General features: G+C 39.3%; 1 protein-coding gene across 2 annotated transcripts; it reads left to right on the top strand.

The window, feature by feature from the left end:
* The first annotated feature begins 44,067 nt into the window (after nucleotides 1–44,067).
* On the top strand, nucleotides 44,068–143,677 carry Nf-YC (nuclear factor Y-box C). Of its 2 annotated transcripts, none has more exons than XM_068228429.1 (7): nucleotides 44,068–44,288; nucleotides 75,713–75,837; nucleotides 75,924–76,109; nucleotides 98,204–98,509; nucleotides 116,808–117,014; nucleotides 134,476–134,589; nucleotides 134,676–143,677. In XM_068228429.1, exons 1-7 carry the CDS (start codon nucleotides 44,285–44,287, stop codon nucleotides 134,751–134,753), a joined length of 1,020 nt encoding a protein of 339 aa, XP_068084530.1. In that variant the 5' UTR covers nucleotides 44,068–44,284; the 3' UTR covers nucleotides 134,754–143,677. The 2 variants fall into 2 exon arrangements, with proteins under 2 accessions (XP_068084530.1, XP_068084529.1); XM_068228428.1 differs by having other exon boundaries at nucleotides 44,069–44,288; nucleotides 75,708–75,837.
* The last annotated feature ends 502 nt before the right edge of the window (nucleotides 143,678–144,179 follow it).

Below are 144,179 nucleotides of genomic sequence, written 5' to 3'. Positions count from 1 at the left end.
GATCTAGTTGTAACGTTCACCCAGAGGAAAGTAGATGAAAACTTGGATGTTTTGGAACCTGCTATTGATGAGTCTCGCTGTTCGACTATTCCTGTAGAAACTCAGAGAATTTTTGTATATATTGCTAGTTATACGAGCATGACCGTAGCCCGCCTGGTGGCCATGATCGTTAAGGCGCTGAAGTCTAAAAACGGTCTAACACCGAGGTTAGCCGGTTCGAGTCCCGTTGGTCGAAAAAATTTTCACCATCAGAATGTTGGCCGGCAGGGTAGGGGAGGTGGTGGTATACAATTTCTAATCACTAGATTGCGTGCCAAAAGCCTGGATTAAATTCCAAACCTCTCCGCAGTGCTCATATGGAGTGAGGGCATATGACGCTGTTGATGGTGATTCGTCCGTCGGATGGGGACGTTAAGCCTTGAGCAGACCCCTTGGTGCTATTCGACAGGAGTAGGCTATGTGCCGGCACCGGGTTTCACCCTCTCCCTACTATCATATATCACGTCATTCATTTCATCTCTCATTAACTCCTCTGATGAGGTTGACGTCAGGAAGGGCATCCGGTCATAAAAAACCGCCACGACAAATTCATCTCACCTCATACCCGACCCCGTAGGGAAACGGGACAAGGGTTGGACAAACAAACATACGAGCATGACCGTCTTGGAGAACCTAAGGAAAAGAGAGAAGTGTTTGGAATGTAAAGTTATGCTACAGTCTGATGAAGAGCTACTTCTTGATTGTGATAATATGGAACTTTATTCATACTTCACTCAGATAAACAGAGGTGGATTGAAGCACCCTTCAGCTTTCCTTCTCTCCCTTACTTTTGATGTGTATTGCCTTTTCCAAACCCTTATCAGTGTTGAATATGAACCACATTTTTTTAAAATTAGACAATCAGAGAGATGCTGTAGTGAAACTAGGTCTCCAAATGTCTGAAAATACCTTAAGTAATGCTGACTATGTCTGCAAGTGTCGCATGCCATTAATAAACATTTTGAAGAAGTGCATTAAAGTCCTAGCGAACATTTGTGTCAAAAACTACTCAGAACTTCTGCATGACAAAAATGTCTCCAAGGACATTGCTAAAAAAAATCCATATTCAACAGATGATGAGGAGCAATACTGAGGACTTAGGAGCGAAGCAGAAGATCCGCAAGTGTCTTAAGCTAAACAGCATGTAAACTTACCAGGTAAACTGCTATTTACATAACGTTACTTTCTATTTTCTACCTGCTCTCTCTTAATAGTCTTCTTACTATTTATTCAGACAAAGTTATTCATCAGAAAGAAGCCTATTTCCTGTGGTATTTATTTACTTGATTATTTCTGTATGTCAGTGTTGTTTTATTCATAATGTACCTGATGCTAAAGGAATTGATTTGACATATCTACATGGATGTATGCCTAAAAACATATCAATAGGTTGTCATAAAACAATATGACAAATTATTATACAGTACATGTATTTGTGTGTATTTATCTTCACTAAGTTCTTAGGTACTTGTTCTTTAAGGTACAACGTTTCAATTATTTTATTTTCTTCTAAGTACGTGCGTTTTAATATAACTCTTGAAATGAAGGTGTTCCAATACGTCAGTCTCGTATCGGTAGTTTTACGCACGTAAAAGAACACCTGTGGGAAAAAATTCTGGCCTCTTCGAAAACGTGAACAGTAGTTAGTGGGACGTAAAGGAACATTATTATTATTATTATTATTATTATTATTATTATTATTATTATTATTATTATTATTATTATTATTATTATTATTATTATTATTATTATTATTATTATTATGGATATGCGCAAGTTTATCGTTGAAATGAGGTTATTACGTGCTACCTAACCTTCATCAGTCGGCAACTACTGCGCCCACGACGTCCACCATCTTGGTTTTGATATTACGGTGTGATATATTGTAGTCGGTCTTGATCCGACGGTCTATCTTTCTAACAATCAAATTATTGACGACCGATGACTCAATAATACCAATCATCAGCAGCAAATATATTGCAATCCACATCACAAAAATATTCTGTGTGTGACCCTGAATGCCGTGCAATCCAGTACAATAGATTATAGTTCTAAGACATCTCCACAGATAGCGACACTAGTACGCTTGGACTCGAGTCTGGAGTCGAGTATACCGATTCTAAGAGCACATTACTCTTTTCTACTCGATTCCGTCGCTAGCCCATCACTACTTTACCCTAATGTAATGGCATTGTGGCAAGTATTGCTTATAGAAAAGTTTGAATGATTTTGAGGCTAAATTTATAGATTTTCTTTCCGATAGTAGGCTTCAAGTTTAAAGGAAAATCGTCCAGCTCTTAAATGTAAATTCATTGAATCATGTGTGTAAGGAATGTGCCGATATTTTTGTTGATAAGTGTTTTAATATGATGATACAATGCTTTTAAATGAGAAAAAAGAAAAATCTAACCGTGAACGTTCAGGCAGGAATTCTAAAGCTGAATGTGTAATGCATAAATGAAAGATCAAGCCCTTTCACAGCAGTCCATTTCACATCTTGATTATATGTCTAATTTCAGTCTTTAAACAATAACCTGTTAAATAATTCTTCATTCATTTATCCAGAATTGCTTTAGCAACTTTGAAGTTAATATCCTAGTAACTCTTTCTTTCTAGACGTAATTTATTTATCCATTTACGTATATACATTTCCATTGCTTTTTGAATTTAGCGTGAATTTTCATGTCAAGCCACTAGGAGCGCCACTTGCTACTTGTCTCCCATTTTAACAAGGCTAAATGCGGAAGTGTCCTGTATTGTCTCTACTGTATTTGATTCTACCTACTTAAGTGTCGCACTTATTGCTATAAGTGGACCTCCCACACACACTAGGGCCGAATTCATAGTCAGCACTTATATATTAGTTGAACCGTTAAGTAATAAGGGATCACTTATAATAAGTATTACAGTGTTTTGTGGATCGCGGAAAGAGGTGAAAGAAGGTGCTGGGTGGAATGGGTCTATCTACGATATCAAAAAATAAATTAAAATTTTAACATACGTTATATTTCTATTAAAAAACTTAACAACTTTTCACTTGGTGAAATAATAAAGTGACAGGTACAAATAGCAATCTTGAAACAAGAATTGGAAAAGTCAAGAATAGAGAATTTAACAGGTTTGCGATTCAGGGCGGAATTCATAGACAGCACTTATACATGACTGCCCCTTATACGCCAGATTTCATTTCATATTACCTACTTAAGTGTCCCACTTATTGCTATAAGAGGACCTCCCATACACACTTAAGTCAAATACAGTAGTGTGTGACGTTATGTGCAACATAGTTAAGATATCTTGAGAACTTTCTCCAAAACTAGTCTTTTCATCGCAGTTGATAGAAAAAACTACCAAACGGTGTCTGTGCATAGGCAACACTGCACCGAGGAGTCGATCACATCAAACAAGAAAGGAGCAGAGTGAGTGGAAGCAGTACTCGGGGGGGGGGGGGGGATAGTAGGAGAGGTTTACCGTGGTTGGTACCAAAAATCAAAAAAGAACACCACGTTACAAAAAATATTTTAGATGACCAAGTGTATTGGAAACAGCAGCTTTAAAGAGAATACAGTACACACTAACATTTTTGGAGAAAATAGATCCTCAAATATACCCTGGACATTGTAGGAAAGTATCAAAGGGATAATTAAGCTAAACCTACAGAATAAAATTGACCAATATATATATATAAGAGATTAAAAAGGAACTGTCATGCAAGGTCCGTGCTTTAACAGTTTTTCCAAAGTTATACAGATAACCATCTCAGATGATATATTTCTTATGTAGAGTTTCAAAACCTTTGAAAGAACAACTCTTTTTTTTTTTGGTCAATAAAATTGGTGAAAAAAGTTTATCTCAATATACACCTTGTTAACCAAGAAGATATAGTCCGAGCAAAAATCCCAGGCATTGATTACAAAGACAAAATAGCTCGGGTCCCCGTTCTAGAGGAAACGTTTTCGAAAGGGGACTAACCCACAGATAAGTTTGGACAAAATTTTACAAAAATCGTTTCAATAGAAACACTGTGTCAGCGTGAATCTCGACCATATAATGGAACTAGATTACAAAACCAGTTTTCTCAATTATTACTATTATTATTTTGAAAAGAGAGGTGTCACACACACAATCACCTCAAAGGATAATTATTAATATTATTATCTGATCAAATTTGGAGGGAACAAGTACACTTTTACCATGAAGATCAAGAAATATTTGGCCACACTAAAAAAAACCAAATACGCCTCCAGGGCGCCCTAATATAAAAAGCATACACACCTAATAAAAGAGAAAAGGGTAGGATAAAAAGGAGGATCAGTACAATAAGGATAAGTGAGGATGAAAAGAAAGGAAACTCCGACTGCGTAATGCTGGAGAATATTTGATCTGCCAATAGATTTTTTCAGAATCGTCTAAGGTTGTGAAAGTTTCTGTTTGACGATGTTTAGGCTCAGTCCACATCACCAAGTGTTCAGCACTAAAAAAATCAATTAATCTTAATCAGTTTTGAAGGTGGCAAGGAGTTAGACTCGAACCCAAGGCCTTGAAAGTTTTCATAGCATGCCATCACTCAACATGCCGAAACAGGCCGAGTATTAAAGTTTCCAAAACAAGTTTAGTAAATGATATGTTTAGCTCACCAAAGTCCTTTCAGAATAACTCCATCAGCTGGTAGGGAAGAAAATGGCGCAGCACACGGCAAGCCGTGCGAGGTCCGTAGTCCCTCCACACACACACACACACTATTTACAGAAGATGATGCCGGTCTGCCGAAGACGGGCCAAGCAGTCCAATATATACACGCCCGGAAGCGAAGACTAGTTCATTCGAGAAAGATCAAGTGACGTGGCAGATGACGTAGTAGGTGCGAGGCAGACAGAAAGACAGCGGTCAGTGTGTCGAGAAAAGTCGGAGGGTAACGACAGGTGAGCAAAGTAAGGTAATTCCGATGATAGGAAGAAGTATTGATAACCAGAGCAGACAATAATAATAGCATTATAGTCTTGTAGAAACATAAAATTGTAGAGTATGTGGAGATGTACATGCGACGAAGTTTGCAGAAACTCGTAGAACGTCGATGGAGATGTTATGGCAGTAGCACGTTACATATTCCTGCCACCGGGCGGAATCCGAAGGATGGGCGAAAGCAGGTAGGCGTAGCAGCAGCAGCAGCAGGGATGTCCAAGAGCAGCTTCTCCACCGGAATCGATGATCGGCGACCATAAGAAACGCAGTATCAGAAAAAAAGAAAAAAAGGAACAACAGAAGTATGGAAAACAAAGAAGCAAGAAAAACAAGGAAAACAGAGAAAGAGAAAGGAAAGGGAAAGGGAAAAAGAAAGAAGAAGGAAGTAGGAACTATGGAAAGCGGTCCGGATCAATGCATAGTAGACTTTAAGTGGCCAAATATAAAAATTGCAGAAAGTTTCCCATGAAAATAAAAAGCAAGGACAATACAAGAAAGAGGCATGGGAGAGTCTGACATCAAAAGTGTGTGTGGGTGGAGGAAAAAAGGACTGGGTGAGCCAAAAAGAGTAAAATAAATTTTCAGAGATGTGGACCAGAACAAACAAAGCAAACAAAAGGTAAATCCAAATACCAGATAATAAACATATAAGAACTCTCCCTCATTACGCAAGAAGGTTCAGGAGGAAAATTTCTTAAGTTAGGAAAAATGGGCCTGCCGAATATCCTGAGGGTTGGAGAGAGACTGCAATTGAGCAGTAACCAAAGAGGGGAAAGAAAGAATTCGGTATGGGCCAATCCATAAAGGGGAAAGCTTAGCCGAAATATGATGTTGGGTGGAACTAATGGGATGGTTTTTTAACAAAACCTGATCAAAAAGCTTGAACTTAGGCGGACGAAGACGGGAATTACATGTTTTACGGTAAAGGTCCCTGGCATGATTTAAATTACCAAGAGCTTCCCGAAGTTGAGAGTCAGTGAGTAAATGAGGAGGGGTAAGCAATAAAGAGGGCAGGTTCCAGTTTAAAGATAAAGGAGTATGAAGATCTCTTCCCAAGAAGAGTTTAGCGGGAGAACAGGAGGTAGAATCATTAACAGTAGCATTTAAAGCTAGACAAAATTGAGGGAGTTCAGTATCCCATGACTTTTGATCTTGGGAATGAAAAATGGAAAGAAAAGATTTAAGATTCCGGTGGTAACGTTCAACAACATTTGCCTGAGGGTGATAGGGTGAGGTACAGACCTTTTTGATACCATAAGAAAAACAGAAATTATAAAAAACTTTTGAAGTAAAAATTGACGCGTTTTCAGAGACCAGAATTTTAGGAATGCCTATAAGAGGAAAAACGTGATTAGTTAGTAAATTAATGATAATCTGGGAAGAAATGTTACGTAATGGGCGTACAACAAGAAATTTGGAAAAACCATCCAATAAAGTAAAGATGTAGGAGTTTGATTTGGAAGATTTGACCAAAGGACCGACAATGTCGATATAGAATTTCTCGGCCGGGTAAGTAGAGGGAGAGGCTGCATATGTCCCAAAAGGTTGATGATTTTGGGGCTTATGCTTTTGGCACAGGTCGCAAGATCGGACCCAAGAGAAAACATCCGTTCGCATTTGGGGCCAATAAAACTGAGAGGCAATGCGAGAATAAGATTTCGCCATTCCAAAATGTCCACCAGTAGGGGATCCATGAAAATATTGAAATATCATGGGGCGTAATGCGGAGGGGAGAACCAGACGAGGAGTAGCCCGAGGAGTAGGTTTAAAGACAAGGAGTTGATTTACAATGCGAAAAGGCCCAGAATAATCATTAGAAGAAATATCGTTTTTCAATTGTTGGCAGTATGGATCGAGATTTTGATGGTCTTTGCAGGACTGAAAGGACAAAGGAAAATCAGTAAGAGAAGAAATAGAATTTACCATAGCAACCGGAAGGTGGTGTATTTCGGAATCAGCAAGATGATGATCGTCAAATAGGCGAGACAACGCATCAGCGACCGAATTTTGAAAACCAGAAATAAATTTCAAAGAAAATTTGAAACGTGACAAACGAAGCAACCAGCGACCAGTACGTCCAATTTTCGGAGCATTATTAAGTAACCAAGAAAGTGCTTGGTTGTCAGTGCTGACGATAAACTCGCGATGATCGAGATAGTCGGAAAAATGTTCAATTGAAAGGATTAAAGCAAGTGCTTCCCGTTCATAAACGGAATATTTACGTTCCACAGGTGATAGTAAACGGCTATAATAGGCAATAGGGCGGGTTTCGCCCTGTATAGTTTGTTGCAAGACAGCGCCAATGGCGACATCGGAAGCATCAGTAGAAAGCTCAAATGTAATGTTAAAATCAGGAATTTGTAAGAGAGGAGCTTGGGATAGTTTAGTTTTTAAACAGGAAAAGGCATTTTGCTGTAAGTCACTCCAGTGAAACTTTACGCCTTTGCGTTTCAATAAGTTAAGAGGTTCGGAAATATGGGAAAAATTAGGTATATATTTTCCATAAAATCCAACCATACCAAGAAAGGAACGTAACTGCTTTAAGTTCTGTGGAGGTGGGACTTTATGGATGGCAGAAACCCTATCCGGATCGACAGCAACACCGTTAGAGCTGAGAATATGACCTAAAAACTCAATCGAAGTTTGAGCAATTAAGACTTTAGAAGGATTAACCGTTAAACCCACGGAACGAAGACGCGTTAATACTTCACGAACATGCTGTAGGTGAGTGGAATGATCAGGGGAATAGATCAAAATATCGTCAATAAATGGGAACAAATATTGATATTTTATATCAGAAAAAAGTGAATCAACAAAGCGTTGCATAATTTGAGAACCTAAATTAAGTCCGAAAGGAACTTTTTTAAACTGAAAAAGACCATTAGGAGTAATAAAGGCAGTGTAACGGGAGCTAATTTCGTCTAGGGGAATTTGATTGTATGCAGAATTAAGATCGAAAATGGAGTAATATTTGGCGTTGGAAAAATGTTGAAAAGCGGACTGCAATTTGGGCATAGGATAGGAATGGTAGAGTATACGCCCATTTAATTTACGATAATCTACGATAAATCTCGAAGATCCATCGGGTTTATCGACAATAAAGGCAGGGGAAGCATAATTAGAAGAAGAAGGAATTATGGCTATATCCTGAAGCATTTTATCAATTAATTGATTTAAAATTTTCTTGCGAGGAGGGCTGAGAAAATAGGGGTATGGACGAACAGGAGTAGAATCAATTAAGTCAATATGAGCCTTGAAATTTTTGACCGTACCAAGAACAGGAGTAATGACATCAGAAAATTCAGTTAACAAAGAATCAATTTGATCAGAATGAATAGAATTGATACTGTGAGACATGGATGAAGTTGAAGAAGGATAATCAGCAATATTAATTAATGGAGTAACCGTTGAAGAAAAATAAAAAGAAATCGTAGAGTTCATGGAATCAAAAATAAGACCAGTGTGGGAAAAAAATCATAGCCTAAAATAAGAGGAGAAGATAATTCCGAAACAACAAGAAAGGTAAACGGCCAAGAAAAATGTTGAATTTTGACAGTGAGAAAAATATGACCAAGAACATCAATAGGGTGATGAGAAGCCGAAACACAACCGACAGTAGAAGGAAGAAAATGAAGGTGAGAAAATACCTTTTTCAGAGATTCAAAGAAAGATAAACTGATTAAAGAAACAGCAGCCCCTGAATCAAGAAGAGCGACGGAGGGGACATTATTATATTCAAGACAATATCAGAAGTAGGAGGTACAAATGACGAACTTTCCGTCAAAACAAGTTGACAAGAAAATTCAGACGGCAAAGATCGAACATTTGAAACAAAATAGAGGGGGACTGAACAACAGAAGACAGATTTTGCCCATTATTACGCCTACTGTATAATGACGCGGGTAAGCCACGTTTCCCGAATAGGGAGTAGCACAATTCCGAGATATATGACCCTTTCCTTTACAACGGAAGCAAATAATAGGAGAAGGAGTATTAGCAGAAGAAACGGATGTAGAAGGTAAAGGACGAGAATGGAGAGGAGGGGGGATAGATGAGTAATAAGAAATATCTCACAGAGAATGAAAGGCGTGAGATTGAGCTAAATTAATAAGCTGAAGCATGGACGTAGGAGGATTTAAGGCATCGAAAAGCTGCCGAAAGGAAGGAGTAGCATAGAATTGAACGATAGAAATTAAGTCATTGACCGAGTGAGCAATGTTTAAAATATCACTATAGGTCGTAATCGAATCAAGATAGTCATGAGCAGGTTCAGTGGGAAGGTGATGACGACGAATAAATTCAAGGCTCAGCTTGCAACGTATTTCGTAAGGTAAGAAATAGTTGTGTATGGCATTCCGAAGTTGATACCAATTGGAAAAACTTAACATATTATCAACCCAAAATTTAGTAAAAAAACGGTCGTTTTATGGGACAGTAATCCCATTAACTGAGGAAAAGAAGCTAAACCAATATTTAGAAATTTTCGTGCAGAAAAGAGCCACAAGATCAAACTACGAGGATCAGTAGATTGTCATTTAGGGACTTGATCAAGAGATTGTTTTATGATCTGTACATTGAGAGAGGTATCAACAGACGTGTATTGAGGTAGTGAAGGGGGAGGGGGGTAGAGATGTGGATCGGGAGGCATAGAATGAAGTTGAGGTAATGAAGAGGGCTTGCCCTCTGAATCACTGAACAAATCGGGAGAATTAAAACGGGAAGATAATGTTGGGGTATCAGAAAAGGAGATCAAGTTACTAGTGGAAACCTCAGGTAAAGACCGAGTATGATATACTGGGGGTGGAGATAAAACGCTATCGTCGCCCAATCGAAAATTATCCGAAAAGCAAGCCATAGTGTTACGAGAACAACCAAAATAAAATGCGAAAAGATTTAAGGAGAAACCAAAAAAGTGTATCAATTTAAACAAGGGAATATGATGAGAATGGGGAAGAAAGGAATGTCTGCTACCATATGTGACGTTATGTGCAACATAGTTAAGATATCTTGAGAACTTTCTCCAAAACTAGTCTTTTCATCGCAGTTGATAGAAAAAACTACCAAACGATGTCTGTGCATAGGCAACACTGTACCGAGGAGTCAATCACATCAAACAAGAAAGGAGCAGAGTGAGCGGAAGCAGTACTGGGGGGCGTGGATAGTAGGAGAGGTTTACCGTGGTTGGTACCAAAAATCAAAAAAGAACACCACGTTACAAAAAATATTTTAGATGACCAAGTGTATTGGAAACAGCAGCTTTAAAGAGAATACAGTACACACTAACATTTTTGGAGAAAATAGATCCTCAAATATACCCTGGACATTGTAGGAAAGTATCAAAGGGATAATTAAGCTAAACCTACAGAATAAAATTGACCAATATATATATATATATATATATAAGAGATTAAAAAGGAACTGTCATGCAAGGTCCGTGCTTTAACAGTTTTTCCAAAGTTATACAGATAACCATCTCAGATGATATATTTCTTATGTAGAGTTTCAAAACCTTTGAAAGAACAACTCTTTTTTTTTGGTCAATAAAATTGGTGAAAAAAGTTTATCTCAATATACACCTTGTTAACCAAGAAGATATAGTCCGAGCAAAAATCCCAGGCATTGATTACAAAGACAAAATAGCTCGGGTCCCCGTCCTAGAGGAAACGTTTTCGAAAGGGGACTAACCCACAGATAAGTTTGGACAAAATTTTACAAAAATCGTTACAATAGAAACACTGTGTCAGCGTGAATCTCGACCATATAATGGAACTAGATTACAAAACCAGTTTTCTCAATTATTACTATTATTATTTTGAAAAGAGAGGTGTCACACACACAATCACCTCAAAGGATAATTATTAATATTATTATCTGATCAAATTTGGAGGGAACAAGTACACTTTTACCATGAAGATCAAGAAATATTTGGCCACACTAAAAAAAACCAAATACGCCTCCAGGGCGCCCTAATATAAAAAGCATACACACCTAATAAAAGAGAAAAGGGTAGGATAAAAAGGAGGATCAGTACAATAAGGATAAGTGAGGATGAAAAGAAAGGAAACTCCGACTGCGTAATGCTGGAGAATATTTGATCTGCCAATAGATTTTTTCAGAATCGTCTAAGGTTGTGAAAGTTTCTGTTTGACGATGTTTAGGCTCAGTCCACATCACCAAGTGTTCAGCACTAAAAAATCAATTAATCTTAATCAGTTTTGAAGGTGGCAAGGAGTTAGACTCGAACCCAAGGCCTTGAAAGTTTTCATAGTATGCCATCACTCAACATGCCGAAACAGGCCGAGTATTAAAGTTTTCAAAACAAGTTTAGTAAATGATATGTTTAGCTCACCAAAGTCCTTTCAGAATAACTCCATCAGCTGGTAGGGAAGAAAATGGCGCAGCACACGGCAAGCCGTGCGAGGTCCGTAGTCCCTCCACACACACACACACACACACACACTATTTACAGAAGATGATGCCGGTCTGCCGAAGACGGGCCAAGCAGTCCAATATATACACACCCGGAAGCGAAGACTAGTTCATTCGAGAAAGATCAAGTGACGTGGCAGATGACGTAGTAGGTGCGAGGCAGACAGAAAGACAGCGGTCAGTGTGTCGAGAAAAGTCGGAGGGTAACGACAGGTGAGCAAAGTAAGGTAATTCCGATGATAGGAAGAAGTATTGATAACCAGAGCAGACAATAATAATAGCATTATAGTCTTGTAGAAACATAAAATTGTAGAGTATGTGGAGATGTACATGCGACGAAGTTTGCAGAAACTCGTAGAACGTCGATGGAGAGGTTATGGCAGTAGCACGTTACAAGAGACAATACGCGACACTCAGCGAGATATCGAGGGACAGCTATTAGAACTCTCTCTGGCGGGTAGACCTGAGAACAACGGATTCTGTCATAGGAGCACGTGAATTTGTGTGTGAAGTTTTTGGTGTAATTTATGCGTTTTCATTGAGTTGTCATAATTAAATAGTACCGTGTGTCAACCCTTGATATCTCCTCTCAACATGAGGGGAAATGTATGTGCTGTGTTTGGCTGCAGTAACTATGAAGTAGAGAAGAATGCGCGGACTCTCTTCCATTTCTCTCGTGACAAGGAAATGTAAGTAATACTGTGTTTGCATATATATTCTTCCAGTGACAAGGGGATTTTTATAGTACTTCATAATCTTCTGACTTACTCGACCCATATTTTAACTGGCTTAAAATTTAATACGCATATTTTATTGTAACCTTCAATACCGATGTGTTGTTGTAGGTGTGATCTGTGGGTTTTGAAATGTCACAGAAGTGATTTGGATAACGTGTACAAGAAAGAAGGGACGTTAGGCTTATATAAGGAAAGATCTTCATTGGAGTAGTCACATAAATGGGATTGTAAATAAAGGGTACAGAAATTTGCATATGTTTATGAGGGTGTTTAGGGGTTGTAGTAAGGATGTAAAGGAGAGGACATATAAGTCTCTGGTAAGACCTCAACCTGAGTATGGTTCCATTGTATGGGACCTCACCAGAATTACCTGATTCAAGAACTGGAAAAAATCCAAACAAAAGCAGCCTGATTTGTTCTGGGTGATTTCCGGCAAAAGATTAGCGTTATAAAAAGTTGCAAAATTTTGGCTGGGGAGAATTAGGAGAAAGAAGACGAGATGCTCGACTAAGTGGTATGTTATATTAAGAAGGAAATTAGGCTCTGGGCATTTTCGTAGTTTGCATTGTCCACAACAAGTTTTCCTCACGTCATGCATATTCTGATGAGAAACTGCGTCGGTCTACTTGTTCTATATTATGTGCATGTACTGTACTTCGACACAAGTTCTTGCAGTTGCCGTCTCAGCTCGCTGTTTTGTTATCCATTCTGATAATCAAATCCAATATAGAAGATCTTTTAAACTCAAAATTTTCGCGTGCGTATGCGCGATGGCCTTCGATAAGCAAAACACGATAAATCATCCCACTATTCGGTAGCCAGAACTACACGATCCAGGAAGCATGGGCATAATATCCAGCATTGTCACATCCCCAGTGATTCTTACTGTATCAATGAGTGTGCTCTATAAGTGCTGTCTATGAAATGTAAACTCATATAAGTGAATAATTATAAGTGATCCCTTATTACTTAAGGGTTCCACTTATGTATAAGTGCTGACTATGAATTCGGCCCTCAAGCCCCTAATTTCCACTTTACAATATCGCCTACTAGTGTTTACATAGACAAGGAGAAATCTCCCAAAACAAGAGCACTTAGCTCCAACATATTTAAACCTTCCAGAGGCACCCCTGAATATTACAGTTGAATTTAGAAATCACAGAAAAGAGCTTACAAGCTCTCCCATTTTAACTAATTTCTTACAGGCCGCTTAACCCTTTCACGGTAGTGGACGATTTCTCTCCGATGGTTTATGACCTTCTAAAATGGAAAAGTAGAGGTCATAGTGTACACTTAGGTGGACATGGTATTCTATGACATAGATAGTCTGATTCATCTACTGACTAAATATGTAGCTGCTGGTAATATCAACAATATGTTACCTGGGAGTGGTTGCCAGAGCAAATACAGTATGGCCATAGTTACCAATCTAGGGTGTGTTGACACATTCACAGAGTTGTCCAGATAACTGAGAAAGTAGGTTGGTATTTTTTCTGTTTGGGAGTGTTTCGATTAAAGATTTGTTAGTTTATTGATTTTGTGTTTGATGTTTACCTGTAACAGTATATCTAAATTAACCAGCACTGTATTAATTATGTATCTTTTTCTTTGTTATAGAAAATAAAGTACTTATTTAAAAAAGTAAAATATAAAAGAAAACATTACTTGACAAAATGAAATTTCTAAATAATCAGCTTATTATTCTCTTTTCTAGTAGAATATATGTGATTCTAGTTGATTGTGTGTTGTGCGTACTCGTTGACGAGGAATTTTCGTACGTGATGTGATGTTACATTTTTCATTTTAAATTACTGCCATTGTACGTGATATTTCGCCTTAGCATATCTCAACATTCCGGCTACTTCAGCCGCCATGTTTTTAATTATATTTAGGTTTGAGGATTGGAGGCGGGCTTGCATACAAAGCCCCATTAAACTTGGTCGTTACCTACGAGATATACAAGGCCGGGACATAGCAAGACCGACTCCAATCCTCAGACCAAGACCGACTACAATATATCAGACCGTAATATCAAAACCAAGATGGTGGACGTCGTGGGCGCAGTAGCTGCCGACTGATGAGGGTTAGGGTAGCACGCATTAACTTTATTTTGATGATAAACCAACTCACGGTTTTCGGAGATGCCGGAATTTAGTCCCGCAGGAGTTCTTTTTCCTGCCAGTAAATCTACCGACACGAGGCTGACGTATTTGAGCACCTTCAAATACTACCGGACCGAGCCGGGATCAAACCCGCCAACGTGGGGTCAGAAGGCCAGAGTTTCAACTGTCTGAGCCACTCAGCCCGGCGTCACATTAAGTTTCTTGTGTTGATACCACTGAAAGAGCTACACAATATCTGGTTCAATCCGCCAGAAATTACGAAAATATCACGGTACATATTTTGCCAACGGTGGTAATTTAACATGATAAATGTAACATCGTAGGGAAAATCACTGTTGCACTTATGAAAACTTTTCGTCAACAACTACTCACCATATATAATAAAGTAGAATCACACATATTCTGCTAGAATAGATTAACAACCCCACAGCAAAAGAGAACAACACGCTGATTACTTAGAAATCTCACTTATTCAAATAACGTTTTCTCTTAAATTTCACTTCGTTGGATAGATAGAAATACACTATAAAACTGTTACAAAGGTATTTATAACATCATTTTGAATGTTCAAAAATAATTTAAGGAGCGATATTCCTCAATTTCTTCACTCTCATGAGAACTATGAGACATAACGTGTTGCCTTAGTTTCGAAGTGGTGGACAATTTATAATGTTCAGCACTCAATGAAAGGGAAGTACTACCGATATGATTACGCCAGCACAATGAAGGGGCCCTGGTGATGTTAAGCCTTCCTTAATGGAAAATCTTAAAACATATTTTGACATATGGTATAGCACAACTTCCAGCAATGATGGTAAACTTAGTAATGAAACGTTCATACACTAAAGATATAATAGGATTTTCCCCATTGAGGAACATGAATTTAAAAACTATTGACTCTAAACAATGATGTCTAAACTACATGGGCGAGCATCAATTTGGTGTAGACTACTTGATAACGGATATCCACAGCATGAATCGGAAGGAATTGGTACAATAAAACTCCTGCGTTACGAACGAAGCTAATCACTGCAAGTTACTCTTTCTTCTGTGTAAGTGTACTGAAACCGTACAGTGTCCTGTACAGCTCATGGGAATGATATGGGCTTTTATACTCCATTAAAATTACTCCTAAAGGTCGCGTCATTGGTAGCAGTATGGGCGAAGGGGATCGAGCGGCGTCATGCCAGAATGGAACCCGCGAAAGGAGCACTTGCCCAACAAAGGAAAGACAAAGCAACAGCCAAGCCCCCGCGGAAATACGCTCTCAACTTAGAGAGAGAGATAGAAGGGGACGCGATGCTGGAGTAGTCAGATACGCCCCGAGGTGTGGCCTAGCTTCCCAGAGTTCCAAACGAACATAAGGAACTTCCGGTTTTTTATGCACGTGTCACGGGTGCCAACGTCGGACTTTGGCGCGTAAACAATGGAATGATATTTTAATCCAGACATAGGAAAATTATGCGAGACACACCATTGAATAGAGCGGAATTTTCTGCGTTCCCCAGACTAAAAATATGTAATAACTTATGCAGGGGAAGAAATGAGGTCACCAGCTGTCAAGATGTAACATATCGCTAACACATGTGGATACAGCGGCGTCACCCAAGCCAAAAGTCGCGCTCAAAATTGACTCCACCTTCCGAGGGACGCTAATGAATTAATCAAAGGCGGGAAGCAAATTACATAAAAACTGCTGATCGTAGGTCCAGCACGCCTGGCTCAAATGAAAGAGGAGACAGAGGGCTACAAGATGCAATATTTAGATATCGTCAATTCTTGGTACGAAAGGAGCTCTTGTTCTTAATGAACCGTGAACGTTGACGCCCCCAAGCTTCCGGCGGGCAAGAGAATATAGGCCGAGCAGGCCATTGGAGAGACAGTTGTTCTTTTACGGTCGTGAGAAGGACACTATGTCCCGCGGTGCTCCATTTACAGTCAGAAACCCCTGACCGCGTACAAAGAAGTGTTATTGTGTCCAAAAGCCTTTGTGTAGTGAACGGGAGGCCAAACGAGCCTAGGTATTGTTTCTGTGCTGCGTGTCAAACTAGTAAAAACCGCGAGCATAATTTTCGAACAAGTATTAGAATTCGGCTGAGAAACTGCCGGTTTAATGTCAGTGAAATTCATAATTAGGTATCACCCAAAGTGTTACTTTGAATCAGGGGCTCGAGTCTCGTGAGCCACCCGACTCTTACTGTGAACGCGCCGCCGTGGTTTGAAAGACCGTCTTATTCGTGGGTGTAAACTCTGAAATAGAGGACGTGTGACGAGTGTAAAAGTGTTACCCACTTGGATTACTGTAAGATTTCAGCTGTGACGAGCCCCCCAGGATGTCGGACTTGTATGGACCAGGGATGAAGGACTGCACGCCCGCCACCTACCGAGTGGTCATGGAGTACTAAGAACTTCACCATGGGTCTCCCGTGGAAGGATAAACAACGGCCACCAAACAGATGAGTGATGTCCAAATTTAATTTCTAAGCATGACATAACCCGGGGATAGGATTAGCGTTCTTTTGTAAATATCAAAATGTTGTAAGTTAATGCATGTCCTATATGGAAATTTTATTGATTTTTATAATGTTGAAGTAAATTCAAGGGGGCTAAATTCCCGGACGACTCATATTTCTTTCTTAATGATTAGCTTATCGTGAGGGTTATATTTTTAGTAATATGTAGAATGTCCTAGCAAATATGGGAACAAGGTTAGGAGAATATTTGAGTTTCCCGTAGGGGAGGTTGGAAAAATAGTGCTGGCAAGCAGGGAAACATGTCGAAATATTGGTAGTCACTGTCCCACGAGGTTGTCAAATATGCCAGGGAAACTCATGGGTCAGTCAGACAATGCATGCCTAGCTTACAGATATAATCAGTGCATGGACTGCAAGAAAGAAGATCCCGACCGGGAGAGGTACATATTGTGTGATTTGGATAAGTGTGAGGAACCATGTGCAAGTCTCCCGTGATTTTTGATTAATTGGCCATAATGGTTTGGAGTGTTTTCTTTTAATCTATAGCCGGGGTAAGGCCCAGAGGCGGGAGCCCTTAATCTTTGGTCAGAAGGTTTAAATATAAGTGTATTTATATGGTACGAACGAGGAGCCGTGAGAGCCATAGGCCCAAGGGAAGAAGATACGCGATATGAGACGTAGTGAGAAGGCCGAATAGGAATTTACGATGAGATGATTGAGGAGTGATCGTGCCCACAGTCTCAGTGATAATAATGAGAAGGGAGTGAATAAAAAGAGTATTTCATGGGAATTCCATAATGATATGAATAAGCAAATGAAGCGGGCCATGGATATGCGTGTCCCCGAGATGAGAGGGTAGACGTGTGAGCGAGAGAAGAATCAGAACGGCCGTGCGAAGTGAATGACCGCCTTCCCTTCCTTGTTTTTTTTTGTTGTGAATGTCAGGCTCTCGCCCTCGTGACAGAGGGATCCCTTTAAACCATTGTGTTAAGACTAACTTGGAGCCCTGGGTCAACCTCGCGCTCCCCTCGGTTGGTTTAAATGGCCTAGCTAAGAATACTTGTATAATGATAATATCACGGTAACTTCCTTTAAAGGTATTTAATAAATGAGTAGGGATCCCCCCGATATCCGGCGATATGAGAGTAGCTATTCTCGGGATCTACAGAAACCCACAGTACCTCTCGGTCGGGAGTCGGCCAGTTCGACCCCGGATTATGATGGCGCCCTTGAGCGGGTTGCTCCAGGCGTACGCCTTGGGCCGGAGACAGTGATAACCATGTTTTTTTTTCTAGGAATGGCCCTCCTGTGTGCATGAAGTGTATATATCCATATATCTGTGTATGTTTCGTAATTATGTGCACATATTTTTGAGTTCAAACAGAACCTATGTGCACGTTGTGTGGTCTTGGTGACAGATGAGGAGTCCGGGGTTTAGCAAAAATGGTATTTGTGTTTGTTTATGCATTATGCAAATGTGTCTTTTAATATGATATTATGTAGTGTAGGCCCCGGTTATGTCCGTGCTTAGAACAGCTAGTAATATTTGTGTATAGGGACATCAGATCATCTCACGGTGTGACCGACAGAATAATGTACAAAATTTCATGAACGGTATGAATTAATGAGGACAAATGAACGATAGCAAGTCGCAAAACCTCAATCATGCCGTTATGCAGGCGACGCCCATGGGCGATTCGTATTTTTTTTAAAGTGATTATTATTTTCTTTTCCTCCCAGATGTGGAGAGTCATTGTATAGAGAGCTGTATCAACTTCTTTAAATTGTCATGTTTTGAATAAATTCATATTCGTAACCCCTATTTTATGATTCTTGTCATTTGTAGCAGTGTTAAGCAGTATCCACTAGGCATTTGAACCCAGAGATCCTACTTTCATATTATAGACATAAGACTCCACCTTAAGTATTTGTTGTTTTTGTTTTTCTTTGAACGTACCACTTCCCCAAGTGCTCAGGCTGCCGGGCCGGCACAGAAAGTAGGAAGGGGAGCGGTCCGAAGCTCGTTAAGCAATTCGACCCGCTCTTCAATCCAATCTCATCCGTGGGTGTTTACCCCGTTACGTGGAGGCATTCTTATGCGTGGGTCATCCATTCGAAGCCCGGTAGGGTGTATACTTGGCGCCCTTCGTGGCTGGGCATTGTTTATAGTGTACGCTGGAGCATTTTGAGTAAGAGATAGGCCACCCACAGGGAGGATAGTGTGCTATGATGGAGTCAAATTGCCAGGTTCGTGCCACAATCTGATTACATTTGGTATCGAACGGGTTGGCAGTTATTTGAAATGGAGTACCCGCCACGTAACCGAACGGATGGAGACGTTAAGCACATGTCCGAAGTGCTAAGATTCATAATTATAGATTGGATACTGCAAGGGTTGGTCTGATTGTGTGATACTCAGCAGGACTGTCATGGTCATTGTACGGGTGTGCGTAAGTCACAACTCGTGATGATAACTCACACAAGATCAGCCATGAAAGGGAGCGACGTGAATAATAAATAGGATAGGAAAATGACAAGAACAGGAAAATCATGTGTCCACTTGAAGTGGAAATCCGCATGAGTGTCGCTCATAAATTCAAAAGGGATACCCGGGACAGACTATGAAGTCGTCAGTTCGTTGGGAGACAGTGTTATGGTTCTCTCAGTGTGAGGTTAAAACGGCCGGCAAAATTCTTCAAATTTCGCCAGTTACGGGTATCGGCCAAAGATTGTGCTCTGAGGTAACAACATTTGGCAGATATAAATATTTTTTCGAGAGGGCTTTAGACGCCGCGGATAGAGCAGGGTACCTCAACCCAGGCTCTAATTTTTGCGCAGTGACGGATGCGATGTTGCCAGTTTGAGACGGGTAATTGTCTGCTAACGTCATCTTACCAATCTCAAGGTGATAACATCCATTTGTGACTGGGGTGTGCCATGTTTCCGGCATACGTAAAATCGAGCCCACGGTAGGCCGCGCGCGCGTGACCGGAAAACTTATTCCAGGATAAAAGGGCTAACGTAGAATCAGTATTATTATTGTTATTATTATTGTCAAATGATATGACGAAATTTCCTATACAATGAATTATGACATTAATATGGTAGGGGGCGTGACACAAGCCGTTTGTAGGCCCAGTTTGGATTGATTTGTCGGAATTTCGAGTAAAGTTAGGTCACGCTGAAATTTCTATTTAAAAAAAAAAATTTTTTTTTGAATGTATCTACGCTTTCTGTCGATCACCGGTGGTCATTTTCTGCCCACGGGAGATCCGCTTTCTCCAAAATTGAATTTAATATGGACATGGAGGCCATGAGGGAAATGATGTGCCAGTTATTGGCTGAACACAAGGAAGACAGGGAACTTTTAAAGGAACAGTTAAAGATAATGACGGAACGTGTAAATCAGCAGGCGGCAGACGTTAAAGCGGAGTTCGAGAAGCAGGGAGAACTTTTAAAGGGACATTTCAAAGAACAATTAGACACGCAGGCAGAGCTTTGCCAGGCTCAGGCGGCCACGAATAAGGCTTCGTTAGACGAGCTCGCAGAGGATATGAGATTAGGTCGTGAACGTAGCGACGAGAACGCCGCGAGATTGGAGGCAAAGATGACCGAGGCGTTAGAGGGGAAGTTAGAAGACGTCATCCAGCAATTAAAGCAAGTAGAGATTAGGGTGACCAATAGGATCGACGTGACGGACACTAGGGTAAGCGCGTGCGAGGAAGAGATGGAGAAGGTGAGCACCCGCGTAGAGGATGTTGCAAGAGACATGCAGGAGGCCAAGGCGGAAGTCCGAGAACTAAGGACACAGACGACGGAGGCCCTCGACAAGGTGGCAAAAGAGGTCAGTGACCGTCTGACACAAGTGCAGGATATTGCGACCGCCAAGCTCAAGGAAGTCCAGACTCAGGCCCATGGAGAAGTTATGGAGCTTCGGAAGGAGGTGACCGAAGAGATGGAAGCGGAACAAGAAGAAGTCCGAGGGAAAATCCAAGGCCTGAACCGACAGGTGGAAGAGTGGGGCAACAAGACCCACAAGGCTGCCGTCCAAGTAGAAGTCCACACGGAGCTTATTAAGGAGATCCGGGAGGAGGTCGAGTTGTTAAAATTCCAAGAGGCGAGAGGTGAGATCGTGATGCGATCGATCCTCAAGAAGCAGGATAGCGTTGACAGAGTGAGTCCGCCCAGTAGTATTGGTCACGAGGCCAACGTTGACATTTCGCAGGGAAATGAAAATGCACAAGTGCATAATGCACCTCGGGGACAATCGACCCCGCAAGATAGTGGAGCAATTCCGGTATATAATCTCCTCCGGATGACGAATGACGAGCCGAAGAAATTCGGGTCAAACACTCATCTTACCCCGAAAGGTTTCCTTGCTGAGGTAGACCAATACTTCATTGATCATCGAGTTCCAGCGGACCGAAAACTCAGAGTAGTCGAACGGTACCTAACGGATCAGCCTTTGGTCTGGTACCGGGCGTTCAAATATTGTTTCGATGGGTATGAGGAGTTCCGGCGGCGCTTCCTTGAGAAGTATTGGGGAATCGAGACGCAACAGAATTTGAGGCTAGAATTGTATTCGCGAAGGTATTCTGGTGCAGGGCAGACCCGTTTCTGCGAGTACTTCGTGGGCCAGTTGTTGAAGTTTAAAGAACTGGATAGTCCTCCCACAGAGCTAGAGTTGATTTCCGCCATCGGTAAACAGCTTCCACCGGAAGTACAGAAGGTGCTCATAGCGGCGAATGTCCGAAATGCGGTCGATGCTGAACAAATATTGAGGCAGCTCGATCAAACGAGTGGAATGCAGGCGCGACATCGCCATAGCGAGGCGGTCCATGTTGTCGACCTAGCGCAAGATGAAAGCCCACCTAAAAGGAAGAACCAGGGGACTAGTACGAATGAAGTTCGGGAGATGTATCCCTCGAGAATTAGGAGTGATTGGGGTCCCCAGACATGGAATGGACCGAAACGGGAATACCAGGAGGGCTGGAACACCCGCGAACCAGGACCCCGTGAGAGGATGAATCAGGGGCCAAGGCTTCGGTATCGCCAGTATGGACAGCGGAGGAGGCCGTACCAGAATTGGGGACCGAGCGGACAACGGTCGACAGGGCAACGACCAGAAAGAAGGGAAGAGTACATACGAGATCGCAGGAATGAATCGCGACAGTATGTGGAACAACTGCGAAACACGCCGCCCGGTATTGACAAGTGGCAGAGACCCATACAGGGTATGGCCGCCGCGGGAATGTGCGAAGGGGCAGAAAGCCTGCAACTGCAAGCCCACAAGAAGGAAGGACGTGGAAGAGAGTTGAACCCCCATGCTCCGGAGTATGCCAGTAGCTCCGGAGCGCAAAAAAAAAATTTCGCCTAACCAGTGAGGAGATAGCCTGCGGTTCGGGGAGCAGCCATTCTTTCGATTCACAGAGGACGTCAGTTACCATAGCTGCGTGGGTGATCCAACCCGAGGATTTGATCGAGGACGCACACCGACAGAATAAGAGGATTATCAGGGAATTACCAGTGGTGTACATCAGAGCTAATGGATTGCGCGTGCGCTCTCTTGTAGACACGGGAGCCAGCGTAAGCGTCGTATCTAGAACGCTCATACGGGAAATCCAATCGAAGGAGCAGATCCCATTATTACCGGTCTCTAACATGAAGGTACGAGGAATCATCCCAGATCGCACCACAGTGTGCAAGGCTCAGGTTTATTTAGATTTGCAGATCGGAGAGGCCATTACTTCACACCCATTTATCATCCTCGAGAAGATGGAATACAACATTATATTAGGCGCCGACTTCTGGAGGGACTATAAGGCAGTTATCGACATGCACCGAAATGAAATCAGGCTAGAGATCAACATGCATTCCGAAGGGGTGAAACTAAACGAAATTGGAGACTGCGTAGTCGATGAGAGGATTTGGGCTACTCAAGTGACCTACGACGAGGAAGTCCGTCCTGATCGGACTCTGGATGGGAAACATCAGGAAGAAGAGATAATAATCGGACTCGAGAGAATGGTTGCAAACTTGGAACAGGAAGAGGAAGAACCGACATTTGAGGAGGCAGTGCTATCAAAAATTAATAAAGCAATGATAGGTGAAGAGGGAAGAGCTAGACCGAAAGAAATCTTGGAACGCCACCGCGATGCATTTGGGTCAGAACCGGGAAAAATTTCGAATTTCAAATACAATTTCGTTGTCACAAGTTGGGAACCTTTCCGACGGAATCCGTACTCGATCCCCGAGAAACATTATGCCAAGGTCCGACCTATCATCAAGGATATGGAAGAAAACCAGTTAATTTCCAAATCTCCGACGCCATTTTTAAACCCTTTAGTCATCGTGGAGAAGACGAACGGTTCGCTGAGGGTGTGCCTAGACGCACGTGCCATTAACGAGCGCCTGGTACCAGAGTACGATAGGGCACCAAACATTAAGGATATTTTGAAGAAATTTGGTCACAAAAATTATTTTTCTGGGGTCGACTTGAGATCGTCCTACCACCACATTGAGTTGTCAGGGGAATCCAAGGTACTGACGGGATTCATGTTTGACGGACAGACGTACGTCTACAACCGTTTGCCGTTCGGCGTCAAGAACGCAGGATCGGCCTTGATAAGGGCACTTGATGGGAATTTGAGCGAGCAGGTGAAGAACTTTACGGTGCGTTATGTAGATGACATTCTGATTGCGAGCGAGACTCTGGAGGAGCATTTGGAACACTTGAACCTGTTATTAGCAGAATTGAATAAAAACAATTTCAAAATTAATTTGGATAAGTCGAACTTTTGCCAGAAAAGCATTTTGTTCCTGGGACACGTCATAGATTCGGAGGGTGTCACTCCGAACCCCGTTAAGATTCAAGCTATTCAAAATTTCCCCAAACCAACACGAGTCAAACACATCAGGCAGTTTTTGGGAATCTGCAGGTTTTTCGCCGATCATTGCCCCAGTTACACTGAGGCGGTAGCTCCTCTTCAGGACCTCCTGAAGAAGAATAATAGATGGAAATGGGATTCAAACTGTGACGAAGCTTTCCAAAGGACAAAAGAATTACTTGCCAACAGCATCAAGCTTGGGTATCCCGACTTTTCGAGCAAATTCGTAGTCCAAACCGATGCATCCATGATAGGTGTAGGGGCGGTATTGTACCAGGAGACGCCGGATCAGGAAAAACGCAGAAACTACATCGCGTTCATGAGTCGTAGACTTCGGGCTCATGAGTGCCAGTATACCGTCACGGAATTAGAGATGTTGGCAATTGTTACAGCCCTCAGTCACTGGAGGAAGTATATATACGGATTCCCGGTCGTGCTGCGGACAGATCATAAAGCTTTGACCTTCGCTTTGAAGTCGACGATGGCATCTGAGAGAGTAAACCGCTGGACGTTATTCATCCAACAATTCGACTTAGAGATCGAACATTGCGCAGGAAAGGACAACGTGATTGCCGACGCATTAAGCCGAAACCCCGAACCGGAAGCCCAAGTTCTTCATCACATAGAGTTGAGCGGGGGTGACCGTGAGACGTTGGACAGGCTACAACGCATCGGAGAAGAGCAAGAGAATTGGCCCGCGACCAGACGATTGATCGATTTCTTCAGGAAGAGGATACCAGCAGGAACGCCGGAATACCAGGAGAGTGAGAGGCAGGCACCAAAATATAACTATTTCAACGGGATCCTTCACCAGTTCATAGATGAAGATCATACGAAGTACCGTATTGTTGTTCCGCCCGTGCTGCAAGTGGAACTGATTTGGCTCGCACATCATTCCATCGGTCATGCGGGAATCGATAAAGTCACCTCGACGCTACAGGAGACCTTTGTCTGGCCGAGAATGAGGCGGATGATTAGGACCGTGTTGACAACATGTGATACTTGTCAACGAATCAAACCAAATACCTATCTCCTGCGGCAACCACCTAAGCCGCTGTTGCCAGAGAAGCCACGAGAGCTATTTGCGATAGACTTTTACGGGCCCTTACCCAAGGCAATTAGAGGGTTACAATTCATTTTGGTCTGCGTAGATGTTTTCTCGAAGTATGTGATGCTGTGCCCAGTACAGAAGGCAAACTCCAGGTCGGTACTGACACAGATCCGAAATAAGATCATTCCATCTATGGGGAAGCCAGATAAGATATTGAGTGACCATGGGTCTCAGTTCACGTCCGCCATGTTCAAACGCGAGATCGAGCAACTCCAAATCCAGCATATCTTCAGTTCTATTAGGCATCCCGAGTCCAATCCATCAGAAAGGATCATGCGCGAAATAGCAAAATTCTGCAGAGTTTATTGCGCCAGACAGCATTGGCGATGGGTTGATGTTCTTCCAATCATCATGGAGTGCATCAACGGGACGATTCATGAATCTACGGGGCAGATCCCGATAGCGGTACATTTTGATCAGAAACCAGAGAGACCGTGGCACCGCGTGCTACAGTGCCCAGAAGATCCCAGGCCTTCGGCTGAACTTCGTGTGAGGATAGCTTTGGACCATCTCAAAGCCCAGGCAGAGAGGAGGCTCAGACGTCACCGAAACCGGAGATTTCATCGGCCACTTCGTGTGGGAGAACTAGTTTTAGTCAAACGACCAGCCATGTCCGACCCTCCGAGGAAGTACTACCACAAGTTTGCAGAACTTTACATCGGGCCGTATAGGATAATCCAGAACTTAGAGAATAATGCCTACAAAGTACAGTCAATGGATGGGAGAACAGAGGCCACTTACAATGCTGCAAATCTCAAACTGTACCACGCACCAGGACAACACCCTGAAGAAGGTCCGGAGGAAGAAGAACCAGGAGAAGCCGAGGATGACGAGGACAACCCGGATCCAATGGAAGAAATGGAAGCCGATGAAGAAGATGATGCCGTGAATCACATTGTTTTGGAAGAAGGGAGCGAGTCCGAGGCATCAGCCTGTGAAGATTGTCCAGAATGTTCTGAGAGGACCGGTCTTAGGAACGCTTTAATTAATCTATGCTACCAGATACAACTGGAGAACACAGAGTTGACCGAGAAGGTCCACAATTTACGCGACCATCACCAGTGACTATTTTCCGAGACAGTTTAAAGGGAAAGAAAAATCCCGAGTTCGTGATTTTTCTTTGATGAAGCAGGAGGAGAATGAAACCGTACAGTGTCCTGTACAGCTCATGGGAATGATATGGGCTTTTATACTCCATTAAAATTACTCCTAAAGGTCGCGTCATTGGTAGCAGTATGGGCGAAGGGGATCGAGCGGCGTCATGCCAGAATGGAACCCGCGAAAGGAGCACTTGCCCAACAAAGGAAAGACAAAGCAACAGCCAAGCCCCCGCGGAAATACGCTCTCAACTTAGAGAGAGAGATAGAAGGGGACGCGATGCTGGAGTAGTCAGATACGCCCCGAGGTGTGGCCTAGCTTCCCAGAGTTCCAAACGAACATAAGGAACTTCCGGTTTTTTATGCACGTGTCACGGGTGCCAACGTCGGACTTTGGCGCGTAAACAATGGAATGATATTTTAATCCAGACATAGGAAAATTATGCGAGACACACCATTGAATAGAGCGGAATTTTCTGCGTTCCCCAGACTAAAAATATGTAATAACTTATGCAGGGGAAGAAATGAGGTCACCAGCTGTCAAGATGTAACATATCGCTAACACATGTGGATACAGCGGCGTCACCCAAGCCAAAAGTCGCGCTCAAAATTGACTCCACCTTCCGAGGGACGCTAATGAATTAATCAAAGGCGGGAAGCAAATTACATAAAAACTGCTGATCGTAGGTCCAGCACGCCTGGCTCAAATGAAAGAGGAGACAGAGGGCTACAAGATGCAATATTTAGATATCGTCAATTCTTGGTACGAAAGGAGCTCTTGTTCTTAATGAACCGTGAACGTTGACGCCCCCAAGCTTCCGGCGGGCAAGAGAATATAGGCCGAGCAGGCCATTGGAGAGACAGTTGTTCTTTTACGGTCGTGAGAAGGACACTATGTCCCGCGGTGCTCCATTTACAGTCAGAAACCCCTGACCGCGTACAAAGAAGTGTTATTGTGTCCAAAAGCCTTTGTGTAGTGAACGGGAGGCCAAACGAGCCTAGGTATTGTTTCTGTGCTGCGTGTCAAACTAGTAAAAACCGCGAGCATAATTTTCGAACAAGTATTAGAATTCGGCTGAGAAACTGCCGGTTTAATGTCAGTGAAATTCATAATTAGGTATCACCCAAAGTGTTACTTTGAATCAGGGGCTCGAGTCTCGTGAGCCACCCGACTCTTACTGTGAACGCGCCGCCGTGGTTTGAAAGACCGTCTTATTCGTGGGTGTAAACTCTGAAATAGAGGACGTGTGACGAGTGTAAAAGTGTTACCCACTTGGATTACTGTAAGATTTCAGCTGTGACGAGCCCCCCAGGATGTCGGACTTGTATGGACCAGGGATGAAGGACTGCACGCCCGCCACCTACCGAGTGGTCATGGAGTACTAAGAACTTCACCATGGGTCTCCCGTGGAAGGATAAACAACGGCCACCAAACAGATGAGTGATGTCCAAATTTAATTTCTAAGCATGACATAACCCGGGGATAGGATTAGCGTTCTTTTGTAAATATCAAAATGTTGTAAGTTAATGCATGTCCTATATGGAAATTTTATTGATTTTTATAATGTTGAAGTAAATTCAAGGGGGCTAAATTCCCGGACGACTCATATTTCTTTCTTAATGATTAGCTTATCGTGAGGGTTATATTTTTAGTAATATGTAGAATGTCCTAGCAAATATGGGAACAAGGTTAGGAGAATATTTGAGTTTCCCGTAGGGGAGGTTGGAAAAATAGTGCTGGCAAGCAGGGAAACATGTCGAAATATTGGTAGTCACTGTCCCACGAGGTTGTCAAATATGCCAGGGAAACTCATGGGTCAGTCAGACAATGCATGCCTAGCTTACAGATATAATCAGTGCATGGACTGCAAGAAAGAAGATCCCGACCGGGAGAGGTACATATTGTGTGATTTGGATAAGTGTGAGGAACCATGTGCAAGTCTCCCGTGATTTTTGATTAATTGGCCATAATGGTTTGGAGTGTTTTCTTTTAATCTATAGCCGGGGTAAGGCCCAGAGGCGGGAGCCCTTAATCTTTGGTCAGAAGGTTTAAATATAAGTGTATTTATATGGTACGAACGAGGAGCCGTGAGAGCCATAGGCCCAAGGGAAGAAGATACGCGATATGAGACGTAGTGAGAAGGCCGAATAGGAATTTACGATGAGATGATTGAGGAGTGATCGTGCCCACAGTCTCAGTGATAATAATGAGAAGGGAGTGAATAAAAAGAGTATTTCATGGGAATTCCATAATGATATGAATAAGCAAATGAAGCGGGCCATGGATATGCGTGTCCCCGAGATGAGAGGGTAGACGTGTGAGCGAGAGAAGAATCAGAACGGCCGTGCGAAGTGAATGACCGCCTTCCCTTCCTTGTTTTTTTTTTGTTGTGAATGTCAGGCTCTCGCCCTCGTGACAGAGGGATCCCTTTAAACCATTGTGTTAAGACTAACTTGGAGCCCTGGGTCAACCTCGCGCTCCCCTCGGTTGGTTTAAATGGCCTAGCTAAGAATACTTGTATAATGATAATATCACGGTAACTTCCTTTAAAGGTATTTAATAAATGAGTAGGGATCCCCCCGATATCCGGCGATATGAGAGTAGCTATTCTCGGGATCTACAGAAACCCACAGTACCTCTCGGTCGGGAGTCGGCCAGTTCGACCCCGGATTATGATGGCGCCCTTGAGCGGGTTGCTCCAGGCGTACGCCTTGGGCCGGAGACAGTGATAACCATGTTTTTTTTTCTAGGAATGGCCCTCCTGTGTGCATGAAGTGTATATATCCATATATCTGTGTATGTTTCGTAATTATGTGCACATATTTTTGAGTTCAAACAGAACCTATGTGCACGTTGTGTGGTCTTGGTGACAGATGAGGAGTCCGGGGTTTAGTAAAAATGGTATTTGTGTTTGTTTATGCATTATGCAAATGTGTCTTTTAATATGATATTATGTAGTGTAGGCCCCGGTTATGTCCGTGCTTAGAACAGCTAGTAATATTTGTGTATAGGGACATCAGATCATCTCACGGTGTGACCGACAGAATAATGTACAAAATTTCATGAACGGTATGAATTAATGAGGACAAATGAACGATAGCAAGTCGCAAAACCTCAATCATGCCGTTATGCAGGCGACGCCCATGGGCGATTCGTATTTTTTTTAAAGTGATTATTATTTTCTTTTCCTCCCAGATGTGGAGAGTCATTGTATAGAGAGCTGTATCAACTTCTTTAAATTGTCATGTTTTGAATAAATTCATATTCGTAACCCCTATTTTATGATTCTTGTCATTTGTAGCAGTGTTAAGCAGTATCCACTAGGCATTTGAACCCAGAGATCCTACTTTCATATTATAGACATAAGACTCCACCTTAAGTATTTGTTGTTTTTGTTTTTCTTTGAACGTACCACTTCCCCAAGTGCTCAGGCTGCCGGGCCGGCACAGAAAGTAGGAAGGGGAGCGGTCCGAAGCTCGTTAAGCAATTCGACCCGCTCTTCAATCCAATCTCATCCGTGGGTGTTTACCCCGTTACGTGGAGGCATTCTTATGCGTGGGTCATCCATTCGAAGCCCGGTAGGGTGTAGTACAGATTGCTCCATCTGTCACACAATAAGTTTTCTATACTCCAAGATCCAGCCAAATGTTTCTGCAGGCAAGTAAAGATTCTTGCAAAATACGATTGCATCTAAATCACGCAACACTTTGAAGCACGCAAGACACTGATGGAACATCACCGTATCAATTATCATCCAAATGCATTATTTTCGAGGAATACGAATAGGTCCACCACTTAGAATTATAAATAAAGTCTTCCCTAACCTCATACTTACTCTCCGATGAGATATGCACACTTCTGCTTTGTAAAAATATTCACGATGTATGTTCTTAATCCACTTCTCTCTTAATGTTTTTCCTTATAAAACTAAAGAATGGTTGTATCAGAGGCATTGCCATAGTTCGATTTAAATACGGTTCACAACACGATGAACAAAAACACATTCTCACATGACTGCGCATAATTGCAGATGCTAAGCGACCACTGACCCATATGAATACACTCACACACTTATATTCTATAAGGAAACTAATATTTACCGTCAAATTTCATGAAATTACACCGACTGAATAAGAAAACGAAAACGAATAGGCTCACCATTTTCCGTTGGAAAGAGATTTCCCTAACCACAAATTTTGGTTACACACATACGACAGTTTGGTCTTTGACTGTACACTAAAAATACCATCATATACACTCCTAACAATACAACATACTAATAAACCGTTATAGATTACTTTACGCTTCAATAACACTCTTTAACAGAATGTAAACACAGATATGTACCAACCACATGTCTTAAACGCTTGCTCACGAAGGCGCCATATCCCTCCCAATCGATAGTAGCATTAAGGTCTGATATATTGAAGTTGGTCCTTAGCCTACAAGGAATACAAAGCCTGCCCAATAGCCACTCATAGCTGTCCGCCTTGTGGATACTATGCTTGCCGCTAGAGGCGCTGCAATTCAACCTCAAATGAACACCTCGGTTGGCGGTATTTCTACACGTTGTATGCTTACTGGTGACGTTTACTACGAAAGTTGAATGTTAATACTGATAGAAATAATGAAACTCAATAATGATTTTGTTTTGTCCGAATCCTTGCCTGAATGGTCAGCGTTGAGGCCTTCGGTTCAGAAGGTCCCGGATTCGACTGCCGGCCGGATGGGTGATTATAATCACGTCTAATTAATTCTTCTGGCTCGGGGACGGGTGTTTGTGTTTGTTCCAACACTTTTCCTTTCATATTCAGACAACACACTACACTTCCAACCAGCACAGGAACTTGATATAGTAATTACCAGACCTCGGATTTTTAGGTGCTAAAATATTATTTTTAGCTGCCTAAAACAGACTCTCAAATAGGCTCTACAATATTTTTAGACAGCTGCCGTTTTACGTATCTTAATATGCATTATTTAAAACACCATGTTGATTTTGCTAAATTGATTATAATTCGATACGGGGAAATATAAAACAAGTTCCACTCACCTCTTTGCTGCAAACGTCGCAGAATATAATTTTACCATCCGATGTGAAACGGGTAAACTCTTATAAACTGAGGATGAATTGGAACCTGACACCTTTCGGCTTTATTCACACACTCACCAAATGGGAACAGGGTATTGTTAAAATACGTCAATCATATTACAATGGTGTACTGTTTCGTACCGTGTTGTAAACAAGGCTCCAGAAATAAAGTTCCTGGAACTAGTTTCCATGAATTCCCTTGCCAAAAGCCAACTAGGAAATTATGGATTAAAGCAAGAAGCAGACAAGGTATGGTACAGTAAATACGCAGACCATGTGACGCCAAAAATTAGGTTACTTATTATTATTGCTCCTGTTCTGATGATGATAATTTCCTTATTCTGTTGTGTAAGTGGTACCAAGGATAAGTTATGGAACCCTAGTGACCGCCCGTCGAGTGCTGCAATGGCATATATTGGAGGGTATTTGGTAAGAGTTGTCGAAGACAACATGCCATGTCAAGAGTGTGTTGATAAAATGAGTAGTATCCAGAGCCCATCTCCACTAACGTCATTAATAAAAATCAAAGACAGAGGTGTCTCACGTCTCAGATATCCAAAGCTAAGTTTTGTTTCACTGCTGATGAAACTGGGGCAAGTAAGGGACGAAATGTTATCGGTAACGCTGGGCAGTCCAAAAATAGCACAAATATTAACCGAAATACTGTTGCCACGTGTTGCTAAAAATCCTATTCTACAGTGTGGAAAAAGTGATCATCCTGAGGAACTAAGCAGAATAATACTGCAGAAGTTTCTGCACCCCTCTGTCGTAATTACGCTAATGGCATGCCAGATGAGTATCGCCGAAATTACTTCTCGAGAAGAAAAACAATTTATGATATAAAAATATCAAGGAAAATAGTTAAAGTCGTTCCTTTTCATTGAAAATCTATGGTGCGGTAGTAAAAAAATCTAGTGCAGACGTTATATCCTTTTAAATGCCAGACATAGATTTCGACAGTTATATGTGTTATCTGAAATGAAAATCCACAGCTGAATTGAACTCCTAGGGGTAAAAGGTGAACATTTACTATGTTCTACTTCATTCTGATCAGTAACGTATATAATATACATAAAGTATAGTGTAGAGATAAGTTTGTGTTGGTTTCTACTCCCGGTAGCAATGCTAGTAAAGTGCTGATGTGAGGTGGTATACTAGCGCTGCAGCGGTCAAGGCGCGCACTGCCAGGCGGACACTGTTTCTGAAGAGAGCACTGCGAGTGAGCAGGCTTTGTATTCATTGTAGGCTAAGGTTGGTCTTGCTCATACCTTAATGCTACTCTCGATCGTTCAAAGATGGCGAATCGAGTAGCCGGAATTGTTGGAAATGTGGGTTTGTTCTGGTTTGTTGTTATCGTTTGTAGTCGGCGTAATTTTATGAAAGTTGACGACAAATATTAGTTTCTTTGTAGAATATAAATGTGTGAGTGTATTTATATGAGTCAATGGACACAAAGGATCTGTAATTATACGCAGTAATGTGAGAATGTGCTTGTTTTGAACGTGTTTTTACCCATTAAACAACATGAGTGCACTAGGTGGACCGGGTTTTAGTCTAACTATGGCAATGCCTCTCATACAATTATTCTTAAGTTTCCCACGGAATACAACGTTAAGAGAGAATGGATTAGGAATATACATCGTGATTATGTTGAAGTCTATGACAAAACTGTAGCGTGCATGCATCATTTTGTGAATGAGTCTGAGGTTAGGGAGGACATTTCTCTACTTTCAAACTATTTGTGATCCTCGAAAAATATTAATTTAAATAGAATATAATTGATATTGTTATATTTTTCAGTGTATGTGCTTCAAAGTGTCGAGTGATTTAGATGCAAATGTATTTTACGACAATCTTTTTTTTTGCTAGGGGCTTTACGTCGCACCGACACAGATAGGTCTTATGGCAACGATGGGATAGGAAAAGCCTAGGAGTTGGAAGGAAGCGGCCGTGGCCTTAATTAAGGTACAGCCCCAGCATTTGCCTGGTGTGAAAATGGGAAACCACGGAAAACCATTTTCAAGGCTGCCGATAGTGGGATTCGAACCTACTATCTCCCGGATGCAAGCTCACAGCCGCGCGCCTCTACACGCACGGCCAACTCGCCCGGTTTACGACAATCTATGCTTGCCTGCGGAAATGTTTGGCTGGATCTTGAAGTATAACAGAACTTATGTGATAGATGGAGCAATCTGTATACTGTTACACAGAAGAAATAGTGACTTAGAGAGATTAGCTGGGTTTGTAACATGGGGTTTTACACTACCAGCACCTTCCGATTCATCCTGTGGTTATCTGTTATCAAGCAGACTGCGCCGAACTGAAGCTCGTCCATGTGATTGTTTAGTCTATAGTGTTTTCGCACTCATGTTCTTTAATGGGTAAAAACCTATTAAATATTTAGTGTCTGAACGTTTCATTACTAAGGTTAATCATTGTGTGATGTGCTGCTATGCCATATGTCAATATTATGTTAGCATTACCAGGGCCGTTCATTGGGTTAACAATCATTTAGGGTGTACTTGGGCTGAGTGACTCAGACGGTTAAGGCTCTGGCCTTCTGACTCCAAGTCGAAAAATTCGATCCTGGCTCAGTCCTGAGGTATTTGAAGGGTCGCAAATACGTCAGCCTCGTGTCGGTAGATTTACTGGCACGTAAAAGAACTACTGCAGGACTATGTTCCAGCACTTTAACGTCTCCGAAAACCGTAAAATATGTAGTTAGTGGAACGTAAAGCCAACAACGTTATTTCGTTGTACTTCCTTTTCATTGGTTGCTGAATATAAGAACTGTTCCACCACTTCAAAACTAAGGCAACAAGTTATATTTTACAGTTCTGATGAAAGCGTATAAATCGATGAATTTCGCACCTTAATTTATTTTGAAACATTCATGCATTTTCATCGTCCGGCTCCATGGCTAAATGGTTAGCGTGCTGGCGTTTGGTCACATGAGTCCCGGGTTCGATTCCCGGCAGGGCCGGGAATTTTAACCAAACCCCACTACACTACAGCCCTTGAAGGGCTTTGGCCTACCAAGCGGCCGCTGCTCAGTCAGAAGTCCTACAGATTACGAGGTGTCGTGTGGTCAGCACGACGAATCTTCTCGGCCGTTAGTCTTGGCTTTCTAAACCAGGGCCGCTATCTCACAGTCAGATAGCTCCTCAATTCTAATCACGTAGGCTGAGTGGACCTCGAACCAACCCTCAGGTCTAGGTAAAAATCCCTGACCTCGCCGGGAATCGTAACCGGGACCTCCAGGTAAGAAGCAGGCACGCTACCCCTACACCAAGGGGCCGGCGGGAATTTTAACCAACATTGGTTAATTTCGCTGGCCCGCGAGCTGTGTGTATGTGTCGTTTTCATCATCATTTCATCCTCATCACGACGCGCAGGTCGCCTACGGGTGTCAAATCAAAAGACCTGCACCTGGTGAGCCGAACATGTCCTCGGACACTCCCGGCACTAAAAGCCATACGCCATTTCCATTTCATGTATTTTCATCGATCCAGCGAAATGAAATCCTTGAGAAAACGTTATTTGACTAATTGGAATTTCTAAATAATCAGCTTGTTGGTCTCTTTTCTAGTAGAATATATGTGATTCTAGTTTATTATATGTGGTGCGTACTTGTTGGCGAAACGTTTTCATATGTTTAAAGGTTATTTTTTCCATGATGTTACGTTCATCATGTTAAATAACCGTCGTTTATATAATATTTATAGTACGCGAACTTTTTCTTGAGCCCTGAACTCCATAGTGCTGAATGGCCGCTAGATGTCAGGTTTCCGTTCTGTTCTTGGCGGACTTTAACATTGTGATATGCGGAGTAATTGTGTTTCTGTGTTGATTTTGTGCAATTTATCGTGAATATTGTTTCTGTCGGTGAGTGTCTGTGAGATTGAGAAGAAGGTGCACGGTTGTGTACCTCTCTATATTTCGTATGATACTAAAAAGCAGGAAAATTGACGTTACATAGTTTCCCTTCCGAGTGTGGTTTAAGGGAGAAATGGAAGCAAACTATCTCTTTAGATAACTAACAATTCTTCTCATAAAACAAATTTCAGTTTAAGCACATCAATCAAACTTCCTTCTGTTTTCATTGGGTATTCGTTTCACAAAGAGGAAAATGTCAAACGCAGGAAGCGTCCAGTCCCAAAAATGATGTATTGCCATAATTTTTTTCTAGTGGCTTTACGTCGCACCGACACAGATAGGTCTTACGGCGACGATGGAATAGGAAAAGCCTAGGAGTGAGAAGGAAGCGGCCGTGGCCTTAATTAAGGTACAGCCCCAGCATTTGCCTGGTGTGAAAATGGGAAACCACGGAAAACCATCTTCAGGGCTGCCGACAGTGGGATTCGAACCCACTATCTCCCGGATGCAAGCTCGCAGCCACGCGCCCCTAACCGCACGGCAACTCGCCCGGTCCTCCAAAATTTAGTAAAGGTTCCGATTCAGATAACGATGTACATATATCTTCATACGTCAGCCACAAACAAAAAATGAGTACAAGTCTCGTTTCTATATCAAGGAAAGTCTACGAGTATCTCTGTTAAATCTAATATAGATATATTGAACCCATGACCTTTCTGCCCTAAGTATATTATGTATTAAATTGTCAATTGGATAAGAAGTTCGATTCTTGATAACACGAGATTGACACGTGGCGAGGGGGTGGTTGCCTTCTGTCCCACGCTCTGGGATACGTGACGTCATTCTCACGTGTCGACGGCGGAAGAATCTTAAGTCATTTTGTGAACTATTTCAGAAGAGCGCGTGTGTATGACCTGCCCCAAGCCAAGCCGACAAAATATAGTGCCTATCAAATGAGGTAATTTATCCAGCTAATTGAATATGTATAAATTTTAAATGTCCATGAACACTACCGCCGGAAATGTAGCAAGTATGTAGTCACCTTCAAAACTCTTGTAATTACAGTTTAGTTAAGTCAGAAAAGTTACAGAAATTTTCTTGGCGGCAAGGGGAGATGCCCGGTGAGAGGCGGAAGGTTCTATAAATAAGAAGTGACGCCGTGATGAAGCCCCTGCATTTTGTATCACGAGGCTGAAGACAGAGGGTTGAGCTACTCTGTAAAATCGAACGACAAAAGTAGACTAAGTCCAACCTACAGATTTTAGCCGTTGTGGCTGGGGTCTTGAATCCATGTGGAGATAGTTTTCCTTGAGTGGAATTAATTGTACCAAATAGGACGGTCAAAGTACCGAATAAAGTAGTACGTGATAAAGAAAGTATTTCGTGTACGGAAATAATTACAGTCCATCGTGTGCGCTCAACAAGAACAAGTGAAGGGCATTTTTTATGCTTTATTTCCAGGAAACCGTAAGAATAAAATGATCTGTACAGCCCAAAATGTAAAAATGGCTAAATAAAATAGCCAGGGTCACAGGTGAGCACAATGATGAACGATGGCGTAACTTAAGGTATGTGACTTACCATCTTACCAACTATTACATCTTGTTTCATAATGTCTAAAATATATGTAATTGAAGGGAGTGTATTCGACGCAGTTGGTCGTGCCTATGTGGTTTTTGTAAATGTCAGAATACGACGAAAAATGGGTCATTTGTTTTACTTTCCACTTGGATAAATTTTTGAAGTCTTGCGACAGCCGTATGATGTTGTAAAATGTTCTTAAATAGGGTTTCGAAGTGATATCACGTCCAATGTAGATCGTCATTTCCGTGTGTTTAGTGCCTATATTTTGTGGCGTCAAATTAAGATGTTCATTCGACGTATAATTTTTCTGTCGGAATTTTGACGTAAATAATATAAGAAATCCATAGTTACCCATTTTCAATCGAGTTGAAACGCGCTGTCGGGTGAGTGTATAGTGTGATGAATTTTGTCACGGAGTGAAACGTTTTTCTAGGCCCATTTAAACTGTGTCTGACTGACAATAAAAAGATTTAGTAGAATTTTACAGTCATTTGCGTGAAAATCCAGTTATTGAAATACGATATCATTTTATCAAAGTTGTTCATTATTAAAGCACGGTGCGTTATTAGACGTCGTGGATTCTAGTGAGGATTTTATTCCAGTTCTTTTGTCAGTGATAGTCGTGAGTTTGGGAAACAGAGGTTACTTTTGTCGTGTGAGTCGAGATGAGATTGGTGAATCAGGTTGGAGACCTGTCAATGAAGCCGGGACTTGTGGAAGCCCGAGGAAGATGTTGTATAATGTTTGGGGATGGAAAGTAGAAGTAGGGAATCCGTGGCGGTATTAATTTGCGATGTATATAATTATTGTGGGCATTTTGAAGTATAATCTATGTGCATTTTGTTGGTTAGAATAACGTATTTGTGTAATTATGTCGGCAGAGTTTAAAGGTTGCATTCTGAGAGGCCAGTCAGGTAGAACGACCAGATGTCTCATATCACTGCCAAGCGGGGTTGGGGTTCGCCAATCGGATAACGGGACAGGCAGAGTGTGTTACGCATTGAATTGAGATTGCATTTCTCAGCAGGGGATAACGTTAAATGTTGGATTTAGTTGAAATTTTCATCCGGGAATAACGTGTGTGTTATTAGATACTGTATTTTTTAAAAATTGAGAACGTAATGTGCATCTGAGACCACGAGTATAATGAACAAGATTAGCCAAATTCAGGGTTGTCCAAAATATAGAGCGATGGTAGTGATGATTGTTTGTCTGTGAGGGGTGCGCAAACTTTATAAAATGTTATGATGAGATATGACATCGTAATTGGCTTACATTGTACGGTGAATTACTTTGGTTTGTACGTAGATTATTAGGGTTATCCAAGTGTTAATAATGGCTAGGGTTATATTAGATTTAAAGTGTGAGGTCATGAAACAAGATATAAACTGGACATGAATGATGTAATAGTTGTTTTCCAGCTATCGGAATCAACAGATAAATATCACAGGATTAAAAATTTTACGTCACAATTGCGTAGGAATTTGTGAAGAAACCATTAGTCCGCGGAGATGGAATTTGTTGTTCCTTAAGATTTCATTAAATCGTTTAAATTTATTTAATTACTAAATTCAGTGGAAACCATATTTTGAAATAACTTCAAATCAAGCGAATAACTTGGAGATGCATTCTGGAAATCTTAGTTTGTTTTCTGGGGAATGTGTAAATGTTAATGTAACGATTAATGGGACATATCCGAAAAGAATGGATTTTACTGCTACAAAGTATTGTGAGCATTGCTATTGTTGTATTATTTAACTTTGATTGATTGAGCAGTGAATGTGCTGGGGATAGTAAAGTGGAAACTTTGGTCATCAACCGATGTAACTTAAGTGTTTAGCCTTCAGTTTAGAGACTTGGATGGTTAGGGGGTCATCAACCTCAGTGACTTAGATTAGGGTCTTATGCCACTGTAGCATCACTTTCCTTGCGGTCATCATCCACAATGACTTTAAAGTAACTTAGAAATTTAGATGTCGGTCCATGACATAGTCGCAGGTCACATCGATTCAATTAAGGGTCCATGCCGTATAACCACTGTGTGGCACACACCGATAGGACGGGCTTAATTATACCCAGAGTCCAGAGTTCGTGTTACGAGGTCTGGACCATAAAGAATCACTATGATGGTACATGTAGTCTCACATGGAAGCCGAATTTAGGGATTTCCAGACTTTCCTTTCTTTAATTAATAATTGAGACAATGGTTTCTAGTAAGAACGCCCATCGGGCAATTACGTCAAAGGCTCACACCAGTATTCTGACCCTCTATATAAAAAGTAATTGTGGTATCCAGTGGACACGATTAAGTTAAATGATACCGTTGATAAAGCAGAAATGCTTCATGAAATACTTGAATAAATAGGAACTTTTTTAAACAATCCTTTCATTTGAGTAGATAGATTAGAATTACTGAACCCTACCTTTACCTCAGCAAGTGACGAAGAACCCAATACGACCCAAGAGACAAATCTCATGCAATTTGCTGATAGGTAAGACAGGTATGTATCCTTCGGTATGGACCAAAGGGTTCAATATATATATATATACGGATGAGAAAATTAAATACCAGATTGTAGGAAAGCAATCTGTAAACTGAGAAGTAAGATACGGGTAATGAAATCAGAGAAATAAAGTTTTACGATATCTGAACTTGACCAAAAAAAAAAGCAATCCAAATTGAACATCATGCTAAAATGGGTCATTTAGGAGCTTTATTCCTGTTAGAACGGATTTTTCTTCTTCTTTCTTCATCCGTTTACCCACCAGGGTCAGTTTTTCCCTCAGACTCAGCGGAGGATCCCACCTCTACCGCCTCAACGGTAGTGTCCAGGAGCACCAGACTTTGGGTCGGGGGATACAGCTGGGGAGGGTGACCAGTACCTCGCCCAGGCAGCCTCACCTGCTATGCTGAACAGGGGCCTTGTGGAGGGATGTGGAGATTGGAAAGGACAGACAGGGAAGAGGGAAGGAAGCGGGCGTGGCCTTAAGTTAGGTACTATCCCTTCATTTGCCTGGAGGGGAATTGGGGAAACCCCGGAAAAACACTTCCAGGATGGCTGAGCTGGGAATCGAACCCACCTCTACTCAGTTGACCTCCCGAGGCTGATTGGACCCCGTTCCAACCCTCGTACCACTTTTCATATTTCGTGGCAGGGCCGGGTATCGAACCCGGACCTCTGGGGGTGACAGCTAATCACACCAACCACTACACAATAGAGGTGAACACACATTTAATTTTATGGGAAGAAAAAAGAGAAATACGGTGAAACGTCGCTAAATATTTGCGTAACGGGTATAATATCTCTCACCAACAGCGGCTTCAATACGAATGTCAAATATCAGATGTGCGGATGAAAAGATTGGATTGCTGATAATTGGTGAAAGGGCGATTAAACCCAAAGTTATTTATGACCGCAATCTCGATCCGCTTATTGGATACTCTGAGCAAAATTAAAGGAATCGGTAAGAAGTGACAAACTCGCTATCAGATTTCTCTGCTTCTTTCGTGAATTTCTTCGTTTAAGCATATTGTAAGAAATACGTTGGAGAAAATAAGTCAAACAATTGCTCTTGGTCTATCTTTGATCTCATATCTGTTTGCTGCCTTCTGAAGTTACTAGTTTTAATTAATTTTTATAGTTTTTCATATTCGAACGTGTTGCAATGAGCGGGCGAGGCAGATCTGTAAAGAGTACTCTAGCGGCACTTGCCGGAAGTATCTCGAGGACGAGTCTAGTGTGATGTATTTCCCGGCCTTGTGAATCTCGTAAGGCCCCATTCGCATTGCAAACGTAACCGTAAACTTAACGACGTAACGTAACCGTAAAATTAACGTAAAATTTGTGGTATTCACAATGGAGGAACGTAACATTAACGTAAAGAGTACACAGCAGCCAATTGAAACACTGCCATGTTATTTAGTACGGAAGTCAGGTTTTGGGCTATCTCGCAGTTTTATATTTCAATAACTCGATGGAATCAAACAACGTGGTAGCGGAATCCATATTACTTCAAATATCTATTGCTTTGCTCCTAGGAGCTGTGTAGGCCTACGGTTCCTGAAAAAGCGATCTAAACAACAGTGCAGAAAATGGGTTCATCCCTTGAATCAAAGAAGGTTATCTCAGGGCGATTTTGGTAATCTACTGTAAGAAATGACGCCTCATCAGTTCGTTTTGGACATGCGGATGAAACCTGAACTGTTTGCCTTTCTTACGATTTGCTTCCCCTTTTGTAATAAAAAGAAATGTAAAAGGTCTTCTTTACCGACATCTATGACCCTATCTATCACACCTCGATGAGATATTTGGATCTATTTATTTGGATATCGTTTTGTAAACTAGTAGTCCGTCATAACGTTAAGAAATATACAGGGACACTGTTTTATTTATGACGGGGATTGTCTCTCGTCCGTTTGCCAGTGCTGCGAGCTTGTCTCCCGCCATTTATTGTCAGATTTCATTACTACAGGATATTAATTTCCACCTATTATTTTTCGGTACAGCGTATTTGTAATTCTTTTTCCTTCTATCATACATAGTCTATACACAAAGATTATTTTGAAAAAGAATTACAAGTGTTTCGTCGAAAGAAGTCATTATATCGTGCACAACACACAATGTTTACCTCTGCTCTGATTGGCTGGTTCTTAAAGTTAACGTGAAATTAACCACAAGAGCTTGGAGTTTGCAATCCCTTAATTTTACGGACTGCCAGTTAAGTTTACATCGGCGCATTGTGAACGGATCCATTAGATAAGATGGCCGCTAACTTCTAAGTTAACGATAATTTTAAGTTTACGGTACGTTACGTTTGCATTGTGAATGGGGCTTAGGCAACGACTTGGTAAGGGTCATGTAAAAAGTTGTCAGCGCAATCAAAGAACTTGGTCTTGTCTTGTCTTGAGGAGATTGATTTGGGATTCAATATGCTATTTCCCAGTCACAAGTCCAACTTAATATTTCACTTGCATCACGTTAGCTCACGTTCACATCATTAATGACCGTTTTAGACACAAATGTACTTAGATATATATAAGAGGAAAAAGTACTATTCGGTCTTTCGTGTGTAGAGCCATGAAAGTATTACACTTTATGCACTTGTCGAATACACAGATATCCTAATGAACTTTATTAGCACAAAGGTAATACACTTAACAAGAATGGGACGAAATGAAACTCTTGGGGCAGGATACACTCTCCAGGAACGTATAGAAGTGCCACTTCTCAACATGCCGGAAAAAACAACTGAATGTCTATAGCGTAATTACAATTTGATATGAGTGTTATTTAACACTTGCACGGCTTCTTTCCGCAGTGTACGCGAGGATGATAATTTTATATTCACCACTTCATAAAAACCTCTTTTTATCGATTTTACTGTATTATGCCGTAGTGATCAGAGAGGTGATCTCCAGGTCTCTTTGTGGAAGCGCACTGTTGCATATTTCACTGCTGCATAATATCTATAATATGTGTCTTGATCGACCTATGTTATCACAGGGCTTGAGCAAAGGTGTATCCCGTAAGGTCAGTGATCTCTGCACACAATTTTTCCCAGCTCTTTCCACTCTTGCCTTATCTTTGCTGTTCTTGTCCATTGTTTTCCTCCTCATCTTGCAAACCAGTCTGCCCATCTAGTTCTTTGCCTTCCCACGTTCCGTCTTCCTTGTCTGGGATCGCACATTGTCATTTTGTAGGTGCATCGATTTTGCTCCAGTCTCGCTACGTGTCCTCCCCATTTCCACTTTAGCTGATCGGCTGTCGTCAGAGCGTCTTTCATGCCGGTTCTCCTTCGTATATCTTCGTTCCGTATTCTGTCTCTCAATGAGACCTGGAGTATTTTTCTTTCCATTTTGCGCTGGCATATCTGGATCATTTTCCTTTGTTTTAGTGTTCGCGCCCAGGTTTGGCATCCATGTAGTAGGACTGGTATCACACATTTTTCTAGGACTTCAGCTTTAAGGGTGAGTTTCTGAGTCTTGTCTGTCAGTTTGAACTTTAGGGACCAGAACCTCTTCCATGCTTGTCCTATTCGCCGTTTGACCTCTTTTTCTGAACAGTTTGAGAATGATATGTTCTGGCCAAGGTATACAAATTCCTCTACGTATTCCAGTATTTCTCCGTTTACGCTAACTGGAGTTTCCAGTGCATTAGTCATCAATTTTGTTTTTCTTGGATTCATTGTCAGGCCTGCTTCTTTGCTGATGTTGGCTAATTCTATTATCATTTGTTCTAGCTCCATTGCCGACTCTGCCACCAATACGATGTCGTCTGCAAATCGTAAGTGCGTTAGTCTTGCTCCATCTATTTTGATGCCGTATTTTTTTCCCAATCTAGTTTTCTGGACTGATTCTCCAGTAAGCACGTGAATAATTTTGGTGAGAGAGGGTCCCCTTGCTTAACTCCTCTTTCTATCTTGATGTTCTTTCCTTCTCTTTCTGTTTTTATTCTGGCCTCGCTGCCTTCGTAGAGTTTATCCAGAAGTCTGATGTATTTGTTCTGGATGCCTTGTTTGCTCATTGCTTCTAAAACGCATTCTCGTTCCACGGTGTCAAATGCTTTATTGTAGTCCACAAATGCTATAGAGACATCCAGACATTCAGGACCTGCTCACCTGATGAGCTAAACTGAGCACTGTCCCTGCATTTTGGCCTGGCATTGTCGTATCGTGTGTCCATAGCTCTGTCATTTGCGACAGCGGATAGGTGAAAAAATATAGGGTTCTACTTCCATATACACCTTATATAAGGCAACATATGATGGGGGCATTTGTGCCCGGAAAACTATTTTAATAGAACCCGTGGGGAGGTATTGCATTTCACCATCTTGGATCCCCCGACGATTGAGTCTTTGGACGCTTTTGACCGGTACCGTACGTCAGATTCTAAATACTGTAGGATATCTTCATTAGATAGACCTTGTTCGACTCCGCGAATTATTCTTACTCGCAACACTCTTGAAAAAGGGATATATGCTTTGATTTTTAGTTTTTCGAGAATGGAGCTGTTCAAAAACGCATTCGCTTGAGCAGCCGTATGGAAGGTGACTTGAATTATGTTGCGACCTTTACGTTGGATAGATTTAACATTTAACTTTGTTTCACAGTACCGGCGACCAAGTGCCATAGGATGTAAACTACCTATATTTTGATCGTTAGTGGATTCCACGAATACAAAATATGGACCATTGTGAAACCGGGTATAATATTCCGGAGGGGAAACTACTTGTGACACCTCTGATTGTTGGTTGGGTTATTCTGTATTAGAACGTTCTGACACATCCGTATTAAGACGTTGCGAATCAGTCCCAGTTGACTGAGATCCCTGCTGTTGCCTCGTATTGATGGGTGAATCAGTCATGGATTCCTAATCCATGGGTATTTTAATCTCACGTTCCACTCGTAAATTAGACCCAGACAATGCTAACGTCCCTCCACTGGCGGCAGCCATAGCTCACCACTACTTCACCACACATATACTAAACACAATTGATCACCAGTGCCGCGCTCAACTGACCCGCACAAACAAGGTACCGTACCGCACGACGATTCAACAAGTACCACAAGAACTGAAAGAACTTGGTGACTGGTTAAAGATCTTCGGCTGAAACCAATAAAAAAAACGAAGGGGAAGAAGAAGAAGATTGGGGAACTTCTTTGACCATTAAGAATTCATAGATGAGGTTGTGTCGTGTCCATCTTGTTTAGTGATTGAAATGTGTTGCAGCGATTGGTTATAGGACAGTTCTTTAATAACGCGGGTTCTATGTATTTCAGCTAGTGATGGAAATTTAAAATTCTTTAATTATAATCCATTTAAGTGGTAGAATATACGCGTAATCATTGGAAACATGTCAGTGTTCTTTGTAAATGCGTAAGTATGTTCGTCTGGCTTCAATTGGATTCATACATCGTTAAAACTTGGTTAAAGTTGTAAAAACATAGTTTTACAAGTTAATCATAATTTGTGCTTAAACAGTGCCGAAATATTTTGAGGATGGCTTTTTATTGTAATTATAATGTGCTTAGAATACAGTTCAATTGAAAAATAGTTTCATTATCTGGGGATAGGGAATCCCGAGGGGGTTATCTGATCTTAGCCTATATTTGGACTACTTGTTTATAATTATATTTCTGCAATTTTTGTCGTTCTGCGAATTTTAATTCTTAATATATTTCGGGTGATCCCTTTACTTTGAACATGACACATAATGTAATGTAATGTTTCAGTGCTCAAATTTTTATTTCTTAGGATACGCAGTTAGTTTATTTATATTTTTGCACATCCTGAATTTTGGCTACTAAGGAATTTTCAGGGAACCTCTATGATAAGAACTGTTCAGGAAAGTAAACCCAAGATGTGGATAGTGTGAGATTAGAAAAACATGGAAGAATTTTTATATTACATGAGACAGCACTTGCTTACAACTGAGGTAGGAACTGTAAAATAGGAATGATTGAGAAAGAAATTTGAATGCTTTGTGAAGATAATTGTTAGAGTACATGGACTGTTGAGCAGAAAGTGTAAATGGAAAGACATCATAGTAGAATAATAGTACCAAAGATGAGTGCTGAGGAAGAACAATGCCTGTGGAAAATATCTCAGAAACTGAAGTAGGGGTACCATTAATGAGAACAAAGAGTTCTATAAACAGTCAACATGGATTGCATGAAAGAAGGAAAAAAAAAAAAAAAATGCTTGCATGACTGCAGTATCCAACTGAAAAATGATATAGTTGGTAAGAGGAATATTTTATTTTACTACAGTGAAGCCCCACTAATCCAAATCCCTCCAGTCCAAAAACCTGGATGTTCTGAACCCAAAAATTTGTGAAATGAAAGTCATCAAAGAAATTTGAGACTAAAATGCCTTTGGATTACACATTAAAACATCAGATGTACTGCATGTACCTATGATACAGATCAATAAATTTAACGCTCAACAAATCTAACTGTGAAAATTATATAGTGTCTTGCATCATTCATTATTACAGAAAATTCAGTCATTTTCTGCTGACACAAAGATGATAGTCTTGTGGATGGCAAGAGAAAAAGTCCTCTCAGTTTTAATTACTGCGTTGATAGGGTAAAAAAATTACTTATTGGGATCATTGTAAGTAGGGAGACGGTGGAAGATAGAGCGTTGTTGTAAGGTTAGGCGCGGATGGGAAGGCGACTCTTTCCTGAGTCGCATCATTACTGGGGATGAAACATGGGTTTGTTATGCATCACCTGAGAGTAAACGACAGTCAATGGAGTGGCATTATGCTCATTCACCAACCAAACCAAAAAAATTCAATACAGTTCTGTCCACCAGGAAACTCATGGCAACTGTTTTCTGGGATCGCCGAGGTGTACTGCTCATTGAGTTTATGGCCCGTGGACACACAGTTAATGGTAATGAGTATTGTGAAACATTAAAGAAATTACGACGGGCAATACAAAATCGACGGCGAGGTCTGTTGTCTACAGGCGTCATTCTCCTTCATGACAATGCCAGGCCTCATTCAGCTGCGATAACACAACTTTTGCAGCAATTCAAGTGGGAAACCTTCGACCATCCCCCGAATAGCCCGGACTTGGCCCCTTCGGATTTTCATCTCTTTACAAAGCTTAAAGACTTTCTGGCGGAAAAAAGATTTGACAGCGATGAAGAACTTAAACGAACCGTGACCACGTATCTCAATACGCTGGCGGCGGAGGACTATGATGCTGGAATACAAAAACTCGTCCCACGTTATGGCAAATGCCTAAATTTGCTTGGAGATTATGTGGAGAAGTAGTGTAAAGTATGCTCTTTCCAATAAAGATGTGTATATTTCTTAATATTTACTCCTGTGTCTTTATTGCGCAAACAGGTACCACTTTCCGGATTGCCTTTGTATATCAAGAGGTAAGACCATTCATTGGTAAGTGAAACTTTTCTATTTTTTACGACCTCAGTCCTGGAACTTTCCTGACATAGGTTATAATTGGTGATGATGGATAAATCAAAGTGACATAGAAGAACTATTTTAACACATCAGTCAGTATCAGTATTGGAGGTGTGATAAACACAGTGGCTTAGCCACTCGTTTCCTACTTGCACACCTTAGGTTCGATTCCCAGTTGTTACCGGTTGGAATTTTCATCTGAAAAATCATGCAGTGTCAGGAAGGGCATTCGGCCTTACACCTCTGGCCAAAATCCAAAATGAGCCTGGGCGGACTTAAGCGATTCCAGAAATACCTGGAATGACCAAGTGAATAAATGTTGGGCTAATATTACACATGAGGGAGCAGCGATTAAAGCTGAAGCTGTGGCAGAATTAACAGTTGAATTGACATCAAATGATATGGAATACACCCGGAAGCATCGTCACTTCGAATACTTTAGTACTGTTCTTAGTTGCGGCATGAGGAGCAGTGCGTTGACAGGCAGAGGTTGATCCTGCGGCTGACTATTTAGAAGTAGTAGTGGCCCACTTGTATGAGATGTGATGTTGACCTCAGCCTAGTTTGATCCATAACCAATTGTTCAATCAAAAGTTAAGATCAAATTTGTGTCCTCACCCTTTCACGAGTATTTCAGTTTTGGTCTTGGTGTCCTCTGTGCCTAACCAATCACAGATAGTCAGGGTTAATTCCCAGAAATTGATGTGTTAAACGGCAAAGGCCTTTGAAAATTCCCATGGTTATGACTCCGTAATCAGCATAATTTATGTAGCATTAATAGTGAAGTTAGCTAGATTATGCCCTTGCAGAATATAAGGGGGCAGTATTAAGATGCATGTATAAATAGATTTTTGGTATTGGTCCTAGGGGTCTGTGGGTGTTTTAATATTCTCTCTTTTGAGGCACGGTCAACTTTTCAACAACAGGCGCTAAGGCTTCTGGCGGGCATGTACCCTCTTTCTGAGTATTCCAGAAATATAGAAGGGGTGAGCAGAATGGGAGTTCCATTCTTGCCTGTTGGTGCTGTGCTAGGTGGCCATGTGGCTCCCTTTAATGTCAGTTTATCTGCCTTCTCAATCCCTCAAGACAAGCTTCTCAACTAGGAATGCTTTTAACGTCAAGAATTACCAAAACCAGTACGCTATTGTTATAGAGTGGAACTTTCTTATTACTCATGGAGACAGTTGTCTTCTTCTGTAACTATTTGTGGGTACTGAATATTTTGCCATAGTGAACAACTTTGGACCGTGAAACTATTATGCCAGCGTAAAATTATAATATTCCTTTTATGTCACGGATTATTAAAAGAAGCCTAGGCTGTCCGTATACAATACTTCAGTGCAAAACAGGGATTTTAAAAAAGCTTCATTTCAGCAGCACACATGGCACATTCTCACACCTGGATAACACTCTCTGCAGCCGTGCGCTAGTTCCCCTGCTACGGTGGCAAGTACACGACAACCTCTGTGATAGTGACCACTTCCCGATAATTCTGTCTCTCTTGAATCAAAGACAGTCCGAAGTACCCAAGCGTTGGTTACTTCGGCGGGCAAATTGGCCAGAATTTACAAAACGCGCAGTGATGGCTGATGATATGCTGGAGTCTGTTGACCATGTTTCTTCCATTACTACTGGAATTTTGGCTGCTACAGAGGAAACAGTTTCTTCCATGTCCGGTATTCGTCGCCGGAAACAGGTCCCATGGTGGACGGACGAAATTGCAGCAGCCATACGTGATCGCTTACGGGCTTTTAAGCATTATCGTCGGAATCCTACGACGGCCAGTCATATCACATTTAAGCGTCTGCGTGCGAAGGCCCGTTTTTTGATTCGAGAAATTAAGAAATCTACTTGGGAAAAGTATGTCATCCATCACGGCTCATACTCTGTCATCACAAGTGTGGACAAAACTCCACTGTATTGTTGGAGTACAGAATGTGTCCTCAGTACCCCGGAATCTCCATTAATGGAGATATAGTTACGATTCCTTCAGTCATTGCAGACCACATTGCGTCGCATTTCGCAGATACGTCCAGCTCTCGGAGATACGACTCTGCATTTCTTCCAATTAAGCGCGAAGCAGAGGCACACCATCTCTCTTTTGCCTCTAGTGCTTCGCATCCCTACAACGTGCCCTTCACGGAGTGGTAGTTGCGGAGTGCACTTGCGCTATGCAGAGATACGGCTCCTGGACCGGACAAAATCCATAATCAAATGCTTAAGCGTTTGAGTGACAGAATGTCTCAAGGATGTCCTCACCCTATTCAACAGAATATGGAGTGAGGGAATGTTTCCATCTCAATAGCGTGAGGGAATTGTGATCCCAATTCCCAAGCCAGGTAAAGATCCAAAACTTCTGGATAGTTATAGGCCAATATGCCTTACGAATGGCCTCTGTAAACTATTTGAAAGGATGGTTAACCGGCGTCTTGTGTGGGCCATGGAAAAGGAGGGTCTCTTGTCTAACTACCAGTGTGGTTTTTGCTCTCATCGGTCTGCCACTGATCATACGGTCAGACTAGAGAGCGCCATTCAGGAGGCCTTTGTCCGGAAGAAAAACCTTGTCGCCATGTTTTTTGACCCGGAGAAAGCTTACGACACTACCTGGCGATATGGGATTCTCTCCACACTACACCAGTGGGGATTTTGGGGAAATTTGCCAACGTTTATTGAGAACTTCATGTCCCTCTGTCTCTTTCGAGTCCGAGTAGGGAACGCATTTTCTCAATATTACGTTCAGGAAAATGGAGTACCTCAGGGATCGGTACTGAGTGTCACGCTGTTTGCAATCGCCATCAACGGCATAGTTGCCGTTGCTGGGCCCGCAGTCGTTCCTTCGCTGTATTTAGATGACTTAGCTCTGCATTACAGCTCTGGAAGGGTGGCGTTTGCTGAGAGACAGCTGCAGCAAGCTATTAACCGAGTCGACAGATGGGCCCTGCAACACGGTTTCCGATTTTCAGCAGCGAAAACTTCTGTTGTACACTTCTGTCGACGTCGGCCTGTGCATCCCCAACCAGAGCTCCGCTTGCGAAACATTGTCTTACCTGCAGATTCCTGGGTCTCCATTTTGATAAGAAACTTACGTGGCATCCGTCAGTTGAAGGTTGCCTGCATGAATAGATGCTTAAGTTTCTCAGCGGCACTTCGTGGGGGGCTGACCATGCGGTACTGCTATGATTTTACACTGCTACGGTCCTCTCCCGGATTGACTATGGAAGTGCGGCATATGGGTCAGCATCAAAATCTACTCTGAACCTTTTAGACAGTATTCACCATAGTGGAGTAAGGCTGGCAATGGGTGCTTTCCGTACTAGCCCCATTCCCAGCCTATTCGCTGAAGCAGGAGTTCCACCTTTACGGATAAGGAGGCAGCAGTTACCCCTCACGTACGCTGCCAAAATTCGTGAAATGCTGCTACATCCAAGCTATAAATGCATCTGTCCTACTCAATACCACCAGCGGTGCCAAAACTGGCCGAATACCACACGGCCGGTTGGGTTTCGGATTGATAGCTTGTGTCATGGTTTGAATATTGATATCGGTAGTTGTCTTAAACGAACTCTTAGCGAGGTACCTCCGTGGTTGGTTCCGCGACCGGATATACGTCTAGATCTGCTCCGTGGACCCAAGGTGAACACGGATTCCTCCATTTATCGGAGGTATTTCTAGGACTTCGTTCACCAATATCCGGCTGCGAGACTTATCTTCACGGATGGTTCTAAAATCAGAGATAATGTTGGTTGCTCTTTCGTAATTGATGATATGAGCACAAAGATCTCGCTCCCTAAAGTATGTAGTGTGTATACTGCAGAGCTTTGCGCCATCTTAGAGGCTCTGCAGTTTGCACTGTGTGACGAAAGAAGCCACTTTCTTATGTGTGCCGATTCCTTAAGCTCTCTGCAATCTATTGAAACCTGTTTCTCGCAACACCCACTGGTACAGCATATACATGATCTTCTAGCCAGGTTAGGGGATGTTAGCACCAGAATCACTTTCGCGTGGCTTCCAAGCCACATTGGGATTGCGGGAAACGAACTTGCGGATGAAGCTGCAAAGGAAGCTGTACTTTTACCTCCAAGACCAGTCAATATACCGGCTAAGGATATTTGTTCTCAGCTACGTCGAACCATCTTGGCGTCCTGGGAATCGGAGTGGCTAGATATCCAAACTTCCAACAAGCTGAGAGCAATTAAGAAGACAACTACCGTGTGGTGGTCCTCTTTCCGATCTTCACGGAGAGAGGCCATAGTACTGTGCAGGCTGAGGATAGGTCATTTACGATCCACGCACTCTTATTCCCTAAAGACGGAAGAACCCCCAGTGTTTTTGTGGTGTCGACTTCACCGTGGCCCCCATCCTCACAGAGTGCGCCAATCTCTGGCCTAAGACAGAGCCTCGGCCTGCAGGAAACACTCGAACGCATACTAGCCGATGACGCGACTACTGCTGATCTCGTCATTCGCTTTATGTGCGACAGTGGACTTATCAAGGGTATATAAATTACAAGTGTACTGTTACTCAGGGAACATGCGTTCTCTTTTGATACGTTAGTAATCCTTTTGGCCTAATTCTTGTTTTATTTTGTACTGCGTTTCCAAATTCCTTTGTTGAATAAATAAGTTTTTTTATATTTTAAATTTCTTTTCCACTTATTTGTTCAGAGAGGATGATTACCTCGTTGTACTCCTGCCCTCATCGCAACTTCTTGATCGCTGCAGGACTTCTGGAAGAAGTCATGAGTTGTTGGAAGACTGCTGTGCGTTAATTCTTTTAGAGTGAAAGTGTTGCTGCACATCAACAAACACACCTTACTTGACGATTAGGAAATATGTTCAATGGCAAGCAGATGCAAGACGATTGAAGGATTCCTTTATATTTACCTTATAGTCTACTAATGGAGAAGAGACATTACAAATTTTATACGGAATGAAAGTGAACGTTCTTTTATCTGCATGGGTTGTTTCACAATGCTAGGGTAATCGTTACCTGGAAAACTTTGAGCGGAAGAACCGGGAACACTATATGGTGTTTCCTTATGTAGATTGATAGTATAAATCACCATCTTTTCACTGATATGCATGTTGACGTCATTTGGTGAGGATTTCTATAATTCTTTAGCACAAATCTCAGGTTAATGGGACGATTAGTTCATGAGGAAGAGGGCATGTACTTTGGCGTGCGTGCTCTCATTCCGTATTGTTATGAGTCCACTCTCGCTTTACTCAGTTCAGTATGGTGTAGTGCTGTTATGGTCTGATTTATTAAAACTTAATTAAATACTTCTCTTTCAGTCAAACTGCACTGTGCCATGCTTGTGCACCATGCAGTATGATATTTCAAAATGACAGCAAGTCAAGTAATTAAGAGTTGTAAGAGGTTTCAAGGCGTTGAAAGAATTTAGGAATCCTCACCAGAAAATATCAGCATACATATCAGTGAAAAGATTGTGGTTTATACTACCAATCTACGTTAAGGAAACAATGTATAATGTTACATACATCTGCTAGAATTCAGCAGAAATTTAAGTCTATATGCTCTCAATAGGAAAGAGGTTAAACTATTTCAAACTCTTTAGAAGGAAAAAAAGAAACACTGATTTGGCCTGATTCATACATACAAGGACGGCAGAGATCTTCACCTTCAAATATATATTATTTCAATCTCTACAACTCTAAAAATTATAAGTAATCAATTTCATCTTGATCCATGGTGGAGTTTTATAACAACCAACCTGTACGTTTGGGAAGTTCCACCTATCCACCACTTTAAAATCTTGCATTTTTTGTAGATAACAATAACATTAATTTATATTAAAAAATAAATCATCTTCAGACATGATCTTGAATGACAGTTAAAATATGTAAAAAAAACCACAAGTAACATAGGTAAAACACAATATTAAAAACAACTTGTCCTTGACTAGATAAAAGGTTTAAATATCTAAAGAGTCAATGGTAAAAGATATGTTCGTGAAAAGCCACTTAAAACTATTCTAAGATAAAGTGAAGAATGGAGGAAAATATGCCCAGGTGGGAGATTTTGGGATAAGGAAAAAATCTATATCGGCTAGATAAGTTCTATCGCGCTCCACAGGTGGGCATAGTGGGCTTCGCGAGTGTGAAATATCTATGCTGTCTGTTCTGTCGTGAATGTGAGATAAAATTTTCGCGAACATCTTTAGTAACCATCATAAAATATAGTTAATAGTGTCGTAAAGTGTCTCATTCTTAAAGTATTGGAACTGAATACCCTGTCGTGTTATCATAGTGTTCAGTGTTGTATATAGTCTGTTAATTATAATGTGAGGATATAATTGTGCAAGAGCAGTGTAAAATTTGTGACTGGTGTATGTGATAGAGACGTACTCAATTTTCTGGAAAACATAGGGCCTATATCAATTTAAATTTAATGCGACTTGTGATTATCCATCGATCTGAGTGTGTGTTTCATCTGATAAAGTGAACATTTGGAAACCACAAGAGAATTACACCTTATTCGAGTGTTTCAGTTTTGTAGATATGAGGATAAACTAATTTTAGGCATTATATTATTTACTCATGATAAGTGTGTACGACTTAGTGCGAATATCCTTGCATTAAAGACTGCGTGAGCGAGCGCGATTGTTGATTTAAACAAGTATATCGATAGTGACGGTTTACTATTTGAAATCACGGCCTACCAGATATCAAAACTGATCCAGTGTATCCAGATACGGTAAAGTTTATTTTCTATAGTGAACTTCTATCTGAATAAGTGTTATCTTCGAGTCTATTTGTGTAGTGGAGTAAATATCAGCCAAACGAGCACTTCAAAATTCTTTTAGTGTGGTAGCCATATTGCTCTGCTCTGCAACGTCTTCGAGGGTGTGTTCCTAATGCCAGGGAAGGACGATACTGAGAGCACAGGAGACAACACTCCGTGCGGAGAATGTGGAAAACAGATAACAGAGACCAGTGCTGCTGTGGGCTGTGATGGAAACTGTCATAAGTGGTTTCACAAGAAGTGTTCTAGAGTTAATGTGGGTGACTTCGCGACTCTCAAAAAGCCTAGCACTACATTGCTATGGATGTGCAAGATATGCAAAGATGATTTAATTATGTTAAGACATGGAAAAGAAGAATTAAAAGCAATATGGGAAGAAATAAGAAGTCTTAAGGAAAGCATCAAACAAACGGTTGCGGAAGAGATAAATAAAGCGATGCCTAGACAAAATGAAGAACATAAGAACAGTTCTAAAGGAACCAGTACTTCTGTTATAGTTCAGCATCCTCAAATCACTGCCAAGAAAGGATTGGCCCCGAAACCACCACAAGTGGAGTCAAATAGCCGCGAACAGAACATTCGAGTAATTGAAGACAAAGAAACGTCATCTGATAACACCGAAGAGGGAACTTGGACGGAGGTTGTGAAGCGAAACCGGCACCGTAGACAGGTAATCATAGGTTCGAGAAAGGCTGATGAAATAAGCAACCTAAGAGCGGCTAATAGAACAGCCTGGTTGTACATAGGCAAACTTCATCAGAACACGGAGAGGGAGGATATTATTAAATTCCTTTGAGATAACAATATATCTGATGACATTATTTGTGACCAATTAGACACAAAAGGTACAAAGAAGGCGTTCCGAAGTGGTATTGGATTTGACCACCTAGAAAAAGTAAATAACCCAGAATTCTGGCCAGGGAGGATTTTGGTGAGGAGGTATAATTTTCGACCCCATAACGACTCGGGTACAATGCTCTCAACCAAATCCCGATAAGGACGACATTTTGCCTACATCAAAGATTAAGCTACTATTATGGAATATTGAAGGACTGCTGAGCATGACAAACACACTAGAAGAGATGATACAGGAATTTGATGTAATAATCCTAGTGGAAACATTTTTAACACATGCGTGGCAAACTAGTAGACATTATTCAACATTCGTCATGGCAGAAAAACCTCCAGTAGGGAGGCCCAAAGGAGGCATTGCATGTCTGTTCACTGATCAGTTCTCACCATTTAGTGTACAATACAGATCTACGAACGTTTTAGTAGTTCGAACCAAGCCGTGTGTTTGTGTATGTGTATATTTCCAGCCAGATTTCTCATCAACTGAGATTATTGAGGAAGTTAGTAAAGCTTTAACTGTGACTACTAGGGATGATGCCATTATCCTTGCCGGAGACCTAAATTGTCGCATCGATGCAGAACATCGAAAATCAACGGAAGTTTTGGACTTCTTAGAAGAGGAAGGTCTTCGATTGGTGAATGCCTCTGATATGAATACCTACATGTCTCATAATGGTGCTAGCACAATAGATCTGGTGTTTATGAACTCTAAGTTTGTGTCGATCAAGCAGGAGGTTATTCTCGAGGCGCAACGGAAACACCTACCAGTTGCAACTTCCTTACAGCTGGAGAATAGGCCTAGTACGCTTGATACAGTTAGAGACTGTACAAAAATAAGTAGAAAAAGTAATCCGTCTCTTATCTGTGGTGAAGATAATCAAACGATACTTAACCTATTACGAGAGGGTAATCTTAATGAGGCTGCATTATATCTAGAAGTGCTGCTCCAGAATGCTACTCTACCAACAATACCTGTGGTCAGGAAATCTCAACCCTGGTTCACCAATGAATGCTATAAATGTCGTAGAGATGTGCTGGAAGCATTACATACAGCCCGAAGAGAGAAAACAAAAGAATTCCTTGAAATATATGCCAGTAAAAGGAGAGCATACAAACTACTGCTAAAAGAAGCAAAAAATCATTATAGAGAGGAAGAAGAAAAGAAACTTATAGAACGTGCCAGTCTAGATCCTTACCTGTCTCTGAAGCCTAGACATCCGAAGTTCTCCAGGAACTTACCAATGGAAGTTTGGGAAAAGCACTTGAGTGCAGTGCTTCAAGAGAGAGAGACACGACCTACTAATTATTTCGTGCCAGTTTTTCAAATAATCTCTGAAATTGACGAATTTTCAATTAATGAGGTTGTATCAACTATTACAGCATCTAAAGATAACAAGGCATGTGGCCCAGATCACATTTTTAATGAACATCTTAAAGCTGCTCTCCCAAAATTGGGTGAATCCATCACTCACCTAATGAATGAATGCTTGCGGTAAGGTAGGATACCAGACAACTGGAGAAAATCCACTATTAAAATGCTATATAAAGGCAAAGGCGATACCGCAGATCCCAACTCATATAGAGGAATAGCGCTAGAGTGTACTCTACTAAAAACTTTAACTTCATTAGTGGGTAAACGTCTCATTAAACTGGTGGAAAATAACCTACCGGAGTCGCAATTCGGATTTAGAAAAGGGAAATCAACGACTTTAGCTATCCGCTGTCTCCAGAATGACATAGAAGAAGCCTTAAAGAAACCAGGGGGTAAATTGCATGCCATCTTTATAGATTATTCGAAAGCTTTTGACACCATAAGCAGAACCATACTGTTAGAAAAATTGGAGAGTTTCATTGGTAGTACGAACTACCTTATACCGCTGATTAGGAACTTACTGCTCAACAATTCAATAGAAGTAGATAATGCCATTACCAAATCTATTATTTTGGAACAAACAACCGGGGTATTACAGGGAGACCCGTTAAGTCCATTATTATTCATCATTGCGACAGCAGACATAGTAGATTTGGTAAAACAGGAAAGCGTCAAACTATTAATGTACGCTGATGATATGGTCTTAACATCAACGTCAGAGAAGGAACTCCAGGAATCATTCAACCAAATAGTAGGCTGGATAAAGAAAAATGAGCTCAAACTGAATGTAGAAAAAACAGTGTCCATGACGTTTAGAAGAGGGGGACCTCATGGAATCTTCTGTTATGAAGACCAAGAACTTAAGTCCGTAAAGCATTTTAAATACTTGGGTGTAATTTTTCAAATCCAAGGTAATGTTTTCACCCACCATCTCATAGACCGTCTAAATGCATCTATGAAAGCAATATCTGACATTAAGCACCTGAGAAACTTGTCTTTAGAAATGGCCATAAAACTCTTTCATCTAAAAATCAGCCCTATAGCAACATATGGCTTGGAAAACATTTGGGAACATTTGAGTATGAAACAGTTAGATAAAATCAAGAAGTTGAAGGCAATCTACTTGAAACGGGCTCTGTGCCTCTCCAAATATTCTCCTTCCCGGCTCGTGTATGAGCTATCCAGAGAGGGATTTTATGTGGAAGAGCTAAGGTTACAGTTGTTACTTCTAGCAACAACACCCTATATACATCTGTTTCGAGACCTACGATCGAAGAAGGCTGACATCTGGGAAGATTTCTACTCTACCGATGCCATGCTAAATTGCGAATGGGTTCAAGGTGGATATGAACTGTGACACCTGCTGGCAAGGTTCTCCGTTCATGGGTTCCATTATAAACTGTGTAATATAAAGCGTTATCATGAACCAGGTTTGAACTGTGTATGTTTAAGATGTGGTGCACACTGTACTAGGTACCATGTTTTAAATTGTAAACAGCGATCAGAATCACTGGTGAAATTTTGCAATGAAGACTAATGTTTTATATAGTAATTCTTTGCACATTGTGCACGTTAAATAAATTATTATAATGCTGTAAAAATAAATAAAAATAAAACGGTAGTGTACAGCTATGCAAGTTCTTGTAACGTTCAATCTTGATGTGATGGAAAGGAGGAATTTTCTTGCCAGATGAAATGGACTAGGCCTGATTGTGTTCAAGATGGATAGCAAATCTGGAAAGGAGAACAAATTTTGGAGCTTGATAGCGAAAGTGATTTAGCTGTCCTGTTTACTAAGACTTCGAGTTTACTCACCACCTGACACGGCTCACACTAGGCCTCTCTCTGCGCCCAACGCTGCTTTCCTCATAGTGTTGTATCTGTATGTGCTCGCATGGTCTGCATGCTTGGTGGAGGGAAGGGGAACAACGGCTGTAGAAAGAGGTGGAAGGGAAAGGTTCTTTCTAGGTAGGGGAAAAAATCTTCATTCTGTAGCCTGTTTTATTATTGACACTGGGTAGGATTAATAAGGGAGGTATTGAGAGGAACTCAGCAGCATGTGAATATAAAGAGGTCTGTACGTGTATGGAGGTTGGCGTCAAGGGATTAAACTATAACAATTAGCCTTTTTGCGAGGGTCTGGATGCAAGGAATCTTGTCTTAAAGCATTTACAGTTTGAGTGGGTTTTCTGAAAATGTTATATGTTAGATGATCATATTATTCAATAGAAAAGCACACAATGTGCATGTTACATATTATTACAATTTTTAAACTGTCATTCGCTGCAAGGTAGTTGTATTGTTATTACGCATTAGAGAATGCTGTCTGTCATATGGTTCCCCACACCATTCACACTTGCAGTCTGAAGCCTGCTCATGGAATTTCTTATTTGTATACACTTTAAAGTGAAATTCATGCACTGCAAAATGAGTAATAGTGTGTCTCGATTCATAGTTTGTACTTTTCCATTCATTTGATGTCATAACTTCCGTGGCATAGAAGTCTATAGGATTGTTCCTCTTCTTTTCATATAGCATCTACAATAGTGTGTTGCTTTGCTGCGTATATGGCAATGTCATTTCATATCTTAATTTCTCAATGTGAAAATGGTTTTCCGTGGTTTCCCATTTTCACACCAGGCAAATGCTGGGGCTGTCCCTTAATTAAGGCCACGGCCGCTTCCTTCCAACTCCTAGGCCTTTCCTATCCCATCGTCGCCATAAGACCTATCTGTGTCGGTGCGACGTAAAGCCCCTAACAATTTCTCAATGAAGAAAGGCTCCCTTGCCATCTTGTAAACCGATCTTGCTAGGGAATATTTTAAGACACAAAGGACTCTCTTTAAGTACATGGATTTTACTTGTTCCATTTTTACCAGGTCGCTCTTGGTTATGTAGTACGAGGTGGGTTCTAGTCCATAAGTTACGATTGGGACTATCTTGAGTCTGAAAAGCTTCATTGCGGTCTCTAAAGATAAGACTCAGGCAAGGGATGTCGCCTATCGCTATAATTGCTGCCGTGGCCCTTTCTTGCTTGTGAACTGCAAAATATTCCCCACAGGTTTGGAATATTATGCCCAGGTATTTGAGCTGATTCACTAATTCCAGGTTCCTTTCCTTCAAGTAAAAAGCATCTTCCCTGGATGGTCTTCCCCTCTGCTCAACATCATGATCGCAATTTTCTTGTTGTTGATCATGAGATTATTCTTCTCTGCCAAGTTTATTAAAGGATTCCTGAAGTCTTTCTTGGCTTGTCAAATTCAGAGTCATATCATCTGTATGTTATTACTTCCTCAGTCCTCGTTGCTGTTACACCACATCATAGTTTGCGATTTTGAATAATGTAGGGCTCAGTGGATCCCCCTGAAGTATGCCTACTATTTGTAGCAAAGGGCAGGAAGACGTGATGTTAACGTCTCTGGTCTCTGACTAAATAGTTTTCTGATAGGATGTTTCCGAGTGGTTAGGTGATGTAGGGTGGTATCCCTACTTCCTGTAGTTTCACCAGCAGTTTATTTCTATTTATGGAATCAAATGCCTTAAAGAAGTCTTATAAATATAGCAAACAGCTTTCAGCATGGATGCCTCAACATTTCCCTTATCTCGTCCTGTATGTATCTCTTTGCTTGTTGTGTAGATCTTCCTGTATGAAAACCAAATTGTTCCTCCCAAATTTTTGGATCTGAAATTAGCTATATTCGCTTTAGAAGTAGTTTCATCAGAACTTTAACACACATTCCAAGGCTATAACTTTGATATGAATTTGGATTACTAGTACCACCTTTTCCTATATATAATACACTTAAGAAAATGGAAATTGCAACACCATGAAGGCATTGGTCGTTTGTGTTGATTTTCAAGATATGGAACGATGCCATGTAGGTATGTAAACGATCAAAGTTTCAGATCCATTGGATTGTTGCTACAGGTCTCCCCACGTGATTGGTTGCGGAGGAATCAACTCCAGTATACGGATTCTGGTGTAGCATTGCAGTCTGTGCAGTGAAGTGTTCCCTGTCAAACATGCCTCAACGACAGAGAAGAGCACGCTCTCAACAACTGTCGCCGTTTGAGAGGACTCGGATAAGCTGGATTATCACTAAGGACTGTCATTGCACGTGTTGGCCGACAGGCATCTACGGTACAACGTGTATGGCAGCAGTGGTCAAATGAAGGTACCCACACTCGTAGACCTGGCACAGGCCCAGCACGACAGACACCTGTGAGAGAGGATCGCTGCATCATTCGGATGGCCCGGATGGAACCCCGTGCAACAGCAGCGCAAATTCGAGAAGCTGTGGCACCCCAAGTTACACAACAAGCAGTTGGTAATCGCCTGCGTGCAGCTGGCTTACGAGCCCGTGTCCCTGCAGAAGGTGTTCCATTGACCCCACAGCAGTGACGTGTAAGGCTGGCCTGGTGTCGAGAAAGATCGACGTGGGTCGATGAATGGCGTAGGGTCGTCTTTAGTGATGAATCACGCTTCTGTCTTGCCCGCAGTGATCGCCGGAATCGTGTGCGCCTACCTACCGGGTAGAGGGGCCACCCAAATCTTATTGTTGAGAGGCACACAGGGCCACCACCAAGCATTATGGTCTGGGGAGCTATTGGCTTTAATGAGAAATCACAATTAGTGCTTGTTGAGAGCACTATGACTCCTCGAAGTACGTTGATAGGGCACTCAATCCAGTGGTTGTCCCTATGATGGCGAACATTGCTAATGGGATGTTTCAGCAGGACAATGGCCGGGTTCACACTGAACGCATCTTCAGAGAAGCTCTCCACGACATCACAACTTTAGAATGGCCCGCCAGATCCCTGGACCTCAGTCCTATTGAGCATGTGTGGGACATGATGGGTCGACAACTGACCAACCGTCCTCAGCCACCCACAACTCTGGAACAACTGACCCGTGCAGTGCAGCAAGCATGGGCCACGATTCCTCAGGAAGCGATCCAGGGCCTTATTGACTCTATGCCTTGACAAATTCATCAATACAAGTAATGAAAATCATTTTCTCCGTATTGAAAGAATCTTAATTTATAATAATATAAGAAATTTATTTTAACTCAACCTATTCAATACAGCACAAGATGTTAACATACTAGTTAAACTTTGTTAAAAATCGTTGAGACATGTTTCGCCCCTTCTGTGGGGCATCATCAGTCATATCAAATACCTCAAAATTGTACCAGACGTCTGGTTGGAAATTATAAAAATATGTTACATGAGTGAATACATTAAAAAACATTTACAAGATCTTATCATTATCAAAATGTCAAATTAATTAAAAAATGTTACACTAGTGAACACGTTGGTGAATTTTCACTCAAAACAAGGCCGTCATAAGTACAGTACTGACAATAATGGTAGTTAGTCTTATTTGGTGCTAAGTTTAAAGACAGTTTAAAATTTATATACAAATGTTGAGAATGAATGCAGAATAACATATAATTGCAATTAACTGTACGCGTATTTAACAATGTAAAATAATGTGGAAAAAAATTCCAAATTTGTAATAATTTCCATGAAAAAGATATATATTTTTTTCCGGACCTCAATATTACAATCTTATTAAAAAATGGCCAACCAGGGTAATAAAACCAAAAATAGGTGTCAAAACATCAAAATCAGTAAAATTTCAAAAGATATTCTATTCTTAAAGGAATGTTTAAGACTAGGTCTGGTATCAAAGTTTTTAAAATCAACCCAAAGGAAAAACATTCCAAAACACAAATCTAAAGACATCCAAAACAAAGTCAACACCATCTGACTCAGAAATGAAATAAAACGAATGTATAGAAAGAAATCCCTATTAAACCTGCATCTTTACCGGGAACATTTGACCACTGCTCAGTCATTATCACCTCTTGAATGAAATTCATACCAAAGACACATCGCACACAAGTTACAGAACATATTGGACAAAAAGCAAAAAAACCTTAAGCCACAAGTTGACATGCCTAATGGAAGAGAAAGTTAAATCATTAAACCAAAACAGAAACAGAGAAACTTCCATCTCCTCATGGAACAACACTCCAACCACGATCAACTTATCCAACACCACATTTTCGGACAATGAAATACATTTGTTTGACCAAGGCCTAAAATATAATTGGCCTAGTCCACATAAAGCTGAGGACATAATTACCACAATAGCAGAAGCCGAATCAAACATAAACAAACAAATTCCCTTTGACAAACAGAACGACGTGAGATATGAGATAAAAAAGAAATTACCCACTCTTGTAAAAGAAGTTTCTAACATCAATAATTTCACCTCACTAAAGCAAACCCATGAATTAAGAAAAAAGATGGACACCAATAATGTTATAGTAACGAAAGCCGACAAAGGCAATACCTTAGACCTAATGAATAAACATGACTACATTAAAAAAACGGAGGATTTCTTTTCCGACAATTCTTACTCAATAATCTCTTAAGATCCTACCTTAAAAACTCAACGTAGTCCAAAAATACTCCTAAAAAACTCACCTTTGTTATTTAATGAACACGAATATCATAAACTCATCAACATGAATCCCAAATTACCCACCGTCAGATCATTGCCAAAAATACATAAAAAGGCCGTTCCCATTCGACCCTTCATAAATAGCCGAAATAGTCCGACGTACAAAACTTCACAATTCCGTCAGAAATTTCTCAAGAAACATTTTACATTCCACAAAAAACATCCTATAAAAAACTCAATAGAACTATGCAAAACCTTAAGGGCCTGTACTATGACTGTCAGATAATCAGCCAGATACGTAGGCTGCAGTTTTGCAAACTAGAAGTTAAATATTTTCTTGTGTACTACCAACGGATTTTAATGACAATATTGTAATGCGGAAAATGTAGTAACATTTTTATTGGGTTGGTAATAAGGTTACTGAAAATATAGTGAAATTTAGTGCGGTGGTATACGTGTTGCCTGGTGTTTTCGTTTGTTTAGCTCTATTCCTTTTGAAATTGTTTGACTGAATCCAATATCAGACTCTTATTAAGCTATAATGTGGAAGTCCAGGTCAAAAACAGAATTAGGACTGAAATATGCACATACGAAGGAATGTTAAAATTAATTAACTGTATAATGAAACTGAAACTGTTATAGAAAATAAAAAGATTGAAAATGTAACCTGGATGCAAAAGTTAAGATTCAGGTAATGAATCTTTTTTGTCTAGTACTATTTACGAGGTTGCGTGTTACGACGAATGTAAAGTTTATATTCGTAATTTATGCCACTGATGCAGCGTGGGATCATTAATTTTATTATTAATTCAATTAATTATTAATTCAATTATTTCAGTTTATTGTTTGTCATTGAATAAGTAGTTTGTTTCTTTCTTTTCAATACAATAGTAACTGGCAAGCATTTATCTATCTTTAGCGTAAATACTTTTGTAGCAAGTCGTTATGAAGTAAAAGAAATATAACCTCCTTAAACATCCTCATTCGACGGACGAATCGCCATGAACAACGTCGTATACCTTTACTCCATATGTGCGTCGCGGATAAATTTGGAATAGAACCCACGCTTTTGACACACATTTTAATGATTAGGAAATGTGTACTATCACCTCTAGTACCCTACCGACTACCATTTACAAAGTAAAAAAATGTCAGACTATTGGGACTCGAACCCACGAAAAACTGCTTAGCAGCAAACTATGCTGCCCTAACGACCACGGCTACCCATGAAGCTTACGGGTGACTGTTTGTGTGCTACTGATATACTCAGTAGCAACAACTTGCTAGCTTGGGAAATCTTTAAGAATTCTGTGATAGCTGGACAGGAAGCATGACATACTTTATAAATATATACATAAATTACATTGTAACAACTTAATTTCGCACAGCATCATGCAGATGTAGATTCATCTTCATGAGTAGCCATCTTGATTCTTTTCAGTAGCGTCCCCGATAAGAGCGAAGTCCCAGTTAAGAGCGTAAACAGCTCTCCAACTTCGGCATAGCTATACTCGAGAATATTTTCCCAGATTGCACATAAACGAAAGTCGTAGTACGTGGTTTCAACCAAACTTCCAGATAAATGTCCAAACTGCCAAATACATTTATACCGCACTTTTATCTGGCTGTCGTACAGGCCCTAAATAAATTTAATTTACAACCTAACCACATAATGTGTTCTTTCGACATTTTAGGTTCCCTATGGGAATCAACATCTACATCATTTGATGGCCAGGCAGGCATCTATTTTTTGGAAATGAGACATAGCTCTCATAGTGCATTGGCACTGCTGGTGGCTTCAAATAGCCTATGCAGTGGCCTCCACAGTATGCACTAGCCTTGCATCTTAGGTGGTGTGCTAAGTCCCAACTGACGAGCCTAACTTAGCACACGAGGGCGAAATGCAGGCAACCAAGAATGAGTTGGCTGGAAAATTTATAATGTCCAATAACGGACCATTATATTGGTATTACCAACATGTATTCGAACATTCCCGCTAAGGAAACTATAGAAATCATACGAAATAATCTTTCCAAATACAGCACCTTAAGTCTTATACAAATAGAAGAATGCTTAAAATTGCTAAATTTCATTCTTCATAATAATTATTTCACTTTCAACAGCAAGATATACAAACAAGAAGGTCTAGCCATGGGAGATCCCATCTCGGGAATACTCGCCGAAATTTACATGGATAATCTCGAAAATAGTAAAATAACAAGTAGTGTTAATGGATTGTGTCTTTGGCTACGCTATGTCGATGACACATTAGCAATAATAAATAAAGGTTGCAACAATAGCGAAGACATACTAACCTACTTAAATAGCCTAGACAACTGCATCAAGTTCACCAAAGAGGATGAGGACAATAATTTAATCAATTTTCTCGACATTACAATTACCAGGACCTTAAACAATTTCGATTTCCAAATTTACAGAAAACCTTCGTTCACTCCTACAACCATACAACAAAATTCTCTTCACCCACAGTCATACAAACAAGCCTCATTTTACAGCTTAGTGTACAGAGCGCTAAAAATTCCCATGTCAACCGCCAACTTGAAAAAAGAAATAAATACCATAAAAGAAATAGCTATTTTCAACAGATACAATCCCTCAATCATACATAAAATAATCAATAAATTGAAATTGAACCTCTCCCCAATGGAAAAAAAAAAAACAAATCAAAGTACGCAACCTTTACCTATACTAATCCCATCATACATCAAATCGCTACCCCCTTAAGGAAACATGATATCAAGATAGCCTTTAAGACCCAAAATGCAAATCAAAAGTTATTCTTCAACCACAACAAGATAAACTCGGACAACAATAAATTTTCGGGTTCCGGCATTTACTGACTGAAATATGCTGAGTGCAATAGTTCGTTCATGGGTCAAACCGGAAGAAGCTTCACAACTAGATATGCAGAACATTTCAATGCCCATAAACACAACAAACACTCAGCAATTAGCATCCATATGAAGGACACAGGACACAGTTTCACCACAATCGAACAAGATTTCCAAATTTTAAAAAGACTAGATAAAGGCAGACTCATGACCGAGTTCGAAAATTTGTACGTTTTCTTGGACCAGTAATACAACAGTAATAAAAACTTAAATGATCCAATAGACAACCGAAGCCCTCTTCATGAACAATTAATAATTTCGTTCAACAAGTTAAATCTGAAAGACAAAAGATTAGTTGACGTTCTCAAAACAACCTCTTCAAGCACCCCGTTCAACTTATCATGCTCCTGTTCTCCCTCCAATACACACATTTCCTTCCCATGGGCCAATCACAGGCCCACAGCCCCGCCTTCTCAGGCCCATTCCCTTCCACCAAGACGTCACACGTACAATACGAGGAGCAATACGTTAGTGACAGCCAGTGCTTTAAAAACCTCGTAGCAATAAGGTAACAGCCCAACAACACTTAAGGTAAGTTTTAACTTCACAGTCTCAATTCTCCAACGCATTCATTCTTTCTCTTTTCTAGGCATTTCACTCAGCTAATTAAGGACTTATCCTTCCTTTCAGATTTTCACATACGTAAGACAACTCAACATTAATTACATCGGACAACCTTTCGAATGTCGCCCATTCAACCAATAAAACTGAAATCCCATACTTGAACAACATAAACACACGAAAAACTTAAAAACTCTAGTCAGTTGGGAAGATTTAACGACATTTCAACTGTCCTCATTCAAGCCATTATTTTAACTTTTTTCAACATGGTTCGTTTTGAATCAAATATCAACTGTTGTTTACATTCACTAGGCACTCCGTCTTCATAGAGAGTGTCCAACGGAGGTGATTAGCCCACGGATACTTCGACGAACTATTTAGTTTGTCTGAAATATAATTACTCAACATAAACATCCAAGTTGAATTACGACGTAATGCAACATTTTTACATGAGCTGGTCATAAATCACGTACAAAATTTCACATCTTGAAGCCATTTTTGATTAGACTGCACCAGGACCGTAATATTGAGGTCCGGAAAAAAAAAAAAAATTCTTTTTCATGGAAATTAATACAAATTTGGAATTTTTTTCCACATTATTTTACAATGTAAAATACGCATACAGTTAATTGCAATTATGTTATTCTGCATTCTTTCTCAACATTTGTATATAAATTTTAAACTGCCTTTGAACTTAGCACCAAATAAGAGTTTAACTACCATTATTGTCAATACTGTACTTATGACGGCCTTGTTTTGAGTGAAAATTCACCAACGTGTTCACTAGTGTAACATTTTTTAATTAATTTGACATTTTGATAATGATAAGATCTTGTAAATGTTTTTTAATGTATTCACTCATGTAACATATTTTTATCATTTCCAACCAGATGTCTGGTAGAATTTTGAGGTATTTGATATGACTGATGATGCCCCACAGAAGGGGCAAAACATGTCTCAACGATTTTTAACGATATTTAACTGGTATGTTAACATCTTGTACTGTATTGAATAGGTTGAGTTAAAATAAATTTCTTATATTATTATAAATTAAGAATTCATTAATGTATTGCAGCTCGTGGTGGGCACATCCTGTATTGATTGTTGTCCAAACTTGCAGTTAGAGGGACCTGAAAGTGTAATCATCGAATCACAACCGAACACTCGTCCTGCATGTTCAATTGCAGCAATGTAGCACCACTCCTTCTGGGTGTTGCAGTTTCCATTTTCTTCAGTGTACTTAGAGTGTCGCTTCTGTCCATCTATCTGGTATGTTTCCCTGAATAAGACATTGTTATAGCAGGCATGTTATCACTTCTTTGTGTATGGGCCAACTAGTTTTAAGATGTTCATGAAGGATCTCATTGGGTCTGCTGATTTTCCTTTCCTTACTTTGAAGCATTATTGTTCCTACTTCCTCCATAGTGAATGGTTCAAGTTCATTGGTGCTAGTTCGAGAATTAACTCCAGCCTAGTGTCCGTAGACTGTAATACTTATGAGAAATGTGTTTCCCTTCTATCCATACCAGTGTCTCTAGGGAACTTTGGCTGTCGTTTTTTCAATATTGAGAATGGATCTTGCTCTGCAAATTGTAACATCTTTCTTTCCTCTTCGTGGGGAATTCAGTCTCGGCCTCCTTTACGATGGCTTTATATCATTTTCTTTTTTTCAGAATACTCTGTCAAAGCGTTCTTGGATGTAGACATTCTTATTCTTTGTAAGGCTGATATGGTTTTCTTTCTAGCAGCAAAACATGCTGAGGCAAACCACGGTTTTGTTCTCTTGTTACGGTCATTCCTAGTTATGATGGCATTTTTTTATAACATTCTCCATTTTCACTGTTGCATCATTTGTGTTAGCCCAGTCAGTTTCTTGCATATTCTCTGGAACTTGATTTCGAACAGTTTGTAGCTTAACCATATAGGCCTATCTATACTCCTGGACACAGTAGTTCTATGTTTAGTGCGTTGTGGTACTTCCAAATACAGATAGAGATTTATCTCTATTGTTAGGTGTTTTCTGATGGTAACGTTCGTTAGGGTTCTGGTATTAAATGATTCTATTCCTATCATGTTGCCCAGAAAGATGTATGTGTATGGCACTGCTACCATTTATACAAAAGTATGTTTTATCATCTTGGTTACTCAGTAGCGATACACTTTCACCTTCAAGGTTCTCTAGTACAGTCTTAGATTTCCATGTCGTTTGATCTATCCTGCAGTTTAGATCTCATGCAGTCATTAATTGTCCCATTTTAGATACCATTGTTATTGCTCTACTGAGGCTATCTACACAGTTCAAAAAATTAGGGGAACATGTTTTGTAACGTCTGGTATGTGATTATAAGTTAAAAACTTCATTTTCCCGTATTGAACTGAGATTCACAATTGAAATATCAAAGAAGGTTCAACCTTTTCAATACAAAACGTGTTGTATAAGAAGTTCACAACATAATATTTATTGAATAATTAGGACCGGTTTCGACGCTCACTGCGTCATCATCAGCTACAAAGATCAACAAATAGGCAAAGTACATGTCATGAATGATTTACATTAATAACTCTTGTATGGCTGAATACAAATGGTAAACTGCTTTGTCATAAAAGCTAGGAGAAACTTGAGTAAAATATGATAATGTGATGTGACACATAAAACATAGTGGTTTGATGGGTAAAAATTATGCATAAAATTGAACTGATGCTATGAACATGAGAGTCTGAATATGGTGATAAAACTATGTGGTAAAAATAAAATGGTAAAATTGTCCACTCTTCTGTTGTTCACTTCAGGCACATAAGTCCAGGTCCGATGTTATATAGTCAAACCAATAAAAAGATTTTTGTCGAGGCCGGGACACCTGATGTTGGGCGATTGAATAAGGTTGCTCTTCGAATTAGTCTCAGCTCAACAGGGTAGTAAATCTTTAAGAGAGGAAAGAAAAACTAAGTTAGTGAAATGGAAGTCTAAATCGAGTCGCGGTCAAGGGTGATAGAATATGAGACTCACCTTGTTTGGCGTGCTGAGTGTGTGGTGTAAGAAGAGTTCTGGACTAGTGAGAAGGTGTGACTGAGTAGCGAAGTTAGAGTGAGAGGGGTGGGGGGGGGAGGGGAAGTGGAGAGGAGAGGGGTAGGGAGGCGGAGTTTAAGGTGGGTCAGGAGGGCGGAGTGGCAGTGGTGTGGGACGTAAAAGAGTACTGTGGAGAGCGTGAAAGATCGATTTTTCTCTCGTGGTTTTTATACCTCTAAAGACTTCTATTAGGTAGTCGAAAAGAATGCTGGATTTTTCTGAGATTTCGTTAAGATTTAAGTTAGGGTTAAAAAATTGGTCTAGGTGAATAAAACAGTTCTCCGTAACGTCGAGTAAAGGGCCTTTATTTATGTTTTTGAGAATTTCTAGGTCTTGTTCTATGGTGGTAAAATTATGCTTTAAGTCATGTATATGTTGGCCTATTGCGGAAAATCTATTATATCTGATGGCATTAACGTGTTCCAAGTATCTAACTTTGAAGCTGCGCCCGGTCTGTCCGACATATGAGGAAAGACAGTTATTGCATTGAAAACGGTAAACACCTGACATTGCATAAGTGTCAGACCTGTTAACTGATTTGGAATTGTGAACTATATCTATGTTTCTATTGCTGGTTCTGTAAGAAATTTTAATATTATGTTTCTTGAAAATATTCGTTACACTGTGTATATTTTCATTAAAGGTGAAGGTGGCGAATAGGGCAGGGTTATGTCTTTCTTTGGTTAATGTTGACTTCAGTCTATGTTTACATTTGTTAATGATGCGTTCTATGAATGAGGCATTATAACCGTTAAATTTAGCAATGGCCCGAATGGTGTTCAATTCCTTCTTTAGGTTTTCCTTGGATAAGGGTATTTTTAGTGCACGGTCTACCATGCTATAGTAAGTGGCACATTTATGTGCATGTGGATGTGTAGAGTCGTTTCTGATAGTGGTCGCTGTTTGGGTTGGTTTTCTGTAGATATTGTATTCTAAAGAAGAAGGATGTCGTTTAATTGTAAGGTCTAAAAAATTGATCGAGTAATTGGACTCAGATTCTAATGTGAATTTTATATTAGGATCAATCTTGTTTAAGTTATTAAGAGTAGTGGCTGCATTAACCGTTCTATCATCTAGAATAACTAGAGTATCATCAACATACCTAGACCAGAAGTGTATATTTGAAAAAGTGTTACTGGTGTTAATTGCAGTGTCTTCTAGGAAATCTATGTAAATTTCAGCCAAAATTCCTGAGGCCGGCGACCCCATAGCCAGTCCATCTTGTTGGTAAATGCATTTATCAAATGCGAAATAGTTGTTATGTATTACGAGTTTTAGGACCTGCATAAAGTCTTGGATCTCTAGTTTACTTAGCCCACTATATGTTTTTAGGTTTTTTAGTATTATGGGAAGGAGTTTTTTGGTGTTGATACTGGGATACATATTATTGATATCAAATGAGTGAAGGGTATGAAATGGCAGTATTTCAAATTTATTCAGTTTTTCGATTAGTTCGATGGTGTTTTTTACGGATTTTTTCGACTGAAATTTATAGTTTCTACTAAGAAATTTTTGTATGAATTGGGCCAGTTTATATAATGGGCTAGGTCTGTAGTTAATGATGGGGCGTATGGGGACGTCGGTCTTATGGATTTTGGGGAGAGCTTTAGCGGTAGGCAGGCCGGGATTCATATTAATTAATCTCGTTTTTTCATGTTCTGTAAAAAGGAATGATGTATTTTTTAAAGTTTGTTTTAGGAGACGTTGGATTTGCTGTGTCGGATCTTTTTTGACTAAGGAGAAAGAACCAGTATTGAAAAAACTTTTTGTTTTTTCGATATAATCGTTTTTATCCATGATGACCGTTGTATTACCCTTGTCAGCTTTTGTGATGATAAGGTTATGAACTTTAATTTTATCCGCGAGTTTTTTAATGTGTTCTCGTTCTGCAAAGATTTTTTTATGTGAAATAATATTAGTAGCAGTTGTTCTGTTTTTTAGGTTATTGATTTTGTTTAAAGTTCGTTTGACCTCGAATCTAACCTCATCTTGTGCATCTAAAGGTATTTTATTTATGGCTGTTTCGGATTCTATGACTAGTGTGGTAGCGATGTTAACTTTATTTGAATTGGGCCAATTGTGTTTTGGTCCTTTTTCGAGGATCTCGTTATCCTTGTCTGAAAGTGTTATTTCTGTTAAGTTAACTACTGGGGGATGGAAATGTTCTATTAAAGACTCTAGGTTACGGGTACTCGATTCGTTAGGAAATGCTGTAGTTGGACTATTCAGCCTTGCGTTATTTTTAAGGTTGTTGAGTTTCTTCTCATGTGTTACTTGTTTTTGTTCAAGTATGTAGAAATTTGAAATACTGCCATTTCATACCCTTCACTCATTTGATATCAATAATATGTATCCCAGTATCAACACCAAAAAACTCCTTCCCATAATACTAAAAAACCTAAAAACATATAGTGGGCTAAGTAAACTAGAGATCCAAGACTTTATGCAGGTCCTAAAACTCGTAATACATAACAACTATTTCGCATTTGATAAATGCATTTACCAACAAGACGGACTGGCTATGGGGTCGCCGGCCTCAGGAATTTTGGCTGAAATTTACATAGATTTCCTAGAAGACACTGCAATTAACACCAGTAACACTTTTTCAAATATACACTTCTGGTCTAGGTATGTTGATGATACTCTAGTTATTCTAGATGATAGAACGGTTAATGCAGCCACTACTCTTAATAACTTAAACAAGATTGATCCTAATATAAAATTCACATTAGAATCTGAGTCCAATTACTCGATCAATTTTTTAGACCTTACAATTAAACGACATCCTTCTTCTTTAGAATACAATATCTACAGAAAACCAACCCAAACAGCGACCACTATCAGAAACGACTCTACACATCCACATGCACATAAATGTGCCACTTACTATAGCATGGTAGACCGTGCACTAAAAATACCCTTATCCAAGGAAAACCTAAAGAAGGAATTGAACACCATTCGGGCCATTGCTAAATTTAACGGTTATAATGCCTCATTCATAGAACGCATCATTAACAAATGTAAACATAGACTGAAGTCAACATTAACCAAAGAAAGACATAACCCTGCCCTATTCGCCACCTTCACCTTTAATGAAAATATACACAGTGTAACGAATATTTTCAAGAAACATAATATTAAAATTTCTTACAGAACCAGCAATAGAAACATAGATATAGTTCACAATTCCAAATCAGTTAACAGGTCTGACACTTATGCAATGTCAGGTGTTTACCGTTTTCAATGCAATAACTGTCTTTCCTCATATGTCGGACAGACCGGGCGCAGCTTCAAAGTTAGATACTTGGAACACGTTAATGCCATCAGATATAATAGATTTTCCGCAATAGGCCAACATATACATGACTTAAAGCATAATTTTACCACCATAGAACAAGACCTAGAAATTCTCAAAAACATAAATAAAGGCCCTTTACTCGACGTTACGGAGAACTGTTTTATTCACCTAGACCAATTTTTTAACCCTAACTTAAATCTTAACGAAATCTCAGAAAAATCCAGCATTCTTTTCGACTACCTAATAGAAGTCTTTAGAGGTATAAAAACCACGAGAGAAAAATCGATCTTTCACGCTCTCCACAGTACTCTTTTACGTCCCACACCACTGCCACTCCGCCCTCCTGACCCACCTTAAACTCCGCCTCCCTACCCCTCTCCTCTCCACTTCCCCTCCCCCCCCCCACCCCTCTCACTCTAACTTCGCTACTCAGTCACACCTTCTCACTAGTCCAGAACTCTTCTTACACCACACACTCAGCACGCCAAACAAGGTGAGTCTCATATTCTATCACCCTTGACCGCGACTCGATTTAGACTTCCATTTCACTAACTTAGTTTTTCTTTCCTCTCTTAAAGATTTACTACCCTGTTGAGCTGAGACTAATTCGAAGAGCAACCTTATTCAATCGCCCAACATCAGGTGTCCCGGCCTCGACAAAAATCTTTTTATTGGTTTGACTATATAACATCGGACCTGGACTTATGTGCCTGAAGTGAACAACAGAAGAGTGGACAATTTTACCATTTTATTTTTACCACATAGTTTTATCACCATATTCAGACTCTCATGTTCATAGCATCAGTTCAATTTTATGCATAATTTTTACCCATCAAACCACTATGTTTTATGTGTCACATCACATTATCATATTTTACTCAAGTTTCTCCTAGCTTTTATGACAAAGCAGTTTACCATTTGTATTCAGCCATACAAGAGTTATTAATGTAAATCATTCATGACATGTACTTTGCCTATTTGTTGATCTTTGTAGCTGATGATGACGCAGTGAGCGTCGAAACCGGTCCTAATTATTCAATAAATATTATGTTGTGAACTTCTTATACAACACGTTTTGTATTGAAAAGGTTGAACCTTCTTTGATATTTCAATTGTGAGTCTGGTATGTGAACGTTAATTTGTCAGATGGGGTTCCAATGGTTGTACAACACACCTTGAGACCTTAGCTACTCAGGGTATGTCAAATCGAAGTTATACTCTATCTGCAGGCGTAGCCATGCATCACCCCTCAAAACAAAGGGAATAGCGGTGCGTCCGTGTGTCATTGTGAGGTACACAGACTACTGCGGTCATTTTGAACACGTACGTCAACCAGCACATCCCATGAAACATCTTAACGAGGTTGAAGTCGCAAGGGCAGTCGCTTCGATCCAGGAAGGATGGACTTTTCGTCATGTTGCTGTGGATCTCAATATCTCTCCGTCAGTTATTCACCGCTTGTGGAATCGTGCTCAGCTGTGAGCTTGCATTCGGATGATAGTGGATTTGAACCCCACTGTCAGCAGCCCTGAAGATTGTTTTCCGTGGTTTCCCATTTTCACACCAGACAAATGATGGGGCTGTACCTTAATTAAGGCTGCTTCCTTCCCACTCTTAGCCTTTTCTATCCCTTCGTCGCAATAAAATCTATCTGAGTGCGACATAAAGCAACTTACATGTTACAAATCTCATGTTATGATCCATATTGAAATGTATTTAAAGTCAAAGAATAATATTAAATTATAATTCCACCTATTCAATGCATAAGAGTTTTTTTTATTTAAATTTAAGAAATAGATCTTAACATATTGTATATAGGGACATGTTTCGCCCATAATGAGGTCATTGTCAGCCTTAAAATCTCATACCTGAAAGAATGAAAAATTTGTAGTTTTTAACAAAGGTCTAAAATATAAATAAGATGATATTGCTGTAGGTATAAATGTCTAAGAAAAGAGTAGCAAGTGGAAGACAGTAGTTATAAGTACTCTTATGACAAAGTCTTATAATCAATCCTTATTATAGATGTTTTACGAATGTCCTGTATTTAATGTGGTAACAAGTAGTGAGTTAAAAGTTCAAAACAAATAGGTAAATTGCTGCGTTGAGAAGAAATCGGGTAAATATGGTGCCTTATTCTGAAGATGGTGTAAGGAGTTTATAATCGCTTAATATTTGGAATAAAAATCACTCTCAGTGATGGTTAAATTAAAATCCAAAGTTGTTTGTTGAAGTCGTTAATCTTATGTGAAAAGATAAGACGGCAAACTTTTTAAAGCACTTAGGAGGGAGGACAAGTACTCGTCAGAAACTTAGCTATATTTATATTAGCAGGTATACGTGGTTGTAGCTTCTTATGTTAAAAGTCAAAAGGAAAATGTGCGAGGTTGAGTAGAGTTTGTGGTGTTATATCTAAAACAAGAGGAGAGTGAAATGTTAAGGAATCAAATTAAAGGAGAAGGAGAGAACGAAGAAAAAAACAATGTGTGTGAAATTACTTACCCCTTTGGCAGTTGTGATGTTAATTTGGTTAAAGATGGGGTGAGTTGAAGAAAATATGTTGTCTGTAATTTCATTTATCTTTTCGACTATTGTAATGTCAATTAGTTGCCATGGTAGTGTTAAATTTTAAATAAAATTTAAATAAAAAGCTTGTATGTATTGAATAGGTGGAATTTATAATCTAATATTATTCTTTATTTAATTTAATTTCCGGGTTGAACCGTGTTGTACTTGTACACACATCGCGTACAGTTTGCCCATTCTTTGATGTAAAGCAACTTGTAAAAAGAAAATCTAATTTTTTTGTGAATTTGGTGATAGGTTCTATGGACTTAGGAAACTTTAGTAGTGCTAATCTCTCTGAAAATTGTTGATCTGAGATTTAAAAAAGGTGTCATCTACATAACATGTGTCCCAGTAAATGATACACTTATTTATTATTGATTATTTTTGTGTTTTCTGAATGAAACATGATCACTATACTAGATTAACTTACTAGACTTCGTCCGGTAGTCTCTACCAATGACTGCTGGATGTGTATACAAACTACCTGGCTAGCTATTCCCAGGGCATAATCCAAAGCATTTTCAATACACTTTTACAGCATAACTCTTATAGGGGTTTGCAGTGGCTTTACAAGATTTAGATTTTTCGTCTTAACAGTTGTTGACATTTGAAAATTTAAGAAGGAAGCCATACTTTTCAGTGTTGACTCAATTTCAATGTAAAATTGAAAGCTTTCCAGCCTACCAAACACACAATTTCAATATAAATATTACAATGTAACATACCTCTAAAGAAACATTATTAAACAAGGAATAAATACACACTGTTAAACGAAGAATGACACATATGCTGCAATCGTGACAAAGTGGGGCTTTATTAAGACAATGGTTTTTCGAACACCTCGCAGTGTATGCTGGAATAGTGACAAAGCAGAGTTTCATTGAGATAAGTTCCAAATTTCAGATTCATAAATGTTTGGACAGAGATAAACAAACATATTTCCAAATATTCAATATGACTTGATAGAATCTGATAATATTCTTTTGAGAACGAAACATCTCATTCTTTGTTTAATAGTGTGTTTTTATTCTTGTTTAATAATGTGTTTTTTACAGGTATTTTGGCCTAATATATAATATTTGTATTAAGATTGTGTATTCGGCAGACTGGAAAATCAGAAATACTGTATGAATTTTATTTTAAATGCATGATTCCTTGATAGTGTTACAATTTTCACAAACTGTAGTATATTATATAGGCTGCTCGGTTTTGGCTATGAGATCTTAATGTAAATTCGTGTCTGTATCTGAGGTGGTGGGGCTCTTTTCAGGTACAAATTTCTGACAGTACCAGGAATTCAATCGGGGCCTCCGAGGATGGCAGTTATAATAGCGCTACCGTTATGCTACAGAGATGGACACGAGGTCATAATACCTCCCATTTCTGAAGTTTCTTTAAAGGACTTCTAATTACATTTTTTTATGGAAAATAAATTCATTTTATAATTTCTGAGATAAAGGTTCGGTTTAATATCAATTTTGTCTGTAATGTAGGACAGATGGAGAGGTAGAGGCAGATACCAAGACCACAGCAGGTGGCATATCTCAGAGCCAGTCTGAAGCTCAGCAGGCTCTGGCAACCTTTTGGCCCAGGGTGACTGAAGAAATAAGGAAAATTGGAACTGTAAGTTTTGTTAATTTATTTTTAATTGTGGTTGTAATGATGGAATGGATGGAATTGATGAGATTAATTGGAACATTTTTTTCTAGTTGGATTTAAAGGCCCAAGCGCTTCCATTAGCCAGAATAAAGAAGATTATGAAGCTAGATGATGATGTTAAAATGATTAGTGCCGAAGCCCCTATGCTGTTTGCTAAGGCTGCAGAGATCTTTATCCATGAGCTGACATTAAGAGCCTGGGTGCACACCGAAGATAACAAGAGGAGAACTTTGCAGGTTTGTTAACTTCCTGACATCTCTGTTTTCATATTGTACAGTTTGTATCATCTTATTGGAATCAAAATGGGGTGGAGAAAACATTTGCATACATCAAAAGACAGTAGTGAATATTTTATTTGTTTGTATTCAGGGATCGATTTTAGATATAGAGAATACATTATAAACTGATTTTTGATAAAGGAAAGGAGTATTCTCACATACATAGGTCTAATATGTGTAGGCTCCAGGAAACATCTTTACTCCATCCGAGAGTAATGAAACAAATGTATATCATGCCATAGGCCAATATAGAATGAGAGCATTGGAAGTAGGAGCACACAGTAGTATAAAGACAGTGACAGGTAGTGTAGGAAGAGAAAAATGGAAGGGAAATACAAAAGGACAAGGACAGTCTCCACTTCTTCATGCAGTGCGGTCTTCAAATAGATGGGTTCTCCCCTCATCAATCCCAGTTCTTCAATCCACAACAAACTCATTCCTGCTTCCCAGCTTCATCAGGAGGGCAGGCTTTCAACATTTACTTAGGGGCCATCTTCACATTCCTGATGTGGAAAGTGAGGGATAAACAGAAAATCAGATAAATGCAAGATACACTGCTTTCCTTCCAATCCAGTTATTCAATTTTATTACAAACTATGGCCGGCGTCAGCGTTGATGGCCCCTGGCCGTGCAGAGGGAGAGAGCGATGATGTGAAACACAGCGTTGCCGTGTATGGGCAGTCATTCCTGCCACTTCTAACACTCAACATCAAATATCACGTGTGCTCGGACAAGTTTTTTGTTGTAAGGACTCTGCATATGGTTAGTATGAAATCAAACAATGTTTTGAACATATAGAAAAAAAAATTACACGTATATACCAAGTGGTTCGCGTTTTATGGCCTGTTATGAAACTTGAGTTTTAAGGATATATAACACACTATAAAAATAACCCATGATATTGCATTTTAGGCTGTCCTAAACACTCAAAGCCAGGCTGAGTGGCTCAGACAATTGAATCCTATCTCATTCTGGTGGTATTTGAAGGTGCTCAAATACATCAGCCTTGTGCCGGTAAATTTACTGGCACATAAAAGAACTCCTGCGGGACTAAATTCCGGCACATCAGCATCTCTGAAAAATCCTTAAAGTAGTTAGTGGGATGTAAAGCCAATAACATTATTATTATTATTATTATTATTATTATTATTATTATTATTATTATTATTATTATTATTATTATTATTATTAAACACCCAAAGAGTCTGGATAGGACTGTACCCCCAATGTTAATATATCGAGAAAATTTTATGAACATTGGTGAACCTGAAATTATGAAGAGCTAAGCTAAGCTTCTAGTTTGACGTGACTGTTGATAGCATGATCATAGCCAGGGGCATCCAGTTTTACGTAGAATCCAGTACACAGTGATGCGATTTTTCATTTAAGAGCCACATGCATTGGCTGGGATTCGAACAGTGTTGGCTTGGTGAGAAGCCATCAGCTCCACCACTCGGCTATCGCGCCTTTCTAATTATGACCCTCTGCTCCCATCACTTAATTCAAGGCTGGTCTGCACTGATTAACATTTAACAACATGTTAAATGTTAAAAGTGTTAAATGTTAACTGGTGACGCCATTAACATGTTAAATGTTGCATACACTTTCATTTAACATTGTGTCCACACTTAATAAACATGTTAAACTTGACTTCCTTTTTCTATATACAGGTAGTTTATATCACTTTGTGGTAATACATTTAGGTGGTGTCTAGTATTTTCAAACAAGGACAATGGACTCGGATGAAGAGGATTACCAGGCGAGCTGGCCATGCGGTTAGGGGCACGCGGCTGTGAGCTTGCGTCCGGGAGATAGTGGGTTTAAATCCCACTGTCGGCAGCCCTGAAGATGGTTTTCCGTGGTTTCCCATTTTCACACCAGGCAAATGCTGGGGCTGTACCTTAATTAAGGCCACGGTCACTTCCTTCCAAATCCTAGGCCTTTCCTATCCCACCGTCACCATAAGACCTATCTGTGTCGGTGCGACGTAAAGCCACTGGCAAAAAGAAAATAGATAAAAAGTTATTCTAAAAAAACATCTTCAATCCTTTCTGAGTTAAGGAACACGCAGACATGGTCTGAATTCGAGGGACCGTTAGCCGTAAAAAGCTAAAAACCTTAACTGGGGACCTGTCCGGGATAGACAAGCTGCCCATCTTAGCCAGATAGACTACAAAGCTGTTAGAGGTGAGTGACAACTTCCACGAGCAGCCTTTCCAACTACCTGCCGATACGCTTGTTGCCTATCTGTTCTACTGCTGCTGTACCAGACTCACCAAGGACAAGACGCCAAGCTGATCACCACCCGGACAGGGGGATGCTGAAACCGCTGTTCATCTTTTCCAGTCTGTACGTGAAAAATCTGCCACACAAAGTAAAAGAGTGCATTAGTGAGATCTATCAATTAGGTTATCCGCTTTCCTCATCTTCTATCTATATAAATGAAATCGTAATGACCGTGTGTCTGTACATTGTCTATTTTGGCAAAATTACCACACAGTTATCCGTTTCACATGTAATAATAACCATCTGCATAATTTTTAGCTTTGGTGTCTGTCTGTCTGTTTGCCAGTTTGTCTGTTTGTCCTTCTATAACTTGAAAACTACTGGATACATTTCCACCAAACTTCATATTTAGAATGCACCTGTGCTTGGGTAGGTTTTAGCGCAAATATTGTTTCTAAATCCCTGAACTGAGTGGGGAATTTTACAAAACTGAAACAGTGATTTTGGACTCGCTCAGAGTATACACAACTGAACTTAATGGAAATCTACCTGCCTTAATGTAAATGAATTTCTAAACTTTTTTTTCTCACGTGCATCATTTCGATAACAGGATTAATAAGGGAGATATCATTAACGGACCGTTTTTCGGTACAAGTCCCACTGGACTTAACGCTAGAGAGGGTGCGCGTAAAGCTTATTTCTTACAACTTGAATACTACTGAAGATATTTGAACCAAACTTTATATTTAGCATCCGCCTGTCCAAGGGTAGGTTTTAAGGTCAATACCATTTAAAATTTCCGGAATGGACTGGGGTTTTATAGGGGACCGAAATGGTGATTTTACTCTCCCACATTATATAAAGTACAAGACCAACCTGACTGGAAATCGATCAAACTTTTCGGAAATCCAATTCTAATTTCTTTTTTTTCATGTGCATTTATCAACAGGAGGATTAATAAGGGAGATAACATGAAAGGTCGGTTTCTCAGGCTAAGTCTAGCGGACATAGCCCAAAAGGATTTATACGTGGAGCAGATTCCTTATCTATCTACATAAATCATATCGCAACGACCATGTGTCTGTGCATTGACTATTTTGGCGAAATTTTCGTACAGCTTTCCGTTTAAGGGGTAATAATGACCATCTGCATATTTTTTAGCTTTAGTTTCCTGGAAGTCCTAAATTTTACCCCCCCCTCACCCAAAATCAAGATTGCCTCACAATCTACCACACGAGATGAAAAATTGAAATTAAGCAAAATTATACATTTTAGCCAGTAACCTACGGAAAACTTGCAAGATCTTTATATATTTCACTTTTTATGCCGAAGAATATCGAAATATAGGCAATTTAACGACGGTGCAGACCTTCGTTTCGAGGTATTTCGCGGCTAAACAGTAAGTCCTATCACAAAACAGATGGCACAATCTTCGTTCAATTTCGAGTCATCTACAACTTTGGTCCTGTGATATTTTGTCGTCTCTCTCTCTCTCCCTTATAGGGTAGATTTGGCTGTGTATTTCGATTGTTCATCAATGTTGTGCTTTTTACACGTTTGTTACTTAGATTGACACACATTCATAAGAAAGATAGTCATCGAATTTGGCACGCACATTGACACAACCAATGGCTATATGCGAACCAAATTTCATGAGACTAGCTTCCACATAAGTATGTGAAAAATAATGTAAAATGATAAAAATGTACCCAAATTTCACCCCATTCAAATATCGTAACTCAATCGAACCCATAAATATGTGAATACGAGAATATGTTTTAACACCAAACATGTAGAGCGATAAAAGGGACGTCTGAGGGTGCAAACCGTTTGTTGGTATGATGTACCGTTTAGGAGCAGTAAATCTCGAAATGAAGGTTTGCACTTACAAACGTGCTCATGCTTATCTGTCATCTATATAAATATAATAGTAATGACCTTCTGTCTGTACACTGATTATTTTGGCGGAATTTCTGTACAGTTGTCCGTTTCAGTTGTAATAATGACCATCTGCATATTTCTTAAGTTTGGTGTCTGTTTGTTGGTTTGATTGTATGAGTTTTTATAACTTGAAAACTACTGAATATATTTCTACCAAACTTTATATTTAGAATCCACCTGTCCTTGTGTAGGTTTTAGGGCCAATATTATTTCTGAATATCTAAATTTACTGGGGGTTTATCCAAAACTGGACCCATGATTTTGCACTTCCTCAAAATATGCACATCCGAAATTAATCGAAATCTACAATCCTTAATGGAAATCAGTTTCTAAAACTTTTTTCTCCTGTGAATGTGTTGTCAGGAGGATTAATAAGTGAGATATCATGAACGATTGGTTTTGCAGGTTAAGTCCAGCGGACGTAGCCAAAAGGTATTGTACGTGGAGCAGATTCCCCATCTACCTATATAAATAAAATCGAAAAAACTGTGTGTGACTGTACATTGACTATTTTGGTGAAATTTTCGTACAGATACCCGTTTGAGAGGTAATAATGATCATCTGCATATTTTTTGGTTTAATTTCCTGAAAGTCCTAATTTTTACCCCCTCACCCAAAATCCAGATTGCAGCATAATCTGCCAGATGAGCAAGAAAAATGAAATTTGGCAAAATTATACGTTTCAGCCTGTAACGGATGAAAAACTTCCAAGATCTTTAAATTTTTCATGTTTTATCCCCGAAGAATATCAAAATATGGAGGCAATTTTAATGATGGTGCAAACCTTCGTTTCGAGGTATTTCGTGGGATAAACGGGAAGTCCTATCATATAACGGATGGCACAATTTTAATTGAATTAGAAGTGATCTTCAACCTTAGTCTTATGACCTTTTGTCGTATCTGTATTGTCGTATCTGTAGCGCTCTATTTCTCTATTTCTCTCAATTTTAAGTAAATTTAGACTTTTTACCTGCAGAATTCATACTTTCAATCACTTACAGGAAAGATCAAACTCTACACGAACATTGGCCCACCCAGTACTCATATGTAAGCCAAATGCTATGTCAAATAATTATTCGAAAAGTAATGCAGTGTAAGATAATCTTACACAAATTTCAACCTATTCAACGTTTCTGACTCAATCTGACCCATGAATAATGAGATGCAAGCAAATATCATAGGACCAGCCATTTAGATCGCTAAATTATGCGCCTTAAGGTGCAATCCTTTGTCGATATCACGTACCGTTTAGCAGCAGTTAATCTGTAAATGAAGGTCACAATATTGTAAACATGCATATACTTTCGTATGTCCATCTAAATATATTCATTGATGTCGATTTGTAGCGATCAAGAAAGGGTGTGTCTGCTATTTTAATCAGTACTCCCTACACTGACTTTGACTGGCAGTAGGAATGGGGTCCTTCTCCAACTTCTATGTAACTGGCATTAGTAAGGAGGGCCTACCATTGTAATGAATAATTCACTTCTCGATTTGTCTTGCAGAAGACAAGGGAGCATGCAGTTTTGTTCAAAAGTCCCCTACCCTATTGTGTTTGGCTCTAGGCCAGGATGCTCGCCATTATAAACAAATGTTCCAATCTACAATGTGACTAGCATTAGGCATAGTGGCCTGCTATTTTCATTGAAACTCAGTAATTTTGTGTGACTGGCAGTAAGCTGGCTGGCAGCAGGGAAAAGGGTCTGTCATTATAATGATAACTGCACAACTCAATTTTGACTGGTAGTAGGGAAGTTGCCTGCTCTTACAATAAAAACTCCTCAACTGTAATCTGTCTGAAATTAGGAAAGGGGCCTGTCATTGTAACTAAAACTCCCCAAATCGATTGTGAATGGCAGTAGGCAAGTAAGCCTGCCGTTATCATCACACCTCCGCAACCCACACTTTGCATTGGAAAAAACATATGGGGACCTCCACATGCTATTTCTCGGATAAGGCTAAGAGACATGCAATTTTAAAACAATCTCATTAATTGCACGTACAGTATTTACTTTGATATCCGTAATAATAATAATAATTATTATTATACAATTTTTTTTTCTTTTTTGCCTTTCAGTTGAATGCGAACTAGCAAGATCCAATAGATTCTTTGCTTTTCACCACCCATTGAAATAAACTAATAATTTATTTGCTTATAAATTCATTTTATCTCGTTTACATCTTATTAATAATTCAATGTGTCTGAGCAGGAACTTCTTTCAAAATTTGAATATGCTAATATCAAACTATTACCTGAATTTAACGGAAGTACTTCCTGTAGCTTAGATTATTTTCTTGCAAGGTGCAACTCTTTCTTAAATAATTTTAAGAAAGCTGCTACAGTCCCATATGCAGACCTCATTAATAAGTTCCAATTCAATGTGGTAAAATCTAAATTGAAAGGAGACGCATGTAGCATTTTGGATTTGGATGCCAACACTAGTTACGAGAGATTTAAAGAGACGTTAGTAAGAAAATATTTAGATGTTAGAGACGAACGTCTCTTAATACAGGAAATCTCGAATTGTTTTCAGAAAACTATTGAATCCTACACTGATTACCATGAATGCTTAGATTCGCTAAGCCTTCGGTACAAAAGTCTCTGTAAAATCAACTATAGAGACCAAATCTTAGAATTAAAACTCGGTGCGACGTAAAGCCCCTAACAAAAAAAAAAAAAAAAAAAAGAATTAAAACTAAGAGAGTTAGAAGAAATAAGCTTACACACATTTAAAGCTGGTATATTAAAGCCATATTGCTCATATCTTCACTACACTCAAATTACACACCTCACCCAAGCTTTTAGAACCTGTAGATCACATGACATTGACAGATCACACGAAAACTACATGGATCAATTAAGAGGAACGCGGGTTACAACTCAAAATAGATTCATAGTAGTAAGCCGCCCTCACACAACCCAAGTCATAATCATTTCACTCTATATAGCTGATGATGACCACTAAGTGGTCGAAACATGTCCTGTAAGTGTTAATATATTATTTTGCCTAAGGCATAAAATAAAGTATCGATTAGGTGGTTCTTTATATTAACTTCTTGATTATCAGAACAAGCTCATTACACAGTCAATTCAACGGAGTCGTCCCATATATAGGTGAACTAGCTAAGAACCAAGAACTACTTTGAAGGTAAACAACGTAACATGTCCGATGCTGTAATTACCTTATGTCTGCAACCACTGCTGTTGAACTTTGTACTCCTGGAACTACCCCGTTTGGTTTGTAGTTGGAAGCTGTAGGCTGCTATCTCATCTTCTTGCGTACCTGAAGTTGGCCTACTTTACCTGTTCGAGTGAATGACCTCCATGTGGTCATGTCCACTCATATTCATTGTCAAAAATTGGAAGACTTTGCTGAAGAACCTGCAATATTTCAGGCATGCTGTCTACTCTAGTTTCACACGTCCTGATAGCTAATATAGGGACTGTTGATATAAATACAACAGTTCTATGTGGTAGATGCATCTACGTATGATTCAATTCTCAAACAAAGTTTGCAAATTACATAATGGAATTCAATGAATTCAAAGTACACTCGCGACTGTTAACTGCATATATCTATTAAGTTAGATATATACTGTCTATAGACATCAGCACCAAGCCTATGGTGAATATACTGAAATAGGTTCTATCTCACAATTAGATTCTGCTGCTTCTCCATCAGATCATTACAAATTACCACTCATGTTAGACAACTCTACTATCCTTGCATCGACTTAAATAAACTCATCATGTCCACGCATCTCCCTTCTACAGCGTCGTCCCTTCCACACCGATACACGGTAGCTAGCAAATATGGGAGCAAGCTCGAAGCCACGTAGCCACACGCGATACAAAACTTGTCATGTGGCTTACTAGCTTCCCCACGCATATGAACGGTTACAAACTGTCTGTGTCAACGGAAACTTTCTTGCCTAATGTAACATTGGTTAAACATAGCCGTGGTTGCCCAATGTCATGCCAGATCTTTTGTGTACAGTTACAAGGTAAAATATGACTTTGTTTTTAAATCAACAAATTTCACTACTTATTTACATTCATGATTACAAACAGAATTCCCTTGTCGAATGATTAGATGATATGAGGTCCATGATACCTAATTAATACTACAATCTAAATGGTGAAATTCAGAATATAAAATTTAATGAATCAGGTCAATAATGATAATTATAATGAATGCTTAATGAAGTCCGTAACCCCGTTATACGGTTACAATGCCACAATACGCCCTCTAGTGATCACTGTCAATTAATGTGGTACCATATTGCAGAGCCAGAAAAGGCAAGAACAAAGACCAACTAGATAGCCAGAAAAGGCATGATAGGAAATCCTGCATGCTTTTTGTGCATCGTGATATCACAGTATCACCCCAGATTGAACATTTTCTAATCTGGAAAGTAACAAAGCCTTTTGATTTTTGATAAAAAAAATTGCCCTAACAATAAAACTCTGAATATTAGCATATCGTCCATACAAATTATGGAATATCCGTAATTACCCCTATATACCTGAAGTGTGGAACGAGCAAGAGTGGCCCACCTTTAATTACCTCCTTTTCTGAAAGTCACCATCACTGTCTTAGCCTCGTTCATATGCAATTCATTTCTTCTTGCGCGTTCACTCTGTTGATGGCTTGCTGAAGCTCTTCTTGGCTGCTTGAGGCCAACACCATGTCTTCTGCTTACATGTACAGCTTCACATTTTCTGGGTTTGCTCTGACATCTGCTGTAGCGACAGTAAATAGAATAGGGCTCAATGGGGCCCCTTGAAGGACTCCTATCGTCTTGTGTGGAGTTGGATCTCATGTTGTTGTTGTTGTTGTTGTTGTTGTTGCAGATTTCCACATAGTTACTACTTAATATGTTCCTTATTAAGCTAGCTAGGCAGCTCTCTTATATCAGATTTTCCAGCTTACCAACTAGAATTTCTCTGTTAACAGTGTCGAAGGTCTTTGTATAGTTTAGGAACACTGCATGCAATTTCCCAACTGGTAATGATGACAGAGTGTCTTGTATATCTGACTGTAGACACTGGATGATTTGTGTTGTGGTTCTGCCTCTTCTGAATCCAAATCATTCTTCTGGAATATGCTTCGGTATTACTTCAGTCGGACTTTAAGATACTAGCTTGGTAAGAAATTTGAACAATGTACATTCCAGCGCAACTTCCCCGTAAGAGTTGATGTCGCTGATGTCTCCTTTCCCTTTATAAAACATTTTCACCATTGATCTCTTCCAGGTTTAGAAAATAGTCCCTTGACGCAAACATTCATTGAGGGAATTTACTATGCCAGAGTTCAGCTTAGGGGTGAATGCCCTTAAATGTTCATTGTACACTTCATTGAGACCGTAAGCCTTATTGTTCTCTACTGATTTTATTGCTGTCATTCCTTTCTTTTCTGTGAACAGCTCTGGGATGAGCTGAGGTGGCGGAGTACATCAGGTTGCATGGCTGGGTGAGTTTCTTGTGCTTGAAGTCCTGAATGTTTGTTTTTTGAGCATGTGTGGAGGTTTCATCCTTCCCCAGTCACAAGCTTTGTTGTTTGAGGCATCAAATGGCTACTGGGAGAGTAGTTGCTAGCGGCCCGCCTAATTGCTCATGGGAACAAAAAAACTGAACCCTCAAAATAAAAAATTTTAAAAGGTGGTACCGGCTGTGTCTACCTATGGCAAGCGTAGCGAAAGAGAAGGAAGTGATGGGCCTATGGGGCTGGACAGGTAAGCACTTGAATCAAAGTGCCAAAACTTTATTATATAAATGATTTAAATTTGCCTTGTTTTGATGACATTTGCTTCACACCTTAATCCTAAACTCTGTCAGACTCTTTATCCAATATATAATAAGAACACTCTTGTACAATATATAATTTACAAATGTCACACAAGGTAACCTAGGAACCAGCCCTGGTAATTTTAAAATACAGTTAATACAAGCTTAAAGAGGAGGGTATCCCACTTCATATAATTGCCAATTACCAACAGGTAATTCTAGAAAATAATGTGTCTAACAATCTGATAAACTATTACACTTTAGGTAAGCAAGAAATTACAATAACATTTAAACAGCTCTTAGAACTGCGAAGAAACTCTTCTTGTTTCCAACCGATGCAACTTAATACACACTTTACTTGGCATTACACGAAGGTGCTTAAAACCTTGCCACTTCATCATAAGGAACCTCAAAAAAAACATTACCTATGACTTTACAATTTAAACATCCCCATGCAAGGGGTACGACATGCCTCATCAAACAAACTGCCATGGCAGAAGTGAAAAATATTACAAGAAATAACGAGCATTAGCTCTACGTAAACGCACCGACTAGACTTTTACAAATGAGTTTTAAGCAAACCAAACACCTTGATTTCATTTCTTTACTAAAAGGGGTCCAGCCACCTCATACCCTTTCTTACTTGGTAAATCATCAGGGAACTATAGAAATTTCAACTCCTATCTCCATTTAAAGTTAAAAATTTCATGATTGTTCCGTATTGAATAGAAAAATATACAATATTAAATAGAAGGAAGGATCCACCTTTCAATACTCCGTTGTTAAGTTGAACCAAATAGAAGTTACAACCTGTTCATTTCAACACATTTGAAGTGTCATCATCAGCCAATGAGCAAAACGGTGCAAAAATTAAGTCATAAAGGTCTAAAAACAACTAACACAATGATCACAGGCAGAAAATTAACACTATTTCATGCCGAAGCAATTCCAGTTGATGTTGGTTCAACTTAACATCAGAGTTTTGAAAGGTGGATCCTTCCTTCTATTTAATATTGTATATCCTACCTCCATGTCAGTGGAACCTAGTTCGACCTCCACACAGCACCGGCTCGTAGTGTATCGCCTTCAGGCACGAGAAGCAGAATCCTCTCTCTGAGTTCGGTCAAGCGTGACCTTGCCGCAGGGGCGAGGTCACGTGCCGGGCGAGTCAACAACGATTGGATCCGCCGAGAGGGACAGGGGAAGTAGCCTGAAGACATGGAGGCATGAGAAGTTGGGAAACGCTCCCAGAGTGGGAAATATCCATTTCCCCTGGAGCCATAGTTAATAATCAAAGAATAACACTTTATTAAGGGAAGGAAGGTAGGCTGGAAATACATAAACATATATACACATATACAAGAAAACAGTTACAAATATAAAGTTACACAGTAAAATACAAACGGCCGGGGAAGACTTCCCACGGCACATCCACAAAACAGCATCCTTGATTGGGAACAAAATGAAAAGATGTATTCCAATTGCATTAAATAGCAAACGTGATGAATGGCTGCTTCAGTTCCTGTTTGCTTCCAGGATCAGTGGTCAAAGTTCCTTGGATGAGTCTTTTCTTAATTGGCAATGCAGTTGAATACACTGTTGGTGAAGTTGACGAGTAATGGATCCATGCTTATTAAAGACATAGACGGCTGAACTGAATAGATGGCTACTTGAGGCCAAAGGTTTTGGAAATGTGGCTGTTAAGATTGAAAAATACAAAGGAGTTCTCATCCATAGGGATCTGTTTAAGTCTCCAGTGATGATACGATCAGGAACCTTACACGTTGGGACATTACTGATGTCAGGAGTTTAAAGAGGCATGTCATTGATAAGCTTGATAAGCTACTCAGTAGGGTGCTTGCATCCTGATCTTCAGCGATCAGTCACTGTCCAAACAAATCAAAATCACGGTGTAGTGTTTGACTGTTCGCCCATATACATCAGCTGCAGTGAGGTGTTACATCTACGAGAAATTTTCTACACCTCATTGCATTGTCAATGTTCGTCGACCTATGGGATGTGTGCCTGTGTGTATCAATTGGACAGGTGTATGTGCTTCGTTATCTAAGGATTGTTCACTTTCAGAGAGAAGATAAAGATCCAGGAGATTCAAACTGTGGATAAACTTACTTATTAAGATGCCCAGAGAAAGTTTAAATCCATGGCTGCTCTGGAGTTCTCAGTTTCGTTTGCTGCAAAGGTTGCAACACTGCAGAACTCCCCTGAGAGCTTTGTACCTGCAGCAAGTAGTTTACAGTTAGGTATGTTGTCAACTAGTCACCAACAAATTGGAGTAAGTAAATTAAATGAAGATCCCATGAAGGTACCTGTATCTCCTGGGAAACAGTCTAGCATATCATTGCCAATACCGTCTGTGGAAGGACTCTTCCCAGGCATGCTCGGATGGGAAATCTTCCCCCAGCTGGGTGGGGGAAAGACTTTCCCAACTATGGCTGGAAATCCCTTCTTCCAATGCCCAGACCAAGAAGAAAGAGGGAAAAGTCTACCTGTCAACATTCCTCCAAAGAGTATGCAAACAGTGGGCAAGAGCGAGAGGCCTCGACATCCCCTTGCTTGACCCATGTCTGGGGAACCTAGATCTCCCAGGAAGAAGGCCTACTGTTCCTGATGAGGGAGCACACCATTTGCAATGTGCTCAGTCACTGTGCCTCCCTCTGTTGAGAACATGGAGGGAGGGCTAACAATAGTCTTAGATGGTGATGACGACAACAACTGGACAAAAGGACAAGCAATGATCCTAATTCCATCACCCTTTTGATCACACAATGGCACTTTTCATTGGAACTGTAGTGTCACCTAGGCGAGTAACTTTTTCAGTAAGTTTTCTGTCTACTGAAACTAATTTTGTGTAATAATTACTCAAGGACCAAGGGAAATGTTTTCATTCCCCTTCCCTTGCGGGCCACCTAGAAGGTTACGCCTTCTCTCTGGCCAGGAGATTTAGCGGGGTTTGGAGGTTTGCTGGAGTTTAGAGATGGGTATAATTACTCAACATTGGTTTTGGCAGACTGAAGAACCTAACAGTTAAAATTAACTGAGTTGAAACTTAAAAGAGATGGCTTCAGATAGTACAAATGACAAAATAGCTGAGTTACATCAGCTAATATCCTTCTATGCAGCCTCTGTAGTCTTTCTACAGGAATCTAATCTGAGATCTGAACAGACATGACTGTGAGAGGATGCCATATTCAGTGAAGAAGTGCTACTACATTACTCAGCTGGATGCAGTTGCAGTTCACACTCCATTGCCAGTAACGACAGCAGTGTGCAGTATGATATAAATATAATATAGAAGCCTCCACCTTATCAATACAATGTTTATTTACAAGATGCAGTAAATTCAGTACCGGTTTCGACCCCTATGGGGTCATCCTCAGCTGTTATACATTAAATCGGTTTCAAAAACATCACATAAGGACTAATGTCTTTATATCACTGACCCAGTTTGACAGATCATGAAAAAGTAAATATAACAGTAGTATAATGGATCTTTTCTCATTGACTAGAAAGTTGCTTCTTATGTAAAGCATCATCTCATTGTAACCTGAGTCTAGCAAACATCAAATAAAGTTTACAACGGTATATGTGGAATTATTACACATTTACATATATATTATTGGAACATACATTGTCTATTAAAAACGAATATATACACATAAAATTTGACCCGCTATAACAGGCCGTTTAAAAGTGGATGAAATGATAAAAATAAGATAAAATGGGTCCACATTTAACTCTAGTTTGTACTGGTTTGTTGTTGCTGCATTATTCTTGTAATATGGTAAGTACACAGTGTTTGTATTCTAATGTTTAAGCTTGTGATAGTTTTTGTTCATTCCGATGTTTTCTTGATAAATGCTCGTATAATATATTACAGTTGTCTTGATGTACTAAATTATTATGAGAAATTGCGTGCACCATTACTATGTTAAGGTGATGCCTATTATAAACTGGAGTATTAAGTAATGCCGTGCATCTTGGGATTAAAACTATGTCGATGTCAACCAATATACATAAGTTCTAGGTGATAACGTGAGGTCTTCCTTTATATTGTAGACTGTAATATATGAAATTAGAGATAGATTGTGTAAGAAACGGCGTGTAATGGGCTAAGAAAAGTGTAATATATGTATGATATACTTACGTTGAGTGTTGGCACTGTGTATGCTGCACGGCTGCACGTCGAGATCTGTTACATGTTATTCTGGGGCTGTAGTTCGCGGATACGGAGGGGAAGTTTGGAGAGATGGGAGGGGCATCTGTGGAGAGAGCAGAACTAGGGTAGGGAGAGTCTTTAGGCGGTTCATTTGTATGTATAGGCTGTTGTTTTTTAATTCTTTTCAGATAATGATTTTTTAGAAGGGAATGACTGTATCGAAAAGAATGTTCGTTTTTTCTGTGATTTCATTTAGATTGAAATTTGGGTTGACGTATTGATCTAAATTAATGTAAAATTCTTCCGAGATGCTGAGCAAGGGGCATTTGGGGTTTGTATTCAGAATTTGCATGTCATGGTTAATATTTGTAAATCTATGTTTTTGGTTATCGATATGTTGTCCCATAGCTGAAAAATGTCTGTGCTTAACTGCATTTATGTGTTCGTTATATCATATCTGAAAGTTCCTTGCGGTATGCCCTATGTAGCTGGCCTCGCAGTCATTACATTTCAAGCGGTAGACACCTGAGTGGTTGTATTGATTTTTATTGTTGACGGATTTAGAATTGTGTAAGATGTTGGCGTTGCTATGTGTAGTTCTGTAGTAGGCTATTTTTAGGCCTTGTTTTTAAAAAACGTTTGTTATGGGATGTATATGTCTATTGTTATAAGTGAATAGTATGTTGTCTTTTTTATCTTTCTCGGTTCTGGTTAACTTGGTTTTTTATTTTATTAATAATCTTGTTAATCATTTCTTTTTTGTATCCATTCTGTCTGGCTATATCAAGGATTAAATTTAATTCTTTATTTAGATCTTTTGTAAGTAGTATGTTGTATGCTCGGTAAATCATACTGTAATATGCAGCTTTCTTGTGTGTGTGGGTGGGTAGAGTCTATTTTTATTGTATTGGATGTATGGGTAGGTTTTCTGTATATTTTATATGTTAAGTGGTCATTATGTCTAATTATAGATATGTCTAGGTAATTTATGGCATTGTTGTTTTCTGTTTCCATAGTGAATTTTATATGAGGATCTATTCCATTTAATTGTTCTAGGATTTTGTCTTCATTGGTATGCCTATTGTCTATTATAACAAATACATTGTCAACAAATCTGCACCAAAAGGGGATATTATCTAGTTTTTGGATTTCTTGGTGTTCCAAGTAGTCTATATGTATTTCTGCCAGTATACCTGATGTTGGAGATCCCATGGGTAGTCCTTTTTGGTGATATATGGCATCGTGAAATTTAAAGTAATTATTGTTGATGGCAAAGTGTAATAATTTTATGAATTCCTCTATTTCTAGCTTACTAAGTTTGCTATGATTTTTGAGATTGGATTCTATGATTTCTATGGTTTTCTGTGTAGGTATGTTGGGGTACATATTTATTATATCATATGATGCTAATCTGTGGTACTTTTCTATTTTTATATTTTTAGTGATGTTGCAGAATTCTATTGAGTTTTTAATGTTTTTTTGGCTTGGAATACATAATGTTTTTTAAGACATCTTTGAATGAATTGTGATAGTTTGTAGGTGGGACTTGGTGTATAATTTATTATAGGCCTCATAGGTATATTGTCTTTATGGATTTTTGGGTATGCTTTAGCAGTGGGTAGTCCTGGGTTCATTGTGATAAGTTTTGTGATTTCCTGTTCGTTTAAAAGAAAGTGAGTGTTTTAGTAAAGTTTTTAAGTTTCTTTGAATACTGTTAGTGGGATCCTTATTTTTGATTTAAAAGTTTTGTTTTGGAAGCAAGTTTTGGTTTCAGTTATGTATTCATCTTTATCCATGATAACCGTTGTGTTACCTTTGTCTGCTTTGGTTATTAGTAAGTTGTTTTGATTAATTTTGTTTTTGAGCTTTTTGAGTTGTATGTGGTTCATGATATCTTGTTTATTGTTCTCTTTACTGATTCTATTAATATATTGTGGTAATTTTTTCTTGATTTCATATCTGATTTCATCCTGTTGTTCATGTGGTATTTTGTTTATGGCATTTTCAGTTTCAGTAATGATAGTAGTAATATTATGGAATATTGAGTCATTTCCCCAATTGTGCTTGGGTCCCTTGCTCAGTATAGTGGATTCAGTTTCACTGAATACTGTATTAGTTAAGTTTTTCATTGGAGGATGGAATACATGCTGATCATTGTCAGTAGATCTAGCCAAGTGTTGTCTGTTGGGTGTGTGATTTCGTATGTGCTGATTGTGTCATTGTTTTAATACATTTAGTGTCTTATTCATGTTTGCTAATTTTTCATTGGTTATTTGTTGAAAATTGTTCCAATAAGTGTCTGGTAAGTCACGTGAGGCTTTCAGGTGTGTTTCATACAGTTGTGTATTAAGGTGTTGTTTTTTCTGGTACATGAATATAATTTCTTTTTTAAGCCAAATTCGGTTAGTCTTTTTCTGTATATTTCGGGTTTGGTTGGTGTTCCTATGTTTATTATTGTATTTTTTAAGAAATTTTGGAATTAAATCGTTTAACAAACATTCTTTCAATAAAGTGATGTTTTTGACAACATTGGTAATTTTGATTTTAAGGTTTTGGTATTTATATGCCATTCTTTTTGCCTGGTTGGCTGTTCTATCATAATCTATGAGCTTCATTTCTGTATTGATTGCTAGTACAATATAAAAATAATATAGAAGCCTCCACCTTATCAATACAATGTTTATTACTAAATACTCCAGTTTATAATAGGCATCACCTTAACTTAGCAATGGTGCACGCAATTTCTCATAATAATTTAGTACATCAAGACAACTGTAATCTGTAATATATTATACGAGCATTAATCAAGAAAACATCGGAATGAACAAAAACTATCACAAGCTTAAACATTAGAATACAAACACTGTGTACTTACCATATTACAAGAATAATGCAGCAACAACAAACCAGTACAAACTAGAGTTAAATGTGGACCCATTCTATCTTATTTTTATCATTTCATCCACTTTTAAACGGCCTGTTATAGGCGGGTCAAATTTTGTGTGTATATATTCGTTTTTAATAGACAATGTATGTTCCAATAATATATATGTAAATATGTAATAATTCCACATATACTGTTGTAAACTTTATTTGATGTTTACTAGACTCAGGTTACAATGAGATGACGCTTTACATAATAAGCAACTTTCTAGTCAATGAGAAAAGATCCATTATACTACTGTTATATATACTGTTTCATGATCGGTCAAATTGGGTCAGTGATGTAAAGACGTTAGTCCTTATGTGATGTTTTTGAAACTGATTTAATGTATAACAGCTGAGGATGACCCCATAGGGGTCAAAACCGGTACTGAATTTACTGCATCTTGTAAATAAACATTGTATTGATAAGGTGGAGTCTTCTATATTATTTTTATATTGTACTAGCAATCAATACGGAAATGAAGCTCATGGATTATAATAGAACAGCCAACCAGGCAAAAAGAATAGCATATAAATACCAAAACCTGAAAATCAAAATTACCAGCGTTGTCAAAAACATCACTTTATTGAAAGAATGTTTGTTAAACGATTTAATTCCAAAATTTCTTAAAAAATACAATAATAAACATAGGAACACCAACCAAACCCGAAATATACAGAAAAAGACGAACCGAATTTGGCTTAAAAAAGAAATTAAATTCATGTACAAGAAAAAACAACTCCTTAATACACAACTGTATGAAACACACCTGAAAGCCTCACGTGACTTACCAGACACTTATTGGAACAATTTTCAACAAATAACCAATGAAAAAATAGCAAACATGAATAAGAAACTAAATGTATTAAAACAATCACACAATCAGCACATACGAAATCACACACCCAACAGACAACACTTGGCTAGATCTACTGACAATGATCAGCATGTATTCCATCCTCCAATGAAAAACTTAACTAATACAGAATTCAGTGAAACTGAATCCACTATACTGAGCAAGGGACCCAAGCACAATTGGGGAAATGACTCAGTATTCCATAATATTACTACTATCATTACTGAAACTGAAAATGCCATAAACAAAATACCACATGAACAACAGGATGAAATCAGATATGAAATCAAGAAAAAATTACCACAATATATTTATAGAATCAGTAAAGAGAACAATAAACAAGATATCATGAACCACATACAACACAAAAAGCTCAAAAACAAAATTAATCAAAACAACTTACTAATAACCAAAGCAGACAAAGGAAACACAACGGTTATCATGGATAAAGATGAATACATAACTGAAACCAAAACTTGCTTCCAAAACAAAACTTTTCAAATAAAAAATAAGGATCCCACTAACAGTATTCAAAGAAACTTAAAAACTTTACTAAAAAACACTCACTTTCTTTTAAACGAACAGGAAATCACAAAACTTATCACAATGAACCCAGGACTACCCACTGCTTAAGCATACCCAAAAATCCATAAAGACAATATACCTATGAGGCCTATAATAAATTATACACCAAGTCCCACCTACAAATTATCACAATTCATTCAAAGATATCTCAAAAAACATAATGTATTCCAAGCCAAAAAAGTCATTAAAAACTCAATAGAATTCTGCAATATCACTAAAAATATAAAAATAGAAAAGTACCACAGATTAGCATCATATGATATAATAAATATGTACCCCAACATACCTACACAGAAAACCATAGAAATCATAGAATCCAATCTCAAAAATCATAGCAAACTTAGAAAGCTAGAAATAGAGGAATTCATAAAATTATTACACTTTGCCATCAACAATAATTACTTTAAATTTCACGATGCCATATATCACCAAAAAGGACTACCCATGGGATCTCCAACATCAGGTATACTGGCAGAAACACATATAGACTACTTGGAACACCAAGAAATCCAAAAACTAGATAATATCCCCTTTTGGTGCAGATTTGTTGACGATGTATTTGTTATAATAGACAATAGGCATACCAATGAAGACAAAATCCTAGAACAATTAAATGGAATAGATCCTCATATAAAATTCACTATGGAAATAGAAAACAACAATGCCATAAATTACCTAGACATATCTATAATTAGACATAATGACCACATAACATATAAAATATACAGAAAACCTACCCATACATCCAATACAATAAAAATAGACTCTACCCACCCACACACACAAGAAAGCTGCGTATTACAGTATGATTTACTGAGCATACAACATGTCACTTACAAAAGAAGATCTAAATACAGAATTAAATTTAATCCTTGATATAGCCAGACAGAATGGATACAAAAAAGAAATGATTAACAAGATTATTAATAAAATAAAAGTTAACCAGAACCGAGAAAGATAAAAAAGACTACGTACTATTCACCTATAACAATAGACATATACATCCCATAACAAACGTTTTTAAAAAACAAGGCCTAAAAATAGCCTACTACAGAACTACACATAGCAACGCCAACATCTTACACAATTCTAAATCCGTCAACAATAAAAATCAATACAACCACTCAGGTGTCTACCACTTGTAATGTAATGACTGCGAGGCCAGCTACATAGGACATACCGGAAGGAACTTTCAGATACGATATAACGAACACATAAATGCAGTTAAGCACAGACATTTTTCAGCTATGGGACAACATATCGATGACCAAAAACATAGGTTTACAAATATTAACCATGACATGCAAATTCTGAATACAAACCCCAGAAGCCCCTTGCTCAGCATCTTGGAAGAATTTTACATTAATTTAGATCAATACGTCAACCCAAATTTCAATCTAAATGAAATCACAGAAAAAACTAACATTCTTTTCGATACAGTCATTCCCTTTCTAAAAAATCATTATCTGAAAAGAATTAAAAAACAACAGCCTATACATGCAAATGAACCACCTAAAGACTCTCCCTACCCTAGTTCCGCTCTCTCCACAGATGTGCCTCCCATCCCTCCAAACTTCCCCTCCGTATCCGCGAACTACAGCCCCAGAATAACACGTAACAGATCTCGCCGTGCAGCATACACAGTGCCAACACTCAACGTAAGTATATCATACATATATTACACTTTTCTTAGCCCATTACATGCCGTTTCTTACACAATCTATCTCTAATTTCAGATATTACAGTCTACAATATAAAGGAAGCCCTCATGTTATCACCTAGAACTTATGTATATTGGTTGACATCGACATAGTTTTAATCCCAAGATGCACGGCATTACTTAATACTCCAGTTTATAATAGGCATCACCTTAACTTAGCAATGGTGCACACAATATCTCATAATAATTTAGTACATCAAGACAACTGTAATATATTATAAGAGCATTAATCAAGAAAACATCGGAATGAACAAAAACTATCACAAGCTTAAACATTAGAATACAAACACTGTGTACTTACCATATTACCAGAATAATGCAGCAACAACAAACCAGTACAAACTAGAGTTAAGTGTGGACCCATTTTATCTTATTTTTATCATTTCATCCACTTTTAAACGGCCTGTTATAGCAAGTCAAATTTTATGTGTATATATTCGTTTTTAATAGACAATGTATGTTCCAATAATATATATGTAAATATGTAATAATTCCACATATACCGTTGTAAACTTTATTTGATGTTTACTACACTCGGGTTACAATGAGATGACGCTTTACATAATGAGCAACTTTCTAGTCAATGAGAAAAGATCCATTATACTACTGTTATATTTACTTTTTCATGATCTGTCAAACTGGGTCAGTGATATAAAAACATTAGTCCTTCTGTGATGTTCTTGAAACCGATTTAATGTATAACAGCTGAGGATAGGGGTTGAAACTGGTACTGAATTTACTGCATCTTGTAAGTAAACATTGTATTGATAAGGTGGATTCTTCTATATTATTTTTATATTGTACTAGCAATCAATACGGAAATGAAGATCATAGATTATGATAGTGTGCAGTATGTATGTTCCACCAAATTACAATCTTCACATACATGAGCTACAAGATATGATCGCTCGGTTGCCTCCTCCTTCTCTCTTGCTGGGAGATGTGAATACCTGTGACACCCTCTGGGGCTTTCCATATTTCTGTAGTCGGGGAGGATTATTGAGCAATTGATCAACCAGTATTGATCTTTGTATGCTTGACCTCCTCACGTCAGTAGCTAACATGGGACATTCTCACACCTAGACGTGACCTTGTGTAGCCATGCACTAGTTCCCTTATTATGGTGGCAAATACACGATTTCGGAGGTAGCCTGCTCCACTGGGCTACAGAAGCTACATCTCTGCTGCGTTTCCTTTACTGAGGGTCCATTAATGTATCCTAATTCCCTTCCAAGGTCATCACCTTAGGGGGAGAGTGGGCAGTTATGTTATTTCCCGCCACATGACAGTTGGTGTTGAGTCGCTGGCTGACCTCACCCCTGTTTTTGATTCCTCTTAACTTCATCAAATGTAAGACAAATAATATCAAGTTCTACCAGTCATATTGAATTGAGTGTAAGCCAAAGCCCAACAAGAACCACATGTACACTCTGCCAATAAACTTCATAAACTACTCCAGTTCCATACTTCACAGCCTACATCAGCATTTGGAAGGGAATTCTCCTTGGAATGCCAATTCACATTTGGAAAGCGATTACCCATTTTGAAAGGGTTTTTCTTGGAATACAAATTCATACTCATTAGGTTAATATGAATAGATTATTGAATCATTTAATTTGGCTAACTTTACAGTATTGTAAATGAGGAAAGTTCTAGTAGTAATTAAAAATTACATTTTAAAAAACCAAGATGGTTTATTTAAAAAGAAGAACACTTTGTTTAAATGAGACATCTGTGTTTCTTTCAGTTTTCAGTCTTTGATAGCCTTAAATTCAAAATTCTTCAGGAACTATTTGAACTGTAATCATATCCTAAATTCATTTTCTTTTCCAGAGGAATGACATTGCAATGGCAATAACCAAGTTTGATCAGTTTGACTTTCTTATCGACATTGTTCCTCGTGATGAACTGAAGCCCAATAAAGGGAGAGATGATCCTAATATCCGTACTGCTTCAATGAACCCGGATCAAGTTCACTATTACTTTCAACTGGCTCAGCAACACCAAGCAGCTTTACAGCAGACAGCTCAGCAGTCTGGCTCTACAAGTCAAGCAACTGGAGTGCCAACCATTCAAATAGTGCAACCTACAACAGCCCAGGTCCAAACTGTCAGTGTAGCCAACCCAGCTGTGGACCAGGTAAGAAATTGCTTACTGTAGAAAGTAGTATGCCATCATTTCTGTTCATTTAACAGTGGTAGATTGATGGAGGGCTATAATCCTGATCTGATATTCATCTCAAGTAAGATCTGCCAGAAACATAAGAAGAAAGCCTGCATCCCATTTGCAAACACATAGAACAGAACAGTAATGTATCAAATATATGCTGCGATCAGACCGTAGATAGGTCCTTTCCATACAACGTACAATTTCAAGAAGGCAAAGTGGTGAAAGCTCCCAAATATTTAGGATGCCAAGGTTCAACCCCAGAATTTGATGACACACTAGCAAGTGCGCGCGGCTTCGCCCGCGTTAATTAATTCAACCTTATTAGATTTTTCTAAACCATTTAATTAAATGCAAAAGAAAAACTGTTTTTATTAGCATACATCAATTTCACTTTTAATATTGGTAGTTTTCTATTATTTTAATATCTCACCCCCCCTTTCAACTCCCGCCCGTAGGGGTATCTTGCCCTGCAGTTTTAGTTCCCAAACAGTAAGTCATATGAGTATCATGTTTGGTTGAGAGCTATGCTGGAACATGTACACGTACATCCATGATCTTGGTCATTTTGGACATTCCTTTCACCCCTTCTCCCGATTGGGAATGAACTTTGGCTCAAACGGCATTCCGAGTGTCACGGTTCATCTCAGCTATCCCAAAAACTATGAACTCGCCACTAATATCAGCCATTTTTCAGATTTTTACATTTCACCCCTTCCTTTAGGGGTTCTTGCCCCTACAGTAATTTTTCCAGATAGTAAGTTTTGTGTGTATCTAGTTTGGTTGAGAGCTCTGCTGAAACATACACACACACACATTCACCCGTAATCTGTCATTTTCAACATTTTCTTTCTTCACTCTTTCTCACCCTCTATGCCATGGGGACTAAACTTGGACTTTTCATTTTTATATACCTTTTATAGAAGAAGAAAAAGAAGATAAGTTTTAAGAAACACATCATAATCTTTGCATACTGTTGGTTAGGCAACCCTCTGATCTGACTTGTCATGCAGTTAACTTACCTTCCCCTATCTAGTTATTTTTCCCACCCTTCTCACCCCATATGCCGAACTACCCATCAGATTTCGTTCAAACCCCTTCCTAAACCCTCCGAGGAGTAATAAGAACAAACTGTGAAATTTTCAGTCAGATTGCTCCAGTAGTTTTTGAGTCTATTCGAGACATACATACAAACGAACATTCATTTATATATATGTACATAGATTCACTGCAGCTGTAAAGAGAAGCTCCGGATGGTGCATTTCTCATGGCTGTCAGACATTGTGGGTGTGTATTCGGTGTAAACTCGGACCTCACTGCCTAGCTTACAGAACACAGACTTTTATTTGAAGAAGATCCCTTGGGTGAAGAGGCAATGAAAGCCGTAAATTAACGTATTTCTTTCCTAAATCCAGCCATAAACATTGGGCATAGTGTCCACATTCTGGAAAGTCAGGGAAAAAATTTTGGTCAGGGAAAGTCAGGGAAATGGACAACAAATCTGGAAAGTCAGGGAAATCTTCCCCAATGATGGATTTGAGGGGATATTTTTAGGCTCCGGTCTGTTGTAACCCAGGCTATTGTAGCATTTCTTTTTCAGGTATTTTTTTATAAGAAGTGCATAACAATTCTTTGTTGTGCCCTAGTGTCATTTCTTTCAACCATTTTTTTGTTATTTTTCTTTATTTCAGTTCTAGGATGCTTTCTTGAAACTTATGACAAAGGCTAACAAGCAGTGTACATTTAATAAACTTTGGCTAGACAGTAAAGTGTTTCCTGAACTGAGTGGTTGGTTGGACATATTGGTAAATGATGCAGCTTCAGCATATTGTAAAGTGTGTTGTAAATCATTCAAACTTAGTAATATGGGCAAACAAGCAGTCGCTTCTCATGCTAAAGGACCTACTCATATAAAATACATGAAAGCTAAGTCTTCTGAGCCAACAATATCTTTCTTTGCAAAGAATACCTCGACTCCATCTTCACTTGAAGATACGCAGCCAAGAGTTAGCACTACATCCACATCTACAAAGGAATTAGCCGTGCCAGGAGAAGTCAAAGGAGTTTAAAGACTTGCGATGTGAATAAAGATGATGTTATATCGGCTGAAGCCATATGCGCTCTCCAGGTTGTCACTGGAAGGATATTTCTCAACTATTGTGATGAAACCTCTGCAGCATTCAAAACAATTTTCCCAGACTGTAAAATTGCTCAAAACTTTACTATGGGTAAGTCTAAGGCAATGGATTAGCCCCATAGTTTAAAGAAAGTTTGTAAAATGACTTAAAACAGTGCTGTGACTATGTTGTTGGTTTTGATAAATCATTAGACAGATTTGTCTAAAGAGGACAAATGGACTTGTGTGTAAGGTTTAGGCATGTAAATCTTCAAAAGTTGCAACAAGGTATTGGAATACAGTATTTTTTGGGCAGGGCAACTACAGATTACTTATTTGATGGGTTTATACATGAACTGTCCTTACCTTTGGGCAATATTTTGCAAGTCTCAGTGGATGGGCCAAATATTAACCTCAGTTTTATTTTTTAAAAATTTAAAATCATTTGCGAGTGCTAAATCCCAAGGCCAAATATCTTCTTGATATAGGCATATGCAGTTTGCAAACAGTGAATTGAGCCATGAAAACAGGGATGTCCAAAAAACTTGTACCTTTTTAACTTTTTCAGATCTCTGCACAATCTTTGTAAAGATAGCCCTGCTCAACATGCTAAATACATAGACATAAAAACAAGCACCGCATTTCCTTACAAGTTCACTGAAATAAGATGGTTGCAAAATGGATGCTTTGTTGATAACGCTCTTAAAATATACGATCACATCGACAAATCTGTGAAAGAGTACACTGGAAAAAAAACTACCTTCAATACCTTAGAGAAGCTGTTAAGAATCCACTACTTAAGACAAAATTAAGAGCTTGCTTTTAGAAGTATTTTGCCAGATGTTGAACCTATCCTTAGAAGATTTCAAAGTCAGAAACCTATGGTGCCTATGACTGATTTGTCTTCAAATTTAAAAACTTTTTTTGAATATAGATCTAGACTAATTGGAATTCATTATACTCGCCTACATTAGAAACACAAGATAATTACTTTTGATCTCTAGAGTGCTTTAAATCCACATGAAATAATATTAGATTGCTGTGGTAAAATAGTTTTAATTTTCATATTTGAAATACTCTGTTAATAATTTAGTCGTACTTTATTCCTTGGAAATGATGAGATAAAGGTATATGTTAGGCCTACATGCTACCTTTAAAGTACCATCAGTGTAATTGTTTTTCCATAAAGAATTGGAAAAAAAAAAAAAGTGGAAAGAGAATTAGGCCAGCTAAGGGAAATGGTGAAGGCTGGAATTTCCTTTTTTTTCCCTTGTAAAAAATGCTGTTCGGCAAATTAACTTGTAGCTCACTTTTCGTAAGTCAGGGAAATTTTTCTTAGTAGGTCAGGGAAAGACAGGGAAACTTGAGAGAACTTTTCTGTGGACACTATGATTGAATTACTGTAAACCATAAAAGATATGAATCTGATAAGAGACAGCCATAAAGCTTGGAGGCTATTGATACGTCTTAATAATGATCCATTGAAGAGTGCAGGCCACACTAATATAACTGCAAACCAGATTGAACATCAGCAGTTGTTGGAAGCTAGAATTTGAAGGTGGTCATATACATCAGCCTCATGCTGGTAGATTTACTGGTACATAAAAGAACTCATGCAGGACTAAATTCTGGCACATTTGCATCTCTGAAAACTATAAAATTAGTAAGTGAGACGTAAAGCCAAGACCATTATTATTAATGGAAGCTAGAAGGCTCAAACTACAAAAGGAATATCTAGAAGAGAGGCATGACTATCCTTCACCGTTTAATATGCTGGAATTAGAAAAGGCTAACAAAGTGAGCGGGCTGCATAGCTGTTAGATTTCCTACGGTATATCAGGGTTTCGAATCCCACCGCCACACAGTGCGTAATTTCAGGAATCTAGCCGGCCAAGAATTGTATCTCGGACACTAATGGACCGATTTACATAAAACTTAGTATGTAACTGCTATTATTGGAGATAATTAAGGTTGTGGTCAATCAAGTACAAAATACAGATTACTACACCAAGAATAGAATTAGTAATTTTTGTAATTTGAATCATTTTTTGTTATAGCTTTAAGAAATTAAATAGATGTTAATTAGTGGGACATGCTGTTTAGAATGTTTAAAAACAGATACAGGAATACATGTACTTACCAAACAATTTAGTCATTAGATGCAGTTCCATCAGAATCGCTAGCTTCACTGTCATTATCTCCTTGGGCAGAACCAGATACAGGAGGCTCAGACAGTAAGTTGAACACTTCTTGTGAAAGAGGAATAAACTTCCTCTTCCTTGATTTCCCTAAGCTGGTAATATAAGGGTCCGAGGATATAAGCAGGCTATGGAAAAGTTCAGTATTTGTGGCCTTTCTGGAGGTTTTCCTGGTGAATACTTCTCTGAAACGCCTATTATCTTTATTTCTGGTCTCCTAGGCTTTCACGGAGAGTTGTCCAATAGGTATAATACAGTGCCCAATGACTTCTTCTCCATGAGCCAAGAGTTTGTGCAAAGTTACAGGCATGTAGTACCATTTGTATTTTTGTAAGTACAGTTGTATAGTTTCCTTTGCGTACATGCCGAGTGTCACTATCAATGGCATACCCACGCGAAAGAGTTTCTAAGATGACACGTAGATAGTTCATTAAATTGAGATCTATTCTAGTAATATCCGCAGAAGTGGAAGCCTCTCTGAAGAATCTTCTAGCGGTGTTTCCCTCATTAGTATTGCCAGCACTTTGCTTCAGTTTATCAACCAATAGACCCGTTTCCTCCCTGAACCGAACCTGTATATTCTTCTTTTTTTCTTCAACCAGTTTCTTCTCTTCTGCATCTCTTATTTGCCACTTTCTTATATCAAGTCTGTACACTATATGTAAAAGGCAATTGAAACATCGAATCCATGCATGAAATGGTGATAACCCAAACTTAAGTGTTGTTGGGTTAAGTACTCTCTGTCACTTCAGGAATATTGTTCATCTCTTTAGGGGACGCATCACATATATAACACCTTTGGGAAGACTGATAGGAAGACAATGCACTGCAGACTTTTCCATCCACCATAGTGAAATGTAGCTCATGTTCAACCACTATTGTTTTATCATCATTCAGGACTACTGTATTAGGCAACACCTTCTCTACCTGGGCAGTGATACATTGCACCTCGTCATGGATTAAGTCGACTGTTTCTTTCTGGAACTCTTAATTTAATGAGCCTGCAGTAACGAGATGATGAAGGTCTAGGTTTATGCCAAATTGTATCCTGGTTTCCGGTGTTTGGGTAGCCAAACAAAAGCTGAAGGGGCACAAGTGAAATGCAAAACAGAGACTCGTCACTTAATGATCGACCCTGTGAAAATCTCTGTTTATAGCGACTTTGATCTGAACTGCCATCACAGCCCCACTTCGTTACAAGTTTGTAGTGATATTTACATTCTTGATTTGCCAAATTCAACATATTCTCTTGTATTTTACAAATTTGGCGTACTGTATGGTCAAGAATCGCTTGTAATCGGACCTCTGCAGATGAAACAGTGATTAAAATATCACTGGGTAACATTCGTATTTACTTTTTCTCACTTGTTAACATGGAGGATACAAGTTACAGCTATATGTTTTAGCATTTTCCCTCAGTTCCTTGTACTGATTAGATGACAATTGCAAATCAATGATCATAGTGAGAGTCTGACCAGGTGACATTGTCGGTTGTTCCTGCAAAAATAAATTGCGTGACCTTTTCATTTTTGTCGCACGTTGAGGAGAGGCAAATGATAGTTCACCAACAATATCAGCGGCATCCTTTTTCTCAGAAGCTCGAAGACTCATCTGAGTGGCAGAAACTATCCCTTCTTGTGATTTTCTTCAAGAAGTGATCTAGTTTTCCTTCGCTTAGACCGTTCACTCAATTCTGCAAACAGTGTACCCAGACATCCTCGAGTGCTAGTACTGGCAAGCTCATCCTGACATTGTTGCAATGCATACCCTTCTGCAAGGCTCACTTTCTGGTCCATCTAACTTTTGTTGTAGTTCAAAAATTTGTCCTGTTTTCTACTATATTTTGTCCACCATGATCAAATTTTAGCACAAAAAATACTGATAGATTTCCTTATTGCCTTGGATATATGCTCAGAACAATCCTCAAGGCCTAAATGTTCAATTACAACATTCGCAATATCGTCCTTCTGCTTATATTCCCTGCTGTTCCTCCACTGCTCGAAAACTGACCTCCGGGTTAGAGAGTACATGGCTTCTGAAAAAAATTAATTACTCTCATGGTCGCGCCCGGTCGCAGCAAAAAAATCACAGTTTTCTATTCATTAAAGTATAGATAACTCATCCAAAAACTTGAATTACAGAAATCGAAGGCAACCCCTTCTGAAAGTCAGCTCAAATTTTTATAATTAGATAGCGCTTTAACACCCTGTACCTGAATTTTAAGTGCACATTCCGGACAATAATATAGTGATTTTCAACAAATAATATATAATATATAAAATACATACCTTCATCTAATATCACACTGCACGTTAAAGAAATATTTAGTTCTGACGTCCTTACTGAGCACTCGCATAAAAACAACTGTATTGCAAGCTGTCATGACCGTATTGATGAGTACAATCAACAAATAAATTTAAAAACCACCTAATCGATACTTAATTTTTGCCTTTGGCAAAATTTAAAATACATTAGCACACACAGAACATGTTTCGACCACTTAGTGGTCATCTTCAGCTGTATATAAATAGCTTAGATGAAAACATTTGGAAAGTAAGCACCTTAAACCTTAAAACTATGTCCCATGGGATCCTAAAAACTATTGCTCTAGGTGCTCTAAATGATAGGGGGGGGGGAGTAAGGTAATATGTGTGAATGATACTTAAATTACGATTCGCGTCTACAGTTGTGTTTAAAAACTTATTTACTAACATACATATTTAAAATATTTAAAAGCATCTATGGTGATAAACTTTTTTTAATAACACTAGGTGGTATGAATAGAAAAGTCAATATGTGTAACAGTCTTCAGGCATTTGTGAGGAGGATACTTAAATTAAAATTTGTGTCTACAATGATGTTCAAAAACTTTAATTTAAGTATTCTTCTCACAAATACCTGAAGACTGTTACACATATTGACTTTTCTGTTCATACTACCTAGTGTTATTAAAAAAAGTGTATCACCATAGACGCTTTTAAAACATTTAAACATGTATATCTATATATATAAAATAAGAGTTTTGTCTGTACATTGCTCAGAATTTGAAAATAATGGTATTTCTGTATCGGTCATGTCCATAGTAACAAGAAAATGCACTTTTTACTTTTCCGTAATGTCTGTCTGTCTGTCTGTCTGTCTGTCTGTATGTATGTATGTATGTATGTACACGCATCACGAGAAAACGGTTGAAGAGAATTTAATGAAAATCGGTATGTGAAGTCGGGGGATGATCCTCTACAATCTAGGCTATAAATCATTTTACTCACGCTGAGTGAAATGGTAGTTTAGGGGAAGGCCTAAAATTGAATTCTCAACTATTTATGTTATTAGTGGTCTAATGAAAATCGGTATGTGAAGTCGGGGGATGAGGCTCTACAATCTAGGCTGTCAATAATTGTATTCACGTTGAGAAAAATGGTAGTTTAGGGGAAGGCCTAAAATTTAATTCTCAAATATTGTTGTTGTTATTAGTAGTCCTATCTTCATGAAAATCGGTATGCAAAGTCAGGAAATAAGTCGCTATAGTCTAGACTGTAAATTATTTTATTCACGCTGAGTGAAATGGTAGTTTAGGGGAAGGCCTAAAATGTAATTCTCAAATATTTCTTATTAGAGGTGTAGTCGATGAATGCTACATAACTAAGGTTATATAGTATTAAATTTCCTATTATTGATGTTTCATACATTGTTACCGTACTGGCTATGATCACAAAGATATTCATGAATTTGGATTTTTGTTACTAAGTCCATATCAGCGCCGAGTTACGAGAAAATTGGTAAACAGTATTTAATGAAAATCTGTATGTCAAGTCAGAGAATAAGAAACTACAGTTTACGGCATCAAATATTTTACAAATCACAGAGTCGAAAGAAAACTAAATGTGAAGGCCTACAATATAGAAAGCTCATAACATTGATCAACAATAACATTACATTGACCATTGTTTGTCGCGATGTGCTTTGTGTCTTCTGTTGCCCCTCATCTCCGGTAGATAGGATTACTGCTGTGTACAGAGTTTTTTTTATTTGATTTACGTCGCACCGACATAGATAGGTTTTAAGGCGACGATGGGATAGGAAAGGGTAGGAGTGCCTTAGGCCTTAATTAAGGTACAGGCCCAGCATTTGACTGGTGTGAAAGTGGGAAACCACGGAATACCATCTTCAGCGCTGCCGACAATGGGGTTCGAAACCACTATCTCTCGGATGCAAGCTCACAGCTGCGCACCGCTAACCACACGGTCAACTCGCCCAGTCGTACAGAGTGTAACAGCCTGCCTGAATATTGATGGAAAGTAGCTGGGGAGTTAGATAACTTTCTTCTTTCGCATGCCATTCCCCTGGTTTATAAATTTTCTGATACTACTGGTACGTAACACACTGGATCATCATAGCATTCAGGCTATTCAATCCCTACTCTGAGGCACTGATTGGAATGAACAGAGTGCATATTTAGCGGAATAATGACAGATGAGTGTTCATGGCAATCTGCGGCCTGGTCATCCCAGCTCTGGAACTTTGGACTATTAGATTGGCATCGCAATCTAACCGCAGCACTGTTCGTTAAAAGTGATAAAACATGCGGCTTTCCATTTGATCGAGTATTTTTTTAATATATGATACCCAGCTCGATAGCTGCAGTCGCTTAAGTGCGGCCAGTATCCAGTAATCAGGAGATAGTGGGTTCGAACTCCACTGTAGGCAGCCCTGAATATGGTTTTCCGTGGTTTCCCATTTTCACACCAGGCAAATGTTGGGGCTGTACCTTAATTAAGGCCACGGCCGCTTCCTTCCCATTCCTAGGCCTTTCCAATCCCACCGTCGCCATAAGACATATCTGTGTCTGTGCGACTAAGACAACTAGCAAAAAAAATTTAAAAAAAAATTATGTGATAGCATTGCTTTTAATCGCTACATTCATACTTACGTTTTTGTAATGACCTTTGTTGATTTCAGTTAGGAAAACCACAATATCAGTCTTTCTGAGAATCCCGTAGCGAAGCTCGGGTACATCAGCTAGTTAGTAAATAAGTTTTTAAACACAAGTGCAGATGTGAATCGTAATTTAAGTATCATTCACACATATTACCTTACTCCCCCCCCCCCCCCTATCATTTAGAGCACCTAGAGCAATAGTTTTTAGGATATCATGGGACATAGTTTTAAGGTTTAATGTGCTTACTTTCCAAATGTTTTCATCTAAGCTATTTATATACAGCTGAAGATAAGTGGTCGAAACATATTCTGCGTGTGCTAATGTATTTATAATTTTTCCAAAGGCAAAAATAAAGTATCGATTAGATGGTTATTAAATTTATTTGTTGATTAAAAACAACTGTGCGCTTGTCTCGCCAGAATATTCTCCCCTAACAGCGAAGAGCCACTTTAGGCCTTCGGTGAGATAAGATAACCAGACTACGCGACCTTTCAGTACTTAATTACTGTACACAAGAGTCTTATAAACACGTCTCACAGAAAATGCACACCAAAGACAGGGGTGGAAAATATTATTTTTGGAAGGCTGGATGCTAGAAATTACCCACTGTGCGCCAGCAGCCCTCAACATGGTTTTCTGTGGTTTCCCATTTTCATGCCAGGCAAATGTTAGGACTGTACCTTAATAAAGGCTATGGTTGCTTCCATTCCAGTCCTAGCGCTTTCCTGTGCGATTGTTGCCAGTTAGTCAAACGTTAAATCATTAGCAGCCAGGCTGATTAGCTAGAATAGATAGATTTACTGGAACATTAAACAACTCCTGCAGAACAAAATTCTGGTGACTCGATGTCTCCAAAAACCATAAAAGTAGTTTGTGGAACGTAAAGCCAATATATGTCCAACCCTTATCTTGTTTCTTTACGGGGTCAGTATGAAGTGAGATGAACCTTCCTAGAGAGTTTTTATGACCAGATGCCCTTCCTGATGTCTACCTCATCAGAGGAGTTAATGAGATGAAATGAATGATGTAATACATGATAGTAGGAAGGGAGAGGATGAAGCCCAGTGCTGGCACATAACCTACTCGAATAGCTCCGTGGGGTCTGCTCATTTCCTAACGTCCCCATCCGACAGACGATCTCCCCATCAACCGCTAAATGCAGCATGGGTGAATTTTAAGGAAGCGGAGATTTTATCAGTGGAATTCTGTGTAGGAGGGATATTGACTGGAGAGTGATTGAGAATTTAAATGAGTATATGGAATGGGTATGTGGGAAACTGGGAGTGAGATTTCTAGATCCTAATGGGTGGGTAGGAGATAGGGATCTATGTTCAAATGGCCTTCACTCAAACTGCAGTGGTACATGTACATGAGGTAGACGTCAGGAAGGGCATCCGGTCTTAAAAACTCTCTAGGAAGGCTCATCTCACTTCATACTGACCCCGTAGAGAAACAAGATAAGGGTTGGACACACATTGGCTTTACATTCAGGGAAACAGGGTGTCTTGGGAGCGATGATACGGGAAGAGGGATCTGGAAGTCAAGTAGGGATGACACAAAAATGTTAAGTCTTGAACTGTAGAAGTATTGTAAAGAAAGGAATAGAATTAATTTAATAGATATATACCTACCAGATATTGTAATAGGAGTTGAATCATGGCTGAGAAATGATATAATGGATGCAGAAATTTTTCTCACGGCACTGGAGTGTTTATCGTAGGGATAGGATAGGAATGTTAGAAGGGGGCAGTGTTCATTCTGGTGAAAGAATAATTTGTAAGCTAATAAAAAGTTAAAGATGACAAACATGAAATTCTAGGTGTAAGGCTCATCTCTAAAGATAATAGGCAACTTAATGTCTTTGGAGTGTATTGACCAGGAAAGGGTAGCACTGATGCTGATTAGGAATTATTTGATAAGATAATCAGCTATGTGGGAAACGATATGGAAAGTAACGTGAACATAGTGGCTGATCTCAATTTACCAAATGTCAATTGGGAAGGTAATGCGAATGACAGGAAGCATGAACAACAAATGGCAAATAAGTTAATATGGGAAGGGCAGCTGATTCAGGAAGTGATGGAACCAACTAGAGGGAAGAATATTCTGGATGTGGTGCTGGTAAAACCAGATTTGCTCTATAGAGAAACCGTAGTAATAGATGGTATTAATGACCGCAAAGCTGTTTTTGTCAGTTAAAAATAAATGTGATAGAAAGGAAGGTCTTAAAAGTAGGACTGTTAGGCAGTGCCATATGGCTGATAAAATAAGCATGAGGGAGTCTTTAAAATGGCTATGATAGTTGGAAAACAGTAAATAAAAATGTAAACAGATCTGTGGAGTAGGTTTAAAGCAATTGTTGAGGAATGTGAAAATAGGTTTGTACCTTTAAAGCTTGTAAGGAATGGTAAAGGCCCACTATATTACAGTATAACAGAGAAGTAAAGAAAATAAGAAGGAGGTGCAGCTTGGAAAGAAATAGTTAGAAATGGTTGTGGAAGTAAGGAGAAATTGAAGGAACTTACTAGGAAATTTACTCTAACAAAGAAGTCAGCTAAGGATTACATGATGGCAAGCATAATTGGCAGTCATACAAATTTTAGTGGAAAAATGGAAGGGTATGTATAGGTACTTTTAGACAGAAACAGGTTCCAAGGAGGACATTCCAGGAACAAGGGGAGTGTGTGTGCGGGAATCTTCAGAAGGCCGAAGTATTAAATCGGCAGTATGTAAAGATTGTTGGTTACAAGAATAATGTCCTTCATAACGACAACATTTACAATAAGATACAAAAATTGAAAACTAGAAAAGCAGCTGCTTCTACCAGAGTGTATTTTGTGAAACCAAGATGCCCCGAAGAAATGTAAGAAAGTATTACGACACACCGATACAGATAGGTCTTATGGTGACGATGGGATAACAAAGGCCTAAGAATGGGTAGGAAGCGGCCGTGGCCTTAATTAAGTACAGCCCCAGCATTTGCCTAGTGTGAAAATGGGAAACCACGGAAAACCATCTTCAGGGCTGCCGACAGTGGGGTTCAAACCCACTATCTCCAGATTACTGGATACTGGTCGCACTTAAGTGACTGCAGCTATCGAGCTCGGTCAACCTATTATGAACCCATACTAAGTTATGCAGCTGGATCATGGACTACAGCAAAACGAGCGTACAAGCAGTGGAGATGAAATTCCTAAGAGGTATCGCGAGAAAGACCAGAAAGGATAGAATTAGAAATCAAGAGATAAAGAAAAGGACAGGAATTGTGAAACTTCAAGACAGGATAAAAACAACAAAGCTAAAGTGGTATGGGCATATGATGAGAATGGGAGAAGAAAGAGTGCCAAAAAAAGTTTTTTCAGAAAAGTTAACAAGAAGGAGACCACGAGGGAGACACAAAAGAGATAGTCAGATTCAGTGTGGGAGTGCATAGAGAAGAAGGGAGAAAAACCAGAAGATGTGCTTAAGAAAGGAGACTAGTAGTGGAGAGACAGGCTGTGATGGAGGTCCTTTTTTCACAACCCAAACCGGGAAGCTGAAAACGGGAAATGAAATGATGGCCATATCTGAAATACTTATTTGATTATTGTGTGCATGAAGGGGCTATACCAAATGAATGGAGAGTTGCTATAATAGCCCTTGTGTATAAAGGAAAGGGTGATAGACAAAAAGCTGAAAATTGCAGTCCAGTCAGTTTGACATGCAGTGCATGTAAGCTTTGGGAAAGCATTCTTTCTGATTATATTAGACACGTTTAGAAAAAATTATTCCACTGAAACTCAACTTGTACGATTCCGGCAAGATATAGCAGATATCTTCGATTCAAGAGGTCAAATGGACTGTATCGCGATTGACTTATCTAAGGCATTTGATAGGGTAGATCATGGATGACTACTGGCAAAAATGAGTGCAATTGGACGAGACAAAAGGGTGACTGAATGGATGGCTATATATCTAGAAAATAGAACTCATAGAATTAGAGTAGGTGAAGCTTTATCTGTCCCTGTAATAATTAAGAGGGGAATTCCTCAAGGCAGTATTATTGGACCTTTATGTTTTTGTATATATATAAATGTATGAGTAAATAAGTAGAATCAGAGATAATTTTTTTTGCAGATGATGTTATTCTGTATAGAGTAAGAAATGAATGACAAGGTTGTGAGCAACTGCAAAATGTCCTTGATAATGTTGTGAGATGGACAGTAGGCAATGGTATGATTTAATTTTGTGTGGCTATTTTAGCTGAGTGCAGCCCTTGCAAGGCAGACCTTCCGATGAGGGTGGGCTGCATCTGCCATGTGTAGGTAACTGCGTGTTGTTGTGCTGGAAGATAGTGTTGTGTGTGCTGTGTGAGTTGCAGGGATGTTGGGGACAGCACAAACACCCAGCCCCCGAGCCACTGGAATTAACCAATGAAGGTTAAAATCCCCGACCCGGCCAGGAATCGAACCCGGGACCCTCTGAACCGAAGGCCAGTACACTGACCATTCAGCCAACAAGTCTGACAATGGTATGATGATAAATGGGGTTAAAAGTCAGGTTGTGAGTTTCACAAATAGAAAAGGTCTTCTCAGTTTTAATTACTGCGTTGATGGGGTGATAGTTCCTTATGGGGATAATTGTAAGTACCTAGGTGTTAATATAAGGAAAGATCTTCATTGGTGTAATCACATAAATGGGATTGTAAATATAGGGTACAGATCTCTGCACATGGTTATGAGGGTATTTAGGGGTTGTAGTAAGGATGTAAACGAGAGGGCATATAAGTCTCTGCTAAGACCCCAACTAGAGTATGGTTCCAGTGTATTGGACCCTCACCAGGATTACCTGATTCAAGAACTGGAAAAAATCCAAAGAAAAGCAGCTCAATTTGTTCTGGGTAATTTCCGACAAAGGAGTAACAATACAATAATGTTGCAAAGTTTGGGCCAGGAAGACTTGGGATGAGCTGCTCGACTGAGCAGTATATAAGTAGTTTATCATAAAAATTATTTATTCTATTATTACCACCTATTCAAACAAGCCACGTGCTACCTGGGTGAAATCTACATAATACTATATACACTTCTCAGGGACATGTTTCGCCCCTTGTTAAGGGCACACCTAGGCGCCTGGAGTAGGATTACGACGACGACGACGATGGTGGTGGTGGTGGTGGTGGTGGTGGTGATGATGTTTAAGGGTGTCATCAGCCTGTAGGTAGGTCAAATGTCTGAAACATTATCTTCATACAGGGATTACACTGATAAATACATTATACATGAAAAACATCTGAAGTTAACATGTTACAATTGGATACTGTTATGCATCATTAGACCAAGCGCCAAAAGTTGATTTTGAGATATTCATGTTTAACTTTAGGTTTGTGTGTAAATTCATGGAATCAGAATTGTGTTAAACATGGTATTCCTGGTGTTGTAGGATAATAGATTGCACCTTCTCACCAAATTTCAAGATTTTTATACTCACAGTTCATAGATTTGCTTTGAAAAAATGATGCTTAATCTACTGATGCAATTTAATGTATTTCTCACGTGCGAATAATGCATCACAATGCTACACCAATAACACCTTACTGTTGAGTGTCTACTGAGTTAGACTTCAAAAATAGTGATCGCAGTCGTAATTAAAACCTGAATCTCCTACTGCACTAAGTGCTGGAACCATCGCGAGCCGTGCCACAACTCCAGCACATTATTCAAGTTTTAGATGGAGAAACTCTAGAAGGGGAGCTATTCCGTCAAGTCATTGGTATAACCACTCAGTGGTTTGACGAATTTCAACTGATCTGAGTCAATTACAAATGGTAAGAAGTGAGCCATTGTAGTCTGTACAATGCAATGGATATTTCTATGGGTTTTCCTTCACGATAGGCTTATTCTGTTCTGAGAGTACAGTACTGACATGATATTTTCAAGCCTAAGGGTAAGTTTTGTTCTGCTTTAGACACACACTAGTTACTAAGTAGAATGGCAGTCTCTCATACCATTAGGGGCCAATGACCTAGATGTTAGGCCCCTTTAAACAAGCATAAGCATTATCATCATCAGAATGGCAGTCCCTTAAACTAATTAAAGGATATGAAGATCGGTATATGTGGTTATGATTACCTTATTTGAAGAAAAATAAAGCGATTCTGAAAGAAAGTATTGACTTTAATTACTTATCTCATTCAAATTTAATAGGAACAGAGGTTGTGTTTAAAAAATATTTGCTCCCATAAATTCACACAAAACACTGGACAGTTAATAAGATTGTTAGTCTCAGTTCTTTCAATCTCGAAATCAGGATCTCCATTGAATCCATCTATGCCATCCACGATGTCAGAATCTCTTTGAAGCTTCTGGTAAAATTGTTTGAAATCTGCAAGAGATAAGTTTTTCATTTGGCCACAAAGGTATTAATGCCTGATTAAAGGGAACTCCAGTTTCCTATGGTTGTCCCAATCTTGATGTATTTAGATTTACTTCCACATATTCACCATCAAATGTAGATTTGGCGTATATACTAAATGGTTGCGATTTCAAGAATTGGATTTCTGTTAGTTTTTGCTAGTTTATCTTGCAACCATGGACTTCCATTTCCTGATTCACAATCGGATTTTCAAGTTCTGCTGAAATGAAGAACAGCTTGTTTTCTATCTGGCAAACAACAATGGGTTTTTTCGCCTGCAGTTCCTAATTTCGTTTACATAGTCCTCTGCTGTGTATAAACGCTGATGAAATTTGAGGGCATGCTAAATATCTGCGGAGTCACTGCATTCATTATTCTGATGTGAAATTCACTGATTTGGGTGGTATTACCTAGCATGACGTTAAAACACTGTTACAGTGAAGCCTGTGCAGCTTCTTCAAATAAATATGTCGTTACAGAAATATTATTTACGTTGCAGACTACCATATTAGATACCGTACAACAATCTCATTTTGATACTAATCTTAGAAAGTTCTTGTAGAGAATGATTCTCCGACGTAACCATTGTAGCAAGCTGCATTAGTGACATTGTCCTTCTCTGTACATTCCGAAGTACTTGATACATCGCTGAACTTTATCAGTTGATAAACCACTTAATGTATCACCACTTCAATAACTTAGCACTATCGAAAACGCGGGTTACTTCGCTGTCATCCACGACGCAGTGTGAGGAATGAGGCGCTTAGTCTAATGATGCAGAATGGATTGTTGCATAGTCTACTGTTGCAATTTACAGTTTAAATGATTCCTGCTATGTCGCTTAGGTTTTCAGTTTACTGACAACTAATGCCCTCTTGTAAGACAGTGGGGAATTTATTATTAATAGTTCAAGCTTTCCTCTACAAGATAGTGCTAAAATCTCAATTTTTGTCAAATGGCGCTTAGTCTATTGATGCATAAATTGTAATATTAAAAAATGCCACGTTACAAACTAAGGGTATTAAGATTTGTTATTGTCTATACTCGAGAAAATTAAAAATGGAAAAGAAAAAGAAAAAAAAAAAAAAGTAATGAAAATTAAGAATTTGCAGATCGTTGGGGGTAGTAACAGTCTTGAGTAAAGATTGTAATCTTCTATGGGTACATTAATCCCAAATTTACAACATTTAAATCACAACACTCAACTTATCTACTTTATTTTTAAATATCCAGCTGTTGTTTATGATTAATGGACATTGTTTTTATGAAGTTCAGATACAGAACATTTGGGTACTATTTTAATCTGCACTGACAAAGGCTGCAGTACAAATTTTTGGACACATGTCTTTATGTGTACTCTATCCACACTTGCTTACATGATAAGGGGCTGTTCTCCATAATTTTCCTCAATGTATGTAATGTATGTAATGTATGTATGTCTTGTGTATGTGAACAAGAGTATTTGTGCTGTGCAGACCTGTTCCATATTCTTCCCTACCGCTTTTAATAATTTAGAACTACTAATAATTCCCTGCATTTTCTTCCTTTTCCTAGAGTTGGGATGAGCTTATAACTCTTTAAGTTCACAGACCTCTTATGGATTGTGTAGTCTTTATCATCTAAACATGATAACCGCAACTCAAAACATGTCCAAGATGGTGGTGGTGGTGTTGGTGGTTGTGGTTGTGGCTGTAATGGTGATTACCTGTTTTCAGAGAAACTATAACTGGGCAACCATCCTCTCTTAACACTAACCAGAGGGAAAATAGAAGTAGTCCAACACTTAAAAGAATGAAGATATCTGGAAAAGAAAGGGAAGAGCCTCTCAATGTCCTTGCCCTGAGGATTGTGCTCATGCCTGGTGCACGTGATGCCAAAGGTTTTGTTTACTTAAAGCCGAATGCTTGATGGTACTAAAAAAAAGGAAGACGTGATATTTTGTTCAAAAACTTTATAGTTATGCGGTTCTACAGTCATCTGCTTCGTGTTCTGAGTTATTAATGCAGTACATCACTGTGAACATTTGACAGATTAATTGATATTCCTGTGTAATTGGATAAGGTACAGAGGCGTAGCATGCAACATTTCAGTCCTCTTGCCAAGATCTATTAACAGCCATGTTTCCATCCATCAGATGCTTTCCACTTCGGTGACTGACTTACTCATCAGTGCTTAGCCCTTACTACTGTGCCTAGAAACGTGAAATTTGGAGAGTACTTCTTTTATGATGTAGGCTAAGGGCAAGAGAAGATTTTTGGTAATGTAGATCATATAGAAGTAAAAAAAGTCTCAGTTTTGTTTTCTAAATAATACCAACATCTCAAGGGTGTATATGTGATTTTCTGTGCATAATCTCTTTAAAAATTAAAAGAAACCCTACGTGCTTTGAGCGCTTTTCAAAATTTTGGAAGCTTGATATCTAAGTTGGCACTGACTCCTCTACAATTTTGTCTGAAATGTAGATTGAGTGTATTGTGTTAAAACAGAGATCATTTGTCATATAAGCAAATCCTGTGCAGGCAGAGGGATGGCATATTGCTAGTGTATTTAAAAACACATGTTTCTTTTCATATCAAGTGATGTTTGTTATTGCTCACAACTGGTGTTAATTTCATTCCCTTTCAGAATACAACCATAGCCAATAGTGCCACAAATACAGTGACGACTCAGCAACAAACTCAGCAGGCATCCCAACAACAGCAACAACAGCAGCAACATACAGCCCAGGTAATCCAGTTACAACAACCTGCTCAGACAACTTCGACACAACAGGGTGGCATCCAGATTGTCCAGCAGCTTGTAACTCCCAATGGCGAGATACAGCAAATTCCAGTAAGTTCCAGTTCATTGATTTCATCAGTAGCTAATGTACTAAGTGCATGTATTTCTTGCATGTATTTTGAAGGTAAAGGGCTTGTGATAAAAAATACATTTCTGTAAGTTACTAAAGTGACAGTGTAGGATTCCTACATTCATTTTTTCATTTTCATTACCACTTCATAATCATTGAGAAACGTAAACAGTATTGTACATATATGCACATGATTTCAAGTGGTTTGATAGAATCTGAGGATGTTCTTGTAAAACAAAACATCATTCTTTGTTTAAAGTGTTTTTTTTTTTTGGTACCGTATTTTATAGTTTTATATATGTTTTAAATAGTGTTCTCAAAAGATTGAAAGGCTTTTAAGTTACATTTCTTGCCAATACAGACATGCAGGATTGATTAAAGCTAAAGAGAAAAGAGAAGGTGGAGGCTGTTTGCACAATACCTGAAAGTTTAATTTCTAGATTTCTGTTACTGATGATGGCTCAATTATACTGGATCTCAAAAGCATTTTGAAGGTAAAGAGCTTCCACCTGCAGTGGTGGTAATGAAGGCTGTTTCAAGGGGAAGTTAGTGTGATGAATCACTTCTGAAAAGCAGAGGATTGCATTGGATAAGGTTTTTAGTTCCTTAAAATAGTGAGATGAAGATGAAAGAAGGCATATTTGTAGGTCAACAAAGTCAGGAACAGATGGATGAAGCACTGCCTTTAGAATGGAAATTGGCATAATATGCCTGATCTATAACAAGGAAAGAAAGGTGGAATGTGGCAGCTACACAAGAATCAACCTCCTGAACATGACCTTCGAGCTGTTGTCTAAAATTATCCTTAAGAAACTGTACCTCTTCTTAGAGATCATCCAGGATTATCGTGCTGACTTCATGCCTAATGGATCAACCATAGACCACATTTTCACACGAGACAATTGTTTGGGAAACACTGGGAATATAACATTTATTACATTTATGAGCTCTTCAACATGCATACAACAGTATCCACAGAGATAGCCTGTACAATGCACTGAGTGACTTAAGGATCCCTGGGAAGCTAGTGAGAATGGTAAAGTTTGTATGGAGGGGTCAAGAGCATTAGTGCGGTTCCATGGGGGTAATTTTGCACAAGTTTGAAATCTAGACACGGGGATGTTCTTTTGTGTGTGTTGTTCAATGTGATGAGAGAATGCAGGCAACAGGAGTGAAGTGGAATGCAGCTAGGTCGTAATGGATGATTTAACACTACTCATTGAATCAAAACAGAAAGTGAATCAAATGTACCATGAAGGAGACAGTTGTGCACTGAAAGGTGGAGAAATAGTGATTTGGGCTAAGATTGGAGTTTATGGAATTAGGTGGAAGACAAGGTCAAGAGGAATCCCTCGAGATAGACGACTTCACCTTCAAGATGGTCGATCATTTTAACACATTGTTGTACAGGCATGCGTTGCTCCATTTTTTCCTGTGGACTGGACCAGCGAAGCACACTTAGCATGAAAAGTAGGACAAAACATAAATACTAATAACTTTTAAATTACACGAGATAAGTTATTGAAACTGGGCGAGAGCACTTACCTGTGATTCTAGTACTTGTTTTTGTGTGTGTGTGCATGCGTGTGCAGTGTGTGTGTGTGTGTGTGTGTGTGTTGTGTGTGTGAGAGAGAGACATTTATGACCTCACATTTCTTGTGCACAGTGCATGTTTTGCAGGGTTTCTGAGGGGTACTTTTTCCTTCTCGGTCCTAAGATTGCTTCAATTTTATGAAGCTTCACATCTGCAGACGTTCTTCCAACAGGATTCTTGCAGTACGTGAGTTGGTCTTCATACTTCTTCCATCAAATCCTCTTCTTCTGCTTCTCTTTCTCCTCCATGTTCCTCTTGTTCTCTTACCGAGTAATCTGCAACCTCCTCCAGGAATTTCTTATACCGTAGTTCACCGCATAATTGTCCCATGTCCGAATTGTGTTCATCGATCTGTTTAAAAGTTAAAAGGAACTGCAATATAAGTTGCATACGAATGCACAATTTAAATACGTAAATGGCTTATTGGCAATTCGGCAACCTAGTCACATTTGCGAGATGTACCATGTGTAAATAAATAGAACCAGTATACATGCGTTGCATGGAATATCGGTATTTGACTATGTGGTCGCGAGACAGTGTAGAGTTTATACACCCCTTACATGTTATGAGTTCTTACTTGAAATACACAATGTTGCAAGTTATCGCTTATCGGCAACGTCACCGGAAAATACCGGCACCACACACACTTGATTTCAAGTATGACTTTCATAGTCTAGCAATCAGGGATGCACTGGTATCTGAACACACAACCAAACTGCAAAAAAATAAGTAATTGAGAATATAATTCACAAAAAAAAAAGTTAATATTTGCTGTAATCAATGGTAAACATCAGAATGAATGGATTCTTTTTTCATAACATTGTCATGTTCTTGTGGTCTACTATTATTGTATGTACGACCTTGTAACTGATGTAAAACCTTCAATTGTTATGTTTAATATATTTTAATTATAGCTTATTTAATGCTAAATTATCTTTTATTAAATGTTAAATACGATTAATATATGATTTCCCTGTAAATATGTAGTATAAAATTGTATAACCTCAAATACGTATTGTGTGTAAGTTTAACCTCAAAATCCATATAGTCGAGAGCGGTAGAAAATTCCATAATGTTCGTATGTTTAGACTTGTTGTACTATAATTTGGTATATATGAAGGGTTCTGGAAACCTACTGTAAGGTTTTATTATCCAGATATATGTAGAGACATTGTGAATGTTGTAGATATTTCCATGTACATTTGTAAATAGTAGAGGAAAATTTGAGTACTCATTCGACTAGCTGGTCGAGTGATGTTTCGAGTGTGTTCCATTACAGTGTTGTAAGAACTGTTCCAGAAGTCGATCATTCTAGATGGTTGATCGAATAGTATAAATATCGAGCTGTCAGTCGGTGAGACAGTCAGAGTATTGGACTCAAGCAAAAGTAAGTGAGGCAGTGAATTTAAGAGAGAGTATGTTATAGTGCGCGCGTCAGTGTTGTTGATATCTGTACCTGTCAGAATCGACTTCAGGGTACTCCGCTATTGAGTGTTGTATATAGTGTCATTTGCTACTGTGTGCAATTGTGTGTTGTGACGTACAGTGTAAATAAAGTAATTTCTACAAGTAAGTGAACGTGCTGTCGTGTTATATTTATTTACGTCAAATAAAATCACAACGAAGAACAATAAATTGGCGACCGTGACAGGACAGGACACTTCAAGACTCGGCAATGAAGATCGAACAAATGACCGTGGCGATGTTACGGAAAGCGCTGGCATCCCGAGGTTTACCAATGGCTGAAAACAAAGCGGATCTACAGAGAGGCTGTGCCAGGATTTGATAGACAACAAGGAGGACCCAGGCAGTTTTGACTTCGAAATCACCTCGGAGGAAGAAACCAACGACCGGGTAAGCAATATATTTGCAGAATTAACTGCGATGATTCAGGCCCAATCTGAAAAACTCGATTGTAAAATTGAGGCCTAGTCAAGAAATAAAGGGCCAAATCAGTTCCTCCATCAAAGGTCTGAAAGAAGATATTTCAAAAATTAATGATAAATTCAGCAGCTTAGAATCAGACATAGATAAAGCAGTAAATGATATGCACTGCTTGGAAAACAAAGTCGAGGAGAAGATTGGAGAAATCGAGCGGGAATCTAACGATCTTAAAACCAAAGTAGGCCAGAAAATTACGAAGTTTGAATCCAAGGTTAATAGAAAAATTTTATCCCTGGAGAAAAACATTTCTATAGGCAGTAGTCAACCTGGCAGAAGTATGGACCTCTCCCTTGGGATACTGGTTGATCCCAGAGTTATCAAAGACAGCCTGCCAGAATTTCATGGGAGGCTCGAGGAGTGTCCTAAAACATTTCTAAAGACATCGGAGTCTCTACTGGGTAGGACAAATATACCTACGCAAATATACTTGTAAATTGTCAGCCTGCAACTAAAAGCGTCAGCAGGGACTTGGTGGCAGAACATTGAAGGGCTCAGCCTCGACTGGGAGGAATTCAACAAAGAATTTGTCCAGAGATTGGCTCGGAGGCTGTCCAAACTTCAGTACAAAAGAAGTTCCTAACTGAAGCTCAACCCAGCGGAATGAGAGCAGGAATATTCGTATTTAAAAAACTCCAACTCTTTAAGAGAGTCCGCGAAGGGGAAAATATTGACACGAGTGTCTCCTATGTAGTTGAACTGCTACATGATAAGGTTCGATCACTTGTTAAGGAGGTGCAACCAAAAACATATGAAGAGCTCTGTCACATCGTAGCAAAATTAGACGAAGAAACAAGTTACCACGCCTCAAAAACGAAAGTCTCAACAGCGGAAGAATCCCGGAAATGCTACCGATGTGGGCGGACCGGGCATCTAAAAGACCACTGCCCCGAAAACTAGATCGGGACCGTTCGAGTTGGGGCAAGGATGGTTCCGGAAGAATGAAGAAGCCCCAGAGACATTACACCTGGCTAGAAGGTGAACATATTGGCCAAATCTATAGTGATGGTGGACCAAATCCACCCCACCCGGCTATTAACTTGACGATTAAGGACAGGCCTTCCATTGCAATCCTGGATACTCAAGCGTCACACTCGTTTGTGAACATGAATGTAGCAAAGTTATTAAATCCTCTTCATCCTGCTACGGTGACAACAATCAAGGGGGCAACCCATGACACACATTACAAGATTGAGGGTTGTACCTTCTTTCAAGCCAAGTGCTCTACTGAAGTCATAGATATACCGGTAAAGGTTGTCAAGGATTTGATACCTGACATAATATTAGGACACGACTTCTTAACTAAATATGGGATAGTGATAGATTATACAGCCAACGATATATTCTTTGGTAGTAAGAACAGAATTAAGTTGGCATGGGTAGAAAATAAAGCCTTTGAGTCGGAAACGTTGGAAACCAATGTACTGGCCGAACTGAAAACGGGGCGGTTGAGGGTGGAGGAGAAGGAAGAACTTGAGAAGTTGCTGAAGAAGTTCCCTGAGGTCATTACTGATAGGATTGGATTTACCACAACAGTGAAACATAAAATTATTTGTAAGGATAATCCCCCAGTTAAACAAAGGCCTTACCCAATTAACCCATATAAACGAAAATTTGTAATAGAGAAAGTCAAGGAAATGGAAAAACCAAGGATTGATTGAACCTTCAGCATCAGGATGGGCTTCTCCAATAGTACTACCTAAGAAGAAAAATGGTGATTATCGACTTTGTGTAGACTTACGTCAGGTAAATAACAAGACTGTATCAGATGCCTACCCCATGCCGGATCTCTGACATCTGATAAAGCAAGTGAGTGGGGCAAAAGTCTTTGGTACCCTCGATTTGAACTCTGGCTACTGGCAAGTAGAAGTCGAAGAAGAGTCTTGACCGATGACCGCTTTCTCCACCCCAAGAGGATTCTTATCAATTCAGTCATGCCCTTTATGCGTCTGATGGATGGTCTTATCTGGATACACAGGCGAATTTTGCCAGGTTTATCTGGACGACATCCGCGTGTACAGCAAGACGTTTTCGGACCATTTGGAACACCTAGCTAGGGTCCTAGAGAGGTTAAGGATTCACAGACTTACCTGCCAAGTCAAGAAATGTCAATTCGCATCAAACTCAGTTGAGTATCTAGGTCATGTATTGACGGACAAAGGATTGGAGAGACAGACTGAGAAGAATAGGGCTATTGAGGCCTCGCACAAAACGCCAGGTACGTCATTTTTAGGCCTTTGTGGGTGGTACAATAGCTGTTTACTACACTATGAAACAAAAGCTGCTCCGTTAACCGACCTCCTCAATAAAAACATACCATTTAAATGGACCCAAAGGAAGAAACAGCCTTCCAGGAAATAAAAAGATCTATTTGTGACGCCCCAAGTCTAGCTTATCTGGATGCAGGCCGGGAGGTCTGCTTGCAGACAGATGCGAGTGACATTGGTCTTGGGGCTGTACTGTTCCATGAAAGGGAAGGTGGAGGCAAGAATATAATTGAGTATGCCAGTAGGAAACTCTCTGCCTGCGAGAGAAATTATTGTACAGCCAAGAAGGAGGCATTAACGGTTGTATGAGCGGTCGGGAAGTCAGAGGATATCTAGAAGGAAGGAAGGAAGTTCAGAATCTTTACAGACAACTCCTCACTTCAGCTATGGCCGCGGCGCATACTGCCCGCATGGCAAGAAAAGAAATGTAATTTAGCAGCTCTAACCTATCTTTGCAAATCCAGGCCAAGCTCTGGTCTTGTCACCAAGAATGCGTAAGTTGGCAAGCCTCCCGAGTGTTATGTGACGTCGCCCGTGTCACGCCATGTTGGATGTCTAACCTCACTTTCGCACACCGGGTACGGAAGTGAATCGAGTTTCTGGAACTAAGTCCAAACTGATTCGATGGGCCTTGATCCTTGCCGATTTTGACTTTGAAATTTGTCATGATCCAGGCGTAGCCAATCAAGCTGCTGACAGTCTATCAAGAAATCCTGAGGACGGACAGAAATCAACCACGAACTTACCAGAAAGAGAGATTCCTGAGCCAACTAAGAAATCCCAAATCGACCCTGTGCTTCTCGCTATCCAACGAGGAAACAATGAGATCGATGTAGATTTAACAAGGAAGTGGCAGACTGAGGACATGTCCTGTAACAGAATGGTATCCTGCATCAGCAAACGCAGCACAGATTGTCGATCTGTCCCAGCTCAGTTCAAGATGTGCTACAAGAACTTCTGACTTGAAGACGGTATACTTAAGTATACTTCCCACCTGCCTGGATCTTCCACGGTCATAGTCATTCCGAGGTCGCAGACTGCGAGGATTTTGGGAAAATATCACGATAATCCAGAAGCCGGTCATCCTGGTCAAGAGGAAACCTACTCGTCAATTCAGCGACGTTTCTTCTGGGTACACATTGTCCAAGCCTGTGCAATCTGTGCTTGCACTAAGGCGAACAACCAGAAGGTGAGTACCAGCATGAGAGGACGTCGACCACATCAGCCTTGGGAGGTTCTCGCCCTTGACCTTATGGGACCCTACCCTAGGACATCTTGGGGAAAGACGGGGATCCTCGTGGTGACTGACCTATCCACCAGATGGGTGGAAGCATTCGCCATCCCTGAAGCTACATTGGGACGTATCATTCAGCTCTTAAGGATGGAAGTCTTCAGTCGGTATGGGTATCCTTGGTGTCTACTCACAGACAATGGCAGCCAGTTCACCTCAAGACAGTGGTTGCAAGCTCTGTCGGAATGGGGAATTGATCACTGGCCTACACCGATCTATCATCCACAAGCAAATCCCACCGAACGGAGAAACCAGGAGCCAAAGAAGATGCTTCGGATTCACTTGGTCGACAAAGAACATACCAAATGGGACCAACACCTACACGAGTCCTTTCTGGCCATCAGACAATGGGTTAACCGGATCGCGGGTTTCTCACCTGCAGAACTTTTCCTTGAACGTCCAATAAAGAGAACTGGTGACTGGAATTTTGTCCATGGACAAAGAGAGGGACCGGAGGATCCTGATACCTGGCATACACGGAACCAGCGGCAGATTCAACTGGTGCACTGCCAGGCCGAAAAGCATTCAAGGAGAGAAGCCGACAACAACGATGAGCCAGAGGAAAGGGAGTTCAGACCTGGAACACTAGTTCTTCGTCGAAACCATCCCCTCAGCAACAAACTTCAGAAGTTCCATGCTGGGATGGCTCCAAAGTGGCTCGGACCTTTCGAAGTGGATACGAAGTTGGGGAATGGTGTGCATCTCCTTAAGACTACACCACCGACAAAGGTGCATGCATTGGAATTGAAGGCGTTACCTCAACCCCTACAAGAAGTCGGAGAGACCGAGGAGTCGACGCTCTCTACGGGGCCCCAGAAGAATGCGGACTTCATGGAGGATCAGCACCCACCGATACCTACCTCGGAGGATAAGCGAGATGAAAGACATAGATATAAGGACACCTAGATATAATTTAAGACCTCGAATAAGGAATGTACAGAATAGATGTTGAAGGTTTTTGGGGGGGATAATTGTCGTACGTACGACATTGTAACTGGTGTAAAACCTTCAATTATTATGTTTAATATATATTAATTATAGTTTATTTAATGCTAAATTATCTTTTATTAAATGTTAAATACAATTAATATATGATTTCCCTGTAAATATGTAGTATAAAATTGTATAACCTCAAATACGTATTGTGTATAAGTTTAACCTCAAAATCCATATAGTCGAAAGCGGTAGAAAATTCCATAATGTTTGTATGTTTAGACTTATTGTAGTATAATTTGGTATATATGAAAGGTTCTGGAAACTTACTGTAAGATTTTATTATCCAGAAGATTTAACATTTAATAAAAGATAATTTAGCATTAAATAAACTATAATTAATATATATTAAACAGGAAAATTTGAGTACCCATTCGACTAGCTGGTCGATCGATGTTTCGAGCTTGTTCCATTAGAGTGTTGTAAGAACTCTTCCAGAATTCGATCATTCTAGATGGTTGATCGAATAGTATAAATATCGAGCTGTCAGTCAGTGAGACAGACAGAGTATTGGACTCAAGCAAAAGTGAGTGAGGCGGTGAATTCAAGAGAGAGTATGTTATAGTGCACGCGTCAGTGTTGTTGATGTCTGTACTTGTCAGAATCGACTTCAGGGTACGCCGCTATTGAGTGTTGTATATAGTGTCATTTGCTACTGTGTATAATTGTGTGTTGTGACGCATAGTGCACAAGGAAGTGAACGTGTTCTCGTGTGATATTTATTTACGTCAAATAAAATCGCAACGTAGAACGATACTGTAATACATAATCGAACTTTCTTGTACTAGGAAATTTACAAGTAGGTACACCCCTGATTGTAACCCTTATACTTCACCTCTATTGGACCTCCGTGTTGTGGGGGTATGTAGATTTCCCTGTTTCGTGTTTATTAGGTACTCTTGCGGAAGTATGGCTGCTCTGGAATGTAGATGCATGTGTGTGAGAATTTAAGTTTTATTTTGTTTTTTGGGATGTTTGTAGAAATATTTTGTTTTCGAATACGGACAGCAATTAACTTAGCAACACGTTAATGCGTGAAGCATATATTTGTAATTATGAATAATTATAGAAACAGGCCATACTTATACTACCGTAGAGCAGGATTTAACTATTTTAAAGAGATTAAAAAAGGGTAGGTTAATGAACAAGTACGAAAATATCTATGTTTACATTGATCACCTTAGCAACTGAGATCGCAACTTGAACTATGTACAATTAAGAGATGAAAGTATATGATTTTCCACCTGTTCAGTACAAATTCAAATGTGATATACAATGAAATGTCACATTTTATTCATAAATATTAGGGACCGGTTTCGGCATGTCTATGCCATCATCAGCCTAAAGTTAGATACACAAGGACACAAGTAAATTACACATGTCAATACACAAATAAAATTTCTAACATATTGGCAATTCATAATAGCGTTGATATATACAAAATTTTGAATGTATAAAAACTCTCAATTATACCTCTTATAAAATTTACGATAAAGGTAAAATGATCTATTTACAATTCTGTGATATCTATTACCTAGTGATGTTTTGTGTTACAATTGTGTGTTAAATAACAAAAGATGTCTTTTAAAACACTTCTGTCTGAACAGCTTATACACCTAATAAAAATTTGGGGTATTGACATTCCTATAGTATTAAAATTTAAGACGTTCTATCACGTAAAAATACTCATGTAAATAAAATTAATAACAGTGTCCAGTATTGTTACATTGTAAAAGAGAATAGCTGTTCGTTATTTAATGTTTGTTAAAATAGTTCCTCATTAGAATATAGGCGGTAAGCCAAGTTAAATTGAGCGGCTTTAAGAATCAAATAAATCTTGCTTGAAATAGCGGTAGCTTAGTTGTCAGGTTGCCAGATGGTTTTAAGTTTCTAAATCTCAGAAGTATAAAGTACATGTGAGTGGCTGAGGCCGTAGTTGACGAGTAGGAGTTCACAAAGCACTATGTCATCAGGTGGTGAAATGCAATTCTAGAGATCTTGTTTCAGAACGGACCTAAAAAAGATTGAAAACTGTATCAATATAACGTAAAAAAGAACGCGAAAGAAATAAATAATTTTGAAATATAAACTCACCTCATGCACCACATACCAGCAGAAGGCTAAAGAGGTACTAATGCGGGACACTAGCGAGCGATGTGTCAGGCAGCAAGCCGCAAGTACTGGCGGGGAATCGGGGCATGTCATGTAGGTGGAGGGGAAGAGGTTGCAGGCAGAGGTGAGTAGGGGTCGGGAGGGCGTGGATTTCGGTAGGGGTAATACGCTAACATGTTGCTAACTGTTTTATATAATGCCTGATCTTTAGGCATTTTTAGCTTATTAATAATTGAAATAAGGACGTCGAATAAGATGGTCGGTTTTTCAGATATCTCACTGAGATTAAAATTAGGGTTGTAATATTGGTCTAAATTAATAAAGCACTGCTCTGTAAGGTCTAAAAGAAGCCCTTTATTCATAACTTCGATGATATCTAAATCGTTGTCAATCCCGTAGAAGCTGTGTTTGTAATCGTGCGTATGCTGTCCTATGGCTGAGAATCTTTTGTATTTGATGGCATTAATATGTTCGTTGTACCTAATTTTGAAGGATCTCCCGGTTTGTGTATTTTGTATATATCAACGCTATTATGAATTGCCAATATGTTAGAAAGTTTATTTGTGTATTGACATGTGTAATTTACTTGTGTCCTTGTGTATCTAACTTTAGGCTGATGATGGCATAGACATGCCGAAACCGGTCCCTAATATTTATGAATAAAATGTGACATTTCATTGTATATCACATTTGAATTTGTACTGAACAGGTGGAAAATCATATACTTTCATCTCTTAATTGTAAATCTTTTTTCAATACGGACCAATTATAAAGTTTTTAGCATTGAACTATGTCACTGAATTATGTAGTCCCCTCTACGGACTGCTTCCACATTTTCTAAATAAATTAAAATTAGGAGAGATTTCTTCTCAGATCACAGATCAACCCTCTCTGTCATCAACCTCGCCCACCAACAGGCCGCCTCCCCCTACTACCTTAGTTCCCCCCCCCCTCCTCCTCCCTCTCCTTCTCCAACCTACCCGTCTACACACAGCAGATACAATATTAGACACGCAGCCTTGGCCACTGCATGATCAATACACTGCAGCACCTAGGCTGTCAGCAGCAAAGAGTGGACAACAAGTGGATAACCCTAATGCTAATTCTCAGTTCTCCGTCATATTCCTCCCCACATATATTTGCCTCGAGCTTATAACTAAGGTATTTCCCCTTCCTTTTTTTTTTTTTTCAGACTGTTCTCCCACCATAACTGGACCTTTTTTTTTTTTGCACTAAAACATTTCCAGCTACTGGAAGAACTTTCTCATGAAGTCCCCTCTTCTACTCTAGCCATATACGGCTGCTCTGTCTTCAAGATGCACACAAATCAAGCCCAGCTACCATGACTTACAAGTTCACGATTTTAAATTGCCACAATCACGGCCTTATTCAACAGTAACATTTTTATCCTAAGAAGATACAAGTTTTAGGAAAACAAATACAAGTGTACCTGAGTGCTTTCAAATTTTAACTATCAAACACGGCCAACAATAACGTTATTTTACCCAGTGTGATATTTTAATAATACTCCACAAATGTCAATCTCACTTAAATGCTCATTTATCTAAATAAGTGTGTTTTTGTAATAGTTCTTTTAAGGTTATAAGTCACTTTATGTAGCATTTTAAGTTTAACCTTAAGTCTAGTCTACCACATTAATTTTAACGTTAAGGACAATATGGCTGAACGTGCCTATTATATTATTGGTGACACATCTCCCATTACTTTAATATGTAACTTCGATTTTGATTTTCAATAAATGACAGTATGTATTGAAAAGGTGGACTTCTATTAAACACTTCTTTCATGAGCTTATACATAGTTCAATACGGACCCCAATATGAAGTTTACAACTTGCAATGTAGGATATGCGTTAGATAATATGTGGCAAAGTTGTCATACCTGCTGGACCAGGCAAGTTGGCCGTGCGGTTAGGGGCGCGGCTGTGACCTTGCATCCGGGAGATAGTGAGTTTGAATCCCACTGTCGGCAGCCGTGAAGATGGTTTTCCGTGGTTTCCCATTTTCACACCAGGCAAATGCCGGGGCTGTACCTTAATTAAGGCCATGGCCGCTTCCAACTCCTAGGCCTTTCCTATCCCATCGTCACCATAAGACATGTCTGTGTCGGTGCGACGTAAAGCCACTAGCATACTTGCTGGTTGTGAATCCCCAGAGTTCAATCAGCGGTGCTGACTCGGCGCTTCACTGGTCCACTTATTGGCTGCTAGTATTTCCCGCTGCTAGTACTGTAGTTGTGTGTTTTAGTTCATTTTGATGATTTGAAAGAGTTTTTTTCTTTGTCTGTTAATTTAATTTAGTACCATATATGTCACCTGAAGAACAGTAATGCTCATTTACACATAAAAAGGTATGTGAAATTTGGAAACAATCTAAAGATTGAAAAAGTGTGGAGAAGACAAGCATTTTTAAATAAATGGTTAGAGGAAAATTAATTTTGGGGTTGGCTGACTTCTTAAGATACATTTAAGGCTACGTGCATGCATATGTTGTGACCAGATATTAAATGTCAGTAAAATTCAACAGTTGAAGCACAAGAACACTGTAGGGCATAGAAAAGTAACTGAAAGTTATGACTAAATTGACTCAAGTTCCCCTTTACTAAAGTCAGTCGTTCCTGAGTTAAGATTAACCTTGTCAGCTGTGGAACATCATTTCAGTTTCAATTCCATGGAATATACTGTTAAGCTGGCTCAGACACATTTTTCAAATTCAAAGGTTTGTACTGGTTTGGAAATGCACCACACTAAATTAATGAGTATAGGCTTAAATACAGGGTTATTACAAATGATTGAAGTGATTTCATAATTTCACTGTAGCTCCATGAATTGACATGTATGTATGTATGTATGTATGTATGTATGTATGTATGTATGTATGTATAGTCCTCAGCCCGAAGGCTGGTTGGATCCTCAACAGCTCCACCATCAGCTGTCATAGATGGCCTAGGGAAATGAGGAGCGAGGTAGTTACCCGTTGCTTTCCTCACCAAGCCAGAAATTACTATTGCATATCAGTCTGCCAAGCCCACCGAAATGCATGCACCAGCCGACCCTATGAGCAATATTTTCACACCATTCATAGCAGGGACTGGCTGCAGAAGGAATGGCATTACTAGCATCACTCATACCTCAGTCACTTTCATTTTGTCAAAGCCAAGGATAAAGCTGACATATCAATGAAAGTAACAAAATTGCTCTAGCCCATACCAGAAGACATAGTGCACTATAAACACTAGGTCCCGCCAGCAAAGGAACTGACATATAGTCACGTAACTCAACAATCATGTAGAAAAACTCAGTTTTGGTCTGCTGAAGTCACACTTCAGATTTCTGCCACAAGAGCGCAGCAGCAGTAAGCAGTGCGCAGTGAGACAAAATGGCAACAGGAGCCGAGAAAGCTTTTGTTGTGCTTGAAATGCAGTCTCATCAGTCAGTCATAACAGTGCTGCGACACTTCAGGACGAAGTACCACAAAGATCAACCAACTGCTATCTCCATTCGGCGATAATATGTGCAGTTTAAAGCTTCTGGATACCTCAGTATGGGGAAATCAACGGGTCGGCCTGCAGTGACTGAAGAAACAGTTGATCGCGTGCGGGCAAGTTTCACGCGTAGCCCACAGAAGTCGACGGAGAGAACAAGCAAAGAGCTGAACATACCACAGCAGACCATTTGAAAAATCTTACGGAATAAAGCAGAAGCCTTACCGCAAGCCCTGACTCCCGATGACAAAGTCAAACACCTTGAATTTTTGGCGTGGTTGCAACAGTGTATGGAAGAGGATGAATTTGGTACTTTCTTCAGTGATGAAGCAACATATTTTGTTAATGGTGCAGTGAACAGACACAGTGTGCGAATCTGGGGGGGGTGGTAGAGAATCCTCACACTATCATGCAGCACTTTCAAAATTCACCGAAAGTTAATGTGTTTTGTGCAGTCTCACGGTTTAAAGTGCACAGCCCCTTTTTCTTCTGCGAAAAATCCGTTGTAGGATACGTGTATCTGCACATGCTGGAAACTTGGCTCATGAAGGTGTTTAAATTTGTTCCACCTATTCAATACTTATATTTTCACTTATAGTGGTTACATAAATAGCTTCTTAGTTACATGGGACATGTTTCGCCCTCTATTAAGGGCATCTTCAGCCTAAAGACAATCATCAACGATACAACTAAATTAAAAGTGGAAGTTAAAAGTTTAGTCAGTTATTAAAATTCGGAACATAAAAATGTGAAAAGTGAATACAATATATAAAGATGCTAATGGAAAACTGTCTTATGATTAAACCATAATCTTGTCGGAGACTAAAACTTCTTCTATTAAAATTCTAATTAAAAACAGTTCATATAAAATATTAGTGGAAAACCAAAGTGGTAATAATATAAAGCCAACAACATGAAGGCGTGAATACAAGCATAAACTTGATTGTCATGAATACAATCTTTCCAATACCTACCGGTGCTAAGGGCCACTTACAATTTTTCAACAGATGCTTCTGTCTCACTTGCTGATGAATATAATATAATATAATATAATATAATATAATATAATATAATATAATATAATATAATATAATATAATATAATATAATATAATATAATATAATATAATAATAATAATAATATCATATTCGTCATTATTGGGCTGCAGTGAGAATTGATAGTTCTTAGTTCAAGGTACTTAACAGGGGTTAGATGACTTGGTCTTAATGGCAGATTGTGATGATGATGATGATGATGATGATGATGATGATGATGATGATGATGATGATGATGATGCTTGTTGTTAAGGGGCCTAACATCTAAGGTCATCGGCCGCAGTGGCAGATTGTGCCAAAAGCCTGGAGTCGAATATCTTCGAGCTTGAAAATAGGTGCAATGACTGTGGTATGAAAATGAGCCTTTCTAAGACAAAATTGATGTCAGTAGGTAAGAAATCCAAGATAGTTGAATATCAGGTTTGGGATACAAAGCTGGAACAGGTAGATAATTTCAAGTATTAAGGATATGTGTTCTTCCAGGATGGTAGTATGGTGAGAGAGATTGAATCAAGGTGCAGTAAAGCTATGCAGTGAGCTCGCAGTTGCATTCAACTGTATTCTGTAAGAATGAAGTCACCTCCCGGACGAAACTATCTTTACATCAGTCTGTTTACAGACAAGTTTGCTTTACGGGAGTGAAAGCTGGGTGAACTCAGGATATCTTATTTACAAGTTTGAATTAACTGTCATGAAAGCAGTGAGAATGATTGCTGGTACAAACAGGTGGGAACAATGGCAGGAGGATATACAGAATGAGGAGATAAAGGCTAAGGAATGAACTCGATGGATGAAGCTGTGCACATAAACTGGCTTCGCTGGTGGGATCATGTGAGGTGAATGGAGGTGATGGGTTAGATAGGAGAATAATGGACTCTGTTAGGGAGGGTAAGAGGGAGACCAAGATAACGATGGTTAGACTCAGTTTATTACGATTTAAGGATAAGAGGTATAGAACTAAACAAGGCCACAGATGAAGGATTGTGGCAGTGTTTAGTTAATTCACGGAGGCTTGCAGACTGAATGCTGAAGGCTTAACAGTCTATAATGAAGATGTATGTATGATGTATGTCTACCTATCCTATAGTCTCCGTACATTTTGATTTTTACGAACAGATCTCTCCAAGTTTCCTTTCTTCAACCTTTTTGCTGGTCACTCCTATATAACCACGTTTTGCATTCCACTTTGTCTTCCTTTGTTTTGTGCAAAGTTCTCTGGAGCCTGGGTGAGCCTTCTAGAACTTTTCACAGGACTAGCCATGCTTTGATGAGCAATGAACTCCAAAGATGTACTTGTGTTCACTTTTTTGATGTCTCTTTATCACTGAAGATATCACTTTCAGTAATATAAAAATCGCTACCACTTTTAGTTCATAACATTATATACCGTAAAAATAGCTTAGATATTGCCAAATAATGTTAAAATGCCACAAACAGCATATAAATACATTTCAGTGTCAGCTGTTACTTTTTTGAGTTGCATAATCAGAGCACCATATTCTGTTGGTTGTTAACATTTTTGCTTGTGCCCATAGAGTGCAGCTCTTACTTACAAGTTGGCCTCTATCGCACAAGCGAGGAACTGTATTTGTATTTTCAATAGAATTTCCGAAGCCTGTTTATTTCGGTGCCTGCAGTATCCTCGTAGATAAGCAGAGTAGGATTGACAGGTTTCTTCTTGTACTCCCTGGCTAGAGCCGTTTCCTTTTCGGGTGAGGTTGAGGAATATGCCTCAGAGCTGGCAGCCAGAAAATTAGAGTGGAATTCACTGTGCCTGTAATGATGCATATAGTTTGATTTTGTTGGATGCCGATCATTTTTTTGTAGCAGCTCTTTAGCCAAACTGGGTGAAAACAATAAATCCCCATTCAGTAATTTTCTGCAAAAAGTTGCGATGTATTTTCTTCCTAACTCCAACAGTTTTCCAGAAAAATAATGCTCAAATGCTTTTGTATGTTTTGACACATGCCTTATCCAATAAAAACAAAAATAAAGGGTAAACTGTTAGTTGTATCAAAATAGGAACACAGGCAGGATTGATAATTTAATTTCCTATAGAAAAATATGCAAATGCTTTTGTTTGTAACTTCAATGGTTTGCCAGAAAATTTGCATTTTTACTTTGTTAAAGAATCATTTTGAGCATGTGGCCCAGTGCAGCTTGGTGGTTAAGGGTGGGAGTCCAACAGTCGTACTTTTTCTCTCTATGAGGGAAAGTTGACGTAGGAGGCAAGGGCAATGCAAAAAAACTTGGAGAAAGACGAAGAAAATTTAGGATGAGGACTCTTAAAAGATAATTCACTCCCTAATCTGTTAGAAGTACAGGTTTTGGAAAATGTCATGTTTTCTGGCTACAGCTTTGGACGAGCTAATTGATGTAGGGGCAAAGCGGAGAGACTGATTTGATAGAGGTAAGTTATCATAGGACTGATCACTATTGTTACCAGCAGTGCATAAATCTAATGAAGTCTGGCTTCAATGCTGGTGGAGCCACGACAATTGCTAGTTACCAATGTACACCCTTGACATATCCAGTTTACCTTGTACTTTCTCTCTGTTTGCTCCCCACACCTCAATGTTATCTGCAAACACCACCTTCACTTTGCTGTTCCCATATTCTTCCTTTGTCTCCTTCAAAATTTCATCCATTATCATTATGAACAACACTGTATTCTCAATGTTGCAGATTCAGCTCACTCAGTCTCAGCTTCAAATGATCCGCATGCAGATGCAGAACGGCACCAACCAACCTATTATCATCCAGACGGCACCCATTCAGGCACAACCTCAGATCATACAGGTGTGACATCATCTATGCATTTCTCAGTGATAGTGTATAATAAGATGAAGTCTAAACTTTTTTTTTTCCTTCATGTATTTCAACAGGTTGCACAGCAGTCAGGTGGAGCAACACCGGTTTACCTGACACAGGCCACTGCTGGCACTGGATCTGAACCAGAATGAAATGAATCAACTCTGCATTGTTTAGATCCCTAGGAAGTGAAAAAACAATCAACAACTGAGTGATTTTGTTGTGACTGTATGAAGGTTAGAAGTGGGGCCTCTTGGCTGTACAAGAGGACCAACTATCTTCAGTGCCTAAGGAAAGGATGCAAACAAGATTATTGTCACAAATCAGTGATGTTCTTGATGCAACTTCGTTTGCCTTGTGGAGTTTGTTCAAGATATATATGTACACATCATGGCATTACTGTGTGTTCAGAAAGGCACTGTGAGTGGTTTCCATGATATCAGTCACTGTGGCTAGTGACTTTCTTCTTCCGTTGATCTTTAGCTAGATGAAGAGGTATAAATATGAATGAGTCTCTGCTTCCAATGTCCTCTGTTCCCAGGTATACGGAAAGGAGAAGGGTGTAATGTGGATGAATATTGGTGCCTCCGACTTACTGACTCGGTCGCTGTTCATATTTTCTGCTGTAGCCCAAATTTATTATGTGAACTTCCTGCATCTCAAACATCTTAACTATGTCTCTTGAGTGGCACTGCTAATTTCAGTCCGATCCATTCTGCTCTTATGTTTCATGGACATTTAAATATTAATTGTGGTGTTTTTATTGTTAATAAAGTAAAGAAAAAAAAGTTTAATTTTGCATGACAAGGATGTAAGGGAGTTGCACTGTACAGACTAGGACAACATTTAAAGTACGAGGATGAGTAATATAAAAACCTTAAATATTTTTTCGGTTTATTGTATTGAGCAAATCATGTCACTTAGCCTTCTTCACACTTAATGCAAATCCTCGAGCACATACTACCTGCTTGGATTCCTCTAGAAAAAGTTCCTTTGGTTGTCTGCTCAGCCACTCATGCACCACCTTTAATCTTCATCTGAACGGAATGTCTTTCCTTTCGTTACCCCATTGAATGGCCCAAACATGTGGTAACGATTGGGGTAGAGTTCTAGTAAATATGGTGGATGTGAAAGACACTCAAAATGCAGATGGTTGCAGTTGTTGCACGGGTAGCATGTAGTCAAGTACTGTGATATTGCTGCTGTGACTGATGTGCATCATCATACTGAATCATCATTCATTGATGAATTTCAATAGGTTCCACTGCTTCACAGCTCAAAAACCAACTAATAGACTGCTGTTCTCCTTTCATGTATGTCTGAAGTGGGGCGTCTATTGGTGCACTGGTATTTGATGGTGGTTGTCACAGTACTGCTGCCTAAAGGATATTCATTAAAGCCTTTGTAACAGTACTGCCAATGGACAGAACTATGGCACAACATTTTGAATTTGAATTACACTTTCAAGGTTTCCATTTGACTTGCTGTTATATATCTTGTAGTTAGATCTTCATTGGTAAAAATAAGTAAGGCAACAGACCAATATGTATCCTTGTAAGAGATGATGGGGGTGGATGGAGGCTACCCTAACAACTACATATTTGCTTAATACTTCTTTATCTCAGCCTTCATATTATATAGGAGCTGGACTAAATTTTATTCTATTTTGTTCATAGAAATATAAAAGACAATTCGTAGCAACTTAATATGAAGGATTTTTGGCAAGATTTGGAGTTCTCTATGAGCCCGATGACCTAGATGCTAAGCCCTTTAAACAACAGTCATAATCATCGTCGATATGGAATTCCAGAATGAGGTAAATTTATTTTTAAGTGTTAAAAGACACAACGTCCACTTCTGTGGTGTAGTGGTTAGTGTGATTAGCGTGATTAGCTGCCACCCCGGAGGCCCGGGTTCGATTCCTGGCTCTGCCACGAAATTTGAAAAGTGGTACTAGCGCTAGAACAGGGTCCACTCAGCCTCGGGTGGTCAGCTGAGTAGAGGTGGGTTCAATTTCCACCTCGGCCATCCTGGAAGTGGTTTTCCATGGTTTCTCACTTCTCCAGGCAAATGCCGGGATGGTACCTAACTTAAGGCCACGGCCGCTTCCTTTCCTTTTCCTTGTCTATCCCTTCCAATCTTCCCATCCCCCTGCAAGGCCCCTGTTCAGCATAGCAGGTGAGGCCGACTGGGCAAGGTACTGGTCATCCCCCAGTTGTATCGCCTGGACACTGCCCTTGAGGCGATAGAGGTGGGATCCCTCGTAGAGTTCGAGGGGAAAACCTACCGTGGAGGGTAAACAGATGAAGAAGAATAAGAAGAAAAGAAACAACTTTTTTGTAGCATCAGCTGAGGGGATATTACTGTACTTCTCCAAATCCAAGAAAACTCTGAATGCGAGACGATCCCCACTTTTTCCTTCAAAAAAACTGAATTAGTCTTAAAAAGTGCTTTTATTTATAACTCATTTCAAATTTAATTTGTGAAATAAAATAAACACACTCTAGTAAATCTTACATGCTACCATACTTATTTTCATTAGAGGTGTCTGATATTGATTTTGAAAGTTCAGATAATTCTTATTCGCGAGCATGGAATCATATAGCATCTCGTATTTTGGCCATTCCGATCTTGCATTTACTGCGCACATATCTCACTATTTCGTGTTCCTTGTTGTGGGCCACTATGCCTTTCTTGTACAGTATGCATTTTTAGACTTTATGCCAACGCTGAACATAAGCTTTAGTTATGCCATATTTTCCTGTGGCTTGACAATTATTTTTTATTTCCGCATGTTTAATAAGCATTAATGTATAATTGGCATCATGCTGTCGAAAAGAACTCTGAAAATTTGCCGGCAATACTTGTTCCACACATTTCTACAATACGACGATCCATCACAAGAGTATTCCTGATGTCTATAAAACTCTTACCAAGCGTTGGGTACAATCGGCTGCCGCTAGACACGTCTTGCTTGCCAGTTTCGGTCGGCTTCACTGGCTAGCGATGTACAGTATAATAAAGGCATTGACGTTGAAGGTCAGCAACTTTTGTGCACCGTGATACAGCCATTCTGCCCTTGCATTTTTCACGCACGTCTCACAATTTCGTCTTCGACTTCTGTAAAGTGTCCTTGTTGCGGGCCACTGAATGCATTTTTTGTGTAGTACTGGTACACATTTTTTAATCTTTCTTTGGCTTCATGCCAACACCGAACATTGGCTTTAGTTATGCCATATTTTCTTGCGGCTGCACAATTACTCTTAATTTCTGCGAGTTTAATATGTATTAACTTAAAACCCAGTGAAAATTTGTTGGCAATACCTGTTCCACGTGTCTCTACAATACGACCATCCATTGCGAAAATATTTCTGCTGTGTACAAAATGGATTACTTTTACTGAGCGTCAGGTACAGTAGATGCGTCATAACTCTGTCACTTAGTAACCGTGGCCTTTCTAAGAGTTGTAAGGGTCGCAACCTTGCTATTCCAATTTGAATGACAATTCTTGCGCAGCTGGGGCTGAGAAGTACGGTACATTATGGTCGAACTTGTAATTAGCTGGAGAGAGTACCGTAGGCCTAACATTTTGGATTTGAGAAACGTTTTTATGGAGGCTAATAGAATGACATTCTCTCTTCACTATTTTCCGAGAACCAGTGATGTTTCACTGAGGCACTGTATGATCGACTGCCGTGGCTAGTGAAGACGCGGATGTTAAAGGTAGAGCTTTTTAGCGCACGCGGGGGGTGGGGTGAAGTGTAACAGCGTGATTACCGTGGTAGCTGCCAATGGTGTTCATTACAGTTATGTCGGGAATGCATGGCGGCTCGTGATTTTTCACATTAAATTTTGAGATAAACATTGTCTTTAATTTGGAGAAATATGGTAATTATCACCTGTGGGCCCCTCTTAAGCTCAGAATTTTGTTCTTTGCCTTGCCAGTCCGTGATAGGAATATGGTGGTGGAGTAGGCTATCTGCTGACATCTTAAGATTGTCCTGAGTTTGAATCTGGTATCTTCTTGAGTTGAAATTTTCAACGTAAACATCCTATGGTGTCAGAGAGAGGATCTGCATTAAATCCATGACTAAGATGAAATTGAGTCAAATGGTCTGGCTGATTATGCACATGTGAAGAAAGCTGAATGAAAATGATTCCCTGTCAGTCTGTAGAATATTATTGTTAGTGAGAAATTGTTGCAAATAGTAACATAATTATTACCTTACCTACTCTCTTAATAAAACATTTCCCCATTTTGTTCATATAAATGCAAAAGACAGTTCATAGCAACTCGTGTATGAATGGTTTTTGGCAAGTTTTGGAATTCCAAAATGAGATAAATTTATTTTTCAAATATTAGGGGAACTACTGGAGTTTTCTTACAGATTCTGTCTGTAAAATGTTGTAAATATGATACCAAGACAAGTGGACCAACAAGCAATATGCGAGCAGACTGTAACCTTTAATTCTTAATCAGTAGAAAGGAACAAATAAGTTACAAATCAATATATAGAAAGATAAGAACATGGAACATGCACTGGGACATGCAATGACAGGTCAGAATAAGAAGTGAGAGAAAGGAGACAAGGACAATCTGCACATCTTGATACACTGCTGTCATCAAATAGATAGGCTTTCTCCTCATCAGTCTCAGTTTTTCTACAGCCATTTCTTCTCAGCCCCGATGGGCTTAATCAGGAATTCTTCCAAATAACAAAAAAATGTACAAAGAAGAGCAGCTTACTATAGGAGGGAATACCTATTATAAATTTATTACCTTCCCGGGGGCATGATTTAGCATAGGACGTAGGTACTAGTTTTACACTGGAGTAGCGGAGGTTTGAATCCAAGTGGATACCGAATTCGAATTGTCACTTGTAAAATCATGTGGTACCAAGGAAGTGCATTCAACCTTAAACTCCCAGCCAAAACAAGCCAGGATGGCCCCAGCAATGCCAGTAATACCTAGAAGCTGAAGAAACTTGAATACATTTCAGAAAAATAATATGGCATTTCAATGTTGATCTTCACCAGTAGTAGCAGAAATAGAGACAAGCGTTGAGTAAAATTCTGTGTTGGTACAACATTATACTTTAAAGGCCACAAGTAGGGATAGTTAGCAATAGCAAGGGGTAGAGAGAAGAAAATTGTTGGAATGAGAATATGTCAAAGTGAAAGCTTGTCTAAACTTTTCAGGGTCAGATATTGAGGTTATTGATACATTTGAAAGGATTAGTTGGAAGTCCCAATACAGTAGCTAGAAAATAAATTTACAGCTTTGGAGAAATTGGTTGTTGACATACCAGGTGTCTACTATACCATAATAGATGTGTACGCTGGTGCTTCAGAGATCTTATCATTTTGTACCGTTATGGTGGGGTGTCTAAAGTGGGCTCAGACTGGTACATCAAAATACAGGGTGTTTCAAAAAGAATATACGTATTTCAAATGCATATATTGAATAAACTGTAAGACATACGAACATGAAACTTTACCCACATATTTACGAACCTCTCAAGTTCAGATTACAGATGTTCAATATGTCCTCCATCAGCGACACGAACAATATCATATCGATACTCAAATTCCTCCCATACTCGGGCAAGCATATCCTTCGTCACTGATGTTATGGCAGTACGGATCCGGTTCTTCAACTCTTCCAGGTTCTGTGGGAGTGGTGGTACATAAACGTTGTCTTTAACGAAACCCCACAGGAAGAAGTCACAGGGTGTCAAATCCGGTGACCGTGGAGCTCAGCTGAGACATGCTAAGTTGCCAGCTCCTTGCCGACCAATTCAACGGTTTGGTAGAGTTTTATTCAGATATTCACGCACTTGACGACTCCAGTGAAGGGGTTGAAAAATGAAGTTGTCTTCATGCAGCCTTGGAAACAACCAGTTTTGTAACATAATGAGATACTGCTGACTGTTAACCATGTTTCCATCAAGGAAGAATGGGCCATAAACAGATGATCGGGATATCGCACAAAACACATTGACTTTGGGCGAATCTCGTACATGTTCAATGACTGCATGTGGATTCTGTAAGCCCCAAATTCGAACATTGTGTTTGTTCACTTGACCACTAACATGGAAAGTCACTTCATCACTGAACACGATGCGTTGTGCGAAAGTGTTATCATTGTCAAGAGCATCGCGAATCTTGTTAGAAAATGCTACACGTTTGCATTTGTCATCAGGACGCAGAGCTTGTAACAGCTGTATCTTGCACGACTTTATAACCAACCGACGTCTCTAAACACGCCAAATTGTTGTAAGCAGTTTTAACTCTCGACTGGCACGATGAGTTGATTTTGAAGGACTAGGTTGGGAAGCAGTTTCAATGAGTGCAAAATTTTCTTCAGGAACATGAGGGCGGCCAGGATTCTTTCCTTTATATACACATTCTGCATCTACAAACTGTTGATACCATCTGCGAATGTTCCACCCATTCGGAGGATCAATTTGGTACCTTAACCTGAAATGTCTTTGCAGTGTAATCACGGAATTGCACTTTGCAAACTCGAGAACACAAAATGATTTCTGCTGCGGAGTAGCCATTTTAAACATACGACGGTTACCAAGCAAAACAGAAGACAACTGACATCTAGCGGCTATTAATATAAACTAGACTATGCATTCGTTTCTCCAATAGCAGAGCCGAGATGCAGCAATCAATATTTTGGACAAAATAATACTTTGTAATACGTATATTCTCTTTGAAACACCCTGTATTTTAAGTTTCTTTCCAACTGTAGGTGATCATTTTCAATGATTTTTAATACTCTGCCTCGCATTTTTTAAAACATTTCTTTCTGCAAACAGTACTGCACTGAGTTATATAGAACACCCTATAATAGGCACATTAATCTATATTTCAGTTATGTGCAGAAGTCTAGCAGTATAGCTCCGAGAAACTCCAGGTCCAACTGTTTCATATTATGCTATGAAGTCGTGTTAAGACCAAGTGACACTAGCACTGCCTTGTGGTGTTAACGCTGAACTACACGAGTTCCAACACTTTGTACTTCATTCCCCCTGCCTTGGGTAATTCATAATGGAGAAGACGATTCTACTGAATCTGCTAATTACTCCCCAATCCAACCTCTCAGCTGTATGATGAAGGGTTCCGACTGCATTTTTGATAAAAAATGACCAAAAATGAAGATAGTTTCGTGAAAAAATGCATTGCAAGCAATGCAGTTTTGCATGGCTTCTTGTTGAGACATACTATGAAATAAGTTTCTCTACTTTGCTCTCCTAGACCTTGATAAACCAAGCTCGATAGCTGCAGTCGCTTAAGTGCGGCCAGTGTCCAGCATTCGGGAGATAGTAGGTTCGAACCCCATTGTCGGCAGCCCTGAAAATGGTTTTCCGAGGTTTCCCATTTTCATACCAGGCAAATGCTGGGGCTGTACCTTAATTAAGGCCACGGCCACTTCCTTCCCATTCCTTGCCCTCTCCTGTCCCATCATCGCCATAAGACCTATCTACCTATCTGTGTGGGTGTGACGTAAAGCAAGTAGCAAAAAAGACCTTGATAAGACCTCAGTCACATACCACATTATAACATTTCGCCTGCACTGAAATACCTAGTTAGTAAATGTAGCTGCTTTATACAGTGTCTGATAGCCGCTGCAGGAGTGTCTGTTGATGGTCGGTGTCCATGAGGGCTGAGCACTATCACTTCTCTTCATTCTTGTGGTGGACACTATTACTGCAGACCTTCTCTAAACAATACCCTGAATCCTCCTCTCCATCGACGACAGCGGGCTAGCTCCTGGAAACCTATGTGATGTCCTACATCTAACCCATTCTCACCCTGCCGTGTCTAAGAATGTGACAGTTGACAGGACATTTAACTACTACTATTACTACAGTTATTTATTTTAACCATTTGCTGTATGGTACATTTAACCCGGACTGTATCAATAACGCTACATTTCTTACTGTGGATTGCCCATTGTAAATACCTTCTTCGTTTTTATGTCCCTGTGGGTTCTGATTCTTAAGATCAGGTGAAGTCAAGTTCAATACTTGTTTTGTATAAATTATATTTTTCTATGAACACGAAAAATTACCACACACTTCATACATGAACACACACATTTTTTTTTTTTTCCAAACTTTCCAATGGTTTAAAAAATTTGGTTAACTCAAATTCAGACTATAATAGATTTGGTGTGGTAGACACTGGAGGCTCTTATATTTTTGGTTCTCTCTGTTGTAGTTTGAAATGAGATGCTACGGGGAAGTTACAACCAATGTACTAACGTTTTACTTGAAATAACAATATGCCCTGATTGGTACATTCACTCCTAAATCTGTATGAGTGCAATTGTTGTTTTGAACATTTAAGCATTTGGAAGCTAAAGGCACCAGAAACTGGCTGTTACGTTATGTATCTGAAAATGAAGTGAAATGCTTTATGAGAAATTTAGAATGAAGAAGCCTAAGGAAAATTTAACTTGTTGAACTGCTCTTTAGTTGTAGCTCATTCAAATGTACCTCAGCTAGTGTTGAATGTATTGTTATTTGAAGGGCCAAAACAAAAGAAAAAGGAGGAAGAATCTGATCCCTTGGAGGAAGTATATCAAACAAGTGAAAGGAAGTGCCATGAAAGGCTCTTGACTTTCCAATCCTTATACCATTAGGCTTGGATAAGATCCAAGAATTTGCACAAGTTGGCTGGCAGAAGACTGAAGCAATGCAAGATTCACTAAAGGCCCGTGATTGCTACACGTATGGGCCCTAGGGTGTCATTTAGGCTTTTCGAACTGTTGTACAGCAGACAGCTTTGAAAAATATTTGGTTTCTAAGTAACAAGTTAGATCGATAACATGTGAAAATAATAGTTTTGACCAGCAAAGTCAGTGTGGTGTTTTTATATACTGCACAGTTTGTGTGTAAACTTGGTGGTTTTTTTTACCTTTTTTAGTTCATAATCATATACTGTATATACGTTATATTTTCCTAAGACATTTACATGAAGAGTATGAGAAATAGTGTGAATATTTTATGTATTCAATAAAGAGCAGTAGATGTGGTTTGCAAATACTGTGTTGGAACGTGTGTTTGAGTTCTTTATAATTTTGATGACTAGAATATGGTTACTATCTTCTGCTTTTTGGAGAATTTTTTTTCTTTTATCTGCCTATCTGGATTTGTAGGTAACAGAAGCTTGTCCAAGGGAAAAGGTATTTTAAGTCCCTTCAATTCCATTTTAACTGTTTTAAACTAAAAGGATCCCTGGATTTCCTATAATGATTACAAAAAAAAAGTTTTATCCACCAATCCTGCTCACCAGTTATTCTAAAGCTCTGGATTAAAGTTTTTCTTCTGGTGAAACCTCTGACAGAACAACTTCCTGTGTTATTCACTGTGTAGAAATTACTGACTGATGAGTTGCACCAATAATTTTGTAAAAAGCAACCCTCTGTGGATGATGGGAAGGGCCATCTGCTATTAGGAGGCAGCGTTAAACCTTGTGTGATAATAATTATGAAACAGAAGCTGAGTGACCTGACGTGTGATGATTTTGAGCTGTATCCATTGCTACTTGATTCTCAAAAGAAG

The sequence above is a fragment of the Anabrus simplex genome, chromosome 6, assembly GCF_040414725.1.
Source record: "Anabrus simplex isolate iqAnaSimp1 chromosome 6, ASM4041472v1, whole genome shotgun sequence".
Taxonomy (NCBI): Eukaryota; Metazoa; Arthropoda; class Insecta; order Orthoptera; family Tettigoniidae; genus Anabrus; species Anabrus simplex.
The sequence above is the reverse complement of the archived record's forward strand: the minus strand, read 5'-3'. Positions and strand labels throughout refer to the sequence as shown.

Bases quoted from the DNA above. Each gene is read 5' to 3' on its own strand.
- Nf-YC (XM_068228428.1), top strand. From the start codon at position 44,266: ATGTCAGTGTTCTTTGTAAATGC. The intron at 76,110-98,203 runs GTTTGTTAACTT...TTTCTTTTCCAG, and splicing joins ACAAGAGGAGAACTTTGCAG to AGGAATGACATTGCAATGGC. The intron at 117,015-134,475 runs GTAAGTTCCAGT...TCAATGTTGCAG, and splicing joins GCGAGATACAGCAAATTCCA to ATTCAGCTCACTCAGTCTCA.